The sequence below is a fragment of the Polypterus senegalus genome, chromosome 12 (genome assembly GCF_016835505.1).
Source record: "Polypterus senegalus isolate Bchr_013 chromosome 12, ASM1683550v1, whole genome shotgun sequence".
Lineage (NCBI taxonomy): Eukaryota > Metazoa > Chordata > Cladistia > Polypteriformes > Polypteridae > Polypterus > Polypterus senegalus.
This window is the reverse complement of record NC_053165.1, coordinates 147,416,899-147,561,077: the sequence shown is the minus strand read 5'-3', so window position 1 is coordinate 147,561,077 and position 144,179 is coordinate 147,416,899. Positions and strand designations below refer to the sequence as shown.

The 144,179-nt window shown below is 37.5% G+C and overlaps 2 protein-coding genes across 3 annotated transcripts in view; both read right to left on the bottom strand.

Moving 5' to 3' along the window:
- Positions 1 to 4,982, bottom strand: part of pygo1 (pygopus family PHD finger 1) — a 33,761-nt gene extending 28,779 nt beyond the window's left edge. The window contains exon 1 of the mRNA XM_039770256.1: positions 4,722 to 4,982. Coding sequence (XP_039626190.1) covers positions 4,722 to 4,770 — 49 coding nt within the window. The 5' untranslated portion in view covers positions 4,771 to 4,982. The remainder of the gene's footprint in view (positions 1 to 4,721) is intronic.
- Positions 4,983 to 26,898: 21,916 nt separating this feature from the next.
- On the bottom strand, positions 26,899 to 139,522 carry LOC120540828 (protogenin-like). 2 transcript variants are annotated; one of them, XM_039771906.1, is made up of 20 exons: positions 139,407 to 139,522; positions 131,035 to 131,337; positions 87,067 to 87,211; positions 85,554 to 85,687; positions 83,865 to 84,002; positions 83,424 to 83,582; positions 83,170 to 83,329; positions 81,901 to 82,148; positions 69,333 to 69,497; positions 63,463 to 63,768; positions 59,205 to 59,393; positions 42,515 to 42,610; positions 41,761 to 41,947; positions 40,180 to 40,307; positions 39,274 to 39,444; positions 33,642 to 33,824; positions 33,217 to 33,340; positions 32,509 to 32,635; positions 30,315 to 30,428; positions 26,899 to 27,512 (listed from the first exon to the last, which is right to left on the bottom strand). In XM_039771906.1, the coding sequence occupies exons 1-20, from the start codon at positions 139,471 to 139,473 to the stop codon at positions 27,132 to 27,134; spliced, it is 3,525 nt and encodes a 1,174-aa protein (XP_039627840.1). In that variant the 5' UTR covers positions 139,474 to 139,522; the 3' UTR covers positions 26,899 to 27,131. The 2 variants fall into 2 exon arrangements, with proteins under 2 accessions (XP_039627840.1, XP_039627841.1); XM_039771907.1 differs by having other exon boundaries at positions 26,899 to 27,506.
- Positions 139,523 to 144,179: the final 4,657 nt, after the last annotated feature.

Genomic DNA, 144,179 nt, shown 5'->3' with positions numbered 1-144,179 from the left:
TGCCCATTTCAGAGATTCTAATTTAAATTAAGTCAGTCTTTAGCAGTGCAATCAAAGTCTACAGTCATTTCAATCATTTAATTTTACTTTAACATGACTGTGTCTCATATGCCATACCAATATGACAATGATACATTGCTCTTGTTTTCTTGTTGCTTTCTTTTTCAACTTCCTTTTAGGAAGCCATTCAAATTCAGGTTGTACATGCTCAAGCACATTTCTTTTTAAAAGGTCAGGTTTCAGGCCATTGTTCAAGTTTGAACGATGCCATGACGTTTTTAAAATTTCCTCTGTGTTGATTCTACATTTATTTTTTGATTCAGTGTATAATCACTTGATATATGTATTTATTTTATTATTCATCCATCCATCCATTTCCCAACCCGCTGAATCCGAACACAGGGTCACGGGGGTCTGCTGGAGCCAAACCCAGCCAACACATGGCACAAGGCAGGAACCTATCCCGGGCAGGGTGCCAACACACCGCAGTTATTTTATTATTGTATAGGTTAATGTTAGAAGCGATAAATCATGATTAATTCCACACAATTATGCAATTGAGTAGTTAATTTTTTTAATGGATTCCCAGTCCTAGTTATAATATAATAACGCTTACTTACTGAGCTTGAGTAAAAAGCCAGATTTCACCCTGGAGACAAATAAAGTCAATACGTCACCTGTCTCTGGCGTCATGATGAACTTTGAGTTTGAATTATTGTCTCTATGCTATCTCCATTTCTTATTTTTGAATTCCGAGTGAGATGTAGCTTTGGAGTTGGCCCTACATTGTGACATTTCTCCCTTAATTCATTTCAATTGTGAGTTAACTATGTTGACAACACTGAGCACCAGGGGTTAGATTTATAAAACTTGTACACACAGAAAAAGAGGAGCACAATGTGCGTATGAAACTTTCCATGCAAAACTTTGAATTTTGAGAAAAAAAACTTGACGGGAAAAACTTCTGTATATTTACTGCAACGCTGACCCCTCCATACGTAAAACTTCAGAGAAAGTGGGAAACGATGATGCCCTTGACCAAGGAGGGAAATGCAGCCAAAACAAGCGTTACAATTATCCGCATGCTGTGGAGCCCTGACTGGTGGAGCCCACCACAAGACTCCTCAGATGACGAGGGCGGTGGGGTCTGGATGTGTCAGGTGGGATGCTGCTTTATCAGCCAATGAAGGTGTGTAGCAGAGTGATTACGTATGAATGAGGTCAAGTAAGATGCTGCAGATGTTCTACCAGACAGTTGTTGCGAGTGCCCTCTTCTACGCGGTGGTGTGCTGGGGTGGCAACATAAAGATGAAAGACGCCTCACGCCTGGACAAACTTGTTAAGAAGGCAGGCTCTATTGTAGGAGTAAAGTTGGACAGTTTAACATCTGTGGCAGAACGACGGGCACTAAGCAAACTCCTGTCAATCATGAAGAATCCACTGCATCCACTGAACAGGATCATCTCCAGGCAGAGTAGTAGCTTCAGAGACAGAATTTTGTCACCGTCCTGCTCCACTGACAGACTGAGGAGATCATTCCTCCCCGACACTATGCGACTCTTCAATTCCACCCGGGGGAGTAAATGCTAACATTACTTAAAGTTATTGTCTGCTTTTTTTATTTTTTCATTTGTATTACTATTTAATATTGTTTCTTTGTATCAGTATACTGCTGCAGGATTATGTGAATTTCCCCTTGGGATTAATAAAGTATCTATCTATCTAAGTAGCATGGTGGCAACCAGGCAGGATTCAGGGCATGTTCATGTACGCACATTTACAAGATAATTGTGATTTATAAAATTGAAATTGCTTAGAAATGTGCCTATCACAGGTTTTATGAATCAGATCTGTAAAGGAAACAATGGCTACAGAAAATCAGGCAACCCACTGCTGCTGGCTTACAGCTTCAAATTTGAATTCCTGATCAGGTTACTGTCAGTGTGAAGATTGCTTGTTCTCTTGGTGTTAATGTGAGTTTTCTTCAGAAGTGTAGCAACAGGACAGGTAATTGCCTGCCCCCGAACCCCCTCCATTTACACAGGAAATCTCGCAATGATAAATCTGTGGGGACCCCACGTGAAGCATAGTACTGACACACTCAGAAAACCCCACATGAGGGGCCCCAGTCTCTACTGTGAGAGTGTTTGTGATGAATGTAACTTTATTTTAATAATGTTACATGTAATCAGTGTTGTTTTCATAAATCGTGAAGAGGATTTACATGTCTGGAAGCATTTGATTGAATCAGTCCGTTTAGACAAATCAGACAATTCTGGTATGGCTTAAGTCCGTCTCTCCAGACCCAAATGTGGTCAACACCAATCCAGGCCCGGGGTGAATGGGTAATAACAGTGAGATGGGTGAGAAGCCAAAATGGAGTCCTGACTCCTGCTGTCACTGCCACCACTAGTGAGAGGAGTTTTTCATCTTTAAGGTTGATTAATTCTTACTTGAGATCTGCCAAGTGCCAGCTGAGGCCTTCAGCCCTGGCGTCAACAGAGCGCAATGTTCAAAGGTCTTTGGACCACGGAGGACACAGCAGCTGCAATTCCTGTAGCCCAAACCTGCACACGGCCATTTGGAAAGTTACAGTAACAGCTTTAGGGGACATTTTGTTTTTATTTTTCTCAATTTAATTATGTGCAGTTTTAAAATGTATTTTTTAAACTAGGGGGGTGCTTCCCTTCCTATCAGTCCACCGTTATATTCTAGCAGAGTCAAAACTGTGGCCCTGAGATTCATTTATAGTTATAGCAAATGCTAACGCTATTGGAAATTGTCAACTACACAAGATAAATGGTAATCTACTTGCTGCAGTATCACCAGTATCTAACTCAATTCGCAGAACCAATATGACTTGTCCTGCATAATAGCCAGTCATGATTTTGCTGGCAATTGAATGTTTATGCAGTTTTACAGTTTGTAAGTGTGTGCCATTACATAGGCTTTATTTGTCGACTGCTAACACACAACTGAACTACTACTGTTCTTAGCGGAGTGGATACATAGAAGGTATTTTGTTTGATGTATGCTTGTTTATTGGTTGCACTGACATGAGAGTATCATTATTGCATTCTCCTGATAAAGCCAAGAAAGTGATATATAGAGTATACTATACTATACTATACTATATACTATATGTAGACTTACAGTTTTGAAGAAAAATGAGTATTGCATGAAAACATCACATAAAAACGTTAAGACAATTTTGCTAATCTTGTTATATATCTAGACTAGATATTACAATATGCAATGTTTTTTTTTTTCTTCGTTAGTATGTGCACCTTCCATTTATCTGCATTTTATTTACATTTTCACTTTAATTTTTTTTAATTTATTACTATTATCCATTGCCAAATTTCCACCCGAGGACAAATAGATTTTTTGGGGTTTTTTTTGGACAAATGCGCTGCTGTGTTGTTTTATTTATATAATCGGTTTTCACAAAATTAAAATAAAGAATGTTTTTTTATTAAATTGTCCCTGTTGATCTTTATTAATTTTGATTTTTCACTATTGGCTCCAGCAGACCCCCGTAACCCTGATATTGCGGGTTGGATAATTGTAATAAATTTAGGGAACTGGAGGGACCCATGGAGTTTATTTTTTAAACTATGGACCCCCTCCCCGGAACTCTAGGATTGCCTCTGGCTTTCTCTGCGCAGTCTGAAGCAGACCCCCAGAATGTCTGTCAGTTATGTTAACTTCGTTTGTAAGTCGCTTTGGATAAAAGCAAATCCATTAATGGAAATAAATATACGTGTAAGAAAGTCTTAAATCAGCGCAAGTCGCTCCAATTCTGGTTGTTCATAAGAAACGTAATGATTCACTTCCTGAACATACGTCATAAAGATGATTGGCAATAACTTGCCACGATATGTCATCGCACCAAGAAATGATTCCTGCTTTGCACCCCATTCTGTAGGACTGGCTCAGCAGCTCCGTACTTTACAAAGGACAACTTAAAAAAAAGTTTAAATGGGATTTGGTGACAAAAACAAAACTTAATTTTCGGTTATTTCGGTGTATAAATGACAAAAAAATGCCAACACATTTGATTAAAAAAAAGAGAACTCGACTGACTTTTAGATTGGATGGAACGACCGACTTCACCTTAAAAGGTCCCGAAGGGTCTACAGATCCACATGCTTAACAATTGCGATTTTATTAAAACTATGAAAGTGTACCAAGACGTATCCAGAATATCCCGTGAAAGAAAAAATCTACACGAATTAAGTATCTATTTGCAATTGACACAAACGAACAGAGATATTATCAAGAAATGTTGCGGGGCTTTGAACGTCGCCTCGAGGTTAACTGACAGATTTGTGCAGCCGCTGCGCTCACCGGGGACTCGGCACAAGATAATCGACCTGCTTACTTTTTTTCCTTCCGGAGAGGTTCAGCAGCTACGACGCCTCAAACCCCCCCGCCCGACTTTTTTTTTCTCTCTCTCTTCTTTTCTTTCATGTCTTCCCCCGTTCATTTTCCCCAATACTAATGGTCTCAGCTGACGGTTGCGAGCGCATCTACTCACGAAAGGCCTCACTCCAAGGTAGGCCGACCAACTCCTCACTCTGTCGCAATTATCTCAGGGCGCAAGCCACGCGTGCGGCGTATCGCTCCCGCAGACACTGGCGTGTAACACACGGCAGTTAAGACACCAAAAAAAAGCACACACACACACAAACAACGAAAACAACACACGCTCACGTTACCTCTGTTTCTTTTAAGAGAGAGGGCGTCTTTATCCTGATCTGCTGACATTACAGGACAAAATACATGACTCGCAGGATAAATACTGTTAAGAATAAATCACCAAAAAAGAAAAAAATCCTTAAGGGTAACAAGCATTCACTCGTCAACTTCCTTTGCAGCAATCAGAGCCGAGCTATCAGTGTGGTTGCAGGGAAGCTACAAAGGTTTGCAAAGTTTGGGAGGAGCGGACTCTTTCCAACTTGGAGATCGAGTTGTGCGAACCGCCAAGCGGGCTGCGCGCGGCGGGGTGGGCTCGAGTTATAACAGAGGGGTGCGCGCGACGCCACGAGGGCCGCCCGCGCTGCGGCTTTCCGGGGTCGGGGTGTGCGCGACGCGCCACAGAAACCCCCCTCTCCATGTAAGCATGTGAGTGTGTCTGCGGCGCTCTTCTTCTGCCGCTCGGCGTGGCGGGGCTGTCAGAGGCTGCGTGTGATAATCCAGCGCGGGTTGGGCGGGTGCCGGCGCTGCAGACGCGAGCGCCCTCACCCCTTGGCCTTCCATTCCGACAGCGACGTACGCTTCGTGGAGTGAAGGAGGAGAAGCGCGGGTGGCCACGGAGAGGGTCGCGCTGTGTCGTGACTGGCCATGAGACGCGATGACACGCTTGACAGCTGAAAAGCAGCGGGGCAACCAAGAGGCTAAGGAGGCGAGAGGGAGAACGAGCGCCGCCGCATACCTTTTAATTAGAGCGGCGAAGAAAAGTAGAAATCCCAGACTTGCAGAACACGGACAGCTGTGCATTTCTTTCATTTTTCCCCATCGGTAGTTTGATGTAAAACGAGTGCTGGCGCTTATTTTGCTGTGTTATACGTAAACGTCAGGTACGGACTGGCGTCCCGTGTGGGGCAGAGTCTTCCTTGAGGCCATTTAAATTGGAATAGACGGACTCGGGGGATGTGTGTATTAATGCACAACTTGGTAAAGCGGCAGTTGTTAAATGAGCTCCCAACAAAGTTCTTTTTTTCAGATCGTCTTCCCTTGTGATGATCAGTTTTGCAGTCTTTGTAATACTTGTTCCCAAACTAGGGTTACCAACCGTTTCTTGTTTTATGGACGCGTTCCATATTTGAAACCGAGATATATATATATATATATATATATATATATATATATATATATATATATATATATATAAATAAAAATATAAATAAATATAAAAATATTTATATATAAATAAATATAAAAATATTTATATTTGGGTGTAATATTTGGGCCAAAAACTATATATATATATATATATATACTGTATAAAATATATATATATATAAATATATACTGTATCAAAATATATATATTTATATATTTTTTATACAGTATATATATTATATATATATATATTTTACAATATATACAGTGCCAAAACTCCAAGAGGGAAAGGATGTTGACATTGCCAAGAGGGGCTGCTTGGCAATGCCACTTCAAAATTCTATTTCAAGCACCCAACCTCGTTTTTGCTTTATTTTTCCTTAGGAAATTTGCAACCCTATCCCAAACGGTCTTCCAGACTGTTGTTACTTGATTGTGTTGACCTCTTTTTTTTTTTTTTAACTTCTTTATCGTTAAATTTTTTCTCAAAACAAAAAAAAAAACTTAAGAGTAGCATTTTTGGCATGAATAATTCATTCATTCACTCGTCCATTATCCAACCCGCTATATGCTAACTACAGGGTCACGGGGGTCTGCTGGAGCCAATCCCAGCCAACACAGGGCGCAATGCAGGAAACAAACCCCGGGCAGGGCGCCAGCCCACCACAGGGCGCACCCACCCACCAAGCACACACTAGGGACAATTTAGAATCGCCAATGCACCTAACCTGCATGTCTTTGGACTGTGGGTGGAAAGCCACGCAGACACGGGGAGAACATGCAAACTCCACGCAGGGAGGACCCGGGAAGCGAACCTGAGTCTCTTAACTGTGAGGCAGCAGCGCTACCCACTGCTCCACCGTGAATAATATTTTTTTTATTAAATTTCATCTTTCTACATGCAAAACACTAAAACTACAAAGTCAAAAGTGTAAATAGTATAATAATACAAATAACAATAATAACGTAATGAATAATCTCTATTATAAAAGAAAATCGTGAGAGGAGACTACTGCCAAGAGATTTTTTCAAGTCTCGCCCTCCTCTCCAACATTTACAACCACGCACATGGTCCTCTCACCTTTCATTCGTGTGAATTCTTTTGTCAGACACAGTTCCTGCACTCTCTGTTTCTATAAATTTTGATGTTTTCACTTTCATTTACCAATAAAAGAAGACATATTATGTCCAAATCTTATTGAAGAATTTCATCCCGAAGGGTTATCAACGGAAGAAATTAGTACACGGGCAATCCTAGCACAAGTGAACAAATTAATGCAAAAATTGTCGAGCAGTTACATGGCAAATTGGTTAAATGCATATCAATAGACTATGCTTTTGAACAATTCTGACACAGAAAATTTTAACCGGCGACAACAAAGGTAATGTAGTACATCTTCCACGGATAACAAACACCAAAGGAGATCTTGATGTGCCATTCGTATTAAAACGTTTACAGTTTCCTGTTAGAATAGCTTTTGCTATGACAATTAACAAATCACAGGGACAAACATTCAAAATAGTTGGTTTATTTATTAGAGAGAAAGAAATGATATTCACTCACGGGCAGTTATACGTTGTGTTGTCACAATGTAAGTCCAAACATGGAATCAAAATTCAATATTGATTTTCTTTTTAATCTATTAGGTTTTGCTATTTTTTACTATGGTTAATTACTTGCTGTTCTATTACGCATATGTAACAATTCCCATGAAAACAACAATCTGTTTAAATTTTACATCCGCTTCCCCTTACGCGAAAGGCAGATCTGCAAAGTGGCTAGCAATAACTGCTTTGTATAGACGTGTCTCTTAAGCAAATAAATGTAAATGTAAAAAAGTCAGAATTAGCGTAGGCCCCTCTTAATCAGGGGTGTTCGTAAGACATTTACAGATTTACATCGTGAGATAGAAGAAGTTCATAATAAATAGTTATGTCACAAATTTGAAATATTAAAATTTGTGCTTCAGTTTACATGTTTAAAGTCTAAATATTCTCAATTTTTGTTTCAAAGTTACGTTAAAAGGAGTTTCCAATTAGAGGGTGAACCCAGAGCCAGTCAATCCATTAGACGACAGTGGTGAACAACAAGGATGCCGTTATCTGTGGGGTGCCGTTTATGAAAATTATGGAGGACCACCCCTGGTTGCCAAACTCTGATGAGGAGGAGTTGGCACTGTAACCTGCTGAACGCCGTTTATGAAAGTAAAAGTGCACGCACCTATGTGCTATGGACAATGAGGGGCAACATCTATCCACCCTGCCTAGGGCTCCAGATGGTCTTCGACTGGCACCAGTTGAACCCCTTGGGTTGATGTGGCATGCTCAACTTCAACTCCTTAAGATAATTTTTGCTGAAGATGCCTACTGTCATGTTTCAGCCAATGTTCCTCCCCTGCCTAGGGTTCAAATTGATATTTTATGTCTTGTCGCAGATGCCTAGGGCGATGACCCAGCCCGGGATGCCTTGGAGGACCGGAAGAGGGCGTGCGTCCATCTCAGACCACGTGGGGGCAGCCAGCCTGGTTGCTATGGGGACCACGGGTACAGAACTTTGAAGCTCAACCCTGTAGGGACCCGTGGTCACCGCCAGGAGGCGCCCCCATGCCTTTGGAGCCCTGGACCTCAGCACTTCCGCCACACCGGGAAGCACCTGGCGCACATCCGGGTGTAAATAAAAGGGGCCGCCTCCCTTCATTCAGGGCGAGAGTCGGGAGAGGAGTGGACTGAGCTTGCTGGAGGAGGCAAGGAGGTGGCCTGAAGAAGACAGTAAGGTATTGTGTGGCCAGGACTTTTGTAAATAGTGTAAATAAACGTGTGGTGGGAAAAATGAACGTGTCTGCCTGTCTGTGTCCGGGGCTTAGTCCACATTCTTTGATTTATATTGATTGTTACTGTTACTTGTGTTGATTATGTGCATTATTTTGTTGAGTTTGATTCTCTTTATGCATGTTAGCTGCCTGTGTTGTGTTCCAAGTGTTTTATGGGTAGTCCTCCAACAGACGAGGCCACCTGCCAATCACCTCTCTATAAAACTGGAGGGTTTCCCACAGTTTCTGGTGGTTCATTTCAAACATGCTTGAGAGTGGTGAGGTTACTTGCGTTTTGCTGTGTTTATTGTGATGTTTTGACTTTGGTTTGTGTTTTTCTTGTATTGTATACTACGAAGATATTTCAATGTTCCTTAAACAGAAAGAGAAAATAACAACACAGCTAAAAACGCAGCGACAAATTTCGGCAAAAGTTAAATGCTTGTGTCACGAGCACGAGGCGGCTATGCAGTGTCCGCAATGGACGTGGTCATCCACCGTGCATAAGCTACCTTACTGACATTGGCGACATTGACATTGAGTTGCTGCTTCGCAGTAAGGAGATAACGAGTTTGCATCCCGGGTCCTCCCTGTGTGGAGAGCACTTTGAGTAGAGAGAAAAGTGCCATATAAATATAAAGAGTTGTTATTGTCGCCGTTGTTCCCCTGGCATTGCTTTTGTGGCAGCTCAGTTATGCCTTTTGTTCTTGATGAGACAGAGCATTTTTGTGGTAGTAAATCATTTTATTTAATAAGACTCTGCGTTTGGCCTTATTACTAGATGGGGTTTGACAGTGAGATACCCCACTAGTGGTGAAAATGCTTTTGGAACTTATTGAGACCAAAGTGGTTTTGGACTCCTAGTCCATGACACCTATTGGTTACTGCTCAAAATATGGTCCAAAGTGGTGTAAAAAGGAGGGGTTTTTAGGTCTAGAGCACTAAAAGTAGGGGGAACCTGTAAAACGCTTGACATGTTGCGTATCTAGACAACATGACATGTCAAATGTGTGTGTTTGTCATTCTGGTGAGTCAGGAGGCGAGGGACCAAAAAAAAAAAACGTGAATTGATTTCAAAGCCTTCCATCACTCAGTGTTATGAACACAATTTTATGTCATTGTATTCAAGTTCAAGTGCCGTGTTAACTCAATGAGCACCAAGATATCGTTGTAGTTTTTCCATATGATGATGTCAGCCATTTCTCTTCATTTTTCCTATTTAGGTGAGAGCTAACAGAGCTAACCTGTTTGTCAATGGGATGTTGCAGCCTCATGGGAACACTGGGAGAACATGTAAAGTCTACACAGCGCAGCTGGAAATCAGACTTGTGTCACTGGAGCAGTCAACCGGTAACGCGAATAACTACCCGAATGTGCCTCCTCACAACTGTAATGCGTGACACATTCATAAATCACTTTTCATATTCCTGATATTCATCTGTGTTGCCAGCAAAAGCTATTTCTATCATTGTATTCCTATTCCCAACAGTTTTTCATAACAGATTTCCCTTAATGTCCATTATTGCATCCCTTTATATTAATCCAGTGATTTAAATTTTGTTTTCCTCTCCTTAACTCTGGAGCCATTTCCCCAGTTCAGCCCCTAGCACTTCTGTTTGGGTAATGTGAAATGCTCCACATACATTCTTTTTATAACAATGCTATTACAATGTTTCCACATATATTAAAAAGCTGTAATCCATGGTTGGTCGTATTCAAACCTTACACAGTGTTACCAGATGGCTCAAGAGGCCCCCATTCATATCCAGTCAAAGACCACATAAGATGAATAACCTTTGTACGTTTGTCCTCTACACGTTTAACATGAAGTCTCCAAGTATGCCTTTTCATCCATCCACATAAATATTTAAATGTTAAAGTTCTAGAAAGCAATTTCTCATATAAACAAAGGGAATCATTGATTATCATCTCTATACAATTAAAAGGCATATGGTTTTGATTTAAATACATAAAATTTTAAAAACCCTACCTTTTAAAACCCTTTTCACTGATTGAATCAAATAACTGAAATTATTACCTCTTTTCCACATTACTTACTCATTACAATATAGTTATGTTAAAAAGTAAGTACACCTAATGATTTTTTTTAACATATAACATATCAAGAGTTGATCATCACTTAAAGATAGATAGATAGATAGATACTTTATTAATCCCAAGGGGAAATTCCCATACTCCAGCAGCAGCATACTGATAAAAAAAACAATATTAAATTAAAGAGTGATAACAATGCAGGAATAACAGACAATAACTTTGTATAATGTTAACGTTAACCCCCCGAGTGGAACTGAAGAGTCGCATAGTGTGGGGTCTCCTCAGTCTGTCAGTGGAGCAGGATGGTGACAGCAGTCTGTCGCTGAAGCTGCTCCTCTGTCTGGAGATGATCCTGTTCAGTGGATGCAGTGGATTCTTCATGATTGACAGGAGTCTGCTCAGCGCCCGTCGCTCTGCCACGGATGTCAAACTGTCCAGCTCCGTGCCTATAATAGAGCCTGCCTTCCTCACCAGTTTGTCCAGGCGTGAGGCGTCCTTCATCTTTATGCTGCCTCCCCAGCACACCACCGCGTAGAAGAGGGAACTCGCCCACAACCGTCTGGTAGAACATCTGCAGCATCTTATTGCAGATGTTGAAGGATGCCAGCCTTCTAAGGAAGTATAGTCGGCTCTGACCTTTCTCACACAGAGCATCAGTATTGGCAGTCCAGTCCAATTTGTCATCCAGCTGCACTCCCAGGTATTTATAGGTCTTCACCCTCTGCACAGTCACCTCTGATGATCATGGGGTCCATGAGGGGCCTGGGCCTCCTAAAATCCACCACCAGCTCCTTGGTTTTGCTGGTGTTCAGGTGTAAGTGGTTTGAGTCGCACCATTTAACAAAGTCCTTAGTTAGCTTCCTGTACTCCTCCTCCTGCCCACTCCTGATGCAGCCCACGATAGCAGTGTCATCAGTGAACTTTTGCACGTGGCAGGACTCCGAGTTGTATTGGAAGTCCAATGTATGTTGGCTGAACAGGACCGGAGAAAGTACAGTCCACTGCAGCGCTCCTGTGTTGCTGACCACAATGTCAGACCTGCAGTTCCCGAGACGCACAAACTGAGGTCTGTCTGTAAGATAGTCCACGATCCATACCACCAGGTGTGAGTCTACTCCCATCTCAGTCAGTTTGTCTGTAAGGAGCAGAGATTGGATGGTGTTGAAGGTGCTAGAGAAGTCCAAAAACATAATTCTTACAGCACCACTGCCTCTGTCCAGGTGGGAGAGGGATCGGTGTAGCATATAGATGATGGCATCCAATCATGCAGACCAGAAGACCCTGATAACAACTGTAAAGCTGGGAAAAGCACGGGGGAAAATATAAGAATTTCAGCGAATACCAAGTGGAGGCAAAGGAAAAACATACTATTTGTTCAAATAAACCGTGGTATAATCAACAAAAGGAAGTTGATCGAGTGACATAGCGTGTTGGAGAAATTTGAAAGCTCACATTCACAAATCGCACAGTGCCGGAAATAAAAAAGAAGTCACATATCAAAGTCGCCGTGAAAAGCCGAGTTGTAGCCCACTGTCTGAGTGTCATATGAAAGCTTATTAGGGTACAGAGAAAAAAGGCACGGTGGGGAAAAAGCACGAAATGTCAACTTCAATCTCGACATTTCCACTTTAATCACGTAGTTTATTTTGTCATTAAAGTAGAACATCATAAACTTCATCTTAAAATCGTTTAATTAACCAGTTTCTCAAAATCACATCGTAATTAAAGTAGCACGTTAAATGCTTTGTTTTGTATTTGATCTTCTACTCGTATGTGATCTATGTGTGTGAATCACTACTTGCTTCTTAAACTGGCTCTCTTCCTCCAACTGGACACAGAGTCCATTACATTTGTGATATTACAGCTCTCTGAATAACTAAAATACTGAGATGTATACGTGATGTCATTTTCATGATGATAGGAGCTAAAGCACGTTATTAAACACTAGTTTCACGGCGCAGTGATTGTGTGCGACCTTCGATGAAATAATTTATTGCAGCAGTACTCAGGGGCAGCTGTAGGCTTGTGGTGGCCCTGGGCAGAGGAAGAATGGGTGGCTCCTTCGCCCGCCAATGTCAGTAAGGCAGCTTATGCACGGTGGATGGCCACATCTGTTGCGGACACTGCATAGCCGCCTCGAGCTCATGACAAGCATTTATCTTTTGCCGAAATTTGTTGCTGCGTTTTTAGCTGTGTTGTTATTTTCTCTTTCTGTTTAAGGAACATTGAAATATCTTCGTAGTACATGTTTAATTATTCTATCCTTAATGACACTCCCAGTGAAGAATATAGATTATTTAAATGAAGTTAAAGTTTTATCTGTATAATATAATAAACATATTTTGCTGCATTTCACCTTTAAAATGATATCGTCATCATATGTAAATACGCGCTTTATAAAGTGGCCCAGGTTGTGCGATATTATAACTGTAGTGCAAGTTTACAGTGGGGTGATTGTACTTATAAGTAGGCTACAAACCGTTCTACAAGGAGCAATTGATTGAGTGCGTTTAAAGTTCTTGGGATGAAACCGCGAGGTCCGTACAGGAAAGGCTTTGAAACGTTTTGCCGTGGCTGAGACAGCGTGTCCTTGAAGCTGTATACTGATAATTCTCTTTCCGATCAGCTGCTGCTGTGATTCACACTCAGATACAGTGATATAAATACTCAGAGTTGCGCAGTGAGAGTAATATGGAAAAAGATGATCCGCTGTGGCAACTCCTAACGGGAGGAGCTGAAAGAAGAAGAAGAAGGTGCAGTGAGAGTAACAACGCTAAAGCAGTTATGGTATTTGGAATACTATGGCTGTTCCCTGGACCATTATATTGTTACGAGTTAATTACAATCAGATGCGTTACACTAATAAACAATATGCGGTTAGTTTCTGTGTATTTATAAAGCCGCGTCATGAAAATAATGAGTAATCACACAAGAACAGTAGCACTGCTTTGACGCTGGGTGCCGCCAGTCTGCAAAACCAAGCGGAGAACTTGCGTACGACAAGGCATGAGGTACCGTGGAAAAGTGCGTGGCTTTACGCCAAGTGTAGGTTTTATACATCACGATTTGAACGTGGAAAAGTTCTTATGCAACATTTCTGTGCATACACACTGTTTATACATGAGGCCCCAGGACTGGAGTTCCACACCCCTGCCTTAATTTTTTCTTTATTTTTCTTTAATTATCAGCCGAACAATAATGAGATACAAAATGAGCCAAAACAGGACCAGCAAGCTGTGACCATCATACAGTATCTGAAAATAAACAAAGATGAAGGCGTCAGGAATGTTGATCTGCTCAGACCCTCAAAACATTTTCCCAATGCTCTTAGAAAAGAGAAAATCAATTTCAGAAATGTATGCCATTGCACAAAGAGAGCAGAAACAAGACATGGAGTTAAAGAACGAGTTTAATTACCGACAGGACTCGGCGCCTAATTAAGCAGCCGGTTGGAGTGAAATTGGTTGGAGTTTGAGGCCCTGACTTAGCTGGTCTTTTGTTGGCTCACTCACTTCACGTCATTTCTGTTTGGGTGCCATTTAAGGAAAGGAATGAAGCAATTGAGGGGAACAAATCTTAAAAAGCAAGTCCATTTAAATGAAAGGAAAAGCAGCAAAAACAGGTGATTAATTAAGAAAAGGGTTAGAATGAAAACCTGCGGCCCTCCAGGACTGGAGTTGGGGACCCCTGATCTAAAGAAATCATTTTAGATCAAATCTTGATACAGTATGTCCATATATGTTCAAAATGTAAAAAATATTTTGAGGGGAGTACTTACATTTTCACATTACTGTATGAGATGAAGGGGACTAGAGCTTATCTTGGCAACTGAACCAATCTCATGTGAGGTGCCATTCCATTACTGTAAGGCAGTCACTAACACTCAGTTTTGGACTGACAGCCCTTCTGACTTGCATGTCCTTCAGATGTAACTGAAGTACTGGAGTAAAGGACCATTTAGACACTGAAACAAAGTGCACAGACTCAAATGAATATTAACCAGGGTGCAAAAACTCTGAGGCATTGACCTCCACATTCATTTGTTTAAAGCTTCAAATAGCTGATGTACTCCCTGCAGTTTGAATATTTAGCCACCGGATGGCAGCCTTCTCTTACCCTTTAATTTCACTGTGAGGATGGCTGTCAAGTCAAAATGACTTTGTGCCTGTCATGTCACATTCTAGCCGGCCTTATCCAGATAAGGGCCATTTTTGGGAATCGGGAGGTGAGCTGAAGCCTATCCCAGCTAGCTTAGGGCACCAGACTATCATTGGTTGAATTCACTCTGGAAAATTTAGCATCGCCAACTCGCTTAACTTGCATGTCTTTGGACAGCGGGAGGAACGGGAGAACGTGCAGACCCCACACCTGAGGGTCAGGGGTGCAAACAACATTGTGCATAATGATTTATCTATCCTGACTTTCTAGTTATGACAAGTATTTAGGACAAAACAAAGTTTGAAATCAATTATCACACTTTCCTGCATCATAGCTGCCAATTCTGATAGTGCCATTAATAGTTATTATTGCCCATTTTTCAGAACTTTGCTTTCACACTACTTACAGATCAGTTTCTGGATACAGTGAGTCCATCATTATCCAACCCGCTATATCATAACTCAGGGTCACGGAGTTCTGCTGGAGCAAGCCCAGCCAGCACAGGGCACAAGGCAGGAAACAAACTCCAGGCAGGGTGCCAGCCCATTGTGGTTTCTAGATACAGTGGTGCTTGAAAGTTTGTGAACCCTTTAGAATTTTTTATATTTCTGCATAAATATGACCTAAAACATCATCAGATTTTCACTCAAGTCCTAAAAGTAGATAAAGAGAAACCAGTTAAACAAATGAGACAAAAATATTATACTTGGTCATTTATTTATTTATTGAGGAAAATGATCGAATATTACATATTTGTGAAGGGCAAAAGTATGTGAACCTCACGGATGATCAGTTAGTTTGAAGGTGAAATTCGAGTCGGGTGTTTTCAGTCAATGGGATGCCAATCAGGTGTGAGTGGACACCCTGTGTTATTTAAAGAACAGGATCTATCAAAGTCTGCTCTTCACAACACGTGTGTGGAAGTGTATCATGGCACAAACAAAGGAGATTTCTGAGGACCTCGCAAAAAGAGTTGTTGATGCTCATCAGGCTGGAAAAGGTTACAAAACCATCTCTAAAGAGTTTGGACTCCACCAATCCACAGTCAGACAGATTGTGTACAAATGGAGGAAATTCAAGACCATTGTTACCCTCCCCAGGAGTGGTCGACCAACAAAGATCACTTCAAGAGCAAGGCACACGTGTAATAGTCGGCGAGGTCACAAAGGACCCCAGGGTAACTTCTAAGCAACTGAAGGCCTCTCTCACATTGGCTAATGTTCATGTGTCCACCATCAGGACAACACTGAACAACAATGGTGTGCATGGCAGGGTTGCAAGAAGAAAGCCACTGCTCTCCAAAATAAACATTGCTGCTCGTCTGCAGTTTGCTAAAGATGGACAAACCAGAAGGCTATTGGAAGAATGTTTTGTGGACGGATGAGACCGAAATAGAACTTTTTGGTTTAAATGAAAAGCGTTATGTTTGGAGAAAGGAAAACACTGCATTCCAGCATAAGAACCTTATCCCATCTGTGAAACATGGTGGTGGTAGTATCATGGTTTGGGCCTGTTTTGCTGCATCTGGGCCAGGACGGCTGCCTTCATTGATGAAACAACGAATTCTGAATTATATCAGAGAATTCTAAAGGAAAATGTCAGGACATCTGTCCACGAACTGAACCTCAAGAGAAGGTGGGTCATGCAGCAAGACAACGACCCTAAACACACAAGTCGTTCTACCAAAGAATGGTTAAAGAAGAATAAAGTTCATGTTTTGGAATGGCCAAGTCAAAGTCCTGACCTTAAACCAATCGAAATGTTGTGGAAGAACCTGAAGTGAGCAGTTCATGTGAGGAAACCCACCAACATCCCAGAGTTGAAGCTGTTCTGTACGGAGGAATGGGCTACAATTCCTCCAAGCCGGTGTGCAGGAATGAGCAAAAGTTACTGGAAACGTTTAGTTGCAATTATTGGGGGGTCACACCAGCTACTGAAAGCAAAGGTTCACATACTTTTGTCACTCACAAATATGTAATATTCGATCATTTTCCTCAATAAATAAATAAATGACCAAGTATAATATTTTTGTCTCATTTGTTTAACTGGTTTCTCTTTATCTACTTTTAGGACTTGAGTGAAAATCTGATGATGTTTTAGGTCATATTTATGCAGGAATATAGAAAATTCTAAAGGGTTCACAAACTTTCAAGCACAACTGTACGTTGATGCCTTAAATGAGCACAGACTAGCTAAAGAAAGTAAACTTTTACTTGGTTTTCCTTTTCCTTGTACATTTGTGAGTTTCACCATTTTGACACTAAAGCATGGTTTACTGCAGCCATGAATTTCAGAGCAATGGATTTTGTTTTCACCAAATGACTTTTCTTTCTCAAAGAACAAATCGACTGGCAAAAGGGGCAGACGGCTGCAGGTGGGCAGAGTGTCTGTCCATGTGGCAGTCCTTTTACGTGACTAATTGCATTCAGCACTTTATTGATTTACGCCAGTCAAACAGAACAAAATGTTACAAACTTGTGTTTTGATGTTACTGCTGTTCTTGGTGAAAAGTGACTACAGAAATTATATGATCATAATAATCTTACACTGTGCATTCTATGGTATAATTAACTATATTTGTGCTTAAAAATCTTTAAAAGATATATATTTACATACAGTTCATACGGTCTGATACTCTGCATGTTCAATTCATCATAATAACTATTCACGGTGGCTCTAAAATCCGTACTGACCCCTACTCTCTCTTCGGTTTCTTTTTCCTGCGCCACCACCACCTACTCAAAGCATCCTGATGCTCCAACATTGATGGACTGAAAGCCAGAAGTCTACGTGACCATCATCATCAGGTCCTTCCATGAAAACCCTCAATACAAAGAGCACTGTTTCATTTATGTAAGGTAGAATGCCTAGAGGGGGCCGGGTGGTCTCATGGCCTGGAATCCCAGCAGATTTTTGGAGTTTTTTTTTTTGTTTTTTCTGTCCTCCCTGGCCATCGGACCTTACTCTTATTCTATGTTAATTAATGTTGACTTATTTTATTTTCTTATTGTGTCTTTTATTTTTCTATTCTTCATTATGTAGAGCACTTTGAGCTACTGTTTGTACAAAACTGCTCTATAAATAAATGTTGTTGTTGTTGTTGTCTGGAATGGATTAATTGTATTTACATACAATCCTATGGAGGAAATTACTTCGGTTCACGACCAAAATTTTGGAACGAATTATGGTCGTGAACTAAGGTTCCACTGTACCGCAAATATATGAACGCATCTTAGCCTCAAAGGGAGGCCCTGATGACCGGGCATGGCCCTCAAGTGTGACATGCTGGTTCTGTGGGTCTGCAGAGCTACCCTATGCACCCCTGTACTGCCCTTCCTAAGACGAGAATTGAACTTGAGCTGAAATGATAAGAGAAGTTGAGGTTAATATTTTGTAGTATCAGTGAATTAGGAAGCTAGTCAAAAAAAAAAATGAAAGCAGCCGACCAATAAAGTGATGCATCAGGGGCTCACAATCAAATAAATAATTACTGAGCAGACATGGCGTTTAATCTAGTTAGGCAGCGTGCACTGATCAGATCTCAATGTCCAAATCAATTCTATTGACTGCCATGCAGGAAACATCTGTTAAACAAAACGGCTTAAGGTTAATTGTCCTTTCCGATCAGGCCAGAAGGACAGCACCTGTTTTCTCTCAGATAATTGAAATCGTTTCCACAACTCCGCTGAAATCAGTTTGATTCCTGACTCCCTGAAATGTACTGTATATTGTGAGTTATTTGAATTGAGGCATGTAGGTGAATTTGGTGGAAATCAGCAGCGCTCTTTTGACAATTCCAAAATACACGCGGTGTGCTGCTAAGTGCCAAGGGAAAAAATCCGATCATTGCTCCTCCCAAGCTCCTTCAAGTGATCTAGGAAGGCCACTCCAGTTACTAATCACCCCACTGAACTGCTATGCCGCTGAATAATTTAAACATCAAAGCCTGCATCTGTTGCTGATAAATTACAATTAGCTTAGCCTATAACGCTGTCCATCTCACTATCCATTATCAAGATCCTATAACCTAATTCACTGTCATGCCAAGAGAGCAAAAAAGAAAACATTGTCCATACAGCAAAACGTAACTAATAAAATAAAGAAGAAACAAATTTCAAAAGTCAAAAATAAAGAACCTTTTTATTTGTTACTTACCCCATGTAGTTTGTCGTGGTAGACAAGAAAAAAATGTAATCTCATGTTTGGGGTGGAGTGACGGCTCTGAGGCGAAGGATCTGCGCTGGTATCCTGAAGGTTGCCGGTTTGAATCCCCGTCACTGCCAAAAGAGATCCTACTCTTCTGGGCCCTCAATCAAGACCCTTAACCTGCAATTGCTCCAGAGGTGCTGTAAAATGGCTGACCCTGCGCTCGGACCCCCAAGGGGTATGTGAAAACTAAAAAATTCCTAATGCAAGAAATTGTATAAGGCGAAATAAAGAACAAAAAAAGAATGTTGAGAAAGAAGGTTATGATATAATGGACAGCTAATGGTGACCAGTTCTGTCCAGTGACAAACAATGGGAAAATGTCCATGAAAAAAAACAACAACAAAAAACCTCCCAATTAAATTTGTGACGTGTAATCCACATGTCCATTATCTATTCATATGTGTGGACTTTTTGCTAAAATATTATTAGTACTTACTTCTGGAAAACTCAGCCTTTGGTATCAACAGAAAAGACGTCATTCCCACAATACTGTGTGTTTGAATTAAAGACAGGACTCTTGACCAGTGAATGGCAGAGGGGAGGATCTTCAGTTCAGATGCACAGTATTGTGGGAATGACGTCTGTCCTGAGAACCTACATCGGCTCTCAAGTGTCCCAAGCTCTGTGGCTCAAGTATTGGAGTCCTCAGCCATCTCAGGACACACTGACAATCATTATGGGCATCATTCTAGTTTTGTGTGAACATCCTTTGCTTTACAGAGGTCAACTGGTTAAAGAAGAGAGAAAATTCAAAATTATTTATCAGTATCTTTATCAACCACTTTCTAATACAATAAAGACCGATTAAAGCTGTCAGGTTATGAATCAATATTTAGGGCCCACTAGGGACAAAGACAGACAAAATCTAAACTAGAAGAACTGGGTTTAAAACAGGACCTTGTCGACTATATTGATGAGCTGTATACTTCTTAAATGTAATTTGATAGTTGTTTAAGTTTTGTTTGAACGTGAGAGGTGGCAATTCTTTGGATGCAACACAAGTAACATTTAGATTTAGTTTAGCACTTAAAGTCAATAGCGGGCAGCACTAGCTGGGAAGACAGGTTTTACTATGCACTTTCTCTTGATGGAGTCAGTCCTTGGGACAGGCTGAAAACCGATTTAGGACGTACAGCACTGTACAGTCAGCACATGATCAACATTGTCTTATGATATTTCCATTTCCAGTAATTCCATTATAATAGTTTATGGGGTCTCTGAATCCAATTCTGAGTTTTCGATTAGAATTCATTTCCTAGTGGCTTTAAATTATTTGTCATTCTTCTATGCCATCTTATTTTCCTGTAGATGCCACTGTGTTGTGGTGTGCTTGCTAAGTGATGCTGTGTAATTTGCATACCGGTATAAACGGTCATCTGAGATGTTACAGCGTGAACATCAACTGTGATTTAGGATTTTGTGTTGTGATTTGGGGAAAGATCAGTTATTCTTCTTGATCCAGAACTTGGTTTGACTTTTGCCACACATTTATTCTTCTGGTCTCAATTCATTCCGTCCGCTCAGCAGAACACACTGTAAATGGAATCCTCTCACGATGCTTATGCTAACCATATATGATAACTAGCTGTGCTCCCCGTCTAAGATGGGTGGGTTGAAATCTAAGTAATCAACGCACACCACAGCGTATCCAGTGTTAACGTTTGCAGTGCAACATGTATTAAAATGTATTTTGTAATATATGCAGTAATAAAATGCATTGCATTTTGCATGCCAACAGATGGTGCATTACAAATTTTAGCACTGCTATTACGAACCCTATACCAAATGGCATATAACAGAGACACAGCAACCAGATACACCAATACTTGTCCTTTTATCAAGGTAGATGATTTGCATGTGTAAACAAACTGCGAACTTGACGTGCTTGTAAGTGCATCTTATTGTTTGAAATCAGCCAGTTTTGTCAAGTAAGTGGACATTCTGGAAACTTTGTTTTTTTTTTATCTATACATATTTCTGTACAATTTAAGATCTGCCTCTGTTTGGACTTCTACACTCACCTAATATGGCTTTCAATCTGTGCTGATACCCTGCAATAAAACACTCTGAAAGGCTCTTCATGACCAACGTATAATACGACTTCTGACTGGTGGCAACAAAAATGCAAGAACATTAAGAGGTAAATGACAAGGCAACGGCAAACTGTTTTTTTTTAATGAAAATGTATTTATTTTTAACTGTGCAATCAAATATTTAGCAGTTTTAAAACAATTTTGGCTTTTATGCTTATATGAAAATTTTGGCATGGTCTTTGGAGTATTGCAGGCAATATGTACTCAGATATAAGTACACATGACTGAATTAAACAACGAAAGAAAAAAACAATATGTAACAGCAAAATACTTATAGAATTCACAAAACAGTTACATTCAAAATTCAAGGCACACGTTAGCTGTCAGTCAGCAATGGAAATAATGGGAGCTGATCCCCTGAGTCTAAGAAATTAACATTATATTCCAGGCCCACCATCCACAGGACTGAGAGCCAACACTGCCTTTACAGAAAAAATGGCAGTCGAAGTTAAGAGAACCCAGAACACCTGAGGCATATTTCATAACAAACTGGTCCCTCTACTTCATCCCTTCTTTAAAAATCACATTTTCGCAAAAGTGAAAAGCAAGAATGAACATTTTACACTTAAAAAAAAAAACAATAATTACATATTCTTCTCTCTCTCTCTCTCTTTACCACATAACACAAGCCGTTTGTAACGTCTGCTCTTTGTGTTCTTGGCAAAATTTTAGTTTATATCCCTCCGTGATTTCTGTGTACTTGCAGAGTAATTGCCTTGTAAGTATCTCTGTGGGTACAATGTGCTATGGTGACTTACTCACTGTGTACAAGTATAGGTAGAGGAAAATACGTCATCAGGTATGGAACAATGATAAGTAATATTTATCACCATATTCAGATGCAACTGACACACCGGAAGTAAACGGCAAGGAGGCATAAACACTGTGCTTACACAGGACACACAGTTCTACTGCTTTGGACTTACACTGGAATCAGGGGGTTTGAAAAAAGGATTGCTGTGTTATCCTCTGCACCATATTTGATTTCTGTAACAAGGGCTCAAAAGCAAAAAAAAAAGCAATTTCCAAAAGAAGAAGGAATCAGAAATTGATCGTTTTGATTACAGAGAAGTCTTTGAAAGGGGAAAAATGCCTGAAGGTAGCATAACTGTAAATGTGTGTACACCTAAAACTTAAAAATTATTATTTTATGTAGGTATGCATATACACAACATATACAGGGCATTAAAAGGCTACTTTTCCAGTGACAAAAAAATAAAAATGTTATATATACTCATTTGGATAGGTTAAGGCAGGGGTTCTCAAACCCGGTCCTGGGGGACCCCCTGTGGCTGCAGGTTTTTGTTCCAATCAGCTTCCTAATCTGTGACACCACCTGATAGCACTGAGCTCATTTAATTAGCTGGGATTATGTAGCTTTCATTCTACATTCAGAAAAACACAGCAGCACACAGACATTACATTTGTAAGAAACTTAGAAATAGTTCTGTTTTTGCTATGGATTTAAATGCTTAACTCTCTTTTTATTATATTTCGCCCTTTTTCTGTGCAGTTTGCTCCCTTCATTGAATCTTAATAATGACAACTAAAAACAAGCCGAGCAGAAACCCAAGCAAACAACACTCAATCGTGAAAGGCTGCAACTACTTTAGCGTCAGCCCCACAAAGTAGTAAATAACGGATTAATTAAACAATTAGAACACCTAGAAAAGTAGAATGATAATCAAGATGAAAATACTGTTAAAAAGAAAAAAATACATATAACTGCTTAGTACATTTTAATACTATTTTTTTTTTTAACCAAACTTAGTTTTCTAATTTCTATATTGTTCCCAAAACAGGGAATCTGGGAAACAACAGTTAACTTAATTAGCCCAGGAGTCCAATTAAAAACAGAGGCTGGTTGGAACAAAAACCTGCAGCCACAGGGGTCCCCCAGGACCGAGTGTGAGAACCCCTGGGTTAAGGCATCACATTCAAATTTTGGTTTCTTTTGTACCTGCTCCCTTCTTCCTGTGATTTCAAGACTTGATATATTCATTATGGGACATATATATTCAAATAATAATCTAAGTTTTCAATGAGTGAATCACTTAATAATATACGAAGCCTGCTCTGTCTGAGCACATAGACATACTGTATATTTTAGTGGACCAAATGTTATCAATACATTTGTGAATTTATATATAAAATATACAGACAAACATGACAGAAAACATATTATAGTTAGGTAGTTAATGTGTGGATGGTGTCACTTTATAGCTGGATTGTAATAATATGGATATGTTACTTTTATGGATAGTTACTATGTGTACATTTTCACCAATGAATGTTGTTTTGCACAAAAACACATAAAGCTTATTTAGAACATTTTTACTGCTCTCTGAACACTTTTAACAGAACAGATTTATGTTGATTTGGTTCTGCACTTGCCAAGAAGACAAGTACATTGGTTATATTCACAAAAAGCAGGTTACAAATTCTCGGCTGTGTACTTAAGTAATGTTGCACTACCCAACTAATGTTAAAAATACACAGATCAATTTCAAATAAAAACTGCAATTTATAATTTTCAGACACAAAAAGCTCAACTATGGCATATTCAAACAGATTCACAGTAAATGTATTTAGGTAAAAAAAAAAAAAATAATAATGCTTCACATTAAACTGAGGTCAGTAAAACGGAGAAGAAAGCCAGTTTTCCAAACAATGGAAATAAAGGCTCCACAAAAGTTTATATGTGCTTCTTGCATTTGGATTTTCATTTCTCTGCCTGGAAAAAACAAGCATGCATGAAACGAAAAACATTTTTCATCAAGGGAACGGTCCAAATGAATGTTCGTTTTGAAGATGCCATATTTTTAAATGACTAATAAAAGCATTCAAAATATATATTTAGACACAGAAGATATTACAAACATGGCTGTGCTAAAATAGCACAGCTCTGAATAACAGCAGCCAACTAGTAAATGTAACACTGAAGAATCTTTGGTTTATATTGTTTGCTTTTAAAACAAGGATAGGTTTCTGATTGTGTAAAACTTCATGCACAACTATCTTTGGCTATAGAATCTGGTCTTTGAACTGCTAACCATAAATAAGTCAGGCAAAACAAATCTTCACATATAATTTTTTTATCTAAAATTTAACTGCTTCTAACAATTCTTTCCTGTTTTCAAAATAACCAAAAAACTAGTCACTTTGGACTTTGTAGCATTTGTGCATGAAGTTATTATTGCTTTACTAATATTAGATATAAAGCTTTTATAATACCACAAATAGAAAAAGTTTGCCTTCTGCCTCTCTCTCTGTATATATATATATATTTGGTAAGACAATGAAGGCCTATCTTTGGATAGTGAGATACATTTTACTGAAAGCAGCACTTCAGCTATCCCACAATTCTCTTTTTGATCTTTGGTCTAGTGTGATGATTGCTCATCATTTTATTTTACGGAATAGCTAAGGATAATAAACAATTTAAAAAGCAAACAATTCTTTGGATAATAGCTCGTGTTACAATTTCAAGCCAGCTTCATAAACAAATACAAAATATAAGTACTAAAACTTCTGAACTGGATCTAATTTGAAAGGCAACCGATAACTAATTCTACATTTGAAAATGTAACTATCATAAGAAACAAAATACTAGAATAAAGTACTCAGTAGTACCAATAAGCCGATAAAAATATATCTTTGGGAAAAACAACTTTTTGGGAATTTTTTTTTTTTTTTTGGTTTGCAGCATTTCATAAAGACATTACGACCCCTTTGTTAAAAGAGCTACTTTCTATTTGGTTTGGAAGCTTTTTGGTTTTGATATCGCTATACTGTATATCACTCTTTTAACTCTGAGGTAGTTTTAAAGCTCTTAATATTATAATATACTAATCTGATCAGTATGCAGCTATATCTTTGTAATAAATCTCTGAAAATGACTCACTTAGCACTTTTAAAATCCCTTTGTTTCATACATAGGGAAACTTGTAAGTATTCATTTTGGTGTAGCTTCTAGGCAACAAGAAAATTCAATGGCATTTTTCGTCCCATCGGCACCATAAAAGTTCTGAAAAGTTACTGGCACACAAATTCTAGTGAAATAGTTACACCCTTAATAGTTCTACAACAGCTGTCTACACTAAGTATATTGAAGAAGATACCCTGTCAGTTTGCCATGATATTCACATTACATGGCGTTTTAAATGTAACAAGCCTCACTCCCTGAGTTGAAATGAATAACTACATAAAAATAATAATAATAATAATAATAATAATAAGTGTAAAACGAGGTAGTATAAAAAACAGGGATTGTAACAAGTACAAGGTACAGCAAAAAAGCCTAATAAAGTTAATATATTAAATGATATCCCAAAAACTATGCAAATAAATGCATTGTTCTGAAAAAAAAAAAACATATTGCTTTACTTCAATTCAGTATTCAAAAAATAAAGGTACAGGTATATCTGGGAGTAATTGTTTCTGAAAGTGAACATTTCTTTTTTCATAAGTTGAAAACAACAAATTGGTGAATGGAATTTCTTCTATTGACAAACACAACTGTTAAAGTGTCTTTTTCTTGAATGTTAGCCACATATAAAAGGATGTTATTAATTTGTTGTCAGTGTTTTTATTTGAGAAAATAAAATGTAGTAATTTAATGTTCAGCTGCATTGTTTCACTATGAAGGCACTGGTGCTGTTGTCACTGACATTTTTTTGTAATGTGTTAATGTCTGAAATTAAATAAATGTGTTAATTAAATAAACTTAAATTATTGTGAAATTTTTTTGCTGTGCTCATATACATTTAAATTATTGAATTCTTTACATTTAGATTATGGATAACATAAATCGATGACTTCATTTGATTATGTCACAGCAATCTGGACCCACCTTATTTCTGTCTTAAGTGGGAAGTTTAGATTGGAGCCTGACAAATTAAGCAGGGCCAAGATTACTAGCAATTTTGTTTAAAGATAAATGATCTTATGGCAGGTGGATGATAACTGGAGTGTATGGAGACACATTCAGGACAAGCAAAGGCCAATATATATAACAAATTGAAAATAAACAGTAAGAAGAAGGGGCAGGTTAGAGTGAAGTCAAAAAATAAAATAAGGAAGAATGAAGACAGACAATACACAAATAGACAGAACATAAAAAGAATAGGCTCAAAAAACAAACTACAAACAAGGAAATCTGACCACAAAAAACATAAAAGGTTAAGTGCAAGAACCCCTAGAATGGAAAGAAAGTAACAGGCCTTTAGAAGGAGTCTCCTGGTGTGTATGTGGCCTGAAACATGGAGTGTCATGAGGGGCTGCACTCCAATATGTTTTGTGTTCCATACAATGTTTATATTATGTATAGAAAAATTGTACAATTCTTACATTAGCTGCCATACGTTAAATATTAGATACATCACACTGTTAATATTACTTATGAATTTAAAATGTTATTAAAACTCATAGATATATGTTACTTAAAAAAATTCAATACTGCACTTTTTGCTGTACCTGTACAATCCCTAATTTCAACAACATAATACTAGGACACTAACACACAAAAAACTATTAAAAACAAACAAAAAAAGACACTGCTATGATGAGATATCTGCTATTACGTAGCTGAAGTTGACTACTAACACAAAGAGGTACGTATAGTTGTTAAATATATAGTGGGTGTTTACCAGTAGGTAAACTGAGGTAGATATTTAGCAGAAAGGATTCGTAACAGGGTCCCTCTTGCTCCAGTGACAAACAATTAAATAAAGTCAGAAATGTAACAGTCCATTTCACATTTTTGACATTCTTTGGTAACATTCAAGGTGGGTGATATTACACTAAGAAAATAAAAAAAAGAAAACATTCAAAAGTGAAGATTCCCAATGGCCTAGCTGCCAACCTCACATGGATTCCAGGCTTTCTGAATATTTTTCTTTGTTTCACTGCTCATTGTCCTTATGAACAGACAAGACTTGGATGCCGATGGCTACTGGAGTTAAAGGCGGCATGCAGGTGGAGTACACATTTGGTTTGATGTTTCCAAGGTACAGGATGATGGAACTTCAAGTGCAAAGTGAGGCGAGTCTGAGACAGGGCTTTGCTCATATTCTATGAAAGGCTTCAGTGATGGGGGCTCGCTGCTAGCACTGCTGCTGACTGATGACAAGTGAGTCATTTCTGTTTCATCATGGGAATATCTCCCTGAGTCTCCAGTCTCGTGGCTGCCTTCACTGTTGTTTGAATGCTCAGAATCTCCAATGGGACCAAACAAAATCTGTAGAGAAGGTTGGTGAGGAGACATAGGGGACTCTTTCTCATAGGTCAGCACAGTGTTTCCCGGCTGGTAGGCACATGTTGTGTGCAAGCTCTGCTGAGTCTGTAGATAGAAAAAGAAAACTTTAATAAAACTATAAATCGAGAATGTAAGAAAAATATACAGTCATATGAAAAAATTTGGGAACCCCTCTTAATTCTTTGGATTTTTGTTTATCATTGGCTGAGCTTTCAAAGTAGCAACTTTCTTGTAATATACAATATGCCTTATGAAAACAGTAGTATTTCAGCAGTGACATTAACTTTATTGGATTGGTTTATTGAAAATATGCAATATGCATCATAACAAAATTAGACAGGTGCATACATTTGGGCAACTCAACAGAGATATGACATCAATATTTAGTGGAGCCTCTAAATGCCTCCTATAGCCTTTGATGAGTGTCTGAAGTCTGGATGGAGGTATTTTTGACCATTCTTCCATACAAAATCTCTCCAGTTCAGTTAGATTTGATGGCTGCTGAGCATGGACAGCCTGCTTCAAATCAGCCCATAGATTTTCAATGATATTCAAGTCAGGCGACTGTGACAGCCATTCCAGAACATTGTACTTCTCCCTCTGCATGAATGCCTTTGTAGATTTTGAACTGTGTGTTGGGTCATTGTCTTACTGGAATATCTAACCCCTGCGTAACTTCAACCTTGTGACTGATGCTTGAACATTATCCTGAAGAATTTGTTGATATTGGGTTAAATTCATCTGACCCTTGACTTTAACAAGGACAACAGTCAAGAACTAGCCACACAGCCCCACAGCATGATGGAACCTCCACAAAATTTGACAGTAGGCAGCAGGTGTTTTTCTTGGAATGCGGTGTTCTTTTTCCGCCATGCAAAGAGCTTTTTGTTCTGGCCAAATAACTAAATTTTTGTCTCATCAGTCCAAAGCACTTTGTTCCAAAATGAATCTGGCTTGTCTAAATGAGTACTTGCATACAACAAGCAATTCTGTTTGTGGCGTGAGTGCCTTCCACCCTGATATTCTTTGTGCAAATTGCGCTAAATTGTAGAACAATGTACAGATACACCATCTGCAGCAAGATGTTCTTGCAGGTCTTTGGAGGTGATCTGTGGATTGTCTGTAACCATTCTCACAATCCTGCACATATGCCACTCCTGTATTTTTATTGGCCTGCCAGACCTGCTGGGTTTAACAGCGACTGTGCCTGTGGTCTTCCATTTCCTGATTCCATTCATTACAGTTGAAACTGACAGTTTAAACCTCTCAGATAGCTTTTTGTAGCCTTCCCCTAAACCATGATACTGACCAATCTTTGTTTTCAGGTCTTTTGATTTGCTTTGAGGATCCCATGCTGTCTGTCACTCTTCAGAGGAGAGTCAAAGGGGAGCACAACTTCCAACTGACCACCTTAAATGCCATTTCTCATGATTGGACACACCTGTCTATGAAGTTCAAGACTTAACGAGCTAATCCAACCAATTTGGTGTTGCAAGTAATCAGCATTGAGCAGTTACATGCATTCAAATCAGCAAAATTACAAGGGGACCCACATTTTTGCACAGCCAGTTTTTCACATTTGATTTAATTTCATACAACTAAATACTGATTCACTAAAGATCTTTGTTCGGAAAACACCCCAGTACTCAAATGTTCCTAGGAAATGAAAGACATACCACTGTTATCTTTTTTTTGTTGAAAGGAGAGTAAATTATTATGTGGGCTGAGAGGGGTTCCCAGACTTTTTCATATGATTGTATTCTGTACGTCAACAAAAATGGTCATAAAATGGGGTTTGGACTTTAACCAAATTCACAGCCAGAGTGTTTTGCCTTTGGAGCTTTACTCTATTATTCCCATAACCCTGGATTTTTTTTTAATCCATGTACTGCAATGTATAATTTATCGCTAAATTTAGCAATTATAATTATACACCATCTTTGGAAGTTTTATGAACTGCAAATTTTTGACATTTCATTAAATCAGGGTCAGAATTTATCTTAGCAGTACTGACTGCTCAATAGACAAAAAAGCTACTAACACAGCCAAACTAACACATTCTGGGCCAAGTTAGGGTCACCAACCTATATCTGTATTAATTTATCTATATTTACACATAAAGACTTTTTAAAGTTTTTGCTTAAGGCTGATAGTAATATATACTGTAAGTAATTTGATTCAAACCAGAATGTGGAGAAAATAAAAATTTAAAAGCCCACAGTCATGTTTAATTTATCATTTTTTAATCCTAATAATATATGGCAGATATCTATCTGTGTAACCAAATAACACCAGATTTTGATATTTATTTACTTCTGAAATATCCATGCAATGTTTATGGTATGTGTCAAAAAGAAATTACCTTTTTATATTCAATAACTGGTTTCTCCATCTTTAATTATAAAACATTCCACCAACTGTCTTTTGCAGTTATTGATCAATGTCTTTTGGTGAAGACATTTTGTCCCTCCACTGTGACCTTCTACACTTCAGTAAGATTTGAGGGTCTACCATAAATCTTCCTGCTTTATATTATATTACAAGAATGAAAGTGTATGCTTTTTTAAATATTGTTTGTTTTGCAATAGTCTTAACTGTAGTAATTACTGAGGAAAATAGGTGGCAGAATTGTATGCATGAGACAGGACGTTTGAAAGCAGTCCAGCCCTAAATCATTAAAGTAATACTGGTTATGTAAACCAAAATGCTTTTTGCTGCATACACTAAAGGGGTTACATTACTTTTTTCTGCTATGTTCAATTTGTACTCGAAGGCAGTAATGCCATTAACATAATGTATAAAAATGCACAAAAGCAATTGCCTCTTGAAGTCAGCACTAGATGTGTAATGTGAAAGTCTTGTGTGTCCCACTGAATATCCTCTTACCTTGCTTTTATTTGCATTTTTTCTGAATTTATAGTTGAAAGGCCACCATTTCTTTTTGGTTTGCTTATTTTGTTTGATTGGCCCAAAGCTATTGATAATCAGATGTGTCCCTCCCTAAATGATAAAAAGGACAAATATATATAATTAATTAATGATATTATTAAGCATACATGGCTGTTTACCATTAGCTTACTCTTTGCAAGACAATACTTTATGTCAGTTTCATTCAGGCTAAAATAATATTTTATTTCCTAAAAATATTGCAGGCTTTCAGATGTGAGAGATAAATATGGCTATCTTCTATTATCTTTGCATCAACTTCCAGATCTGTTACAAATGCAAAGCAGAATTTCTAATGGAGCTCAAGTAACAAGGTATGGCATTTGATGGCAAACTACTGTAATTAATAATAGCTAAAATCTTAGGCAGTTAAAATTCTACCATACATGGTAGACACTATACCTATAGAAGTAGAAAAGAAAAGAAAGCATATTTTTGTAGAACTAGGAGGGTCTGCCCCTGCTCGCTTCGCTCGCCCACCCCCGGGTTTGATTTACCAGATATACAATTTAAAGAGATTGTTATTTTCATGGGAATTGTTACATATGCATTATTTTCACTTTTACTTTAAGACCTTTGTAAAAACCGGCCCCGGGCATGGTTAAATCTCTTTCTTGCAGGACGCATAAAACTGCTCGCTTTCTGAAGGGGAAGCGGCTGAACACTAAGGAGAAGCTGTCGGAACATCTGCTGGCTTGTTGCTGCTGTTGCTGGTGCACTATGTGTTGTGCATGTTACGCTGCACACCGATCATTTAAAAGCCTGTACAGCAGTTGTCCTTTTACCACTTCGCATCTCTGCCACTCGCATTGTGAAGGGGTCAGCTTAACGCACGCTAAGGAGAAACGGTGCCTGGGTTTGGTTAAATCTCTTTCTCGCAGGACGTATAACGCTGCTCACATTGTGAAGGTGTGGGGGGGCTGAACGCACGCTGAGGAGAAGCGGACGGATCATCTGCTGGCTTGCTGCTGCTGGCGAGGTGCATGTTCTGCTTGTCGCTTGTATTTGTTTTAAGAGCTGGGAGCACATGAAGTGTGTCTGCCAAATGCATTCAAACAACTGCTATTTTAGATGTCCATGCACTTGTTTTAAATGTTGTCTCACTGCCTTGTCTCACATGACGTTAAAGTGTCTCTCGCAGGACGTCAAATTGTCTTGTCTCCCTCGTCTCCCTCCCAAGATTTTTTTTATAATAGAGAGATAGCAATATTTTGGGGTGGAATGACTCTTGTTCACTGTCCTGTGCATGGTGGTCACCTATTTTATTCACTTCTAGCCTGTAATGTGTTCCATCTAAAGACATTACAGATCTCCATGTTGGTGGTGTACTTGTGTCTTTTGAACTAAGGCAACACCTTATTTTTTGTATACAAATTGGAAATGTTGCTAAGGGCTGCCTACACAAATTCCCTTGTCTTTTCAGGTACATCCAATCCTGAGATCATGCTTTATGATCTGCACAGGAATTCAGACAGCATCTCCAGGCTACACAAAAAACTTAAGGAACTTAATCCTTGTTGGTCGGTGATGGTGGTTTCAAAGAAAGAAAAGAGTCTGGGATACACTAATACCACATAATTTACACAAAGATTCTTCTTAACTGGAAGAATGCCAATCCACCATCTATAACTCAATTAGAAAGTAATGTTTTTTACTACTTCAAATTGGAAAAAAAACAAGTTCTCTTTATGAGCATCTGTTTAGAGTATTTTTAAAATTTTGGCAAGAACTTAATGTAATTCTAAATATGCTAGGCATGTGCACAACTTTATCTTATTAGCTGATGCATTATACATTATGTAAAAAAATCATTTTAGATAAGGTTTTTTAACCAGATAACTCTCTTCATTGGGTGGGGGTTGATTGCTGACTTACATGGAGTATCTTTGGGACATAATGTTGTACTTTCTATGTTGTTTTCACTTGATTAAATTGTATTTTATAATAATGGTTTGGTTCCTTAAATAAAAAAAGCTATGTTTATAGCTAAGGCCATATTTCTGGAATGTAATCTCTTAGAAAAGTAAACTACATATGTCAACTGCAACTACAATTAATTTGCTTCTTTTTCACCTGGCAACCCTTTCAACCAGATTATTATTAGCCCACAAAATTAATTATTTCTAGAACTTACTTTGGTATCAACAAAATTTGGTGTCATCATTGGCGTCAGTGTCTCTACATTTTCAGATGAGATTCTGTCCGCAACATGAACCAAATGACTATTACTCTGCTGGATTGCTTTAATAGCAGATGATTTCCTATAAAAAAGACACAGGCATAAGAACTGAGACTCACTGATCCTTGACATTTTTTGAGGTTAAAGGACTCTAAAGAAAATGTAGTCCAATATTTTTAACTGTAGAAAATCCATAGTGACTGATGGTTTCCAAAGTAAGATAAGATGTTCTGGTAAACTGTGGTAAATATATAAGGAAAATCTTGAGTAAACTCAGGTAACAGCTAAAAAGGGTAAACCAAGGTAATGGCTTTTGTACATGTGTGTATATGTAGATGTCTATAGTTAAGCTACAACCACAACTATTCATATGAGTTGGCTTGATGGACTAGAATGTCAGATTTCTTTAAATATGATTTCCTGTTATTAAGAAAGATAACTAAAATATCGCATCTTCTTTGCAAAAGTAAGCATTAAAGTCAACAGCGGCTTTCCAGTTAGAAACTGCTCAATGAATTTTACTGTGCCAAATTGAAATGAACAGGGATAACAATGTCAATCAGGCCCTCTTCATCAAATATTTACTGAAAAATACATTATCTAAAATGTTGTCTTTAATTTTGGTTCCCTTTCAATACTGTAGACAGTAAACCATTTTCATACCTGGCTTTACTTCGAAAGATCAAGATGAGGGCACAGATGAGGATACATGTTAGGGCAATGCAAACTCCGACAATAATTCCTGTCATGGACTTCTGATCCAAATGGTAAAAACCTTCAAAGTAAGCTAAATATATAATGAGATACAAATTGGGTTACTTTCATCAAAGAAGGAATGAAGATAAACATTTCAAAAAGTGTGTCCACAACTTGGTTTAGAACACTGTCCAACCATCAAGGTAAGCATGTGCTACTCTAAAAATAAGTGGACAACTCTAAAAAGTCTATTGTATCTGAAAGCACTCCAGGAAGCAATTAAATGTTGATTGGACAGACAAATGAAAGTTCAGGAAAGCTCTAGAGTTAAATTAAATTGCTGTTTTATACTGCAAACAGCTTTCAGGAAAGATTTTTGCCTGCTTACTGACCTTTAGCCTCTGTGCTGCCATCTGGGTGTTTAACCTTCGAATTGGCGGTTTCCCCCTTCAACAAAACTGGAAGTTCCACGGCACTGGAAAATGGCCCATCTCCTACTTCATTAGAGGCAGATATCTTGATAAGATAGACATTTCCTGGAAGAAGGTTTTCTAGCAAGGCCATGGTTAGTGTTCCTAAAAAAAATAGCAAAGGTTATAATATAAACTATGTTCCATCTGCAAAAATAAACAATTTTATATAAATTAGTAAAATAATGTATTAGTGTAAGGATTTTCATATTATGGTTTACTATGCAAGAAAAAATAAATAAATTTCCCTACTCTCAAAAGCAGGATAGTCAGACTGTTCAAACCTCATAAAATTTGTAAAGCTATGACTCAAAAAAGCAGTAACAACTCCCTTAGAAATACAAAGGACAATATTGATAATATTTTTTAATAATTGTTGTGGTAATGACACAACTAAAGTGAATTTTAACAAAAAAGTTCAAGATTCTTTAAAGATAAAACTGCAAATTGAATAACTAGCCTCAAGTCTGAAAGAAAAATTAAGTCACCCTGCATTGGACTACATTTTTCTTGATGCCTTACAGAAAGGTTTAGAGTAATGTCCCACTAGGAGAATGTTTGAGATTTCTTATTATTATATTTTGTGGCGCCTTGAGGTGGGCTGGCTCCCTGCCCAGGGTTTGTTTCCTGCCTTGCGCCCTGTGTTGGCTGGGATTGGCTCCAGCAGACACCCCCGTGACCCTGTAGTTGGGATATAGTGGGTTGGATAATGGATGGATGTTTTGTGGCTTTACCATTGCTAAATGTTGAGATTTCTAAAATTTAGTTGTGCTACATGTACTGTACTACTTTTGCAACAGATCTTTAATTGGACTTATACATTTCAAGATTTCTAAACTGTACATTTTTCATTTTACTTTTTTTGTGTCTTTTGTGATTTTTTAACTGTAATTGTAATTTCCCTATGAGACATGTTCCCATTTACCATGTTTTTTATCATTTTACTCTTCATATGAGGAAGTTTTTGATTGCTACAACAATTCATTTTTCAGTTCACTTTACTTTTGGTAGTATTGAAATTTTGTGCACTGAACACGTTAGTTTTGCTTTTGTTTGCTTTTAGTTAACGTTTAACTATATAATTGTTTATTTTACCCAGTGTATAAGTAATTTAACATTCATAAAATTTCTGTGTTGAAAACTTTACTTTTTAAATGGCAAATTAAGATTTCTAAACTGTACATTTGTTACTTTAACGTTGCTCAAATATTGTTGCACTTTGCTGTGCACAGTTCCTCTTGCAACTCTATGAAGAATTCAGTTTCTAGATTACTATTTTTTGTGTAACTGACCATCCACTGAAATTCAAGTTTGGGGTATCAAGTTTAGCTACCAATATAGTTTCATAACAGTGTGACTGAGAATACTTTAATCACTCTAATGTTGGTTAGAATACTGTTTAAAAAACTACCGTAAGTGAAACACAGAAATCCAATAAGGGTATGTCGCTCTTCTAATTCTTTTTTGCAGGTCTACAAGAATTCCCATGACATTACAAACATGATTTATTGCCAAAGGCAAATACTATGTAAAATATTTTTGGTAAAATCAGAAATGCAACATAGAGCATTGTACTGTGCAATTATATATCAGCATAAGTAAATAATTGAAAAGTAAAATTACTGTAAATAATAATCAAATGCATCATTGTAAGATGTAAATAAATATGATGACACCTGCCTTTAAGAAATATATTGGCAAAGTAGACAAAAGATTGTAAACAAATTCAAGAAGATATTATTATTCCTTACTTATTAAACAACCAAGGAAACTTAAGAAAATAGGGTACATACATTGTTTCATACACTCCCGTTCAAACCCACTTATTCCACTGCAGGATCATGTGGGGCCAGGGTATTCTCCAACAGCATTACGCAAAAGATAACAAACAACCCTTGGTATAGTGCCAGTACATTGCAAGGGACACTTACTCACATATAAATACACGTACAATTTGAAAGGGCACTGCTTCTTGCCAAGCATAGAAGAATTACAAAAAACCTACATTATTTAATAAAAATTGATTTATAATGTACAGGAAGGTCAAAAAATTATATAAAAACATACTAACATCTATTTTGGAGATATAGTGTCAAAATTCTTTTTAATTTCAGATACCTTTTCAAACAATTGCATATGATCATTTGTAAACAAAGGGAGACATTCAGTAAAATGCAGATCATTTCAGTTTTTGTATGTCAATTCTTAAACTGTCATATGCTTTGCTACTACATTGCTTAGGATCATCCATTTTTGTACATTATTGTTTTGTATGGGCTAAATGAAGAGTATCTGAATTTTTTCTGCACATTTAGTTTATTTAGTCGATCCTTAATACACTCTATTTTTTATTGTTAGAACAAGTGTAATTACAAACTAGTTTCACTCTACACTGCAATTCGTAGAAATAAGTGAAGCTCAGATTTCAGAAGTCTGTTTATGCAATAAGGTACCCTATAAAAAACATATGAGGAGAGAGGCTGTAGTTGGGCTTCACATGCTACACAGTCACACATCTGGAATCATTTATCATACAGCCCTGCAGACCCTTAGATGACAGAAAAATAGAGAAGTCCATTGAATTCACAATTTTATATGTGACTTGCCTTCTGATGCGTTTTGTTAGACATCAACATGCATTGCCTTTACAATAAATGGAACAGCACTAGAGAATGCAGACTCTGCCAATTCCAATTAATTTAAATTGAGTCACACCACTCAGCATAGAAAATCAGCTATACCTTTCTGTATCTAACAATGGAACCAAAAAGAGGAAGATAATTTGTTGGGCATTGGTGGATCAAGGTTACTACAAATTTTACAGATCTGATGTTATATGCATGGTAATGGAATGTTCCACAAAAATCTGATTAAAAACAAGCAGACATATTTAAAGCCCATTGATTATGAAATAAAATAATGAATATATCTTTATTTGTGTATTTTTGCAAAGTGTAGATTTAGCCTGGGCTTGGCGTCCATATGATCAAATCAAAGATGACAGCAAGCTATTAGGAAATACAGTATAATAAAAAAAAAACTTGTAACATTTTTTTTATATATGCACAATTAGCAAATAACATAAACACAAATATAAAAACATTTTTTCTGCCATATGGCATAAAAGCAGCTTGTAATACCCTCAAATTCACTCTTGTAAGGAATCTAGCAGAAGAGATATAGAATCACTAAGAAAATCAGTCAGCTAATGATAAAGGTGGATATAAATTTTGAGGTTTGTTTCAAGATTCTCAAAATAAGCTCAATGTGAGAAATGAGAAAACAAACACATAGGAGGAACTTCACTGTTAAGGTTTGGGGTGACTGAGTAGGGACATAAAAGAAGTAGTGAAATATGGAGCGATGATGACAACTCAGAGCCATGAAGCAGCAGTGTGAAAAATGCCGCAAATGGAGAATGTAAGTGAAGGAAGGCTCATCTGACATATCATGACTCCTCTACTTTAAATATACACTGCCAGATGTATTGAGTGTTTTCTACTCTTCGTGCTAAATATGATAACATCCTTTACAAAAATTTCAATCAACTACTCACATTCTTCTACGGATATGCTAAAGACTTGAAGGGCTGCAGTGTCCAATGTTTTATTCTATTGAATTCCTGCCTCTAAACTTAGCTTGCTTCAGTTAGACGTGCTGTTATTTCAAATTCAAAGGTCGGTTCCATTTTTTTCATTCATGCATCTCAGTTGGACTGTGACCCAGAACTGGATTAATTGGGATTAATAGTGGTTGGATTGACTGATTCTTTTTGACACCCACTGCATGCCCAAACTACCCGGAAAGGGGTCTCTTTTTGAAATGCCTTTCCCAAGGTTTCTTCCATTTTTCCCTACAAGGGATTTTTTTGTCTTTGAGTTTTTTCTTGTCTTCTTAGAGAGTCAAGTCTGGGGGGCTGTCAAGAGGCAGGGCCTGTTAAAGCCCATTGCGGCACTTCTTGTGTGATTTTGGGCTATACAAAAAATAAATTGTATTGTATTGTATTGTATTGTATTGAATGGTCGCTTCAATCTACAAATTACCAATAGTGTTTATTCCCTTTATCAGACATTTCCTAATTTTACTTGTTTATGATCTTGCTTTTTTATTTTCTCTGCAAGGTTTTGACAATTAAAGAATCTGATTTCTAAAGACTACACAAGTAAAAGTAACCCTAAAGTAGCTAATAGTCTTCAGAATATATTATTGTATGCACGTGTATCTGCTGTTTGTTATTATTCAAAATATAGATAGTTATTGATTACATTTCTTGCTTTATTAGCTGTTCCTTCTCTTCTTGCATTCCACAGTCAAAACGATACTGAATATGTCTTTTATATTTGATCATTTAGTGTAACCTTGAGCTTAATATTCACAATTTCAAGAAAAGGTTTGTGACCCATTTGACATTTCTGAATTAATTACTCATTACAACATGGTCCAATCCTTACTTAAGTCACAAAAAACAAACCCAAACTGCTTACACTTATAAACACACAAACAACTGTACTTTTTATCTCTGTTAATTGATATTTATGGGATACCTTGTATGAAAAGCACTCTTCAGGTCATACCACAGCATCTCATTTGAGTAAATGTCTGAACTCTGAAATTGTACTTCTGGAGAAGTTCAGATTCTACAATAACCAAACTTTGTATACATTTTTTATGGGGCAGGGCACTTCCATCCCACACATCCAACTGCATATCCTTGATTGAACACTTTAATTTTCATTCATTAGCCTTAAGTTTCACATACTTTTAACAACCTGGGCAAAAAGAATTGCTTGTGTGTTGTTAGTTTAAATTAATACTATTAAGATCCATAAATATGTGTTTACCACCACAGTCACCCTGTAGCAATGATGTCCTTAATGTCGTCACTATTGTTTTTGAAAACTCTGCTTAATGAAAATGTGTCACTCCTTACATCATGATGTCGGTGTGTGAGGGTTCTGGGTGTGGCGAGTTATGAAGTCCCCTTTAAAAGTGTGGGCTACATGTGGCTATATTTTTATTTCTCTTAATTCACAGACCTAAGACACATTATACAACATGTTAGGGCAATAACATGAAGACTTTGTTTTATTAATTTTCAGTATCATGATGAATATTCTTGTATTCATTGTACTCTGTTCTCCATGTAATTCAAGGCCAATCTCCTGAATATGCTGAAATAAGAAACTGTTCATTTAAAGTAGGGAAACACTACCGTGCAGATGTACTGGGTTTCAAGACCCTATATGCCTCTCATTTACCTGACAGGTTCCACCTTGTTCCCTGTATATGTGTCACCAATGTAGCTACATTTACAACTATTGCCTCACAGTGCATGATTTTTCATTCTTGTTTCCTTTCATGAAGGTTTTTACCTAACTCATTTCTGTTAAAAAGGAAGGAATATATTTTCTATGGGTGTGACAGCAAGCAAGAGTAGGCACTTGGAAGAATGCCCTGCATTGGAATATAATTATTTTAAGACTTTCACTCTTAGATACTGAATACCCTTGCACATGTTGAAAATAAACATTAAACAAATAAGTAAACAAATCACCTTCTCTTTGAAGGACTTTCCATTCTCCAGCAATCCAAGCTTTTCTGGAGGCATAGAGTATGGTGTAGTGAGAGACAACGACATTGGGATCTTCTGGTTGTTTCCAAGAAACCAAGGCAGTGTCATCTTCTATTAGGGTCACCTTAATACCAATGGGAGGACCTGATGGAACTGGGACAAAAAAGAAAGCAGAACTAAAGGCCTTGATCAAGTACTTGATACTAAATGTTCATCACTTGGTTTTTCCTAATAACCTTACATAAACTAGGTAATCATTTCTATCACAGTCCTGGGTGAATCCAAGAGCCTTCCTTACAGCAAGGATCTAAGTGTGTTGCTTCATATTCCTGTGTTCTACTGGAATAGAAATGGAGGTAACGGTTACGTATATTTTAAGGGACACCGTTCCCTATGAAGGCTTTCTGTACAGTATTTTATCACTACAATGCTAACTTTATAGTTTCAGTATATGGAAAAATACATTTTTGTGACAGTGAAATGCCTTGGAACAATGTTCACCATAAAAGATATTACACCAGTAGGAACATTATGGGTTTAACAACTATTTGTAGGACCTTAATTCTTTAAATTTAGTTTTGGGGTCAATTTAAATGTTGTTTGGTGACTTGTTTTTGTTTAATTTGTGAAGCACAGTGACTCCTGCAAAACAAAATCAGGCAAATGTGTGTTTGGAATATAGTGTCCTGTCTACTATGATGCATTTAACAAAGTCATATTTCATCTCAAAAGTCATAAAACATGAGTAAGAAAAGAAAAAGTATTAGAAAAAATGTAGCAGAGGAGCATGACTGGGTGAACTTGTGTTTTATCTATATAAAATCCTTTATCTAGGCTTTCTAGATCATAGTGTTTCTTGTGTATGTTTGTATCAGTTTATCATCTTACCTTCTGGGAGCGTTGTCTGATATACCACCGGGCTCCAGGGACTGGAAAGCTGGTCAACATGCAGACGGACGGCAAACTCATATTTTGTGAAAGGCTGCAGATCCTGCACAAGCATGTGTGCTTCAGACCTAAAGAAAGATAAAGTAAATAAAAGTGGAAATTCTACATCTGATGTACACTTTTTTAGAACTCTATGCCAATAAATATGGCCAACCAGTAATATATTTACATTTTATAACAAATAATGTTTTCCATCTATCCATTTATGATTGAATACACCTAATCCACCACTCCCTAACCCAACAGCATCAGTTCAAAGGCAGTAAGTAGAGTGTAATGATAAAAGAAAAAAAATGTTAAAGCTTACCACTTTACATATATTGTCATTAGTAACAGGACATACTTCTGTTTCTTAAGTATGTGATCTCTGACCAACCTCTGCTTTGTGCTAGAAATTTTAAGCATTCATCACACTAAGCAGATGTCAATGTCATTAAAAACATTGAAACACAACAACCATATCTCCGATTTTCCCTTTATTATCATAACGGCTATAAAATCACCAATTTTCATTTTAGTTACCTCATGCTAATGTCTAAGTTAAATATTTGATGACATCATAAAACCAAATATCCCCACAACCATGTGTTGACAGTCAGTCAGTCATTATCCAACCCGTTATATCCTAACACAGGGTCACAATGGTCTGCTGGAGCCAATCCCAGACAACACAGGGCGCAAGGCAGGAACAAATCGCAGGGCAGGGCACCAGCCCACCGCAGGGCACATGCACACACACTAGTGACAAATTAGGATCGCCAATGCACCTAACCTGCATGTCTTTGGACTGTGGGAGGAAACCGGAGTACCCGGAGGAAACCCACACAGACATGGGGTGAACATGCAAACTCCACACAGGGAAGACCTGGGAAGCAAACCCAGGTCTCCTTACTGCGAGGCAGCAGCGCTACCACTGCACCACCCCACTATGTGTTGTGGGTTTGAAAAATTAAAGAAATATTAATATCATTAGATGCAGTGTCATATAATGAGGTTTTCTATGAACCTCGTTACAGAAAAATCAACAATGCATTAAAAATTTACTATTCAAACAAAAATGTTTTTATTCTATTTTATACAATATCTTTCAGTTATTACTCTCAAAAGAGCACTTTACATATAATAAATAATAAATATTAGATAATGTTAGAAACTACTTGGGTGACAAAATATATTTTTAATCAGTTGTTCTGTCTTCATTTTAGTTCTATAAAAAACAGAATCACTTTCAAGTGCAGTTCATATTATACTAGTGTAAAAAGATTCAATTATAATGGTTTAATATTCTTTGTGTAATGCTGTTGTCCAATCTATTTTTTGTAGCATGTTTTAAAGTCAGCACTATTAAACAGAGCTTTGAACGGTGCAAACTTTAATACCTGCTAGCAAAACTGCATTAAAAATGGTATGCATTGTTCTACCAACAGTGACAACCTAACATTCAAAAATAAGAAAAGTGTCTTGCAGGATGTCATTATGAAGCTGACTTCCATGGTATGAACTCTCTGGAAGGCTACTTACGTTTGCAGGTAAAGAACCAGGGAAGCATTCTGAAGGCCAACAGGATTACAACGAACAGTATAGTTTACCACCTGCCCAGATGAGAAAGCTGGTCTTCCCCAGTGTAGGTAGACTGATGACGAGCTGTTAGCTTTTGCATAGAGGTGGTGAGGGGGAGGTGGAGGTGGTACCATTCTGTCTCGAACAGCTATAGTGAAAGAAAGTTGATAGAAAAAAATGAATTGTCAAAGAAATGTAAGGCTAATACCATTCAAAAGAAAGTCACTATGTAAGTATAACTATTTCTATGATAGTTTGAATATGGTATTTTTTTTCTCCAGCTTTTGGAGTTTTTTTTGTTTTTTCTGTCCACCCTGGCCATCGGACCTTACTTATTCTATGTTAATTAATGTTGACTTATGTTTATTTTTTATTGTGTCTTCTATTTTTGTATTCATTTTGTAAAGCACTTTGAGCTACATTTTTTTGTATGAATATGTGCTATATAAATAAATGTTGATAGATTGATTGATTGACAGACATTTACCTGTCCCTCAATTTGGCACATTTACAATTTAATTGACTTGAATTGAAGAAGAATAAGAAATAATACAGATAAACTGTAACAATAACTTCTTTTTTCCACTACTAAAAACACAAGATGTCTTTAGTCTGAACAAGGTGAACTGTAATATGCATGTTTAAATTCCTGAAAATGGCATACCTTTAAATAAAATAAAGTTAAGAGTTTTTAAGCACTTTTCTCAGTACTTACAGACACATCCTGGTGTGCTGACAGTTTGATCAGCTTGATAGCCTTCACCTATATAGCTGTAAGCCAAAAGTTTCACATGATACTTCCTTCTGGGGTCTAGGAGTTAAACAAAATAAATTATTAAGTATGAAGAAATAATAAAAAAAATCTAATTACAATACAAAAAAGATAATCAAGTATAATAAATCATAAAATATAACAGAAAATGGAAGTAAAAGGAGCTAAAAAGCCTTGGTAATAATGAAAAAATTCCTAAATCAAACATGGCAAGGTGACTTGCAAAATTAAGCAGAAGTCAATTGTACATAAACTATAAAAATGCATATTTTCAAGTGTGTCACAGCAATATGCACAAAGTCAGAAACAAAAAAGTTTTTAAATCAATTTTTCAAAAAAGACTAAACATATTATATGGTGGCCGTAAGGCTTAAATCAGTCTTATAGCATGCTGATACATTCAGCCACACCTTCACCAAGACAGTCTACATTTGTCAATTAACCTAACAAAATGAAATTCACAAAATGGTATGGTAAATCATCAAACGTAACATAGCAATGTGTAAAAAAAAAAAACGAATCACTGAAAAATCAACATGAAAAAAAATCATAAAAATGTGTTCAGCGATAAATTTGACATAATAATACCGCAAAAAAAAAAAAAAGCACAGAGAACATTTGAAATAAATTAAATTTTTGTACAGTGTTCTTTACTGGGTGCAGGATCAAAGGACTGCAACAAGTTTATGGAAAAAATTCAATTACAAACTTTATAAATTACATTATCTACACATATAAAAATATGCACTAGTTTAAATCTGCAGTGAAAAAAAGCAATTGCATGCCGACTGATGTAAAAAGATAAATTAGAAAAAAGAAATTGTAAATTAAGCTTACAGAAAAGTGAATAAAAGGGAATAAGAAAGACAATAATAAATGCGTATTTTATCCACAAAACAGAAGGATTAATGCAAATAAACACTGCATAATATGTATTTTATTAGTATTTCAATATCAGGTATAGTAGTACTAGGGTGTTGTACCGTGTTAGCCATTATGAATGTAGAGAAAAGCCAAGCAAAATGACACATGACAAATAAAAAAATTATAACACAGTAAGAAAAAAGTAATACCTTTCTTTCACCTATGGTAAATCAACAGATCTCCTTACATGTAAATTTAAAAGATGATAAGGAAAATTTAGCTCCCATAATAAAGCCACTTTATGACAAATCTTATGAATAAACTAGGCTGACCCACCTTTTAAGGCGACTGCTTTTAAGTTGACCACTTCTTAAGGCAATTCAATATGTAGATCAATTTGATATTTTATACAAACTCATTAATTTGGTTATATTGCATTTGAGCGGTATTACTTTAATACTCATAGTTTCTGTTATTTTGTGATGAAATTTAAACTTTTTTTGTATATTGAGGTCGCCCTTTTGAACCCCCCTGATATTTACTAAGTGGTGAGGCATTTGTACTCCATCAACGTTAATTATTTCCAGAGACATAATTTTGTCTATTTTTCCAGCGCACAAAAGCAAGGGAACAATGGGAGCATCAGAACTCTGCTCACATCATGTCGCTTCGTACCGCAAGCTGCAAGTAGTAAGTCTGTGATAAGTGGAATACCGCTACGCTTTCTACTCACGGGACGGAAAGACAATCCTGACCGCTTTTATATAGTAAGAATGAAGAGTAGAAAATCATCTTTTACCTGAAAAAACAAAACCACAAATCCCTTCGTGCATTGCAAAATGGACGGGGCATGAGTGAAACTCCGCGCCTGCGTAGCACTCACGGGACGGAAGGACAATCCCGACCGCTTTTATATAGAAGGATGTAACTATTGCAGTTGGCTGCAAACCACAAAAAAAAAATAACAAGCTGTCAAAAGTATGTACAAGTAATTACTACCAAGAACAGATATGTAATTGATAGTTGTCCATCCATCCATTATCCAACCCGCTATATCCTAACTACAGGGTCATGGGGGGTCTGCTGGAGCCAATCCCAGCCAACACAGGGCGCAAGGCAAGAAACAAACCCTAGACAGGGCGCCAGCCCACTGCAGGGCGCACACACACACACACACACACACACACAAGGGACAATTTAGGATCACCAATGCACCTAACCTGCATGTCTTTGGACTGTGGGAGGAAACCGGAGTACCTGGAGGAAACCCACACAGATACGGGGAGAACATTCAAACTCCACGCAGGGTGGACCCGGGAAGTGAACCCAGGTCTCCTAACTGCAAGGCAGCAGCGCTACCCACTCCGCCACCGTGCCACCCAATTGATAGTTGTAATTGTTAAAAACAATCTACTCCTGGTAATGTCCTAATATGTGCTTTCATAATATTCACAATTTAATGTAGAACCTTGCAAAGCTGTACCCTTTAATTATGCTTATAGCTTATATTAGACATGTATGACGTAACAAAGTGATTCCGTGAAGAATATTGCAGGAATATTGATTTGCTGTTAAACTTGAAAACCCTTGGACACAGCAAAACACTTTATGTAGGCCTCTCCTTTATGATAAACGAGGAACCAGAAAAAATTTCACAGCAAATCTCTCTTTTGAATACAGAAAACAATCGTGACCTCATGCAGTACAAGACTTCTAGCCATCCTATTACTCACTTCCCAAGAGTACTTTTTATGTATTTCCACCAGGGGACACTAAAGGCAGTCCCTACCACTTTTCATTTGTAAATCTATTTAATATATTTCCCACTCTTGTATTTCTTATACATAATAAGTGTCTGTGTTTAATACATACCAACTTAGAAAGATGCAGGTGTTGATTTTATATAGTATGTTTTATTGTAGACAAATAGTTACAAAAGCTGATATCTCTAGACTGTAGCAGGGAACAGACAGAGGTAGCAGTGTTCACGATAAAAGAAAAATATAAAAGACGGGAATGGTGAGGACCTCAAAGAGTCGAGGCTCATGTTGCCTTTTTTTTGGAAATGAGAATGTACAATTGCACATCAAATTAAAAACAGATGCCTTCAGGGTCTTCACAGCTTTATGGGCTTACTTCTCAGGTAACAAGTTGCCCGCACACACACTGATCTCTCCCCAACTTCAGACACCCCTCGTTATACACAAACTGAGAGATGTGCTCCGCCTTCTGAGAGGCACATTTCAAGTCCAAGTGGATAAAACCTCACTCTACTGACATGTTCTTCGAAAAGGTTAGGCCTCAAGAGGGTTATTTACTGCAGGAATGAGACTTGTATCTGGATATCTTGTGTTTGGGATCAATTCCCTTGTTTTCGAGAGAAGCTGCTTCACATTGAGAAAACAGACAGCAGTGGCCCACAATAAAGATTCCTTACAGTAAACAAACATTCAAGGTCTAATGAATTAACATACAAACCTTGTTATTTAACATAACATTTAGATTAATCTGAAATCATATTTCTCTAACTGTCAAAGTACATAAAATCAAGTCAAAATAAAGTCAAGGGGTGCCCACCGAGTACATACAAATAAATATTAGTTTAATGCAATATATCTGTATTGTTCCATATGAAAGGCATTATATAAAACAAAAACTGATTGAATAACTACGACTCAGTAAAATGTTGGTAATAATTTTAATAATTAATTATACAAATCCTGTGTTGAGTGGGTTCTGTGAACCAAGAAATTAATGATTAAACATTACTCCTGGCTTACTTTTAATAATCTGTTTCTAATGAGCTGTAATATTCTCTTTCTTTCTCTCTTTCAATAACCTCTTTGCCTTCTGCCTATATTCTTAGCTATTGTTGCACTCTGCCTTTGTCTTCCTTCCTACTTCCCTTACTTATCTTTCCGATCCTTTATTTTCTTAGTTCCTTCTCTTACTGCTTTTCAGCTTTCCTTCATTGTCTCCTACTTTTCATACTTTAAATATTGGTTTCTCTTTTACCTTTTGCATTTCCTCTTCTTCCCTTTTTCCACCACTTCCTAAATACCTCTTATTAATTTTGATTTCCTCCTCTTCTTTCTCCACTCTTCCTCCCCATCTTATTTGCTCATCTTTCTCCTCCTCCTTGCTCTTACTAAATATGTTTCTCTCAATCCTTATCTTTCTATTCTCAGCTGTTTTCTTTTTTACCTTCTATATCCTCTTAACCTTTTCCATTTCCTTCACATTTCTAACCTTTTTCCTCTCACACTAATTTTCTTTGCCTCTTCACATCATTTATTTTATATTCACCTCTAAATTCCTCCTCACCCTTGTTCTTGCTTTATCTCCTCTTCCACCATTTTTAAACCCTGGCCACTTTATTCAGTCTCCGTATATGTCCCTTGTTCTCCTTTTTTCTAGTTTGATTCTCATATTTCTGCTTTTTCTCCCAGTCTCCATCCTATCTTCACTCCTTATTCTTACCGCCCTCTTTTCTTCACCACTCCTCCTATTTTCCATTCTCCATACCACACCTTTCTCTTACTTTTCCCATTTCCATTTCTCTTACTTCTATTTTTCTGTTTGATTCGTGCTTTTTCTAAATTATTATCTCTCCAACTCCACTTCTTTTTCATGCTTATCTTCTTTCTCTTCCTCCTCTTCATGCTGCTTCTCCTATATAATTCTCTCTCCTCTTTACTCCTCCTCCTGGTGACATTAATTATTCCACACAATTCAATGACTCTGCTAGGGACAATTGCAGTAGTTTTCATTCAAAGATACAAGTCTGCCAAACTCATTTAGGTGTTTTTAGGCAAACGTGTGGAAGTTTGAACATTATTTTTCTTTCATTTCCACCCTGAGCAGGATTCTTTTTAATTTATCACTAAATATGAAATTTCACATTAAGTACTATGAAAAATCTCAATGGGATATGAGAATGTCAGATTCTTTTGGCTTTCTTAAGTCTGGGCTTAGGGAAGTAGGTCAGGGCTAGAAAATCTGAAACTGACCTGCACCCCTCCCCCAGGTTCGTCTCCACACTGCCTCTCCAAGCCCCCCACCATTTAGAAAATACTTTTGAAAGGCAGATCAAAAAAGTCTAAAGGAAGGTCTCCTCTGGGACCTTACTATCTATCAGTTGGAGTTAACAAAAGAGAGACAAAAAGTCTCTTTGTCAAAGTCACATGTTCATCTTTTGCTGTCCAGTCGTATTTAGCCTTTCAAAGGCCACAGGGAAAAATAAAAAGTAAAACCCATCATTATTCACATTGCTTCTGCCCCACTTGTAAATAACCTTTTAATTAGTAGTATAAGTTGCATCATCTTCTTAAAGCAAAATATTATAGGAATATTGTTTTTATCAAAAGCATTATGCCTGAAATATTAAAAGGGTGAATTTATTTTATTCATTTCAGCTTACAGGCACAACCTATCTTTCATTCATAATATTAACTGCACTATACTGTTCATAAAAAATTCTGTAGAATTATGTCCTTTACAAAATATAAAAACACACTAAATATAAAAAATTGCAATGCTGTATCCATCCATTGCCAACACCACCTTATGCAATTCAAGGTTGTGGGGTGCAAGACAGAAATCAGCCTTGGGCAGGGCACCAGTCTATTGTATGGGATGCTTACTCTCATACCCACACTCACATAGTGTCAAATTTAGACTCAAACGCTAATATAAATACACATCTTTGGGATATTTTAACAATATTGAAGTATAAGGAACAAAAAAAAAACGCATTAAATATGGAGAGAATGTGCAAACACCACACACAGAGTATATCTATACCCTGAACTATGGACCACCGTGCCTTTTCAGGTGGTAACATGTCATTAAAGTAGTAATTTTGATTTAGACAATTCAAATGAAAAGTATAGCAGCACTGTGCTGCAGCCTTAAAGCTCAAGTCAAGTCAAGTCAAGTCAAGTTGGGGAGTATGCACTGGTACAGTGTGTTGCCGCACCCACTACACAACAAAACAACTCGGGATCCCGGTTTGCAACCCCCCAGGCAGACACGCAGCCCAGTCTCACCCTCCAGAAATGACCCTCTATCTGCAGCAGCCAGGTGTTACGTGGGCGACCCATTGGTCTGGTCCAGCCACTCAGGCCCCCAGCAATAAGGATCTTACGAGCTGGATCGTCCTCGAGGAAACGCGCCACATGGCCGTAGTGCCATAACTGATGCTCCCTCACAATGCAGGTAATGTGCCTCATTCAGGATTCCATGAGCAACCGCTCATTCAACACAAAGTCAAACCAACGGTACCCAAGGATTTTCCGAAGAGACACAGTACCAAAGGAGTCCAGTCTTCATCTCAGGTCACTGGACAGCGTCCATGTCTAACAACCATATAGCAGGACAGGAAGCACTAGGAATCTAAAGACTTGGACCTTCGTCCTTTTGCATAGATATCGGGAGCACCACACACCCCTTTCCAGCGACCTCATGACCTCCCCCCATGCTCATCTCAGTCCATCTACTGACTTCATAGGAAGAGTCACCAGAGACGTGAATGGCACTGCCAAGGTAAGTAAACCTCTCGATGAGGTCAACACTCTCTCTGCAGACAGACACACTGCAGATGACTTTGCCCAAGAGGTCATTAAAGGCCTTGATCTTTGGTTTTTATCCAGGACACTCGCAAGCCCAGATACTCAGACTCCTCGCTCAGTCTCTCAAGAGCCCCGATCAGAGCCTCCATTGACACCGAGAAGATCATAGCATCGTCAGCAAAGTCAAGATCTGTGAATATTTCTTCAGTCTTTGCTTCCATTTGGGAAACTGGCATCATCCCAGCTTACTGGAAAACGGGACTTTATGTCCCAATCTGGAAAGGCAAGGGTGATCGCCTGGATTGCAGCAACTACAGGGGGATAACACTGCTCTCGGTGCCGGGTAAGGTCCTTGCTAGGGTCATCCTCAATAGGATCCGAGATCACTTGTTCACCTACCAGAACAGTCTGGTTTTTACGCCCAAGAAATCTACCATCAACCGCATCCTGCCACTGAGGGTTCTCATGGAGCAAAAACGCGAATATCAGGCAGTTTCTTTGCAGCCTTTGTCAATTTTCACAAAGCATTCGAATCAGTTGATCGAGCTGCCCTGTGGGACATCCTGAGGATTCACGGGATCCCCTCGAGGTTGCTGGATATCCAGGCCGGCCTTTACACTGGTACTGTGAGTGCTGTGCAGAGTAGAGGCAGGTCATCTGCATTTTTCCCAGTTGATTCTGGGATTCGTCAGGGCCGTGTTCTTGCTCCTACACTGTTCAATGCTTGTATGGACTGAGTGTTGGGCAAGGTCGTGGGGTCCAGCGGCTGTGGGGCATCTGTTGGTGAAAAAAGGTTCTTAAAGCTCCATGTATTGTATTTGAATCCCAGTACTGACACTGTCTATATGGAGCTTTGCATGTTCTCCCAGTGTCGGGAATGTTGTTTTTTTTTTGACTATTTACTTCTTACAAAAAAAATTTACTTGTTATGATGAATAGTCACTCTAAATAGACTTCGATGCAAGTGAACATGTGTGAGTTTGTGCTGTGCAATGGGTACCTCCCACACACCCAAACCCCACCATATGGTTTGCTCCTACTTTGCACCAATACTGTTATAGCAGGCTCTGTTTTCCATGACCTGAACTAGATCAATGAAAGTATGGATGGATAGAATTGAATGTAACTCTATTTTACTGTTTATTTAGTGAAATAAATTGCATTATTCTGTTCATGTAAAATAATTAAGTAATGTGTTGGCACTGAAAGCCAATATAAATAAAATATTGCACTAGATTTACTACACCACTTGATTTTGATCTTTTTTTCTTTGCCCTTCTACTATGCAAAAACATTAAGTTTTGTAAAGGTGCAATTTCTCATTAGATCTGATACAGATGTTCATCCTTCTCACTCGCCTTCTGTCCACTTCTGCTCTTCACTCCCAACCCCCTCACCAGGGTTTTGTGTCTAACAGCCCAGTTGAACAGATCACTGGTCTCGTCTTTCCAGGATAAATGCCCCCCCATGCACTCCCACCCCCTCCAATGCCACAGTACAATGGCCTTGCAGTAATTATGCAGGAAAGAGGCCAAGAGTACAGGGTGGATTTGACATGTGGGCCATGACCTCTGACATAGAATTTGGGCAGGTTAAACCTTCCTTGCAATGAATGGGATTTGAGGGGGTGGGGTGGGGACAGCTTTTAGGGGCCCAAAAAAGCTGCAAGGAAAGACAGTGTTTGTTTCAGCATCCATGCTTATGGAACCTGCTGAAAGCTGCCTTATCTCCTGCCAGATCCTATCACAGAATTTAAGGAGAATTGATAATTAAAGTGAAGGAGGAGTCAGCAGTGGGTTCATTTACCATAACCCAAAAAGATTTACTTAACACAACAAATTTCCTTTCTGCATAATGGGAAGGCTGTGCATACAAAGTATTAGGGCACAAATCAGCTGTACATACAGAAATGAGTAGATGCTTGGATAATTATTACCTTTATTTAACAGGAAGTTTTATTCTGACTATTCTCTAAATTATAACAGAACAACAAATTTAACATTGAAAAATCTGGAACCACAGCAGATTATTCTTCAGATTACACACTCAGTTCCTGGTGGGGACAGAACTGCTAATCTTGTAGTCTAGAGTACAACACTCTGGCCTCTAGAGGGCCACATAGTCTTATTTCACATAGGTGTGCCCTCTAGAGGGCCTCGACTAATTAAACATACAAGAGGTCTTCAAAGGATGGATATATATAAAGTTGGGCTCGTAGGTTAAACATGCACAACAACTTCGGACTACCTAGAACTTTATTTTTAAGTGGGCTCCAATAGCTAAAAATCACTCTGTATGTACATCAGAAGTGGCATTGCCTAAGCAACTGTTAAAAATCCTTTCCTTTTGCTATATAAATAACTGAAAAGTGTGGAAAAACAAGTATGTGATAATTCTGTGAGCAGAAAATAAAAACTGTATAGATGAAAAGAAAAACAGAAGTCATCCATACAAATGTTTGAATTATATTAATCTATACATACTTTTTCTATATAAAGCAGCAAAATATATGAAAGAATGGCAATGTGGTATCTGAAAATACCCTGCAAAAGACTGGTACTCAAGCCTTAAATATAAAAGAAAAGATGAAGACTAGACGTAGAGTGATTTTGTGACAGGACTGAGAACCAGATAATGTTTTTTTTGTATTTTAATTTTCATGTTCCTGTTGATGTCATTTTACCATCCAAAGACATATTGTGGGATTGACCAGTGACTAAATCGGTCCCTATATCTGTGCCCTGTGATGGACATTTGTTTTTACTGCTCCATATAAGCCTATCGTATACGATGGTGCTGAAAAGACTACTTTTAGACTGAAACATTATTTGCTGAGCTGAATGCTGCTGCACAACACTAGAATCCACAATTCAAATGTAAGATTTTGGCATGGCCACTGCCTGTATGGTGTTTACACAATTACCTCATGTCGGTGTGGTTGCATGAGACTGTTCTGCAATTGACTGGCACCCCATCCATGGTTAGCACCTATCTTGCACTCATTTTTTTTGGTCACCTTTATTTTTTGGGCATGTTCTCTCCATTTACTTGTTATTTGCAGCCTCAAACTGACTTAGCCACCACCATTTTTTCAACTATATTTTGTATTTTTACAAGTGTCCAGCAATCTGTAGAGTGCTGGGAAACAATTAAGCTGTTAAACATACCCTGCTTAAAAGGTACTGTAGATTACTTGTGGAGCACTGGTTCTTGCTAAATTATCTATTTTATCTAGTATGCTATCTCTGTGGTTCAAAAAGCATATTTATTTTTATTTATCCTTTATTAAACTGGGCAATACCATGTGATAATAAAGTATAAAGTGAATACTGACATGGTTAGAGTGACAAATACAATTGATGAAAAGTCATGATTTGCTGTACAACCTTAATTGTTAAAACATGTTCACCAGTTTACCCAGAAAAGGGTTAATGGCAGCTTTGCTTTCACCTTTACTGACAAAATGCCAAGAGCCAAAACAGGCTATAAATTTAGAGGATCACATTCTCTCTCTCTCTCTCTTTCTAGTATGGAGAATTCTTTAGGTATTTGTGGTCACCTGATTTATATGGTCTATTGACGTATCCTGTTTGACTCTGGGTCTTTGTTCTCCCCCACAAGGCCTCTGACCAAAGAAAACTGCCTGGGCCCTAGCAATAAATGTCAGTTCATTTGTTGACAAAAAAAGCATAAATGGCAGCTTATCAGATTTGCTAGAGAGATGGGAATCCAAGGTTTTTGGCCATTAAAAGCTGAGCAGTTTTTGATCAAAAGTTTGAACATTCAATGTCCTGGAAACACCCAGCTCTTTGACATGGAGTTCAATATATTTTTGTACCAGTCCCTTAAACTGTAATTCATTAATTTGAATTAATCCAAATCAGTCTTGTGTAACTTAGTGTCTACTGTATTTCATGCAAATCACAATCATCTCACATTACACATCTACAGATGACTCTTCCTTTAAAACATACATTATACAGATACTTCATGTTCATCAGTTTTCTATACTTTACATAGTCACAATTGGATTCACAGTTATTTAATACTATGTATAAGCTCAGCACGTATAGAGTGCTTGTGCAAGGCAGAACAGGTTTGCACACACAACACATGCCAAGATAATCTGGCCATTTTATCAGCATTTCAGTGAACAGTAGCAAGAAGCCTAGGCCACCAGAGAAAAGCTAAAAGAGTGTTACAATTACATACACACATAACACAAAAAGCACTCTGAATTGCCTGGGGGGTATATACATATGCAGCTTTGGTTTCTTCCCACAACACTTTCTCATCCACTTTACAAACCTGCTTAAATACGTAAACCTATGAGAAGCACACAGCAACGCAGCTGACACACAATCTTACAAACAGGGAACAAAAATCTTGCTTGATGTCATACATCCCAATTTGTCCAAAGTGAAGCAGTTTTTTTAGTAGAATTTCTTTCTGTTTCCCAATCATAAATGCAGTTGGCACTTGATCCTGCATGTAGATGGAATAAATAAGTCATCCTCTTTTCAGAGTTGCGGTCGTTTTTCTGTAATACATGTAGCCAAATCAGTTTTACATATTACTGCTAAATTTAAGTTCAAAGGCCACTCCTTCTTATATTCCTATAATAGACTTCTTTAACAAGATAAAAAAAATCACAACTTTCCCTAGATTAACACGAGTAAGAGCTTATCATAAAAGTATCTGCTATATCAGTGGCAGTATCTATAGTACAATGTATAATTATGATGCAAGGGGGAAGAGAACTGTCTTCTGGCTGATAACTTTTTTCAAATGTAGCAGTGATAACTAGTTTTTGCTTGGGCTCATGATGACATAAAAACATGCAGCGTATAGACTTATCTTCTGAAACCCACTTAATCTAATTTTGGGTCATGGTATACTTGAGCCTATATCTGGCATCAATGAGCACAAAGTAGGAACCAGGAGATTCATACATATCTTGTTATTTTAAAGTCACCAGTTAACCTAACCTACATATCTCTGTGTTATTAAAACTAGTGTAATCTAAAGAAAAATACATTTGTACATGAAAGGAATGTGCAGACTAACAGAAGTTAGACAGTGACTCGGCCAGGCCTGTAAACTCTGCAGTTGGTCTAACCATTGCACCACTATGCCACTTAGCATACTTCACATTATTTTTTGTTTTTGAGTACTATGGTATTTATTTTAAATATTCAGCCACAATGGCACATTGGTTAGCATTTTTACCTTACAACACCAAGGACTTTCCAAAACCTATCCCATTTACTGTCTATGTAACATTAGCATGTTCTTTCTTTGTTCACAGGTTTGCAACAGTATAATAGTTTTCTTTTATATGGCTCACCAAATACTAGTGATACTAAACTGGCTCATTATACATGAATTTGCCCAGCAAATAACTGGTTTGAAATGTTGCAAAGATAAGCTTTGGTTCCCGAAGTCCTTATTATAAAAATAAAAAACCTGATCGACATACTGTTCATGGATCTTGGTAAGATGAGGAAATGAAAAGTCATGCCAGCTTCAAGGCAGATTTGATATCAAAACATCTATTATTCATTTCAACCCTAGTGACATGGACCTTGGGATGTATCTTGATGGCCTGCTGTATATAGGAAGGACCGTATAGGGTGGCCTTCTGTGGGTGAATGGAAGACAGTTCCTGAGATTGAGGACAGCCATACATGCCTTAGCCAATTGAAATAATTTTTATTTTACTTTTGGGGTTGCTCAGCTTGTGTTCACCTCACTAATTAAATGTGTAGCTCTCTTAAAATAAACCAAACTTAAAGAAATTAACTGTTGCTACAGATAGACCTTGCTTCAAACCTAACTAAACATGGGGCTCATTAGGTTTGAGGAAACTGAAATGACTATAGGCAATGAGAGAGAAAAAGAAACATCTTTGAGTTCAAAGTCTCATATTGAGGTCTACCACAAGATTAAAATCTTTATTGACAAAATAGCCCAAAGCATGGAGTCAGCAGACAGGTTACAAACACTTAATGCCACTATAGTCTCTCAATCTGTCTGTCAGCACACCATCTTAAAGTTACTACATCAAGTTGTCATGAGAGATGCCTTCTTAAAACAAACTCACTTGACTTATTTCTCTTCATTGCTGGAAATGTTTCTTGGAAACAGTTTAATGGAAGTGATTTATGTTAATTAACTAACATAACCTGGATTGTCCTAATAAACCTTCCGCAATTGTTAATCTGATACCCATAAGTCACTAAAAAGAATGGAGAACACAGAACAATAAAACTTTACTGAGCATAGTATGGATCAGGCTAGACAACTACCCATTACTCTCTTTGACTAAGGAATAGATGTCCTGTACAACATTCTGTTTACTCCCTACGGCTCTCTTTCAAAAAAGCAAGCTTTGGTTTCAGATCTCCCAGAAATTTTCACCTCTTTTGAAAAATGCAAGAAATCATCAAATTGCTGGTGAGAAGACATGTACTCTTATGTCAAGTGCACACTGATGCTGCCTTTATTGTTTATACATTTGCAACATGCAGCACTCATATGATAATAACACTAAGGAGAAAGTTTTATTAATCATCTTTTAAATGATTTTTATTTTAGTATTACACAAATAAAAAAATAATTATTGTATAATTAAATTTTTATAATGTATTTAAGATGAAAAACAATAATCTGGTATTGTATATCATTTTATACTGTACAATTAACATTTAATTTTAAATGTTTTAATTATAATCATGATTTGTACATTAAAACATCTGCAATGTGAATAAAAACATAAAGTAGATCAGTGCCAAGTGCAATTGAAAGAATTGTACCTTAGGATAACCAAACAGTATCTTGTATGCCAAGTGTTAGCTAGGATGCACCCTGATTTTTTTGAAAGAGGTAAGAGAATAAGGATATAGTAAATATGTTTGTGTTGCCACATCATCCCACAGTCAAATATCTATGTAATCCATCAGACTGACAACTTGACTTCTCAAAGATCAATGATTTGGTCTCTAGAATATTCATTCAATTCTTCATAATACTGATGAACATATCACTGTGTTCTGTATATAGTGTACTGTATATACTGCAGTGACAGTGCAAGTACCCGCAGATCAGCAAGAACTGATGTTTTCGTGCTATTAACTTTTTATGGTGAGCATGATGTACTACTATCTAGTCATGAACATAACAGATATTCAGACCTAATCATCTGCACACCTGCTTATGCTGACCCCTTAAGTTTACAAGTAAACTGGACAACTGCGTTTAGATGCAACAATTTGTTATCATATAAATCTTGTATATAAATATCCCAATTACTGATCACTATTTATATGTATCAATTTATATTGTAATTACTGTTTTTGTTATTATTTTACATGCACACATCCCTTGTTTAAAGCTGCAAAAGGATGCAATGTAGCTCTCAACAAAGAGCACAGCTTTGTTAGCTATAATGTTTGCTTTTGGGAGCTCTGTGCACAGCAGCCTGCAGGTGTAGTGATGTGACCCTCTGGTATATTTTTTAGAAATAAGTCTAGTTGATAATTTTAGTACAATTTTACAGATAAGACATAATTGATGGTTTAGAATTTAAAGTTTATTTACATGTGTAAGCTGGTAGCAATGGGCATAAAGTCCATTGGGGAAACTAGCTCAGGAGGATCATGGACATAGGAATGGCAAAGACAGAAAAGAAGAGCCCCCCCCATTAAAAGTCAGTGTGAACAAAGTGCTGCCACACAAAGGTAAAGGTAAGACCCTGGAAATTTTTGCAATTGTTACCTGGGAATAAAGGCTTTTCAATTTGATCCCTGTATCCTTAAAAAGATAAAACAGTAGCTACCGCATTTATTTTTTTAATCTTTAACATTCAGGCCACAAGGATTTAAAACAAGTGCTGGAGAGACTTTTCTTTAAATACACTTCAACTTTAAAGTTTCTATATTTTTGGACTCCATTACACTAGATGTTTTTTGAAGTTAAAGGCAAGAAGAAAGAAAATGCCAGGACTGCAGACAAAGAATGGAAAGATCATTGTCCATTTATAGGCAGAGAGCAGAATTTTATTGACAACTCATCAATAAATCATTTTGCTCCACTCCACAAAGGGCCACAATAAGTTCCTTTGAAGTCAAGAAAGTGATTTAACTGATCTCTCCACACAAGTAATACAACTTCCATAAATCCCCTGAAAACACACATAAAAATGTTTTGCTTATTTATGAAAATAAAGTTACACAATTCATTTATTGAGCCTCCACCATGAAGATTCTAGAGATCACAGCAATAGAAAAATGTGTGTGGCTCTGAAAAGGGGTTATTCTATTTTAGTTATGACTTTTGTCACATTTGTTCTGCTGGTTGAAATATAAGTCAACTAATAATTTATTTTATGAGGTACTTTTCACATTGTGACTCACTGTGATGGCCTCCCCATAAATTTATTGTTCATGAAACTTGATAAAAGAGAACCAAATATGATGGGGTCTTTTATGGTTTAAAAGCATTTGCCAGATTTACAAATGGCACACCAGTCCATCAGATTTACATACAGCAAAAACACAATTTTTAGAGAATCACATTTGTAAGATGTAAAAGCAGACAGTTTAAACAAATTCATCTTTGTCACACAGTGAACCAAGTATAGGATTTGAATCCAAGACCTCCTGGATGATAATCCACCTCTAGTCCAGCAAGTCACACACCTCATATGTAATGTAATGAATAGACTTGCGATACCTAAATGGAAATAGGGGATCTATCTGACTGGGTCGGTTTTCCTCCGTTAATTGCAACAAACGTAAGTTCACTTTCATGCATTCTGAGGAATGCTGGCTATAATGTAAATTAAGAGCTCACTTTTGTGCATTCAGAGGAAAGCTCTTCATAGAAAATATACTCTGCTGCACATAATGTGAATTTATACCAGTAGAAAAACAGATATCATATTGTTCTTTTAAATTAATATTCAGTTTGAAATATTGGTAATTGGGTTCTCATCAAGCTCTTTATTTACATTTGAGGTCAAATAAAGCCCAAGTCTGGTCTGGATTAAATTATTTCCTTTTACTTAATTAGTGTGCAGTTTTCCATCTCTCCTGAAGAACAAGGTACAGCAGACAATGAGTAAAATCAAGTAAGAAAGAAGAGTCTATAAAATAATGCTATTTTCAATTTTTTCTTTAAGCCCTGTAAAATAAAAAAATAAAACTATGTGCCATATCATGTCTCACAAGCTTATTTTTAAGGAAGTGATTTATATATAAAGAATTAGTATTACTATTGTGGTTATAATGTATAGTATATACATTTAGTTTTTATATCTACAACCTTCACAATCAATTTTTAAGCCAATTCTATTGTTATGGCGATAAGCTACATTAAATGTTAAAGTAAATGAAATGCTGTAGTTGCAATGGTTTAAAATTCAGTGACTCCTTAATCTTTTTTGTTTTCACATCCAGAATATACACACATTCACAGCCCTAGTGTATTTTCATAATTCTTGCATCCTGCATCAAATATAAGGTACTGGCCACCTGCCTTGAGGGAAATGACTACAGATGGTCAATTGTCCACTCAGAGTAGCCAACTTGTCTGATGCCCCTTAACCTTGCAACCCATGAATCTGCTCCAAAGGCCACAAAGCTCAACTGCTATCTTCATTTAAATATCAGTAAGGGGATAGCTGGTGACAGATGACCTAAGGTCAAACTCGAGTTCTGGTTCACACCAGTTCTTAGGCTTAAAGGTGTCCACTGCAGCCAGCATAAGAAATTAGCCCAATTAATCATTCTCCAGCCTTTCTGTCGATATCTGGTTGTCTGGCCATTTGCTTATTGTCCTGCGTGGCCAAAAAGCATTGAGATCCTCTTAAAAGATGAATGACCACCAAGACAAAGGATACCAATTCTCCCTTTTACTCATTCTTCCCCTTACCCTCAGGCTTATTATTGGCTCTCATTTTTTAAATTTATATTCTCATTAATAGCTTAAAAATAAAAATAAAACTTGTTTTCTTTAATATTACATTTTGACATATATGTAAGGTGGAGAAATCAGTTTAATTCTTTCTGAGATTTTTGAAATTAGGACAGAACTATTTTGCACTTCATTGGCAACATTTATAAGCAATCTGCAGATATTTTTACTCAATCACTGCTGTTCAAAAACCAGAAGAGAATAAATGCAATGTATTTACCCACCTAGACCCCCAATAGTATGGTGTGAATCTTTAGCTCGTAGCTCGATGGGTGCTCTCTCCTGTTGACTCTCCTCTCTGTAGAACAACTTATAACCCTGAATGCTGGCTCTGTTAACTGGGGAAGGCTGCCACCTCACCAAGATGGTTGTGCAATTTAATGGTTCCAAATGAAGTTCTGGGGCCAAAGGAACTGTAAGAAAAAAAATCAAAAGAATCATATAAATGTACTCTTAAAATACAAACACTTTAAAGGAAATGTGTTTTTGTTTTGACTTTTGAAACACATCCATTTGTCATATTTCTTGCTAGATAATACAAGTTCAGTGTGCTGAGGGTATCTATTTACAATAGTGTTAAAAACAATCTTACATTAAGAAAATATATTAGTCAAAATCCTATCTCCTAAATCTTATTGACTTTTCACTTTTTTGCTAGCCCAGCTCATTATGTTGTTAGGGTAAATTAGTTTGAGTAAACCCACCTAATTTAAAGCACATGATGGACAGAGAGCTCAAGATGGCAAATGCCTGAATTATATTTGACACATTTTTACACATAAATGCTGTGTAACATTTTATTAAAATATTCCGTGTTAGATAATCATCAGACTTAATATCTGTGAACTCAGTTATGTGTGTTGCTAAAATAAAATCAAACTGAATTCAGCTGAAGATTTTTTTATCATTTCTGATGATGTTGTTTGGTTAGAAAAATGTGATTGCCAATAGCACTTATGCTGAGTAACTTTTCTAGCATGACATGCAAAGTCTACATACAATAATGTCAGTTGCGGAGTAACTTTTTTTTTTTGGTAATTGGAAAGCAAATCTGACAGGGGTCTATTTCCAACTCTATGGCATTCTTTATAACCATGCTGATTGCTTATATTCAAAACATAAAAACACAGACGCATAACACCATGTTTCCTGTTCTTGTTTAAAGGCCTTACGATTGTTCTTCTAACACAAAACCTAAGTTCCCCCACTACCCTTGTCCTCCTCCTCCTGCTGCTTCTCTCCTCCTCCCATGACCTAGGCTATTCTGCTGTTGCTAGCAGCTGGGGAGCAAAGGGCACAGTAATAACCAAACTCAGTTTCTTAACAAGGTTACGAAAGTGATTTCTTCTTCGCAGATTTTCCATATCTGGATTGTGCTTTCAATTAACGGACAATACACAAGACCCAGAAAAAGTACTTTCAAATTTACAAATTTAACAAGAGGAACATTTAGGCAGAACCCTATAGAGTAAGCTACAGGGTGAAATGTAGTGCAAATGTATATGGGTACTTGGCAGAATAACAGTTAGTTTCAATTTTATTTTGCTATCTGTATTAAATACAATGTAATTCTCATTTTTTGGTAATAAATAACAACAAAAAAGCAGTATTTGTTATGATTCTCGTGTCTTTTTTTTTTTTGCTAGCATATTTGTTGCTAATTTATGTTTTTTATGCTATCCTTTGTCTTTTGTTATGGAGAATTAATTTTAACATTAGCACTGGTGTCATTTTAATTGTTAATTTTCATTAAACATTCTTTTTTCTCTTTGTTAATGCAACACCATTTTCATGTGATTGCAATCATCTCTGTGTTATACCTCAGTGTATAAAATTTTGTTGTTGCAATCTTCATTTAGCTTAGCCTTTCAAAACCACTATTGAGGTTCATTTTGGGCTCTGACTTTAGTTTTGTTAATAAAACTCCTTTTTAGTTTCTCAGCATAACTTTGATGCTCAGTTCTTGTAGTATTTTGATTTTGACCCTTGCCAATCTGACTGTGGTTTTTTTTTCAGTCCTTCGCTTATGTGTTGGGTGTGGCAACACATTTTATCAGTGCATGCTCCCAACCTCTCTCTTCGCTTAGCAACACCTGACCTGTTTCTCACTCACAATAACCTTTAGGTACTCTCTCATACCTTAACAGTATTAAGGTAAAAATGACGTTTAAGAAGGAATATATAAAAAGACTACATAAACCCATAATATACAATAATCATTTATACAACATATGGTACAGGGAAAATAAAAGTACTCAACCAGGCACAAATCCATTCTTAATACAACATAAAACAGCAGAATAATATGCAAAAAGTATTCTATTAAGCAATTTCAGCATGAAATCGAATATTTGTGACTCTGTCAGTATGGTGTCAATGTAGTTAGTTACAGCCTGCATAGGGAATAAGAAGGTAATAAGAGATTTCTGTAAGACAAGTAGCAAACATTCCCTGATTTTAAAGATTTTTTGAAAGAGCTGTTTATGAAAGTTTATGTTTATATGTTTATAGAAAGAAAAGAGTAAGCATCATAACCACTGAGTGGTCAGTAATAGAGAATAACATCCTTATAAGGTATTTTTAAAACCTCATATTACAAAGGAGGCCAGCACTTCAACCAGTGTTTTTAACACAATGGCAGTGGGATTTTTTTGGAAGCATCCAATGCAGATCTGGGTTCGCCTCCTTTGCCATTCATACTAATTTTTGTCAGCCTCATCAGAGAGACAGACATCCTTAAAGCAAATTACTAATTGATAAATTATGTAAAGATATACAGAATGCTCTAAATCTACTTCTTCTAATGTTGATCTACCATTATTTATGTTAGGACTTGCAGGTATCTTTGAAGTACTTCCTCTGTCTATCCGCAGGTTCTCTGACCTTAGATAAACTTGGAATATAGGACTTACTGAAGGAATGGCCTGACCAGAGAAATAGAATCTGCAGAACCATGGCTATAATGCTGCTCACATTGTCCTTGTTGAGGATTCTGAAATTGGCGCAGCAAATATCTCAGTTAATGCAGTGAATTTTCCAGAGGGAATGTGATGGAATCTCTCAAGAGTTTTCAGGTGGTAAGTGTAGGTGACTGAAGTAGGTAAAAGTTTCTTTAATCACCAGAGCATTTTGGACTTTATTTTCAATGACCAAGCTCAAATACATCCCTCCTGAAAGATGATGCTGCCATCCTGCAATGCTTAAACAGCACTTAAATCAACCTCTAAACTACAGATCTACTGTGACGGATCATGCCATTCAGCCATTTCCTCCATGTCCAGAAAGGACATTAAATATAGTAAGACATGATGCAAGGTGTGATGCTTGTTTGTCATTCTCATAGAAGTATTCAAAATTGGTGGTAAAGGACTTAGATGCAAGTTACAAGATATGACTAGCAACACTTGGAACAAAGAAGAAATCCTACTAGAGTCGTAAATTCTAACACTGTAATCATCTTCAAGAAGCGCAACAGATCTAAGAATGGAAATTACTATGGCATCACCAGTTCTAAATTTGAAAAATATTCATATGTAAGTTGTCAGCATCCACTTGCTAAGGAAACCCTTCCCCAGTCTCAGTGTGACTTCAGACCACAATAGGATACTATCAATACAATATCTAATTCTTTCAAATCCAAATTTAAAGCTGAGAACAGTGAAAAAAGCTGTACATGACAAAGGTTATTGAGAACATCAGTTAAGAATTACTCGTGAAAAACATGTCAAGACTTGGATGTCCTACCAAATTCATCACTATCATAACGCTGTTACACAAGGAGATGACAAGTAGATACAGACTGAGGTCATTACAATTATATTTTTATATTTGAACTCTATTTCCAAAATCAAGAAATATTTTTAATTTTTTTCCGTGTCCTTGTCAGTTTTAGAGGGACATAGTGACCTAATATTCATTAGCAAGAAAAGTATACTGAATTTCCACTCACATCTTAGGGTTTTATGGAATGCAAATATTTAGGTCCTATAAGCACACCAATTTATGAGGGTTACATGAAAAGTAAACTTATGATCAATTTTACAATGGCAGGAATATCACAAAAATTTGTATTCAGTCACAAATTTCCTGTGAAATAAAGCTAAGTTCTAGGAAACTGAATGGGGGTGGCTAGAGCTAATGTATTGTCTTACCAGGACACTCGTTTCAAATCCTGTCTTGTTTATTACTAGTGTAGCATTTTCCCATTTTCTCCATATGAGTGTTCTCTTGGTGTCAAGTTTTCCTCTCACACCCCAAAGGTATGTGTGTTAAATTGGCCCAGTAGAAGTAAGTGTGGGTTTATGTGATGGACAGGTAGCTGGTCCAGGTCTGGTTTGTACCTTGCTCTTTATGCTCCTGGAAAAGTCTCTGCATCCCCCCAACCCTAATAAGCATTAAGTGGGTACCGAAAACTGAAAGATGGAAATTAAATAAATGTATTTCTTAATGGATTACCACACAAATGAAAATAGAAGAATGTACCTTTAATGTTGGATGCTTTAGGAGTTCGGTGGGATGTCCAGGCAGACTGCTCTCCCCATCCAACCCTTGTGGCAGCAGCTATGCGGACTAGGTATATGGTGTCTGGAATCAGAGATTCAATCAGGTATTCAGACATGCTTCCTGGGAGTTCTAGCGTGTTAATAGCATTCTCTGTGCTGGTACGAAAAGAGAGACGAATTGCCACAATGCTGCCCCGTCTGAACTTTGCTGGAATAGGCTGCCATGAAACTACAATGTCAGTGGGACTGCGACTCGTCAAGCTGATCTCAGGGGCACGAAGAGGAACTGAAAAAAGAAAGAAAAAAGAATAGTAAAAGTGGATTGTTAGAGCAAAATTTTACACATCACACAGGGGTAGATCCAGAATTGTACATTAGACTTGTTCAACTTTAAAATGACATTGGATACATTGCCTAAGCGCAGGAATGTAAACTATAAGGATGCATATTTTGTCCTTATCACTGTCCCACTGTATGATGCTGGCTTAATAACTTAATTAGCCAGCACCTTACAACTTAGAAATATACAAAAATGTATACTATTAATATGTGACTTACAAATAATAAAGTACATAATCTCACCAGTAACACGAAGTATTGCCATCTATTAGTCAATATGTTAGACTGTAAAGCATAACATTAAACCATTAGCCCTGCAGAGCTCACAAGACAGTGTTCATAATGGTACCATACATAAAATGTTAATTAAGGATGATTGGTCTGAAAGCTATTTTATTTAAAGTAGTGATCCTCAACATTTGTGCTTTGAAGCACAGCTCTTCTTCTTCTTTCAGCTGCTCCCGTTAGGGGTTGCCACAGCGGATCATCTTCTTCCATATTTTTCTGTCCTCTGTATCTTGTTCTGTTACACCCATCACCTGCATGTCCTCTCTCACCACATCCATAAACCTTCGCTTAAGCCTTTCTCTTTTTCTCTTACCTGGCAGCTCTATCCTTAGCATCCTTCTCCCAATATACCCAGCATCTCTCCTCTGCACATGTCCACACCAACGCAATCTCGCCTCTCTGACTTTGACTCCCAACTGTCCAACTTGAGCTGACCCTCTAATGTATTCATTTCTAATCCTATCCATCCGCATCACACCCAGTGCAAATCTTAGCATCTCTGCCACCTCCAGCTCTGTCTCCTGCTTTCTGGTCAGTGGCACCGTCTCCAACCCATATAACATAGCTGGTCTCACTACCGTCCTGTAGACCTTCCCTTTCATTCTTGCTGAGACCCGTCTGTCACAAATTACTCCTGACACTCTTCCCCACCCATTCCACCCTGCCTGCTCCCTCTTTATCACCTCTCTTCCACAATTCCCATTACTCTGTACTGTTGATCCCAAGTATTTAAACTCATCCACCTTCACCAGCTCTACTCCCTGCATCCTCACCATTCCACTGACCTCCCTCTCATTTACACACATGTATTCTGTCTTGTTCCTACTGACCTTCATTCCTCTCCTCTCTAGAGCATATCTCCACCTCACCAGGGTCTCCTCAACCTGCTCCCTACTATCGGTACAGATCACAATGTCATCAGCAAATATCACAGTCCACACGGACTCCTGTCTAATCTCGTCTGTCAACCTGTCCATCACCATTGCAAATAAGAAAGGGCTCAGAGCCGATCCCTGATGTAATCCCACCTCCACCTTGAATGCATCCGTCACTCCTACCGCAGACCTCACCACTGTCACACTTCCCTCGTACATATCCTGTACAACTCTTACATACTTCTCTGCCACTCCCGACTTCCTCATACAATACCACAACTCCTCTCGAGGCACCCTGTCATATGCTTTCTCCAGGTCCACAAAGACGCAATGCAACTCCTTCTGGCCTTCTCTAAACTTTCCATCAACATCCTCAGAGCAAACATTGCATCTGTGGTGCTCTTTCTTGGCATGAAACCATACTGCTGCTCACTAATCATCACCTCACTTCTTAACCTAGCTTCCACTACTCTTTCCCATAACTTCATGCTGTGGCTCATCAATTTTATTCCCCTGTAGTTACTGCAGTCCTGCACATCCCCCTTATTCTTAAATATCGGCACCAGTACACTTCTTCCCCACTCCTCAGGCATCCTCTCACTTTCCAAGATTCCATTAAACAATCTGGTTAAAAACTCCACTGCCATCTCTCCTAAACACCTCCATGCTTCCATAGGTATGTCATCTGGACCAACGGCTTTTCCATTTTTCATCTTCTCCATAGCTGTCCTTACTTCCTCCTTGCTAAACCATTGCACTTCCTGATTCACTATCTCCACATCATCCAACCTCTTCTCTCTCTCGTTCTCTTCATTCATCAGCCTCTCAAAGTACTCTTTCCATCTGCTCAACACACTCTCCTCACTTGTGAGTACGTTTCCATCTTTATCCTTTATCACCCTAACCTGCTGCACATCTTTCCCAGCTCGGTCCTTCTGTCTAGCCAATCGGTACAGGTCCTTTTCTCTCTCCTTATTGTCCAACCTCTCATACAACTCATCATACGCCTTTTCTTTAGCCTTCGCCATCTCTCTCTTCACCTTGCCTTATCTCCTTGTACTCTTGTCTACTTTCTGCATCTCTGACTATCCCACTTCTTCTTTGCCACCCTCTTCCTCTGTATACTCTCCTGTATTTCCTCATTCCACCACCAGGTTTCCTTTTGCTCCTTCCTTTTCCTAGATGTCACGCCAAGCACCCTTCTTGCTGTCACCCTTACTACATCTGCTGTAGTTTCCCAGCTGTCTGGTAACTCTTCACTGCCACCCAGTGCCTGTCTCACCTCCTCCCTAAACTCAACCTTGCAGTCTTCCTTTTCAACTTCCACCATTTGATCCTTGGCTCTGCCCTCACTCTCTTCCTCTTCTTGATCTCCAACGTCACCCTACAGACCACCATCCTATGCTGCTTAACTACACTTTCCCCTGCCACCACTGCAGTCTTCAATCTCCTTCACATTGACTCTTCTGCATAGGATGTAATCTACCTGTGTGTATCTTCCTCCACTCTTGTACGTAACCCTATGTTTCTCCCTCTTCTTAAAATACGTATTCACCACAGCCATGTCCATCCTTTTGGCAAAATCCACTATCCTCTGACCTTCTTCATTCCTCTCCTTGACACCATACCTACCCATCACCTCCTCGTTTCCACTGTTCCCTTCACCAACATGCCCATTGAAATCCGCTCCAATCACCACTTTCTGTCCCTTGGTACACTGTTCATCACTTCATCCAACTCACTCCAAAAATCTTCTTTCTCACCCATTGCACACCCAACTTACGGTGCATGTGCACTAACAGCATTCATCATCACACCTCCAATTTCCAGCTTCATAATCATTACTCTGCCTGATACTCTTTTCACCTCCAAAACACTCTTAACATACTGTTCCTTCAGAATAACTCCTACCCCATTTCTCCTCCCATCCACACCATGATAGAACAATTTGAATCCACCTCCAATTCACCTGGCCGTACTCCCCTTCCATTTAGTTTCTTGCACGCACAATATATCGACACTCCTTCTCTCCATCATATCTGCTAACTCTCTCTCCTTACCAGTCACACTGCCAACATTCAAAGTTCCTACCCTCAGTTCCACTCTCTTTACTTTCTTCCTCTCCTCCTGCCTCCGGACATGTCTCCCCCCTCTTCTTCTTTGGCCAACAGTATCCCAATTTCCACCAGCACCCTGTTGGCTAACAGTACTGGTGACGGTCATTGTTAACCCGAGGCTTGACCGATCCAGTATGAATATTTGTTTTGTTGTTTGCATATTGATTTGGCAAAATTTTACACCAGATGCCCTTCCTGACGTAACCCGCCCCATTTATCCAGGCTTGGGACCGGCACGAAGAAACACACCGGTTTGTGCATCCCCTGTGGCAAAGCTTTTGAAAAGAAATAAGGCAGTACATAAGCAAAAAAAAAAAAAAATACACAAAACATCCTTTGCCTCTTATTTCTGATATTTTGACTTATCTGGCAATAATAATGTTTACTATCTGGCTTCTGTTAATTTTTGTTTTGAATCTAAGCCTAAATAGGTATAACATGTTACTTAACCACTGTAGCATTATATCAAATTAAAAACAGAAACATAAAATCTACAGCATTGACTGTTAACAATGGATCAAAATATTTGACATTACTTCGTCAAATGAAAAGAAAACTCTATGTCCTTTCCCAGAATTAAATTTTAAAAATTAATAATGCAATCATTTGCCATTCTACTTCTGGAACTGATCCAAAATTTTATACACGGGCATGAAAAGTTTCTCTTCATTATCAGAGAAACAGTAGGACAGCTACACTTGTGACATTATGTGGCACATCAAAACATGACATCTTTGTTAATCTTAAGAGATTTTCAATGACACACAAAGGATGTTGGCAATTCAAATCTTACAAGCCAAGATAATTAATATTTCTTTTAAAATCCAAGACCTTACTGGTGTAACTAGATAGTACGTATGATTTAGAAATAGTTTTGGGATTATGTTCACAAAGAAAGCTTCTAAATTATATTAAACTATTCATTTTAAAGAACATAACTGAATATTAAACACGGTTCCAAGGCATTTCCATGTACAACACAATTCCACATATCTTTCTGTAATAATAACCTGGCTAGTGATACAATTTGTTCAAGGTTACTTAAGGATCTAAAAGGCTAAGCTTGTAGACTTGTGCCTGACAATCCAAATTACATTATTTAGTAGCTTTAGCATCTACAGTATATGACTACACAGCCTGATGGATGTGTCATTTAGTCAACTATTAGCTACTATCAAAAATTCTGAGCCTCTTTGAGACTGAAAGACAATTTGGCTATTTTTTTCAGTTCCAGCCATTGTTACCAGACTAATGTTGTAATCATTCTTAAAACCTTCTCACTATTAGATAAATTGACTACAAAATAACTACACAAAACTGCTTTTTTTGTTTTTATTTTTAATTATATATTTGCAATTATGTAATTTATTTATTTACAAATTGTAATTCTTTTATTCTTTGTTAAGCATTTTGCGTTACACATTTTGCATGAAAATGTGCTACATAAATACATGTTGCTATTTTCAGCACATTTTATGATAATACGTGTTTTTTAGTAAAAGGTAAACATATTCCTCTGATAAAGGCAATAGTTTCACTTGGCTATCGTAGTTCTAAACTTTAAATACCGGTACCCAAAAAGCAAAAATATGTTTAGCAATTAATCTGAATGATCTGTGCTCTCCAACATAAAGGCTTAGAAGCTAACTAGTCTTTAAGGTGCAAAATATATGCCGTTTCCAAAGTTTGTGTAAGTATTTCTTGCTGATGCAGGAGGTGGAATTGAATCCAAAAAGTTGCAAATTTAAATACCACACCTGAAAGAACTTTGCGAACAATGGACATTTACACATAAAAAGACCAGAAGTAAATATGTGTGTTGTCAGTAAACACAAGTCCCATGCCCAGTGTGCTATATAAAGAATGATAGCCCGACAAAACCAGAATAGAAAAGTATGCTTTTATAGCAAACACCATCTTGAGGTGCTTCACAAATGCAATATAATATTTCATAAATTTCCACAATTGGAACTCAGTCCAATAGACAGAAGAAGTGACGCAAGCAATGCAGGACAGTGAAGTACTAAGGACTGAGTTCATGCCTATTTACCTCTAAATTCCAAACCTACTAAGGAGCAACTGTGTTTAATAATCAGAAATTTGGCATTACTAATCACTTTACCCCAGGTCCAATATCATACTTCTCTTACTCCCCAAACATAGTTAACCATGAGCAAGAGTTGATGACTGACAAGCTGAAAAATTTATCAGCTGGCACATTTGGCACTCACCATCTTCTAACGTGTGCTGAATCACATGGTCTGACATGCGGCTGGCTCCCATGGGCATGTAGGCTACAATGTAGAATGTGTAATTGCTGGCTGGTTCCAGGTCGTCAATAATGTATCGGGTTGTGTCATTTCCAATAACAACTTGATATTCCTCATTATTTAAGCCTGTGTGAGACAAGAAAGAACATAAAAGGAGCAATGAGTTATTGATGGTAAAGAACGATAAGATTCTCCCCTGCCCACACCATGGTAACTATGACCATTACTCAGTGTCAGATGTGCTGGTTATTCCTTCACTTAAATGCTGTACACTGCAGGCTGACATGGGGAGTAAAGTAATGGCAAAGAAAGTGCAAGTAGAAAATTTTAAAATATAAATGTTTCCTTTCTGCATACTCAACTTGAGCTTCTTGAATCTTGTTTTATTACTTACATTACTTTACTTAATTACTTACCAGATCACTTGCATTACTTACCAGAAATCCTTATTAGCAGATGCTTCTGATAAGTCATCTTAAGTGGTTCTTAGACAATCTCCAGCTATCAGTGAAACAATTAATGTAATCATGTGCTATCTAAACAAGAAAATGTTTTTTTTTTAATGTGTATCACTGTAACAAAAAGTCTGAAATGCTCCTGCAGAGACAATAATAATCAATTTTGTTTTTTTAAACTGGTCTCACCAAAGTGTAGAAAAAATCATATTCATTAAGTCATTTAGATACACCCATATAATTAATTTGTTTAGATTAACCCATATAAATGGTGGCAATGTGCCAAAAATGTAGCATTTCAGCATCAGGGGCAAGACAGTCCGTTGCAGAACATACCCACGCTCACATAACCAGGGTCACTTTAGAATTTTCAATTCACCTAACATGCACATTTCATGGATGTTGTTTTATTCTTATCACTGATCAAATCACAGTTCTTCTAACAAGCATTTTGCTCATAATAGAAAGGAAGAAATGGATGCATTACAGTTATACATTTAGCAAAGATCTTCACAGCCAGTGGAGCCACAGAAAGTCAATAGAGAAAAAGTATTTACCCAGTTAGGTTTTATTAATGTTGAAGGGTGTAATTATTACTAGTACTTGTAATGTGTAACATTACGTACTTTGTAAAATTTGTAATTTGCCATTTGACTGTAAACTTATTACAGTTCTCTAAGCATTTAGTCATTGGAAAGTACTATGCAGAAATAAACTGAATTGAATTGAACATGTATGTTTTTACATGTTGTTGGAGGATGCAGTGGCATGCTAAGAACAAACAAAATTAAGTAACCAAGCAAGAGAGAACAAATAAATATTTGGTGAAAAAATTATCAGGGGTAATGTGTACAATAACCAATGCAAGCAAAATCATAAGAAAAGCACAAAGATGTGTAAAAAAAACAAAAACTAAAGCACAATGATCCCGTATAGTGTAAAATAAAAATGAAACTGCTACAAACAAAGCAGAAGAGTCCCAGCTAACAGACAGAAGCCTAATTAAGCAATACATTGCATACCAGCCCCTGATGACCAGGGAGTAATGGGCATTATCATAAAATGGTAAATAAAAGGTGTGTCCAGAATGCTCAGCACACGGAAAGTGTACTACATACACTGAGTACACAGAGTATATGTCTCTGTAATAGGGATGTTAAAGTGGGTGGCATGATAGTGCTATTCTTCTTTGTGAGTGACTTCTACAAATTCCATAAATGTGTAAATAAGAACAGCCAGTGAGTAGAGCACCATGAAATTGTTTACATTACCAAAAACAAAAAAGGAGGCTCTCTTATGCTACTTGGAATTCAAAATCAGAATGAAACAAAAAGGGAAACACTGTTGGCATTCATGGCACATTCCACTTAAAACATAAAAAAGAGGTGGAAAAGTGTCTTCAAGTAAATTTTGAAGTAAAAAATTGTCATTTTCCATACTAGAGTATTCAATTCAGAGTTGGCTAAAGGAGTGTTATGTTGTTGATTAAAATTGTATTGACTGTGGTAGCAGAGCCAGGCTGGACTGTCCTTTGTAATTATAACTAGACTGGGGCAGAATTAGATAGAAAAGTGGCATTGGGCATTCCTGGCAAACTAAAGGGGTAATGTGCATTTGCAATGAGTGGTACATTCCATTATTAACTTGTCAAAGGGATTGAAAGGCCCATTCAAGTTAGAACGTCACTTTGTGATCAGGTACAGAGATGGCAGGAAAATCTGTGGTGACAGTTAACATTGAATAATTGCTGTGAAGCTAACATATACTGTATATTCTAATCACACCTTGAGTGAAGGAAGTAACCGTAAGGGCATAACACAAAACATTTGAATTAGAATTAGGTATCTCAAAAAGGCAGTGCATTCCAGTTTGAATTAGGTTTGGAAGGCATATACTGTAGATGCACAGGATAAACCATCAATGAATTTTTGGCTATAAAAGCAACATGGCCATAAGCAGAAAAGGCTGTATATATTGATGGCCATTGGAAGTAAATACAATGAAATGGCTGAAAATGTCTTCATACTTGAAAACATCACTCAGAAAAACAAACAATAAAATGTATTCTATAAAGAAGGAGTTCAAGAGGAACCCTCCTGGTATTTCTGAACCATGGGACTTTCCCCTGGTTCTCTGCCTTATTACTAGCTAGGAAGCTAACATGGAACTGAAAATGTCAGTCAGGCAAGGTTCTGCCTTCCCTGATACATGTCAGGTTTTAAGAGTGAAGATCTATTGCAATGAAGGTATCTTTTTCTCCACAATGTCTAAATAAAAAGATAAGCCAAACAGCATAATAATAAAGGAAAAAATTCAGATGTGAGAGTCAGTAGGCTTTGCGCCCTAGGAACCAAGTTACCTAAACTATTCCATAACATTTCAGAAATTATTTACTGCTCTAATGCTGATCATAAAATAGGTCATTATCAATGGCAATTGATGAGATCCACAAGAAACTGTGACACACAGACTGACAGACGCATACCCATCATCGAGATATCAATATTTTCATTATCAGGGGACCCTAAAATGTCAAGATCCGTTGAGAACAGGAGATCGAAATTTTTGACTACTCTAAAGCTTTCATTCCTCCCCCATAGATGATAGGTTATGGTGGAATGCGTGCAAAGTGAAAATACTGGGGCAAATAAAGTAATGAGATAAATGTCATAGATAGCTGACCAAAAAAAAAAAGTGACCTGAGGACTCTTCAATCAGCATGCTGGTGGCACATGGCTGCAAGGATGTTTGCTTTCAACCAGGCCAGTTCTTAAAGTTTCAGTGTTAACATTCCTCACCAAGACTGTTAATTGACAAAGGCAAAAAAAAAAACAGCAACCTTCAGAAACAAGATGTTTAAAAGTCGCACAAGTACAAAACTGTTTCATTCTTGACACTGCTTACACGATTAAAAAAAAAGAACAATTGAGCTGCAATATGCTGAGCTCTCAATAATTACTATAAGAAGTGCTGGCGTTGTCAGTAAAATAGAGCAACTTTAAGGTAATAGGAATTGATCCTGGTGTTTATAAAGCCTCTGCAAAAAGCAAGACTGTTTTAGAGCAGCCAGCACAAAGCAGGGGACAAATCTGTGTGGAATGCATATGTGGCCTAATAGAAACTTTAATAACCTTTATCCACAAACCTGCTTTACCACCCTGCATGAGAACTGTAAGCAGTTTGGATTGCCACTGATCGATTTCATCAAGCCATAAAATGTTACTTCTACATGCTAAAGTGCTACTGTGGTGAGACCGCCACACTCAAGTAACAGATAGATAGAAAATGAATAACATTTTTAGTCCATTATATTCTTTGTAAGGTTTTTTCATTTGTGTTTATTTTATAGTTTTCTATTTTTAAATATCCTGTTTTGTATTTATTTATAATCACATAAATATAATTCAAGGGAAAACTGATTATTGTTGTTTGTTGGGTGTGTTAGATAATTTAACATTAAAATGTTGTCTTTTGCTTTATAAACTGTATTTGATACAGCAGGTTTAATAAGGTCTCAATATCATAATGCAGTGTGGACTTTCAGTTAAACAGTTTGTCTCTCCTGATTGACAATATAATCACAGTGAATGCACATTGGTCACAGAATTGGTCATGTTCTTAAATGCTCAATACCAACTGTCCAATCAGTATGTAGTACATCATGAACAGCAGCTTTTTAGGTTAAAGCAAACCCTCTCTAATAACAAAAGTGAATTAATTTAAATCTTGGGCCAAAAAAGACTATTGTGTCCCTCTGAGGAAGTACTGTATGGGCTTTTTTTGTTATGTTTTACATTATCCTTACATTTTGAAAAGTTCTTTTTGTCTAATATGGCATTGACTGAAAGTGTTAAGATTTGCATACATTCAGACAACGAGGAGGTTTTAACCTTTTACATACCTTTTATAGCTACTATTCCCTTCACTCTCAGCAGTAACTGCCAATTAACATATAATCAGGCGTCTAATAAGCTGGCCATTGCCGTATACAATGGATTTGTAAAGCTGTCTCTACCAAGATCCTTGCCTAGCCATTTAAGAACAACAAAAAAGGTCCCACTTCATCAAACTCAGTCGTCCTCTTAACAGACAAACTTACAAACACACAGAAAGCCAAATTCCACAATTAAATTTTCCCACATTTTTCAATGCATATGATAGCATTTTAATTAGCAGAGATTAGAAAGGTCGCACAACAGAACGGCTGATTGCCTGTTCATATTGAATTGAACAGGCTGATTTCTGACCTAGTAAACAAGATCCTTGAGGGTAAATAGAACAAGTATTGTTCAGCTGATGAATACACTGCTAGGCCTCATACTGAGGTCTAATGAAAGAAAGCATAACAGAGCACAAAGACAGCCTTCCACCCAAACCAGCGTGCTCTTAATACCTTCACAAAATCTCTAGTGTTGAATTAACACACTCCAGCACACACTTTAATTAGCCCTCATTTTAATTAGGCTGTAATTCTTTTTCCCTTTCCTACCTCTCACCCATTTTTGGGTAGCCTCTACTCCAGAACAGAACTGTAAAATGAATGAATGTCAATATGAAAGATCCAGACAAACATGAGAAACATGATTCTACAATCTAATATGATAAAAGTGTGCCAGAAAATTAAAAACAAAATGAAAAAAGAGAGGTATTCTAACCCTGCTGACTGCGGTAGTAACACTGTACTTCACATCTTCAAAGAATACTTTGAAAAAAATGACTCATTATGCAAGAAGAAATAAAAGATAAGAACTGCTACTTAACATTTATTAATTTATCCATCCAAAAATGAATAAGAAATCATATGTATGCAAACACCAGGCCATTTTGTATTGATTTTAATTAGGAACAGATAACATTCCATACATTCAAGTTAAATTTAACAAATCAAAGCAAAATTCAACCCCCACCCAAGCAAAAGAGAAAGGAGCCAGCAACCAAAGCTACTCTATAAAAACAGCAAGTAAAGAAGGGTGTCCCTTTCCACAAAATCAAAGCTAATTCTAAAATGTTACTGATTAGATCCAGCCATATTTTAAAAAAAGTTTTGAACAGATTCTCTAAGTGAGAATTAGATTTTTTCCAATTTCATGTAGTATAGAACATCGGTTAGCCACTAACTTAAGAGTGGTGGGTGGGATTCTTCCAGCTGAGCAAGTGCTTGTCCTTCTCCACTTTAAGGCCTTGTGAGAGTACACCAAACAGCTGCTAATGCGTTATGAGTAACTGTGACACCAAGGCCCTCTGATAGGCATGCAAAGATTTTTATCCAATATGTTGTTAATTTGGTGCACGCCCAGAACATGCGGCATAATGCAGCTGGAGCTAGAGTGCAACGACCACGGGTTGTATCGTGCCCTGAAAACATTTTGGACAATTTTAACCAAGATAATTGTGCTTGATAACAGATTTTAAGTTGAATGACTGAATGCTTTGCACATATGGAGTTTAAGTGTATTCTGTGCATGGCTGCCTTTCACTCCTTATCTGAAATATTAAGTGACAGATCCTTTCCCCAAAGTACTCTGGGGTCTTTGAAAAGAAAAAATGTTAAAATATTTTTATAAAATGCAGAGATGCTATTTAAGTCTTCAAGACTGATCAATAATTCTTCTGGAATAGAACAAAGTGGAAGGTAAGGAAAATAGGCCAGGTTCTGTTTAGCAAAGTTTCAAGCTTGAAAGTAGTAGAGGAATTGTGTTGATGAGAAGTTGTATTTGAAGCATAATAGTTCATAAGATGCAAAGACATTATCTATGTACAAGTCTCTTAAGTTTTTTAATCCCAAACATTTTCTAGACATTGAATAGTGTATATGTTTGAGAGGGTGGAAAAAGGTTGTTGTTATGTAGAGGTGCAACAGATAAAAGCTTTTCTGTCCTAAAGTCCTTCCTATATTGGTTCCATTTCTGAGAGAATAAAGGGCAATTGGATTTTTAGTGTAATGATGGTAATTTGTTTTAAAAGGGGCACATAGCAGGGAATATAAATAAGTACTGTAAGATTTTATTTCTATTGCAAACCAGACTTATGGATATTCATCAATTTGTGCCGATGTCCAAGTCTTTATAGCTTGTATTTTTGCTGCCCAGTAATAAAAGTGAAATTTGGCTAGTGACAGGACCCGCTCTACTTTAGGTTGTTGTAGAGTCACCCTTTGGACGTGTGGATGTTTCTAATTCCAAATAAATACAGTTATAATTGAGTCTAAATTCTTAAAAAAATATTTGTTAATGTATATGAGGATGCTTTGAAATAGGAAGAGCAGCTTGGGAAGGATGGTCTTCTTAACAATGTTGTTTCTCCCTGCTAATGTAAGGTGGAGGGAAGACCATGATTCTCCCTGCTAATCACATTGTAGCAGTGCTACCAGGGAGTAAAAACTTTAAACATGTCTTGTTTAAGTTTTTCGATGCAGACAGCAAAATTTTGTTGAAAAACAGCATCATGTTTATTTGTAATATTTACCCTATGATATTTAAACTGATCTGCCAAGATAAATGGGAAGGTATCCAGTCTGATATTACATGCTGGAGAATTCAATGGAAAAAGCATGCTTTTATTAAAATAGATTTTCAGTCCAGATATCTTTTGAAAATCTGCTAATGCTTTTAGGACTGCTGGCACAGTATTTTATGGGTCCAATATATAAAGTACTATATCATCTGCATATAGTGATATTTTCTGTTCAAGTCCTTCTCTGAGAATCTCCTTTATCTCTGATGCATTTCAAAAGTACACAGCCAATGGTTCAATGGCGATTACAAAGAGCAAAGGTAATAAGGGGCAGCCTTGTCAAATACCATGTTCTAGATTGAAGTTATCTGAAATAATGTTGTTAATAAGAACTGATGCTTCAGGACTAGTATAAAGTAGTTTGATCCATGCATGTCTGTTTGGGCGAAACCTACATTTGTTCAAGTGGTTAATAGGCAGTCCCTTTCAACCATATCAAATCCTTTTTCTGCATCTAAAGAAAATAGGATCTCTGGGGTGTTAGATATAATGGGTAAATATATTAAATTATACAAATGTTGAAGATTAGAAATTAAGTGTCTGCCTTTAATAAATCCTGTTTGGTCTTATAATATTGCAGATGGAAGTACTTTCTCAATCCATCTGGATAGAATGTTGGAGAGTATCTTTACATTGGTATTCAGAAGAGAGGTTGGTGTGCATGATGCACGTAGTAGAAGGTCCTTGTTCTTTTTACAAAAGATGGAACACCAGGCCAGTTTTTTACCTGCATTGTTTCAACAAAGCATGCAAACCAGAAGCTATGCTAATGGCAATTGGGAAAGACTCATTCGGTTTTTCCTCTTACTTTAACATACACAGTATGTGTTGTACTCTGGGACATCCCAAAACACAAATCCAGATAAAACCAAAATAGCTGGTTTGTTAATCAAATGAAGAAGGAAGATGCAGTAACAAGCAAAACTGCAGTATAAACTCCAAAAGTAAGCTTATATCTGCATCTCTGAATTGAACTGAAAAAGATGTTCATCCCCCTCAGACATTTTGGAGTGGCTTATCCGTACTCCTACACAAAATGCCTGAAAAAAACACCTATAGTCATTCTCTGTTACATCTCCCTGTCATCAAGACTCCTATCTCAAGATACTGCAAGGAAGCTTCCCTTTTATTCTAAATATGAAGTTAACTCCCATGAGGTCCCCAAAATATTGATAAATAATAAGAAATACAGTTGATTAAATATGATAATGTGTATGCATATATAGAGACAAACACACATACACCATTATTTAAATCTGCCTGTAATCAAATGCTGATACTTACTAATGCACTACTAGCTCACACCAGGTCTGTCAGAGAGGAGGACAGGTAGGTATAAATGTAGGAACAATAACACTATGCGACTAAAACATCCTACAGTCCCAATTTCTTGGTGTTGTTGCAGGTTTATGTGACAGTTTCATTTTTGTGTTTATTCTGTATATGATACTTTTTAAATAACAAGAGCTTCCAAGGGTTTTGAAGTGTCAGGTACTTAACTAATATGAACTGCAATGATCTGTGAAATATTTATCTATAGTAATTATTAAAACTTGAATTAACCTAAATCTTCATTTTTAATTTCTCCTTCAGATTCCATTTTAAAATTCTGCCACTGCAGATTCCATGATGTTACTGTTAGATAACAGTAGAAAATGAAAACCTCTGTACTGGTGGCTTGCCTAAGGTCAAACACAAATATTTTTCAAGATAATGTAATGCTAAATCTTCAAAGCAAGATGCTGCATTTTCAGAATAAAGCAAAAGAAAGGTCTGGAGGTGAAGCAGACAGCCGGCACACACTGTTTGCTTAGAGAATGCTGCTGTTCCCATTTCACTCTGGACGTCATTCTTCTCTCTTGACCTTTGCTCCGGCAACACACGATTGACACCAGATGGTCAGTTTCCCACATTCCTTTCTGTGGGGCACTTGGAAACCATGTACTCAGGACTTTAATGAAAAATGTTTGCCAATTCGGTGTGGTAAACATCACACAGAGGATAATACTAGCTACAATAAAGGCAATACCTAGGTTTCATGATTTGTGTTTAGTGCATTTAAGTGCTTCATGTCAGGCTCACCAATGGCAGTAGATATGGGAAAAGACATCCATCTCTTAATTGTATATAGCGTATTTCAGATCTTTTTTATTATACAGAGGCTACCACATATAGTGCCTATTGTTTCACTTTATCACATCTAACATCTATCTCCATTATACTGATATGAAATTCTATGCACACAAAACCCTTGAAAGATGATCTATAAATCAATGTACTAATATGTACAATTAAAAATTAATCCTTCCACATCTACATATTAAATATAATCTTTCTATTATATAGCACACTTTAACTCTGTCAAATAATTTATTACCAACCTAAATTCATTGCTTAGGGTTTCAAACAATGAAAACTTTTCTTAAAAATACATAAATATATAACAAAAAAACTAATGGGCTGAATTAAAACAGGTTAAGTATAAAACAAATGCCCCACTACCAGGCTCATTGTTTGTAAAGCTCACTTAAGTTAAATATTTCTTATTATTAAACCCTGCTAAGGTTTCCTTGCTGAATGGTCAATTGTGGTTATACCTATTTTCCACCTGCATGAGTTGTATACATTAGTTGGAGATTCAGCTCTATTCAGATCAGTTCATCATAAGTAATCTATCATTTTTTTACTTGCTTAATCCAATTTTAGTGTAATGGGGAGAGGCTAATGAAGTTTTTTTTTTCAAGAGCAGTTGGCACAAGCCAGTAACCAACCTTATTCAAGACAGCAGTCTATTGCAGGGCAATTTAACCATGCTGGGCCAATTTAGAATTTGTAGTTTCATTAATAGCTGACATTTGGATATAGCCAAAAAAACTGAATTATCTGGAGAAAACCCCACTGAAACATGTATCCATTAAACAATCCACACAGACAGTAATCATTCATATTCAATATTAGCCAGTTTTCATAATATTCTTCAGTGTAAGAACAATTTGAGATGAAGTTAGATAGCTTGTTTGCATATGTCTTTATTTATATAGCATCTTTAATATGTATTTGGCTACTAACTGATTAACAGCTTCATCTGGAGGGTGAAAGTTTAAAACTATGCTTCCTACTCAAAAAACAAAACTGAAAGTAAAATATGGGTAGCATGTTTTAATATTCACTTTATTTCCAACCATTAAAGAAAGCTGGTCTCACCATTAGGCCCTGAATAGTTTCCCTTTGTTTCTACACTAGGGCGGAGCTGCCTGCTATGTTTATCACCACTTTCCTGCTTGCTCTCACATTACTCTACTGGGGAGCATAAGACAGATTTAGTTGCTAACTCTGAGATTTTTTTATAAAACAATTTAAACTTTTCAGTAGTTTCTTGATTATTCAAAAAACTTTATCATTAAATAGTATGTGGTGTGAGGAATTTTTGATAAAAGCATATTGTTAACACATACCATCAGAATGTTGTTATCATGCCCTTACTTCAAAAGCTGTCAAAGGAGTGGCTGATTGGCATCATTAAGGTCATAAAATTGGAGAACTAAAGAATTAGCAGAAGAAAGAGTTGCTTTGGAGATCTCCGAGAATACAACTATATCCTTATTGTCCCATGCAGGGTCACAGGATAAAAGAAGTCTTTGCTTTTAGCTATGTCTAGTGCTTACCCTCAACATAATCATAATTTGAAGTTTGAAAAGTTATCTTTAATTGTAAAAACAGAGTGTAAACTCAGCATTCTTTGTTTGTTGGTTTTTAAATTTAGACAAGACTACACTAAAAATGCAACAATAAAGAGGTTAGATAGGAATGCTCCTGAGGCCTTTACTAGACTTTTGTTTCATGAATCAAATTGTTCTTTCTTTACTTTAAGGAATCACACCAAATTTAATCAAAAAGGAATCTAAATTTGTTAATTTTACATTACGCATTTGAAAATGAAGATGTGTTTGTGAACATGCACGGCAATGGATTGGCATCCCCTCACCCCAGAACAGGTTTCTGCTATGTGACTAGAGCTGCTGGAATATTCTCCAGCTCTGCATAACCCTGATGTGGAATAAGTGGCTTTGGAGAACTTACGGGAGGAATAATTTGGAATATACTTTAAACACTTATTAATAACCATTTTCAAAAGTATTATTTAATATTTTAAGATTTTAATGCATTAATGCAAAACCTTTATTTTATAAATGTTATATGCTGTTACTCCTAGGGACAAAATCAACATGCATACCAATATTCAACTTGAACCTATTTTGGAGAAATTAGATGGACTGGGTTGGTAAGCATTGTTGGGCTGAATAGCTTTTTCTTGCCAAAAACATTTTCTAATTTTATATTTAATCTTGTGTTACTTTAAAGTCTTTATTTTATAGAAGGGCTGAATAGGCATTCAATAGTTAGATCTACCGCCTATGAATTAAGTTTCCAAGGCCTAGTTTTCGATGTATCATTTGTACCCTCTAACTTTGCACATTGTTTCTCCAAATACTCCAGTTTTCTTCCCACATCACAAAGACATGCATATTAACTTAACTGGCAACACTACATTGGTCCCCATTGGTGTGCATATGTGGCTCTACTGGTTCTCCATTCCGAATAGGTTTCTGCATTGCATCTGGGACAGGCTTTGCCCCTCTGTGCAATTCTAATCTTCATTAACTGGGTTTAAGGGCATTATGTTATTTTATACAGCACCACTTGCAGTTAAAAACTAATAAATGATAAAAAGCTTCATTCACAATTTTAAAATTTACTATTTATATAGATTAAAAAATCTTTCTGCTTCAATTTAGTTTAACAAAAAAATATATCACTTGTAAATGACTCGGTGCTTTTCAGTTAGATATCAGAGTTACATGGCAATCATTAAAAAATAAAGAGCTCAGAAGATATAGAAAGCCTTACTATGTAATCCAGTGCTGGTATTTGTTTAATGTGGATAATACTGTAGCGTTTTTATATCTTATTTTTCTTTTGATTACAGTGAAATGTAAATCGCTTTTCACAGTATCAAAAAACAATCATGCCAAATAAGTGAAGGGCCGCAGAAGTACCACCTTGATTAGACTCTTGATTTGCCATTGCACAACCACAAAAAGCAAACTGATAAAGCAAATTTGGTAATATGTCTACTCATCTATCCATGTAAACTCACATAACTGATCTATAGTGATGCAAGGACTTTTATGTCTATTCTGAAAGCATCAGCAGCAAAGAAGGATCCAAACTATGATGGTACAACTTTACATGTCAGGATGTTTATCACATACACTTTGGCCATTTTAAATTACCTAATTAACCTAATATGGGCAGTGTGTTTTTCAGATGTAGGAGTAAAATCAGAGTACCTAGTTAAAAATCGGACAATGCTCAGGGTGAAAGATGAACATAGGCTCCAGGAGCTGCAAGTCGGCAGCGCAAGCCACTGTACCACTATGTGTGCCTCCCATTGTAACATATATAAAATACAACCCGCAGTAGGTTTCATCAGAATGCCTGGGCAAACTGAAACAGAGTGATCTCTTTGTTATTGCTACGAAAGACTTTGTATTACTTACCTTCAGCTTTCATGTAGTGCACAGAGTAGGCAATAACTTTATGTGAATTGTACAAAGGACGGTCCCAGGCCAGCAAAATTGCTGAACTAGACACAGATTCAGCTCTCACACTCCTGGGTGCACTGGGTCGGTCTTCAGACATGACCACAATAAGTCTGGCAGTAGAGAGGATAGAGCCCTGGTCGTTCTCAGCCATGCACTGGTAAATCGCATCATCTTCTGGAATGATCTGGTTTATGACGAGTTTACTAAAAAAAATTTAAAGTATACAAAAAATAACTCAATCTGGAAATGCTGTTAAACCAAATATATATACATAAATGATTAATTAGTTTACACATTAACTAAATATCTGTAAGATCTTATTTTACATAGCCCACTTTGTATATTTGAAAATGCTAAAAAATGATATCTTATTTTAAGAGGTAAATGTTTACTATTAACATAAAACAAATCTTCACTTTATACACTGCCTCTCACAGTGACAAATATTTGACATGGAGCAGCATATTTCAGAACCAAAGACTGCTGCTTACATATAATGTACATGTTATGCAATCTTTGTTTTAAAAAGTTCCAGTCATGGTGATGAAAATATCATAAACAATTAAAATCACAAAAACGTTTACAGTATGTACCTTAATGCAAACTAATTTAAAGTTTAATTGTATTTAGTTGTGCAGAATCTGGATGTGGTGGTGGGAGGAAAACTTAAAAATGGTTTGGTTTGTTAGTTTTCTCCACATTCCACTCCAGCACCTGAGCCCTGGATTGCCCTTGTCCTGGAATTATGCACAGTCCATTCCAAAAACATTTTCTGTTATTCCTAGTGAGTTTGTCTTCTGTTTTAGCTCTTTAAGCTTCCTACCCATCATGCAACCTTTTTCAGCTCTGTACAATTTTCTTATACATGCAAAAGAAATACCATTTTAGTGAATTACAATACTTATGTGAATCAGGATAAATCCTAGTTTTTCGTTTATAAGAAGAAATATTTTCTAAGAATCAGAATGTCACATAATGGTAATTATAATGAATACGAGTTTCATAATGGATGAATGGAATATTACCCTATAAACTAATTCACTGTCCAGCTATTCAATCTCCCTTTGTATGATATTCATTTTTAAACATCTTATATGTACGATTTTACAATAAAGAATTTCTAACAAATGTGCCAAATACATTTAATATTTTTGAGTTAGCCTTGAAGTAGATGTTGCTGAACTTTTCCCCTTGTTTAATCACAATGGTTACAGATGGACATACCTGTTGTACATCTTGATACGGCCATTTGAATGAATCCTTTCACCATTTTTCAGCCAAGTTATCTTTGGTGTAGGAATGCCCTCTGCCTGACAAACAAACCGTGCTGTTCCAGCCCGAGGCCTTGTCAAGCTCTCAGGCCATTCAACGAAAGCTGGAGGAGCTGTTAAAAATAAATAAATAGATGTGAGAGAGCACCACAGGTAGGAAAATGAAGGGATCTAGAGCTGAAGGTCAAATTTCCACACTGAACATACCTAGAACAGTAAGCAGTGCCATGGCAACAGTGAAATTGCGTGTCCCAGGAGTGGTAGCTCTACACACGTATACGCCAGTATGTTCCAGTTTCACATCTGAGATAATGAGGTTCCCATTGCCCAGAACACGTGTGTTGAATACATCGATTGGCTTGTGGTCTATTATTTTAACAAAAAGAGACAGACAGAAGTCTCTCATTTAGTTTAATGCTTTTGCAGAACATAAAGAGTGTGGCACAGATGAACCAGTTACACATGCTAATCAAAAGTAAAAAATATTCATATAATAATAATTTATTTTAAAAAATATTCTTGTATATTGTGATCAATATAGCAGTCTATTGACCAGCCTGAAAATCAATTTAATATGTTAATAAAAGATACTCTGTGTAAAACAATGTCTTTTTTAACAGAGCAACTGCACACAGACAAAAAGCTCACCTAAACGACTCCATGAAACAATGGGCTTTGGGTTGCCAATTGCAACACACTCCAAGATAGCACTTTGATGAAGAGATGCTGTGATGTTCTGTGGTCCTGCAATGATGCTGGGCTTTCGTGGCACAATGGCTCCTGTAACTGGGAGAAGCATGTGACAAGCATTGAACTTTATCCATTTTAGAGATACCAACAAAATCAAATCAGATGACCCCCAAACCCCTCCAGAAATTGAATAGGCCATGATTTAAACCCAGTATCATAATGATAACCACCACACCTCCTGTTGCCCCTCAAATTAGCTCAAAAAAATAATTGACAATGTGCATTGTAATAATTACTATTATAAAAGATACAGTTGTATGAACACCTTTTTGGTTACGGGAATTGTTTTGAAGGTGCTTCATGAATAACAAGAGGATACATCTTCTGAATAAGTTGCACTGCCATACCTGTGAATTATGACATACTGTATAAAGACTGACTGGCTGACTGAGCAGGTAAGCTCCCTTGTATATTGTTCTATGAGAGTACTGTATATGATTATTGTGAAGGGTGCTATATAAAGTTTTACTAGTATGAAAAAAAACATGATTAAAAATGGTTAATGTGCGTTGTGATGGTGGATTCTTTAACTGCTGTACATCTTGTACAGTACTAGTACAGAAATATAACTTATGACTGACACAGCTCCAGGCTAAACTTCAAGTCGATTTGAATTGAAGTTTAAACATTTTTGCCATGCTTATGTTGTGTTTCCATCAAACATCCTAAAGATTTTTATATATGGTACTTTGCTTGGTGACTCTAAAGTAGCCAAGAATATAAGCAAGTTTAAAGGTCTGGATCTATGCGCTCTACAGTGGCCTAGAGCCAAATACAGGAATGGCTTCTGCCTATTTTCCTATTTTTCCTATGTTAGTCTCTTGCTCCCTGATATTGGATTAAGAGGCTTTCAGTAAATACTGTAGAGAGATGACTGAAGATTTTGGTCAATTCCATCGTACAGCATTTTCTGTTAGTTTTCGATGAGAAAAGCACTTTGTAAAAAGTGATTAAATGAATGTGGTTGTTAAAACTTTTTGCAGCATTATTTCCCACAAGTGTTACGACAGATATGATTATTAAAACAAACTGATTGAATATGGTTATTCAACATCTTGTACGCTGCTTTTATAAATACCAGGAATAATATGTGCTACACATGTCTGGTAATGTAATGGATGATTGACTAAAGATAGCCATTTCTTTGATTTGCAGAAAACGTTGTGATTGTGCCTAACAGGAAAACTGTTACCTAAAGACCATCTGTCAGAACATGTTTTCTTAATGCTTTATGCAGCCACCTTTTTTGATGATAATTTCTAGAAAAGCAGATATAAAGCTTATGTAACTGAAAATAGCACCAATTAATTATCAATTATTTGTTTGGGCTGATGTTAAAAAGCAATATACAATAATCTATAAAATGTTTTCATAGCATATGTTTTATGCACTTTGATCAAGATTAAATTATATCATATAAATGGCTTTAGTGCTTTCAGGTGGTGCTTACTGAGAAATCACTACATACTAAATTAAAAATGTATTAATTAAACAAGATAGAAAAAGAATGTTAAGCCAACCACACAGGATTACAAAGGTGTTCTCCCACCTGCTGACATTTTCTCCCAATTAACTCAATCTATGTACCTGGGATAACAGTGAGGGTTGCTTCTGTGCTTCTCCGCCGGTTGGCAATATTTGTGGCCACACACCGGTAATTTCCAGCATCTCCTTGTTGAACCCCATAAATCTGCAGGACTCCATTGGGCAAAACAGTTATCCTGTTGAACAAACAAACCAAATATTGCTATTATTGAAATAAGTTAAATGTGACAATTTGTAAATTATATTAATTTTGGCTTCCCTGTTCATAGATGTAGACACTACTAAGCACCTGGTCATATTTAAAAGAATACTATGGGGCAATTGTATATCAGTCATAAGAAATTGCAGGATAAATGAAAGACCTTTGCTTATCAAGAAAAATAAGGATTAATATTCTTCTAAAAGGACAATGGGATGCTTGTGTCAGATAAGATAAGGTTGCGATTAACTTGCATAGCATGTTTGTGTGGCCGTTCCAGGGCTGGTTTGTACCTTATGAGACTCTGTTGCCAAGAAAAGGCCCAGAGAAGAGATACAGAACTAGGGTATGAGCAATAAAGAAACATTGACAGTTTCATACTGAGTAAAAATGTATGCATGATCATTTAATCTATTCAAACAAGGGATCAAGTTTAAAATTATGAAAACAGTAACTAAAGGTGAATGCCAGCTGTTACTTCATGAGGAACAAGAAGCATACACTGAACAAGTGATCTAACAGTGCAGCCAAAGATACCAATAGAAGACTCAAACAGAAATTGTTTTGAATAATCTAAGTAAGCAATTGATTAACTTTGTTGGGAAAGTTGCTTGTTCTCATGAAAATTTACTATATTTTCTTATTTCACAAGTGTGGCCAGTTATCATCTAAGCTACTAAATGGACATGGATCCTGTGCAAATGACTACCCATCCCAGTACCCTGGGAGTGACATTGGAGATAACTGAAAATGGGAGATTTATTTACAAAAAAAGGCAAAAATAAAGAACAACTAATGAATGTGAGTTTCTTCCCAATTGTGATTGCATTTTCTTGGCTTGAGGGGTCTGCTGGGGCCAATCCCAGCCAACACAGGGTGCAAAGCAGGAAACAAACCCCAGCCAGGGCACCAGCCCACCGCAGGGTGCACACACACATACACACACCAGGGACAATTTAGAATCGCCAATGCACCTAACCTGCATGTCTTTGGACTGTGGGAGGAAACCGGAGTACCTGGAGGAAAGCCACGCAGACATGGGATGAACATGCAAACTCCACGCAGGGTGGAGCGAACCTGGGTCTCCTAACTGCGAGGCAGCAGCGCTACCTACTGCGCCACCATGCCGCCCACTAGGTAACCAGATAAAACAAATATACTTTTCATGAACAGAACAAGAAACCCACCTTTGATTATGTCAGAAAGTAACTACATACAGTAATTGACTTCAGACAGTCATCTCCTTGTTAAAACCAGTTCCCTGTGCTAGCAATTAGTTTAGCATCACTGTTACCATCACTGCTATATAAATTGTAACAGTAAAATAACTCAAACCGCATACTAAAGTAGTTTTACCTTTCTGTGGACAGCGGTAGAATTGTACGATTGAACTCCCAAGTGATAATGGGTAAAGGGTTGGCACTTATCTTGCAGGAAAATCTGGCGACAGAGCCTTCTTGTACAACTGCAGAAACAGGCTGGATTTCAAAAGGAGATATGCCTAAAATATAAAAAAAGGAGTGTAACAATTATAAAATGGCAAAATCAAAAAATAAATTGTACTTAACTGGAGGAGAAAGCAATGTGTTCCACTAGCAAAACCTTTCATGGTTGGTACTATGCCAAAGATACAGACTGATCCAATGTATAATATTAAAATGTTTGGTGTTTAGTGTATATTGCACTAAACATTTAGTTATATACCTTAAAGCCTAAACGATAATTGTTACCATATATATTTATTGTCCATCTATCCATTATCCAACCCGCTACATCCCAACTACAGGGTCACGGAGAGTCTGCTGGAGCCAATCCCAGCCAACACAGGAAACAAACCCTGGGCAGGGCGCCAGCCCACCGCAGGACACACACACACCCCACACACTAGGGACAATTTAGAATCGCCAATGCACCTAACCTGCATGTCTTTGGACTGTGGGAGGAAACCGGAGCACCCGGAGGAAACCCACGCAGACACGGGGAGAACATGCAAACTCCATGCAGGGAGGACCTGGGAATCGAACCCGGGTCTCCCAAATGCAAGGCAGCAGCGCTACCCACTACGCAACCATGCCACCTATATTTATTGTAATATAGTAAATTTAGTTTGGAGCATTTAACAAATTACAAAGATCAATAACTAGTATGTTCCATTTATTATTTGTAGTGTGGATTAAATGTTTTTAAGTGTACACATATACAGTAAAGTTATTAAGTCATCAGATTTATTTTATATTGTGCCTTTCAGATCCGCATAAAAAAATATACAGGGTAATTTAGATTTAAGTGTCTTTTATAGCCAAAGGACAATTATTCACTTTAATGTTGGGGAGTGGGAATGCACGAAGGATGAACTTTTGGGTCTGTTACTATACTAAAACTTACATCATGATACAAATGCCTATACTAAGACAGGCTCTCCAGATATGTATGAATCTGTACAGACACTCCTAGTACTAAAAGAATTAAAGGATACTGCATACCATGATTTCTATTGACACTTAACAGACTAAATGCTCAGATACTCCGAATGCTGAACTGCTTCTTGCAAACTTGTTACCACATATGGCAAACTCAATTAGAAACTGAATCACAGAGATTCCACTGAGCCTGTTAAACTGAAGATCAATACAAATCTTTACAATTAAAAGAAAACCTAAATCTGATCAATGGTCAAATAAATAAGTGTTATATGTTTCAGCCAAAAAAAGCAATCAATCTTGATATTAAATACACTCACTGACTATGCTTAGTATAGATGAATTAGTCCCCTCTAGACAGAATTATTAATACCTGAAGGCACTGGCCTTTCATTTGACAAATTTGAACATTCACAATTCAAATAATTATGTGTGAGGAATGTCAGCCATAATTCTGGTATGACCTTAGAACTAAAAATGTAAATATATTAATTTGTATCTACCAGTGCAGACAAATGGATATGTATACAGTATGCACACATTGTTGTATTTTATTTTGTAATTTTACTGTTTATTTCATTTCATGTTATACTTGTAAATTTGTGAAGCTTATCCACTGAGAAGAATATTGAACAAAATATCTCAAGATTTAATAAAAAAAAGAAAGAAAAAATATTTTTCTCCATGTATTCTTTCTAATAGTTACACATTACTACTAAAACTGTTATTTAAAAGAAAAAAATTATATATCACTGATCACCAAAAAAATACCATTAGATATACCAAACTAATAGTCAAACACAATTTACAAAACAACTACTAATGTTAAATTCCTTGCTATTATGACACTTTATAACAAACCTATAACAGCATTAATCCCACCAAATGCATAATAATTACTACAAAAATACAACATTTAATAATAATATTACTGTTTACCAATGCCAACATCAAACAGGGGAACTAATTTTAAATGAATGCCTTCACTAAAAAAATGAATGCAGTAATTCAAATATTATTATCACCATACAAATAATAATTCAATTACTAACATTACCACTGATATCACAGAAAAATACATATAACATTACTACACCAACAAAAAAGAATATCACTAAATAAATTACCATTAAAAATGTCAAAATTAAAATAATGATTGTAGTCCTATTTAATATGGAAAGAAGTAATACTAATGGCTATATTGTTAGTATTATAAAACATCAATACCACAGCACTAATAACTTTACATTTAATTCTGGTATAACAATTCTGTTGTGGCACGATTACATTAAAAACAACACAATTGCTTACACATAAATATTACTACTAATAACAGTTATATTATTAATAACAATACTAATTCTACAACACAAAAAGTAATAATGCTATTGCTACTAGCAATACTGATACTATATTAAGAGCAACAATACTATTACTAATAGCGGGTTTATTTGTGACAATGTGAACCATTAAGTGCCACCTTGCTAGTAAAATATCATATTGCTTTCCCAGAAAAAAAAACTAAATCTAAAAGGGAATTGGATTAGTTAGCTGGTCATGGCACAACAAGTTAGAAGAGAAATACGGACTACAAAAAAGTAGTAGAAATTCCAATACAAAGCATAGTTAATATCAAAAATCATGGTACAATGAAAATCCCAGTATTATAACTCATATCAGTGCCAATACTAAATACAAATACAGTACCATGACACAATAACTTGCAATCACTACTGAACCAATCCATTGACTTAAGAACCATGACGCTAAATGAAGCTAAACACATTCATCAAGTTCTCTTTTAGTGAAAATTTATACTGCTCAAAATGTGATGTTTCAATCAATAGTATAATTGAACAGTTTATATTTCATTATTACAAAGAACAAGTGTATCATTAGGCTACAATAACAAATAATATATTGGCTTTAACAGTCATGTACAGACAAGCAGCAGCATTTTCAGGATTCAGTCATTCTTTGGCCCTGTAATACAGTGCTTTTCAAGTTCTGTCCTGGGGGTCCATGTTACTATTCTTTTATTTCCAACCAACTGGACTCTTACTTTAATTAAGCAAACTTTCATTTCCCAGTTTCAATCATTTTTTTCTATCAAACCGAAAATTAGTTACAGTAAATGTTTTATTGAATGTTTATTTGATAAGTAAGAATTCATTTTTTCTGCTATCTAATATTTCATTCTTTTTTAAAGTTATGGTGGTTTAAGCTATTTTGACTACAAGTGCACAAGTAGGTAACACTGAAATCGTTGCTACCCTTAAACCATTTGTGTCATTTGCAATGGTGTCTGCTCTGCTCCTAATTATTTGTCAGTATTTGGATGCAATTAAGGGAGCCAACATTACAGAATAAGTGAATTAAAAATAAACTAACAATACAGAGTTAGTTAATTTAAAGATATGGCAAACAAAAATATTTCATAAAGTTTCATAAACCTCACACTATTGCACTTTTCTGAATGCAAAATAAGAGATTAAAGGTCTGCTAATTAAACAATTAGATCAATTAGAGGTAAAATGTCTCACTGATTGTGAAGCTGGTTGATACAAAAACCTGCAGCCCAGGGAACGTCCAGCACTGAACATGAGAACTGCTGTTAATATACCAAGCTAAAGAAAACGGCTTGATGGATAAATTCTAAGGCAGACAACATTCACCATATAAGCTCCTACTTATGCTACAAAATAAATGTAACTGACCTGTAGGTAATCATTACCAAAGCTGAAACTACTACTGCTCCAGAATAAGAAAGAGCTCATGATCTCCTACTTCACACAAGCAAAAGATAAAAGAGCACGACTGTCAGCGATTACAAGCACCTATGGGCAGCTCTGCCTCTTAGTCTACCATTCAGTTCTCATGAAAAGAATATACCATTTGCTCCTCCCTTAGCTGTGGCCCTTGTCACCTGTCCATACAATCAAAGTGATAGCCCCATTTTACTCTCTCAGATTCTCCCCAAAGCATAAATTTAGAGATGGATGCACTCTGCTTATATTATCACTCTCGTGTACACTGTCATTGGAGTCGATAGTAATTATGTTACATTGAATGCCTGACTCAATGTCAATCAACTCTGGCCCTAATGCAGTGGCTACAAACTCCATTCCCATGTAATGTTTCAGAAGATTTAGCATCTATGCAAACAGTTTTCATTGACAACTGAGTAACATTTTACTTATCCTTCCTTTTTAAAGCTTTGAAGTATGTTTTAGACAGGAAAACATTTTCTAACAGCTGTCAGGAACAATGGCTCAGCCATCAATGTGTCTCTTCAGTGAAGATATGCTAGTTTTCAAACTATTATCCATCCATCCATCCATTATCCAACCCGCTATATCCTAACTACAGAGTCACAGGGGTCTGCTGGAGCTAATCCCAGCCAACACAGGGCGCAAAGCAGGAAACAAACCTCGGGCAGGGTGCGCACACACACCAAGCACACACTAGGGACACTTTAGAATCGCCAATACACCTAAACTGCATGTCTTTGGACTGTGGGATTATAAATGAACAATTAAATGTATTTTTTACAAGTGGCAAACTCCTTGACATAGTAATTTTCACAATCACTAATTACACCAAGGTGTGTCCAATCAACTGTCTTAATTTCTAAAGAACTGCCAATCATAACATTCCACAGAACTTCCATCTGTCATTTTAATGTAACAGCATTTCACAATTTTCCAGTAGAGCCTAACATTCAGCATGAAGGACAATGAGGGTGTCAAATGTGAGTGAAACAAACAACTTATACAAAATTTACACCTTTCCATATCCATTTCTTATCTGAATCCACACAGTCAAAAATGAGTTGTATACCTCACTCAAGGCTAATTTATAGTTGTCAGCCAATCACCAAATACTGTATGCCTATTGTAGGTCAGAGGAAACTATAGTAGCCTGAACCACTGTGAAAAACAACACAAAAAATACATTTTTTAAAATCTACAACCTTTTTACACATTGCTACTTTTGTATGACACTCAAATCTCAATAAGAACAGAAATGCAATCATCAGGTGTGTATACCCTATTACTAAATTTACTAATTAGCTCTTTTGAAGTAATTTTAATGGCTGGCTAGATCAAAAGACTAATAAGAGAATCTAAAATTGGTATTGGATTTATCAGCAAAAAATGGTAGGATTGTGGAAAATGACAGAAAGAAAAATCCAACTTACTTTCTTTCATAAACTCATCCATTCATCTAACCCACTAATTCCAATACAAAGTCATAAGAGGGCTGGAGTCTTTCTCAGCTAAATCATGTACAAAGGAAGGGTCCATTTGAGGACAGGAAATCTGTCCTTTTCTGAGTATACTCACATAAACTTACACAAGTCCAATTTAACCTAGTATGTACACTATGTCTTTAGGAGCTTTGCTAGTCAGTGTGCCACTGTACCCATTATTTCATTATCATATTATGATAGTATGAGTATGGGGGAGTGACCTTATATTTAATACTAATACGTAGCAAAAAAAAAGAAGGTTTTTTTTCAGAGCTCCTTGGGTAGAAAAAAAAAATAATAATAATTTGAAAAGCCCTAAAGATAAACATGGATAGGAGAAGAAAGAGAAAACTAATTAAAATAGTTACATTTTTATTTAGAGAAATGATGACAATGCTTTAGGCAGAAGTACACGGATTTTAAAAATATAACAGTAAAGGTGTGCTTCAGGCATTAGGTGTGAAGATAAACAAAGCTTACAGGCCCTATCGGACATTACCAGTACTACTGAAAGAAGTAAGAGATATAAACTGTAAGGAAGTCTATTACAGCAATTATTCCTCATGAAAGAGACACCTGAAGACTGGAAAGTTGTTAATGCGATTGCATTCCACTGAAGGAACAAAATATGATTTCTATCAACTATAACCAAGCAAGCCTTACAACTTACTCATTTTATATAAAAGGTATTCAGCAGTAAGTCTTTCTTGTTAGAAAACAATATTCTAAATAACAGACACACCCAACCATACAAATCTGCTAGATATTTATTACAAGGCAATAGAAGTGGAAAACAAAATTTATGACAGACGTAACTTGCACAATCAAAATGAATGGGATATGTATCACAAAAAAAGTCTTGTGCCAGACACTATTGGCAAAAGCAGTAATTAATGGGTATGAGAGAAAGAGTGCTGTGGTGGGTTGGCACCCTGCCCAGGATTGGTTCCTGCCTTGTGCCCTGTGTTGGCTGGGATTGGCTCCAGCAGACCAACGTGACCCTGTGTTCAGATTCAGCGGGTTAGAAAATGGATGGATGGAAGAAAGAGTGCATATTAACTGGAAAATACTCCATATGGGCTGAGGTCATCAGTGAGGTTCCTTCGGGATCTACACCACTCTAATTAAAATTAATTATGTAGATCCAGATATATTGAGTAAATTGGTCATATTTACAGGTTAAAGAAGGAGCAAACGCTGAAGAGTTGTAAGACTTGGGAAACACATGGCATTTAATGAACACAATTGTTAAGGACTACATGGAGGTGAAAGGAAAATTGATTATAAATACAACATGGGTATTTCTGACTTATCCTTCTATATAAAAGCGGTCGGGATTGTCCTTCCATCCCATGAGTGCTACGCAGGCACGGAGTTTCACACACGTCCCGTCCATTTTGCAATGCACGATGGGATTTGTAGTTTTGTTTTTTCCAGGTAAAAGATGATTTTCTACTCCAGACTGTGCGATATCTTCTTCTTCTTTCTTACTATATAAAAGCGGTCGGGATTGTCCTTATGTCCCATGAGTGGAAAGCGTAGCAGTATTCTGCTTATCACAGACTTACTACTTGCAGCTTGCGGTACGAAGCGACATGACGTGAGCAGAGTTCTGGTGCTCCCATCGTTCCCTTGCTTTTGTGCACGATGCGCTGGAAAAATAGACAAAATTATGTCTCTGGAAATAATTAATGTTGATGGAGTACAAATGCCTCACCGCGTAGTAAATATCAGGGAGGTTCAAAAGGGCTCCCTCAATATAGAAAAAAAGTTTAAATTTCATCACAAAAATAACAGAAACTACAAGTATTAAAGTAATACCGCTCAAATGCAATATAACCAAATGAATGAGTTTGTATAAAATATCAAACTGATCTACATGTTGAATTGCCTTAAGAAGTGGTCAACATAAAAGTCGGTTGCCTTAAAAGGCGGGTCAGCCTAGTGGGAAATAACTTTTGAAAAAAATGTGAGGGCTTAACAAAACTTAATGTTTTAATCACTGGGGCACTGTACAGAAGTTAATTAAAAGGTAAGTGAAAGATTAAAAGTATACAAAACTGTTGTTTATAAATCAGAGTACAACAAAATGAAATATATAGTATTCTAAACAGACTAAATCTGGAATCCTGTAAGCAGTTCTTGCCACCATCCTACAGTCTCCTACAAAATCTGACTTATTACATAGAGCAGAGCAGAGCAGAGCAACCATGTGTTTTCCAAGACTATAAGGACATGTCTTACTCTGACAGGCTCAGGGAACTGAACTTCTCAGTCTGGAAGAGAAAAGACTACACCACGACCTTTATATCTCTTCATAGTTCACACACATTTACTTGCATTTTAAAGGAAAGTAAAATTATGGCACAAATCAGGAAGTATATCATTACAAAAATGGTAATGGAACCTGGGAAAAACAACTGCAAAATGCTACCCATCTTAAATGATAAGTTCTTGAAAGGAGAAAAATAAAAGTCTTTCTTTCATATGGTGCACCCCTGCCTGACATAGTAAACAAGACAGAAATATAGCATCAGATTTTAAGTCAATAGTATAAAAAGAGTGCAAAATCTGGGACTTCACATGAGCGTGAAAGAAAAATAAACTACTCATCCTCAGTGCTGGATCTAATTAAACAAAACCTCTTCCTCTAATAAACTTCCTTCCTCTCATACTCCCTACAGTGGCAAGTTGCCTTCACTTATAGGTAAGTTCTAAAACTATTGTACACTATTTTTTCTCATGTCCTCATGGATCCCAGTTATTGCAATACTTGATGTAGCTTTAATTTCATTAAATTTATTTCATCACATGTATTTCATGTATCCATCTTCTTTCCATTTGGGTAAGTGGGTAAGTACTAAGAAAGCAATAATGTGCAAACCTCTAATGTGTTCTTACTGTATCAATAACAGAAACAAAACTACAGACACTCTTGTGTCAGTTCACGCCTGGTAGCTCTTTCTGGGAGCCTCATTACACATCATTGAATTACTTCTGTGGCTTGCACTCAGATATACCCCCCTTACAAAGTTTCATTTCTTAGCTTCTATGGCCATTTAGACAGTCTTCCACATGGGGGTTAACTGGACACCTGGTGGGCTCACAGAGTTTAAGAGCTTTGAAAATGCTAACAGCTGTCTTGTGAGAAGGATGGAATTATCTGTCTCTCTTTCCCTTTGACGAATTGAGGGAGGGGGGGTCATGACTTAAGTAAACAGCTGGATAAAAGAAAATCAAGGGTGTCAGAAGCACTTAGAAATCTTCCTATTGGCCATAAACTCAATGATCTAAATCCCTTCTTCTCCTATTCGCTATTGCTTAACACTAGAATTACCAGAGCCTACGAAAAAACTCGTAATTCCGTCCCACCTTAAACTGCTTCTTAAATCCCTTCACACCTCTCCGCCAGCGCCCTTTGTCTTCTAAATGTGCTGATAAAGAGAAGCCGGCTATTCCATCCCCCCACCAATTTAGAACGTGCACGAACTTCTCTCAGCTCATGCCTTGATTGAGTATCTGGGAGTGAAGTGGAGTTTTAGAGCGGAAATAATAGATCGTTGTTTGGAACACACGCATTTCATGTCTGTTCCGTTTCTACAGTAATCTGTGTCAACACATTGTTAAAACAGAAACTTTTTTATATTCTAGTAGTAGATGACAAAATGTAGGCATAAACTATATAATGTATGAAGCCTGAAGTCCAAATAGCAAAGAAACATTTTCACAAGAATAACACAATTGCACTTTTATTCAAACATATAACTGCAGAAACAAAAAGCCGCCTTAACATGCGGCATTAACACCAGTTTACTGTAACTGACTCCGTGGCTCAATAGACTCAACCCCCGCTTGGGAATCAAGGGGTCGTGGGTTCGATCCTGCGTCCCTCCGTTTTGAGAAGTAAACTGCTCTTGTCTTACTGTTTTACAATAAAAGCATACATTTGATTTCAGTCTGTAACAGCCGGTGCAGTTTATGATCCTTGTAAAGGTTAGCTTTTTTTTTTTTATTCACTTTTCACTCTCTCAGTCGCGTTCAGAATCAATCCATACAACCCCATCTGACACGGCTGTTTTCACTAAAGGGTTCTGACACACAAGCGCTGGCGAAGCTGCCTTCTTCGTATCTCACCGTCACTTGCTTTTCGTCTTATTGAGTGTTCCTGCCAGTCCCGCATGTTGCTGTATGCTTTTTCTTTTGTACTACAGGACATGCAGAGGAAAGAATGGTAAAGACCAGTAACTTCGGCGCTATATGCAATCATCAGACACTCCCCATCTGCCCGTGTCGTTCAAGCACAGGAACATATATTAGTGTAAAAGTATAACAAAAGTGCACTTTTATTCAAGTGCACTTTTATTCAAGTGCACTTTTATTCAAGTGCACTTTTTCCATCGCCTTTTCCTGTAAGAAGCAGTGTACACACTTCTCTCTATCCAGCATACAGCAACATGCGGGGACTGGCAGGAACACTCAATAAAACTGAATAAAAAGAAAATCAAGTGACGGTGAGATACGAAGAAGGCAGCTTCACCAGTGTCTGTGTGTCAGAACTGGGTGGGGGGGCGTTAGTATGCATCGTGGTACAACGCAGAGCTATAGCGCGTCTGTATTCTGTTTCTTTTGTACTCGAGGGCACGCAGAGGAGAGAATAGTAAAGAGCAGTAAGTTCGGCGCTATATGCAATCATCAGACACTCCCCATCTGCCCGTTGTTTTGTTATACTTTTCAATACTTTTTATACTGCTCAAACTGGCATGCTCAAAAAATACACGTGTAATGCCACGAAAAGTGCACGCAGACACTTCATTTCTCAAACAAAACAAGTGCACTTTTATTCAAAACTACCTGTATAACCGAAGAAAAAAGAAAGCAAGTTACAGTAGGCGATTGATACGACACCTTGCATGGTGCAATGCTAAGAAGTGCAGATTTTCATTCCGTGCTATATGAAATCATCACATTCAAATATTAACAGTTCCCACACACCCAAGGACCGTCCTTCCTACATTTACGACACGTGTACTTGTTGCCGTGTACACACCTCTCTGTGCTTATGGTTTCTATTACACTGAATGAGCACCTGACACTGTACTTTCTTCCCTGGGGGAAGGTCCCGCATCAGAGAATTTCCAGTTCTTGCATAAATTCACACCCGATCTGACGCTGTTCGTTTTCAAATAATATTGCATTAGTGCGATTATATTTTCACATATATTGTCTCTTTCTTTCAGGTGTGTAATAGAAACCACAGCATAGAGAGAAGTGTGTACATTGCTTCTTACAGGAAAAGGCGATGGAAAAAGTGCACTTGAATAAAAGTGCACTTTTGTTATACTTTACACTAATATATGTTCCTGTGCTTGAGCGACACGGGCAGATGGGGAGTGTCTGATGATTGCATATAGCGCGAAGTTACTGGTCTTTACCATTCTTTCCTCTGCATGTCCTGTAGTACAAAAGAAAAAGCATACAGCAACATGCGGGACTGGCAGGAACACTCAATAAGACGAAAAGCAAGTGACGGTGAGATCGAAGAAGGCAGCTTCGCCAGCGTTTGTGTGTCAGAACCCTTTAGTGAAAACAGCCGTGTCAGATGGGGTTGTATGGATTGATTCTGAACGCGACTGAGAGAGTGAAAAGTGAATAAAAAAAAAGCTAACCTTTACAAGGATCATAAACTGCACCGGCTGTTACAGACTGAAATCAAATGTATGCTTTTATTGTAAAACAGTAAGACAAGAGCAGTTTACTTCTCAAAACGGAGGGCGCAGGATCGAACCCACGACCCCTTGATTCCCAAGCGGGGGTTGAGTCTATTGAGCCACGGAGTCAGTTACAGTAAACTGGTGTTAATGCCGCATGTTAAGGCGGCTTTTTGTTTCTGCAGTTATATGTTTGAATAAAAGTGCAATTGTGTTATTCTTGTGAAAATGTTTCTTTGCTATTTGGACTTCAGGCTTCATACATTATATAGTTTATGCCTACATTTTGTCATCTACTACTAGAATATAAAAAAGTTTCTGTTTTAACAATGTGTTGACACAGATTACTGTAGAAACGGAACAGACATGAAATGCGTGTGTTCCAAACAACGATCTATTATTTCCGCTCTAAAACTCCACTTCACTCCCAGATACTCAATCAAGGCATGAGCTGAGAGAAGTTCGTGCACGTTCTAAATTGGTGGGGGGATGGAATAGCCGGCTTCTCTTTATCAGCACATTTAGAAGACAAAGAGCGCTGGCGGAGAGGTGTGAAGGGATTTAAGAAGCAGTTTAAGGTGGGACGGAATTACGAGTTTTTTCGTAGGCTCTGGTAATTCTAGTGTTAAGTGTGGTATGCTGATAAGTTATTAAAAGACTTAATTGCTTAGATCATAGCTTTCATAAGACACCGCCTTTCACTTTGCATTTTACAAATCCAAATATTTCCAAATTGGTCATTAATCACTCAGGATGTCAAAGCCTATTATTTGTGAGAGGAGCCTGTTGCTGCAAGGCTTTGAGTGAAGGTAAGAAAACAGTATGATGGTCCAGCAAAACACAGATTTGTATTTCAGTGTATTTGACATACAGTATACTGAAACCAATAGTAAATTCACATAGATTAAGTCTGACAAAATTACAATAAAGATTATGGCACTTGGCGTGTTACCTCCTGGTGAAGAGCCTGAAGAAAAATGTTTTATTAAGTTTAGTAAGGGTGAGAGGTTTAAAGGATTTTTATTGTTAAAATTCAGGTGACACATACAAAACAGTGTTAACTTTGATTTAAAGATGGCAGGTGAAAATCACTTTGAACCAGCTGTACAATATGTGAAAAAAACATCAAAAAACTAAAGAGTAGAGTCTGGCACTGAAATGAGGGCAAAGCAAGCATATTTCAACATGATGAGCAAGAAATTATGTTGCCCAAGTTATTCTGACATAACTGAAGAGAGCACTGAAAAAACTCAAGTTAATGCTTTTTTGAGGTTAAATATATGATTGGATGTTTGGAAATGCAGCAAGAAGGATGGATAAGTCACCACAATGCACAGACAACAACAAAGCATTGATCCCCCCCCCATGCCACCCCAGTACTGCCAAAGGTCAATACCTTATATCCCCTTTACAACCTGACACCCCAACCAAACTTAATGGCCCTAACGTAGTTCATCACACAAATCATCTTTATTTGGAAACAAGAAAAAGACCTCCATTAAAACCCTCTCCCGTTTCCTGTCTGAGGTCATCTTCTTAATCAGAACATGTAAAGTGACAGAGGCTGAGCAAACAGCTACCCAAAGGTTTTTTTTTTTTTTACAAAATGAGAGGCAGATAGCAAGAAAGAAAGTAACCACCAACAAGAACGTTAAAGGTGGCTAAAGCAAAGCCTAGGTTAAGCCATGTTCCCCAGCTGGGAAATCCCTTATTTTCAGTAATATAAGTCTGATCTTTTTGGCTTATTGTGAATATTGTTATATAGAATCCCTTCATGCAGTATAGTATTTGCCATGAAAGGCACCATAAACATTGAAGTACTTCAAAAGTCCTTTCATAAAATACCAGCAAGCATAAGCACTAGATATAATATACACTTTTAATGATGTATAAAGTCATAATGTTTACTACAAAAAATACTACATAAAATAAACATGGATTTCCAAAAGGAAAGGGTCCACTGGGAGAAAACTTTGTGGAAAGCTGGATGGACGCACCTAGAAATTCCTGGAGAGGAACTACAGTAGACATGCTTGTGAAGAATAGAATAGAATGACCTTTGTATACAACTGTGGCCTTCACATGGAAAGTGAATAGAAAGTGCATGAGTAAGTTTGCTTTATAAATCCCAAATAAATAGTGCTCATCATTAAAGTCTCTGTGTAAATCACATTATTTTATAAATTCCTTGACACAAAATGAGCTATGTAAGAGAAAGCTTTGACTATTTTGTAAAACTTTACTTGATATAAAGCAGATATAGAAAAAAAAACTTTCAATTAAAACACTACATAAACAATGTGGTGCTTCCTAAACCTCTATAACATACTGAATGTCAACAAATATATTGTACTAGCAAAATACCCGCGCTTCGCAGCGGTGAAGTACTGCATTAAAATTTTTATTAAGAAGAAAATTTAACCTTTTTAAACTGAGGGAAAATATGCCAATAATTATTTGTTAAGGATCTCTCTGTATGCCATGTTGTCAGTTCGGACCCTCCGATTGTAACATGACCAAGCTGTGCGCTGAGCTTACTCTTGAGCATGCAACTTACAGTTGGCCATGTGAACAGTAATCTTGTCTCAAATCTCACAGCTTGGATTGCTGCTGTCATAATCGGTTTGAGTTTCAAGGTTTGCTTCAATTATGAGAGTATTTGCAGGATTTGTTGTATTGAAGTGACATTCAGCATCTGTCAAGCGTTGTAAGCACACAACCGGTTTCAGGGATAAAATCACATCCAGCTTTTGAGAGTTTAAACATTCATAAACATCAAAGTGTCCACTACTGAAATCGTCACCTGTGAATCTAAGATGTTTAAGAGGCATTGGAGGTTGTCGAAAGGTGTAAAATATTTGGCCATTTCGGTACACTTGAAAGCGACAACCGAACAATTCAGTGGCAGCCATCAACTCACATGCAGAACCATAGGTGAAGGGCTTAAGCATTTCACTCTTATAGTGCTCCTGTGTAGTATAATAAGACACAATGTTCCTCCAGATATCAAGGTAAAGGATATCTTAAAGAGGGGGACCACCACCCCGGTCTGCCAATCCAGAGGCACTGTCCCCGATATCCATGCAATGCTGCAGAGACGTGTCAACCAAGACAGTCCTACAACATCCAGAGCCTTGAGGAACTCCGGGCGTATCTCATTCATCCCGGGGCCCTGCCACCAAGGAGTTTTTTGACCACCTCAGTGACCTCAGTCCAGAGATGGGGGAGCCCACCTCCGAGTCCCCAGGCTCTGCTTCCTCATTGGAAGGCATGTTGGTGGGATTGAGGAGGTCTTCGAAGTACTCCACCCACCGACCCACAATGTCCCGAGTCAAGGTCAGCAGTGCACCATCTCCACCACATACGGTGTTGTCACTGCACTGCTTCCCCCTCCTGAGACGCCGAACGGAAAACCAGAATCTCTTCAAAGCCGTCTGAAAGTCATTCTCCATGGCCTCCCCAAACTCCTCCCATGCCCGAGTTTTTGCCTCAGCAACCACCGAAGCCACATTCCGCTTGGCCTGTCGGTACCTATTAGCTGCCTCCAGAGTCCCACAGGACAAAAGGGTCCGGTAGGACTCCTTCTTCAGCTTGACGGCATCCCTCACTGCCGCTGTCCATCAACAGGTTCGGGGATTGCCGACACGACAGGCACCGACCGCCTTACGGCCACAGCTCTGGTCAGCAGCCTCAACAGAGGCACGGAACATGGCCCATTCGGATTCAATGTCCCCCACCTCCCTCGGGACATGGCCGAAGTTCTGCCGGAGGTAGGAGTTGAAGCTACTTCTGACAGGGGACTCTGCAAGACGTTCTCAGCAGACCCGGACAACATATTTGGGCCTACTGAGCCTGACCGGCATCCTCCCCCACCATCCTCGAAGCCAACTCACCACCAGGTGGTGATCAGTTGACAGCTCCGCCCCTCTCTTCACCCAAGTGTCCAAGACATGTGGCCGCAAGTCCAACGACACAACCACAAAGTCGATCATCGAACTGAGGCCTAGGGTGTCCTGGTGCCCAAGTGCAATTTGGATGCCGTTTTCCCTCGCCCGGACGCGGGTCACCAGGGCCCCCCTCTGGAGCCAGACCTGGAGGTGAGGCTCAATGGCGAGTGCCTGGTGGCCGGGCCTGTGCCCATGGGGCTTGGCCAGGCACAGCCTAAAGAGGCACGGTGGGTCCCCCTTCCAGTGGGCTCACCACCTATAGGAGGGGCCAAGGAGGTCGGATGCAGTGTGAGTTGGGTGGTGGCCAAAGGCAGGGACCATGGCAGTCCGATCCTTGGCTACACAAGCTGGCTCTTGGGACGTGGAATGTCACCTCTCTGAAGGGGAAAGAGTCTGAGCTAGTGCGTGAGGTCGAGAGGTTCCAGCTAGATATAGTCAGGCTCACCTCGACGCACAGCTTGGACTCTGGAACCAATCTCCTTGAGAGGGGCTGGACTCTCTACCACTCTGGATTTGCCCCCAGTGAGAGGCGCAGAGCGGGTGTGGGCATACATATTGCCCCCCAACTTATAGCTAGTACATTAGGGTTTACCCCGGTGGATGAGAGGGTAGCCTCCCTCTTCCTTCGGGTGGGGGGAAATAAGGGTCCTAACTGTTGTTTGTGCGTATGCGCCAAACAGCAGTCTGGAGTACCCACCCTTTTTGGAGTCCCTGGAGGGGGTGCTAGAGGGCATACCTTCTGGGGACTCCCTCGTACTGCTGGGAAACTTCAATGCTCACGTGGGCAATGACAGCGAGACCTGGAAGGGTTTGATTGGGAGGAATGGCCTCCCCGATCTGAACCCGAGCGGTGTTTTGTTATTGGACTTCTGTGCTTGTCACGGATTGTCCATAACGAAAACCATTTTCAAGCATAGGGGTGTTAATATGTGCACTTGGCACCAGGACACCCTAGGCCTCAGTTCGATGATCGACTTTGTGGTCATGTCGTCGGACTTACGGCCACATGTCTTGGACACTCAGGTGAAGAGAGGGGCGGAGCTGTCAACTGATCACCACCTGGTGGTGAGTTGGCATCGATGGTGGGGGAGGATTACAAAAACCCATATAATTAAAATCATAAGCGGTCTGTCTGTTCACCAATTATGCAAAACATCTGAACCAATCTTCATGATAATTTGCATATGCATTGCTGTTGAACCAACTAAAATTCAGGTTGTATGGTATATTGAAGAAAGGGGTTGGGGCATGGGGCTGTGTGGACACAACATAAGCTACTATACATATATACCCAGGTGACCAGGGTACTTCTTTTAGTCAGTCAGTCCTAAAATAACTATAAAATGACCATTGCTGTATAAAGTATTTTCACATAATCTCATAATCTTAATATGAAAACATGCAAAATAAAGGTTGTTTCATAATGCTTTGAAATAGTGATAAATAGTAAATATTTTATATAAGTGAAGCTTTCTTTTTCTTTAAAGGCCTTTGATGTGATGTAATTTAGCAAATGTTCTTCACAATGTAAACAACGGCAATGGCAGTTTTCAGACATTAGTCTTGGCATTGTATTCACTATGAAGGGCACCACATTAAAATTACTGCTTTTTTTCTAAAGCCCTTGACACATTGTGTTCATTAAGAAGGTGCTTCATTAAACTAACAAAGCCCATCAACAAAGTTCAGGCTGTGAAAGATGCTTATATTACACAAAGATTTCTTTAAGTCTTTTGCACATAACATTTTCATGTTCTGCTCATTGCTGTGTAATATGATGAACTGATTCTTTGTTAAGCACTTTAACACATTAATTATTAAGAATGGCATTAAATGTTGATAAATTAAAGTGTTCCCCTTGAAAAATATTTCCATACTAAACATAAATTTCTTACAAAGTGAACCAACAGGGATAGGAAGTAATGAAAGAAAATTGGAATCTAAAGTGTCTTCATTATTTCAACATTTGCTGAAATTTAAGAAGGAAAACACATTTCACAGAGAGTGCTGTAAGGTCTTCAATTCAGGGTTCTCAACATTGATAACACTGCTAACATCAAAGAAGAAGCTTTCAGGATTTATTCATCACTTTGACAATAGTCATCTTGGGATTGCTGTTTACCTTCCTCTTCATCCCTCTCTTGGTAAAGCGTTCTATATAATATATAGTGAGCTGTCAATAAATGTCTGTTTTTCATCTTTATATTATAATTTATTGCTATCAGTAGTCTTTACTTCTTTGCTTGCCTAACAGTTTGAAGTCATTCCCCTGTATTAGTGGCACATTCTCAAGCATTTCCACCTGCTCATACAGTCACTACTACAGAACAGCTGGTTATATACCCTTTTTAGAGCTTTAGACTGAGACAACTAAAATAACTTTTGGCATCACTCACATAAGAAATCTTACTCTCTTGAACTGATTCTTGTAAGTATACCCTGCTTATAATGCACCTCAGGTTTCAATATCTATATACTGTAAATGGTCAGTCACCCAAAAGAGAATAGAAAATAACACTTCCTACCATGATGAACTGCACAGAACAATTTAAGCATCTCGGGCCACTATTCCCACCTTGTAATAGCTTTTCCCAAAGTGGCTCCTCATAACTCCAAGCCAAATGCTAACTGAAAGACTTCAACCAACTGACCTGAGGTCTTTATGCTCTATGCCTTCTGCTGGTCTGTATCTCCTTGCTTTACAAATCCCTCACACAAAGCAATAATTAAGTACTTCTCCTCTGCTGACTCCAACCTCCTTGGTGAGGGAGAGCTCCTTTGCAGCAATATGACATCTATGAAGCACTTATGTGTCAGTGGAACCTCACTAAGACAGAGTGGCTCTAACAGACTCAAACAGGACTGTCCATGGTGACTGAAATTCCCATACTGCCCTGTGAGTGTCCAGCAACATTTAGTCCTGGGTGTCAAATTCCACTGTCCTTCCCCTATTTTGGCCTCCTGACCAGGAAAGGGAAAAATCAATCATCCTGGTCCATCCATCCATAGTATCCACCCTTGATGCCGTCCTGACAGGGTAAGGGAATTTTAAACATCTTGGTGAAGGTGCCAATACACCCATGACAACAGTAAATGTATAATATATCAGCTTATAGATCAATATAGATGTCATGTTAAAGTCTATTATATGCTTAAATAATACATTACTGTAAAGGCTGTAGCAAAATACCTGTGAACCTCTTGACTCCTAAAGGAAGTCCATAGCCCTGCTACCTCAATAAAGTCATTAACTGATACTTTGTTACAAGATATCATTTAAGGATCTACCACATTTTTCAACTGTGCTCCTTCTTGATCATGGACAGAATCATGGCTTATGGAGACATTCTTAACTAAGTTCATGAGAGATGTGTTTAATAAAACATGTCAGTCTGAACAGTGTCATAACAGTACAGTACATATATAATGGACATTAAATGAATTCTATGTTTATGCCTATTAATTACATGACACTTAAAAGGGATGTTGTGAATTCTCAATCACATCAGCTTACAAATGCATTTAGCATAAAATCTTTAAAAAATAATAATCAAAAATAAACTAAATAGAAGTCTGAATGAGCATAAGCCTCCATAATTCGAAGTGTCCATAAGGAATATAATGATTTACTTCATGAGGTAGCAGTACATAATAAACAAGTAGTAATAGACAATAGTCAAATATCAGAAATAATAAAATATGTGCTACAACTTAAATGTTTAAAGTCTAAATACTTGTATTCTTGATTGTAACAGAAATGTATTATTTTTCAAACTCTGATAGAGGTTCATAGATGTCTAGATTCCTAGTAAAGGTCCAACAAACAATGCACTACATGCGTCTGTTTGAAATTTGAATTTTAACCTTCAGGAAGTGGCTCTTTGAGGGCAAGGACCACCAGTAAGGAGTCAAATGTCAAACATATTGTCATACTCAAGATGAGCAACCTAGAAATAAAACTAAATGACATTTTCTATGCCTGTATTACCATTCACCATTCTTTTTATGAAAAGTGGTAACTTTGACCATGGTATCCCATTAGGGGGAGAACCCCTGGGGTTGGTTGATGTGGCATGCACAACTTCCAGGTTCTTCTGATCATTTTTGCTAAAGACACCTATTATTTTACTCTTTTCATAAGGGTGTAACTTCCTACACAAAATATGGTCCAAAAATGGCCTAAAATGAGGGTTTTTTGGGTTTAGATGGAAAAAATGTGCGGGACCCCAAAAATGCTCGATGCCTTGCATAACTAAACATCAACATGTATCAAACGTTATGTCATATGTGGGTTTTTTTTTCCACACTGGTGAGTCAGGAAGCGATGAAGAAAAAACAAAAAAGCTTATGTGATTTCAAAAACTACCAAAACATAATTAACAAGAGAATTAAACATTAGTAGAAACTGGCATGGCTAATATTAAGACTTAATTCTGACCTGCACTTTGTCACTAATCACTAAGCTGATCTCACATATCTCCAAGACATACACAACTTTATATATCATACTGCAGCATTAAGCAACTTCGTACAAAGTCTCCTCATCCAAATATCAAAGAAAGTATAAAGTCCTCTCTGGTGTTAAATCCATACCAGTAGCAGGAATACATAATCTCTGTCTACACTCTTTATAATTTAAATTCAAATATTTGTTTCATTAGCACTTCCTGATTTTTTTATTCATACTTCTGCTTTAAAACCACACAGCAAGATGAAAGACAATTTGAAACCCTTTACAACAGGAAAATTAGTATAGTATCAACATCTCAATTTTGAGTGAAACTTAATGCTTCTACATATTTTACATTGCACGACAAAGTGCTCTCGATCTGTACTTAGATGCACAAATATCTAAGGATATAGTTTCAGCTTATTTATTTGTCTTTGCTGTACTAGCAGAAACAAAAGTTATTTTTGCAGTGAAAAGGCGTCTCAGGGAAGAAATCCTACAGGCACATACAGACCTCTGGCCATCTGCCCTGCTGCTGCCTTTGCCCTTTGACCTGTGACCTTAGCAAATCCTGGCTCCAGTAATGCTCCATAAAAGCAGAATCCAAGCTGCTTTGCAAGGCCTTCTGGCTCCTTGGGAACTGCCAATCAATCATATGAGGGGCACTGCAGTGCATCTAGGGAGGATTCCAGAGACAAGTATGGGTTTGCAACAAATTCTCACCCACCCCAATGAAGAAAGAAAGAAAAAAAAAAGACAGAGAGAAATAAAAAGTAAAAAAAAAAAAGCTTAACCTATTGCTAATTTAATGAACAATACATGCCGAACAACTTTTTTTTTATTCCTAATATTCATTCACTTTAAAATATAAGAAAATTTAAATTAAACAAAAATTTGGCAATGTCACCATCAGTCTGATATTTGTGGATATTTCACATGTTTGTATTTGATTCCCATCCATCCATCCTCTTCCACTTATCCGAGGTCCGGTCGCGGGGGAAGCAGCTTGAGCAGAGATGCCTTGTATTTGTTTTCTTCTCGTAATTTGATTTCTTTTTTTACATATCAAAAATTGCATGTCCAATTGATTGACCACTATAAATTGGCTTACTGTGGATGTTTTAATGAGCTTGCCCTATGATAGACTGGGGCTGGTTTGTGCCTTATGCCCAAAGCACAGTATGAAGCATAAAGCAGACACCAATCCTGAATTAGGGGATGGTCATGGAACACTCCTTTGCTCCATGATCCTAAAATTTGATTAAGCAGGCCCTGTGAATGGATAAACAGACAGAATAAAGTAGGCAAATCTGAAATATTGCTTTTGGAAAAATAACCCAGAACCTGAGTACTTATGGCTGTTTTTTGCATTAAGGTACTGCAAAGCTTCACATACAGTGTTAACAGAAAATTTGGAATTAGGGGCAGTGTATGTGTATTCTGAAGCAATACACTGTGGAAAAAAAAATCCTCAGTGTCACCGAGCATAGTTCTGTAGTGCCATGGTATAGCCTCTTATGACAATGAAGTTCTGATATAAAACAAGTGTTAACTTCTTCACGATGTCTCTGACTGTGAGACGTTAAGCTTAGCCATGTCTGTCCTGCAGCTTGCTGCTAATTTTCCCAATTGTGTGGTAACCTGAGAAGGCAAGGGCCTCCTGAAGCTTGCAGCAGAGTAAACATGGGGTCAGATATAAAGTTTGAACAGAACAAAGGCTCTCTTCGGGATGTCAGAGATAAACTCTTTTTTTTCCTGTTAAAGACATCTTCAGTACAGCTCCAAAGAAACTATAAAGATGTTGTTCTGATGCTTTGTTATTTCAAACAATTCAAGACAGAAAAGTAACAATGTATAGTAAAGTCTAGAATCACACAACGCCCTTTCCACATTCTAAATAACAGAAGAAGTAAAAACTACTGAATTGACAGGAGAACACTGTCTACAGAAACATCAACTAGCCTTCTGAAAACCTGTAAAAGAAGAAGGATTCAACCAGAGTATTTGGAATAATAAATAAGTGCATTAATCCAAGCAACACATTGAACTTTCTCAGTCGGTTTCAACAAAATATTAATTGGCATCTTTTTGCTTTATCAAACATTACAAGAATACATAAAGATGAAAATACATGCCAAACTGGAAATCTACAAAAGAAATTTATATCTGACTATTTGACTACAAATGTGTAGTATAGACTGCTATTCACATATTTTCATACTTCTAACTAGCTTGTACTGCTTTTTTCGATGTACACATAAATACATCAAAATTTTTATAAGTCTAATCTATCCCTGAAAGAGTAAATATGGGAGTGTTCGGTGTGACACATTAATATTCATCCAGGACAGATTCTTGCTTTGTACCAGACACTGTTGGAACAGGCTCCAGGCCTTCGTGACACTGTATTGGAATGATCAAGTTTAAAAATACAGATAGATGGACTAATTAACAGTTTGAAATTCACAATTCTTCTGAATACAGCCTGGATCATGATCTCAACAGAATCAATGTAACACTTAAGTTCATTTTATAAACTCTAACTTTAAGGTTTTGAATATATTTTAATATTCCTTAAATATATATGTTATAGGTTTGGGGCAGCACTGTGATGAAGTGCTTAGCATTGCTGCCTTGAAGATCTAGCATCCTGGGTTCCAAACCCAGACCACGTCAAAGGCCATGTGGTATTTTCCATACTGTAAGACAATCGAATGTGAAAAAGTCCAAGGGAGGTGAATTCTTTTCACAAGAAATGCATTAGTGGCACTATATAAAAGTTTATTTTTATATTTCTTTGCATTAAGTATAGAACAACGTCTTTACATCAAAATCACTGTGTCTTTAAGTGAAACACTTTACTTGCTCGAGTTTTAATTTTCAATTATATATATTTTAACAAGTCAAAAATACTATTCTAGCTAAGTATTTTTAAATATACATAGGATGGTCTTCACAGAAAATTAAAATCTCCACATAAAAAAAGAATTTATTAGCATCAGTGTATCTTATAGGTACAGCATGCTCACCGCACCAGACATGTATATTCAAATTACCAACCTCAGAATTTGTGTAGATTTTGCATGTGTTCCTTGTGTTTTCAAGTTTCCAAAACATGTTGTTTGGAATAATGCTAAATGTGAACTGCACTAGCATGAGTATGCATTAGGGTGTGTGCTCTGTGATGCCCCCTTCCAGGCTGGTTCTCATCTGTTAGCATTTTAGAGATTCCTCCTCCTCCCCCTTCTCCTACAATTTGTTTCAGCACATCTTCCCCTAGCACATAGTGGAGGTAACAGTGTTATCTACTGGGACAAAATTGTCTTTGACCACCATAAGGCCTTCCACCAAATAACTAAGTTAAAGCATTTTTTATCACATTCATAGAGATCATACATAATGAATGGAATATCTTCAGTTTCCACAAAACAAAAAGTATATAGGCATGCCACATACAAAGGTCGCCAAATAAAAAAAATCAGACAATTTTTAAACATAAAATTATCAGAATTTAAGATATATAAAAATACAATACAAAGAAAGAAAGAACTTATGTAAAAATGTATTCCACAAGTACTGTATATCACTTCCAAAAAGATTTATTCTACTGTACTAATAAAAACGTAACATATTGGACACTTCATGCGCTGTTCTCTTAAGACTTGTCAGGTGTCTTACAGAAGAGGAAACTTAATCAGTTGTGTCAGATAGTTGCAACAAAATTAATAGATGGCCAGCACTGTACATAGCAACATAATAATTATTTTATATATGTAATTGAGTTAAGTGTTTAAACTTTTTCTTTTGGATTTTATTAATTCCTTATTTTTACTTCAGCCTCACTCCAGCATCAGAAAAATGCGCACGTCAAGTTCACTAACAACACCTCTTTTAATGTTTGATCCTACCTTACGCCCGGTGGTGTAGGGCTAGACTTGAAACCCGGCGACTCTTAGCTTGATTAAGCGGGGATGAGAACATTACATTATTAGGTTTACCAACATCAACAAATCAGATTGTATTGGTAACACGCATCGGTTACATGTTTTAATCTATTGACTTTACAGGAGTCCTAAATCAAGTACTGAGGACAACAAAGACTGCTGCGGTGGAAAGAGGAACTGCGGCATAACTTAATAGCATCGAAATGAACGGACGCTTGGCTATGCGCAACATTACAAAATAAAGTCATCAATAGTTGGTCCGCGGAGGCATTGCTGCAATTTACATGAGTGGGCACCTAGACTTGTTCCGTATTCGATTTACACATCAGACACGTTTTTTTAGCATGTCCGTTATTAGAAGGGCCACAGGCACACTTCGCAAAAGTAACCCCAGCACATGCCAGAGCGCTGTACAAGTCTATTGAAAGCCAGCTAATTATTAAGCTGCTACCTAATCAAAGAGAAAGGCTGAAAGGAGGTCAGAGCTGCCACTTCATATGCAAATGAACACAAAGCTGTCTCACGCTGCGATGAAGTGTACATGAATTAGGAAACAAGCAATGAGTCAGAGGGGGACGGGAAACGCCAGAAAGGGATACCACCAACAGTAGTCTTACAGTGCTAACACGCTCTAGCCAAAGCCATTACTGAAAGCAGTAAAGCACACAAGAAAAGCAACCTGTCAGAGTTCACTGAGTTGTTTGTTAAGAGATGCTAACTAATTTTCAATTCAACGGCCAACCTCTCCGAGGCTTCTAATCAAGACCCTGGTTTTATGTAATAAGAACAAAAAGGGCCTTTCTTTAACAAATTAAATACTGTTGGTAGCTCCAGCGGAACCATACCAATCATAATGCACTGAATAGACTATGAAAAACGCCGGTAAGCACTTAATCAGCAGATGTAAATATTCAAATACTTAAATATTCAAAACTACCTTGGAAAAGCATTTCTCAAATCACACATAGCATGAACCCGTATAACCCTAGTTCCTGGTTTCTTTCCATTACCGTTTCACTTGCAAAGAAAAGCGTACTTTCAAAACAAAGGCGTTCCCCGCCGTACACTGAAATCTTACTATGAACACATTAACGTGGACTCGGTGACGTCACGATCACTGATTGGTTTAGACGACACGTTGCTCTGCCCGCCATTTTCAAACTCTGCCTTAAATTCTGAGAGGCGTGAATCCGCCGAGAAAAGCAAAAGCGAAAATGAGGTTATACTTGTATATGATCAAGCTAAGCTGTTAGGACCAGGAATGTACTTTGCTTCATTTATGTGGTAAGTATGTAAATACTGTATCTGTATCTTCCCTTTGATGAAATTAATTAATGAAAAAGTAATGCGTTCCTGAGTGCTGTGGTTTGAAATTGTGTTTCCTAGTATTAGGCAACAATGGTAATTTTGAAGATGGAATAGGTGGGGAGACAACCACAGCCCATTCACTGGCTGCCTGTCATCAGGCCTACATTTGCAGAATACTGCCTTGTTAGCTGTTCTTGAACACTAAATCACAAGGTTCAAATCCCAACCACCTACAGGGCGTAAAACACTCATTGTGTCAATATGGGAAAATATTTTGCACAAATTTAAATAAATAAAGGTACTATGAAATGTGACAATAAATAAATAGCAACATGACATGTGAGTAAAGATAATTAAATGTGTCAAAAAAATATATATATATATGTTGCTAATTTTTATGTTTTTATTTAATTATTTATTCATTAATCTAGTTTAATGACACCACAACCACATATACCATGAAATAAGGCCTGATATGAAAACTAACCCTTTCACTTGTCACGGTTGAGAAAGCAATCTCTAACAAATGCTGTTTTTTGGTTGGTGAATTGTCCACAGAGTGGACGAATTCGCTTTGCTTGAACTGGGAATCCTGTGGTTCACGTGCATGGCAAAGTTGCAACTGTGTGCAATAAAAAGTTGCCCAGAATTACTGTGTGAAGTGTCTGCTGTAAATGTGGCAAATGACAGCCAAAGGTTTACGACTACTCTACTGACGAGTGACCAATCAAAAAAACAGTACTTGTTAAAACCCACCCTGTCAGCGTGGACTAACGAAAATGAAAGCTTCTGGGCTTGTTGCATGTTGCGTGTATATCACTGAAATAAACAAATGGGAAAGGAATATTTAAAGAAATAAACTGCAAAATATATTTCATGATATATTTTCATGTTATTATTTATTTTATGTCACATTTCAGAGTATTTTTGTTTATTTGCATATTTACTTTTTTATTTCATTTGGGCTTAAATATTCGTTCATATATCACTTTAACTTATAGAAATGCTAGAACAAATGTACTATACCTTTAAAGTGCATTGGTGTTGTTTCAGGACAAAAGGTGCTACATAAAAACAAGGTCACATTAAATCACCATCTATAAAACTCTGTTTGACCCTATCCAAGTCGCTTATCTAGACTCCACTCATTTTGTAGAAATATGAATGCACTAGCTGTGCTACCCATCTAATACGGCTTTAATCTAAGTAGTCAATATAGACCTCAGTGTTAACGCAATGCATATATCTCTGTTATATGCCATTTGGTATGGGATTTGTAAAAGCAGTGCTAATATTTTTGATGTGCCTAGATTTATTGCAATGACTAACACAATGCATTTTATTAGTAAATCACATGATGTGCCATTTATTGGAATGACTAACTCAATGCATTTCATTAGTAAAAATGTTTGTGATGCTTCACCTTTCGGAATGACAGAGGCAATGCAGCCAAATGAACACAGAGACAGATATACGTTTATTCTTTTTTATTAAGGTAGATATACCTATAATGCACAAAAAAGGAATTGGTTAAATATAAAGGATAAATGCATACCACTGATTTTACTGTGTGACTCAAAGACTGCAGCATTACCTGTTGCTTGTATTATAGAGATATAGAGACAACTGTACTGTATCTTAAATCTCACTACTGATCTTTTGTAGACTGTGAGGGACAGAATGGTCCTATGCCTGTAAAGCACATTGGGATAGGCTTAGGTACAAAAGGTGCTATGTAAATCACAATATTACGGGTTAAATCCCACATCCAATTCTCTTTGGACCCTGATCTACTCACCTAACCTACCTGATTTTCATCTTTTACTATTGTCTAAACCAGCCTAAATCAAGTTAAGGGTCATGGAGGAACAGAGGGTATAAGGGCAGTATCGCGTGCAATGATTCAAACAACCATTGCTCTAAAAGGCAAACCTGGTTACTTTTTAAGTACAACACATGCCAAAACAAATATGCAGGGAAAATAGGAGACCATGCAGAATAAAATTTTAAGTCTGACAAGGCACAAAGATGCAAATATAAAAGGAAACAATCAAAAAGATTTATATGAAGGAAACAGGCTGACAGTAAAAATTAGAACTAATCTTGCATAACTTTATTAAATGCACCAGTCCATCATAGCACACTTGCCAGTTTAATTCAGTGTTACCAGATACTCTAGAACTGGAATCTTTGGGAATTGGGAAGAAAGTCAGAGTTACACAGCAGCAACTTCACCAATCACTTTGTCACCATGCCTCTCCAACAGAACTGTATTGAACATGTAATGCACATTGGGATTCTCAATTTTAAATTCACAAGGCTGCTTAATGCATGAAGAAGTACGGAGGACAAGGTTTGACACAACCCTGAACAGGATACTATTCCATTGCAGGGCCAACAAATGCACACTTACACTGGGCCAATTTAGAGTCGACAATTGACCTAAGCCGAGAGGAAAACCTTGGAGAACCCGGAGTCTCAGTCCTTTTTACTAAGTATTTTCCAATACTTTGAAAACTAGCTCTTTATTCATGTTATTGGAAATAATTTTGATCCACAATATAAACTAAGAGTAAATTAATTGATTTTGGAAGGTTTTTGGATGTTGGAGACACTGTAATGGCTAATAAACAAAAATGTTGGTAGTAACGTTATATTTAGTCAGTCATTTTCCAACCCGCTATATCCTAACACAAGGTGACGGGGTCTGCTGGAGCCAATCCCAGCCAGCACAGGGTGCAAGGCAGGAAAAAATCCTGGGCAGGGCGCCAGCCCACTGTGGACGTTATATTTATGCACATTAAAATACATTAGTAACTGTGTCTTAGGAGATGATTGAGTCATTTAGTAGCCAAAATTTTAGACCATAAAGCATATTGGGATTGTATTCTTACTGTGACAAACTTCATCACATTAGAACTAGTTTACTTTTTCCTTATTGCAGATTCTTTTATAAAAATGTAAATTCAAGGTAGATGGACTTTTATGAGAAATTATCTTTTTTCCTAACTTATGAAAACCTCTTTCAACCTGTTCTACAAATCACTACTGTTAACAACCCCATGATCAATTTATTTTACTTTCTTATTCTTGAGTATTTTAAATTTACCATCTCCGTCCTGAAAAGAAGAGATCTTCTGACCAGCCACCAGAGGTGAAGAATGTGATATTGAAAAGCAAAAACAAATCAATCACACTGTTCAGAAAGGGTCTGTCGCAGAGCTCACTGAGTTCGCTGACCAGCTCAAAAGGATAACAAAGCAGTCATTGCAATGAATGGCCTGGCCTCTGAGCCCAAAGGTCATTAGAAAGACCACTGCAAACATTTCTTCTCCCCCTATTGCTTAAGTTCTCAGGTTATTATAATGCCAATGAGTCTCCTGTCAGCACTTTTTTTTTGTTACTTAACCACAACCCCCCACCATGTCATTGTAACAGCGCACATACTTCATTCTGTATTCCTTCTTTTTCTCTAGTCATTTTATCTTTCCTTGCCTTTTTACTGTGGCTTTCTATTAATAATGAATATATAACGTAAAAAAATCTGTAATAGAGCTCATTATGAAATGCAGTACATACATTGCTTTTCTTGTAATTAATAATGGTTAAATGAATAGTGCATGGGAGGCATAAATAATTAATTTTTTTGTTAGTCACAGTAAAAGAGTGCTTATAAAATCTGAACTGACATGGATAATGCTTATAAATACAAAATCAAAAAGTTTCTATGATTAAAATAAATATACACTTCTGTGAGAGGTGCTTGCTAATAAATTTTCTCTTTAACAATACTGTACATGATATAAATGTGGTCTAATTAACAATAATAGCAGTCTTGGAACTTGTTGCATTTTAAAATGTTTTTTGAGGTCACAATAACAGTGCAAAATAAAACAAAGATGGATTAATTGAAATAATGATTGATCGCTATAAAGATCAAGAAAGGAAATTACAATTGACTGATTAATTGTAATAATGATCACTTTAAAGGGTGCTATTTAAAATACAAATCAAATTAACCAATATTTATTGAAATAATGATTAGAAGACCATATACACATTGATTTGTAAAGTGTTTTTTAACAGTGTTAACAATAAAAAGCAACATATAAAGCTGATTCTGAACACAGCGATAATGAAAGTGGTAGCACTAATTATAGAAGTTGATATATACTACAAAATGTTGATAATTAAAACTGGCATTATGACCTGGAAATAAAACAATAAAAAGTTAATTGAGGGTTTGATTGAAATTATATGCCCTACTTTTACATAAAAGTTTCCTTACGAGGGGGACTGAGTTATCCTGATCGACTGACTTCTATTTTCAGTAGTAAATGATTAAAAAAGTATATACAAATAAAAATGCAAGCTAGTACAATGGCTAGCACTGCTTCCTTATGTATCCGAGGTTCATATACCATACTAAGTAATTGTCCATATGGAGTTAGCATGATCTCCTCTCTGACACTAAATTGGATTAAGCATATTTGAATATGTTATATTATTTACAAACAGTTGATCTGTAGTCCTGTATTTGTAAATCAAGTTTGAGGAAGTTTACTATAAAAAAAGTGCCATCCAAAATAAGGCAATCTTGTTTGTGGTCATTATTTTGTTATTTTAGTTCAGACTCCAGCAATCAAGATGGACACAACAATGAACTGAAACCTGGCAGCACAGAAAGACTGTGTCGATTTGATCAGTTTGTGTAGGATGGTTAAGGCTAAGGCCACATTTAGGTCTGCATCAGTTTCAGAGACAGAGACCTACAGGGAGGAGGACTGAAAGAAAAGAAGTAAAACAGTTTCTTCGGATTTCCACTTTCTGTAAAACTATAGGCAGTTACTGAATTCCAAGCCCTGCTTCAGTTTCTATGCGAAAGAAAATCTTCTCTGTGTGTCACCCTGTGCCCCTGACCTATGACTGTTGGACAACAGAATAACCTTTTATCTCCAGCTGACCATGCAGTTTCATTTATGTCCCATGGTTTAGGGTGGGGGAAGGGAACCATCTGGGGTTGAAGAATTGGAGAAATATTTTTTATGGAAATCTGGGAAAAGTATTACTATTCCAATTGAAAGTTAAGTTATATCTGTCAGCAGACATCAAAATTACTTCAACTGAGCTAATCAAAAAGGGAAAAAAAAAACGTAGGAAAAACACATTTACAAAAAATGAAAGTAAGTTGAATTAGTATAGAAGGTCACACTTGAAGTACTCCTGTAAAATATCCATCCTAGCACTCTAGATTTACTGTTTGATTAATTTAAATGAGTAGATCTTCTGCATTGTTTATTTTTTACTGCACAAAAAGAGTTGCATTTAAAACTAGCTCTTGGAAGTCTCTTTGTGATGGTGCCTACATGGAAAGTGCTATGTAATCTGTGATTGCAAAGCATTTTGTTATGATGTTTATGGTCAAAAGTACAACATAAAGTTTATGTGGAAGTAGTTTGTGATGGTAGTCCCTATGTAAGGTGCTACATAAAATAAAGAGTAAATGAAAAGTTCACTATAGTGAAAGTCTTTATGAAAAGTGTACAAAATTAAACAGTGACTATGAAATATTTGATCATTTCAGTAAATAGCCATCTGTATGTCCATCCCTTTTCTTAATTCCCTAATTCCATTTTCAGGGTCATGAAAAATATTTGAATATGTGAGTAAATTTAAGCTAATTGTAAAGCTGTACATAGTTTTGGTTAATAAAAAGGGCACTTTATAAAATAGGGAGACCACATAGGGCTTTGCGATTATGCTCATCATATAAAAATATATATATTAGTGGTAGTACAGTGATTATTGCTGATGCCTCACAGATGTGGACACCAGTGTTTGAATCCTGTATGTGATTATTGGATTTGTGGAATTTGTATATTATTCCCCATGGCTCTATGGGTTTTATTTCAGGGACTTCATATTTCTTTCCAAATCCCTGAAGTGTGTTTTAGTTTATTTGGTGATTTCAGATTAGCCCTTCAAGAACAGAGTGTACATGTGAATGTGTGTGTGAATGGACTGCCTTATGCTCAAGGATGTTGTGAATAGGCTCCAGCTCCCTGTACCCCTTAACTGGATTATGTGGCATTGCCAATGGTGTTTTTATTACTATAGGCTGAAAAGACTTGTGAAAAGGAAAATGAGGATCTGTGAATGTTTCTTCATCTAAGCTTTCTTTCATTTATGCATTGAGTTATGAGGGGTTATCGGTAGCACAAGTATAGATTCTGTTTAAATTAATTGTGGAGTCAGCATAAAATTAAGAAGAAGGGGTGGGGTGGTCTAAGACACAAACAAAGCACTTGCTGCCTTCATTCACCCAGGACATTCAGTGGTTTCCCCAGCTCAATAAATTCTAAAATCAATTTAGACAAGCTGCACATTGCTGAGTATGTAGAGTCAAAGAGGATGTTTAAATGGCAGTATGAGGAGCATTGTTTCATTCTGCTTATAAGCCCCGGTGCTTCTTTCAATCGCTTATCGTTGCAGTCTCTGTCATTAACCATTAAGAAGTATGTCAAATAAAAACTATATGTATCTATTAGAACATTTTTGTCATATTGTTAAGGCTGTACACAATGAGGATGCTCATGTTTTTAAAGGTTACCTTTGTTTTTGAACATGTCCACACCATACCAATACTGAGCTGACTTTGAACTCATTGGAAAGTATCAATCAGATTTGGCTACTGCTTAATTATAGCTGTCACAGGCAGATTTAATGATGAATGTTTATAGGTTATTTCATCAGGGCAATGTGCTCATTCGGTAAAGGTCAGCAGCAGTCAAAGCCAGAAGGTCCAGGCCTGAGGCTATTGATCTATACAATGAAATGGTAAGTTCTGCAAATGTACACTGGATATCTATTTTTTGGGGGTAGGCAGCCAAAAAGCTTACAAATGTTAAGTTTTTTACTGGTAGAAGCCATTTGATCACTGATATTTAATGGATGAAGATCGGAAATAAAAAGACTATTTTCTATGGTGTTTAAAACTACAGCATTATCTAAAATATTAATAATAACATCTGTGCAAGCTGATTTTCACAACTGGCAGGGAAAAAATAAATTTGGTAATGCAAACCAGGCGTCAGCCTTGTACAAGGAGGAAGTAAATTGCAAGACATTCAATCATTAACATCAGGCCTGTTTAGAGTTGTCAATTAATCTAATATTCAATTTTTAGGAATGTAGGAGAAAAACTAGAGTACTCAGAGGAAATCTCATAAACACCTAGAGAACCTGTAGTCTACACATACATTTACATGAATCTGCCATGGCTGTTAGGCTGCAGCATTAACTACTGCACCACTGTGATCTTCTGTGAGTTCATAAGATGAAAGAACGTGTTTCTGGAGAGAGTCCTTTCATATGATGCTTTAAAAAGGTAGTTTTAATTTTATTTAATGCTCTTTGCAGCAGATTTCTTTATAACATGCACATGCTAGCTTTACTTTATGTGTTGCTAAATGCACAATGTGAAATTGTGAAACATTTTATAAGCATCGACTTTAAATTATATTTTTTTTGCAGTGAAAGCTGTTATACAATCAAAGCAAAAAGTATGTGAACCCCTAGGAATTATCTATATTTATGTCTAATTCCCATATAAAACATTGTCGTATCTTCATGTCATTCACAATAATGAACAAACACAGTCTCCTATAACTAAAGATACACAGATTTTCAGAGAATTTTTGACCATATTGAATAAATCATTCAAACTGTGAAACTGAAGGTTGGAAAAAGTAAGTGAACCCTAAGCTAATGACTTTTTAAAAAGCTCATTGCAGTCAGAATTTAGCACACCTGGAGTCCATTTAATGAAAAGAGTTCAGAGGTGTGGCCTAGAATTACTTTGATTGATAAAAAACACTATCAAGTTTGAGTTTGAACTTTTGACAAGAAGCATATCCAGATGGGAATCATGCCTCACACAAGAGCTGTCTGAAGAGCTACGATCGAGAATTATTAATCTACATAAAGGTTATAAAGTCATCTCAAAGATTTTAGAAATTCATCAGTCTACTGTTAGTCAAGCTGTCTATAAATGGAGACAATTTGGTATTGTGGGTGCCCTGCCAAGATGACCCCAAGAGTCAGCAATGAAGTAAAGAAGAAACCTAGAGTGACAGCAAAGGACTTGAAGAAGTCATTAGAACTGGCTAACATCTCTGTTCATGAGTCAGCTATACGCAAAACATTGAACAATAAGGGAGTCTATGGTAGAACACCCAGAAGGAAGCCACTGCTTTTAAAAAAGAACATTGCTGAACACATTAAGTTTGCGAAAAAGCACATGGACACTCCACAACAGTACTGGGAAGATGTTTTGTGGAGTGATGAAACCAAAATTGAACTATTTGGTAGGAACAAGCAGAACTTAATTTGGCATAAAAAGGGCACTTCATATCAACATCAAAACATCATCCCTACAGTAAAGTATGGTGGAGGGAACATCATGATTTGGGCCTGCTTTGCTGCATCAGGGCCTGGACAGCTTGCCAACATTGTGGGGAAAATGAATTCACAAAGTTTATCAACAAATTCTCCAGAATAATGTAAGGGTGTCTGTCCGTCAACGTAAGCTCAGAAGAGGCTGGGTGATGCAATAGGACAATGACCCCAAACATCGCAGCAAATCCACAGCACAATGGCTTCAGAAGAACAAACTGCACCTTTTTGGAGTGGCCCAGTCAGAACCCAGATCTCAATCCTATTGAGATGCTGTGGAATGACTTGAAGAGAGCCATACACAGAAGACAACCAAAGAATATGGAAGAGTTAAGGCAGTTCTGCAGGGAAGAATGGGCTAAAATCCCCCCCGCACGATGTGCAGGTCTGATCTGCAGTTACAGGAAGCGCCAGGTTGAGGTCATTGCTGCCAAAGGAGGGTCAACCAGTTATTAAATCCCAAGGTTCACTTACTTTTTCCACTACCACTGTGAACGTTGAATGCGTTTGTACTATAAAGACATGGAAGAGCAGAATTTTGTGTGTGTCATTGGCTTAAGCTCATTGTGTATATCAGTACCTGTGACTTAGATGAAGGTCAGATCACTTTTTATGACCAATTCATGCAGTAAACCAGATAATTTTAAAGGGTTCACATACTGTTTACTTTGACTGTATGTTTATACAAGCCAAACACTTAATTTTTTTATATTATGACTTTTAACACAGATAACAAATTGCTGTATAATATGTATGCAGTCAGCCTTTATTTTATTTTAAAAGAGAAACTATTTTAAATTACCTCTGCAATGGTATACTGTACTCATAAAAAATACTTTAATAGGCAATTACTCATCTTAATGTAGTGTATTTCATAGTAAATAGTTAGAACAATGTACTTTTAACATTGTGACATTGGAATGTAATTTATTTAGACTTTTGAAAGCTTATTTGAGTATCTTGACCAGCTAATTTTCCCCTGTGGAGCCTAATATATGAGCCATCATGTTTGTGTCAGTTTCAAGGTAAAAGTTTAACAGAGTAAATTCTAATTACTGGAAATCAAAATTTCTTCATATCCCATCATTACTGAATTCCAGATTTCACTTCACTAATCTATGTCGTTTAAAATGAAGCCAACCATATATTCATCTGGCATTAAATTACTTAATGTTTAGGTTCTAGTCAAAATTGTTGCTGCTCTTCATCATGTGGAATGTGGCATGCTAAGTAAAAGCCAGCCTCAAAAATTTTACAGAATTGTTTGAAACTCTAAAATTGACACTATTTTTGAAACAAACAAAACACCAAAGATGTTGTATACGTTTAAAAAAAAAAAAAATTAAAAAATGCATATTTAAACCTATGACTTTTGAAGCCCAAAGGCCAGAAATATGCATTGAAAGAAAGTGATTGTACAAGCCTCTGTAACATATATTGCAAAATAATAATCATAAATATTTATGTAGAGGTATGCATCTCTTCTCAATTTAATCCTCTGGTCTGTAACAAGAAGGCCAGCTGTTAAACCACAAGTCCCCCAACCCTACCCCCACTCAACAGCCAGCCTCCTGTCTTTGTGAATGGTTTGGGGCGGCAGGGCAGATAAATGCATCCGCACTTGAGAGGCTTTCCTTTGATTCCTGAGAGCAGTCAAGCAGTAAGCTGGCCTTGGGTGTACACGCCGGCAATGAAGTGGGCTAGTATAGGTGAGTGTGGGTAAAAACCAAAAGAAAAAAAAATTTAGTTGAAGTAAGAAAAGATGGGATGGGCAAAGTATCACTGCTGCCACTACCACTTGTGCTGCTGCTCAAGTCCTTTTTTTTTTCCCCCTCTAAGCTACTTTTCTCGGGTACCTGCAAATTTTATGAGCTTCTAGACAGGCCATCCATCAGAGCTAAGTGTCCCTTTTAAAATAAGCCTGTAAACTCTACTGGCTGATTTTTAGCACCTTCTCAAGTTTACAGCACAGAGCCGCACACCCCTTCAATTAATTTACTAGCCATATAGCAACCTATAAATGTACTTTAATGCATGCATAAACTAGAACAGGATTCTAAACTGGCTGGACATTTTCACTAAAATGTGCAAAAACAGCAGCACTGAGATTATTATGAAGGAAATACTGTGCATTTATGTCTTGAGTTTTATATAGTGCAATAAACTGCACTAGCTCATCAACCAAGACATGGGTGTTCAAAGTACTAAAACATTCCCTTGCAAAATGCTTGAGGTAGTACTCATCACCAACTGTTTTACTTTCAAGCAAAACTATTAAAAAGTAATTCTTAATAAATACTATTGGAGAAAGTAAAAATATATATATACATACACTGTGATTTATATACCTCACAATTAGCTAAACACAATTTTATATAATGCCTTTCATAGTTTAAGTAGTGCTCTGCAACCCTGTTTAAAAATCAACTGGTACACAGAAGTTCTATAATAGTACAACATATCTATTACCATTCAGACTATCTTAATTTTTGGTTGGCATAGTTCACTACAATATCAGAATATGTTTAGATCTTCTCAATTGTAAAACAAAGCATTATGCAGTTTAATTCACCTATACACATACTGATATACACAATACACTGTTTCTTTATATACTGTATATAACTGAATGTCTGTCAGTCTGTTCACTGTACACTCACACACCATTTTAGCTATTAGGTACAAATTTTACAAACGATCTTACTGTGACACTTTGAGTAACACAGTGTACCCAATGTCTCTAATAACTATCCCATGCAGACAGACGGACAGACAGACGTAGCATGGGATGTACAGTTCATCCAATTTTTTTTTTTATACATAACACATATAATATACATGAGGCTTTTTATAATGATTTTTTTAATGATTTAATTGAACACATACACATATCCATCCATCCATTTTCCAACCCGCTGAAACCGAACACAGGGTCACGGGGGTCTGCTGGAGCCAATCCCAGCCAACACAGGGCACAAAGCAGGAACCAATCCTGGGCAGGGTGCCAGCCCACCACAGGACGCACACAAACACACCCACACACCAAGCACACACTAGGGCCAATTTAGAATCGGCAATCTGCCTAACCTGCATGTCTTTGGACTGTGGGAGGAAATATATATATAATAATCTCAGAAGGCAAATTTCTTACAGATTCTATGCCACTTCTTACTTAACTTCCATACTATTTTGCATAGTGGTCCAGCCAGTTAATATAAACTCCAGAAATCACTAACAGTTTTAAAAACTAGTAATTCCAATATGTAAGAATGAAAGCATCAATAATATCAGTCTCCAAATACGTGATCAGCTTCCTGAAGATACTACAACATACAAGTCTATTGACATTGACTTTTACTTCCAGTCGTAATATTAGTGGTGCTCTAGTAATGTTGCTGTGTAATACTGACCCACTTAAATTGTGTAATGGGAACATACTATGTATAAAGAATCTCATAGTAAATGTTACAGAAGTGATAATATCAACATGATGAACTGTCACAGAGCAAAAGAAGTGTTAATTGAGTGGATTCCACCAATACCAACCAACATGGCTTTGGATTTCAAACAACTATACTATAATGTGACTATAAATTAGGCTTAAGGGAAGTCACTTGAAGAAGCAGGTATGAACTTAGAAAATCCATGCCTTTCACATACACAGCTATATGATACTTGTTTCAGAGTGGGCACACCAAGAAATGTATTCAGAATTCAAAAAAGACAAAAACATTGTTTGTCTAAAATTATTTTGAATGATAACTATATTAAATGTGGCAATAATGAATGTAATAAACTATATTAAATTTAAATTATGTGAGAATATCCTATGTTATTGTACTCCTAAGCAACGCCATGTGCCTAAAGCTGGTACAGAATATCAGTAATTGTATACCATTTAGTGTTGGACTAGTGCAAACATTTTTACTTCAGTTTTGATACCAGCTTTTGTCCTTAGTACCAGTACCAAAGCGGTTCTCAAGAAAATAACAGGTAACTCCAAAACCCTCCCAATTTGCTCCAACCTCCCTGGTATGCTGTAGTAAGCACCACTTCCCTCTTAAAGGTGCATCAAAGAAGGTAGTTTAATTTCGTTTTGCCTATAAAATAAAAGTTTTTCCACAACAGACAGTAATGGTTGGGTGTCGGGGTGTATATAGAGCAAAGCTGATATTTACTTCTGATAATGAAAATCCTGAAATACTGGTACCATACTATTTTAAAATTTGTTTATTTTTTTTGGTATATTGTGCAACTCTAATACCACTATTTGATATTGCACACCGTATACTGAGCACCACCACATCTTTGTAATTCAAATTTCAGATGATATTTTGATATTCAACAATGTACTTCTTGAATAGTGAACAGCAGCACAAGTATCCTGCAATGTAACTCTATAATGTATGTTGTGATACAGAGTATACTGTATACACTTGGAATCAGATTTTACATATATTAAACACTGTAGTAAGAATCATTACCAAGACAGATTCTGTGGTAGTATTGACATAAAGTATACTGTACATTTACTGGTTAAGATAGTGCCCTCTGTGTTATTCAATTTATTCTTAGAAAGTACACTTCCAATTACATGACCCGCATGCTATACGCAAATACAGCAGCTAACTGTATCATAAAATTACAAGCAGCTAAAAGACAAAACACAGAGTTGCAACACTAGTATCATACCCCATGAACATATGCAAATGATTATGCATTTAAAAAAATTACAAAATTTCCTTGTGGTTAAATAAAAATTTAGTCCAAGTTTCTGCTATTTTAGGTCAGCCATATTCTTGTAATTATAATATGCTGTACATCACAGTAAATGAAATAGGACAAATAGCCTAATTTTCAAGTTTATATTACTGGTAATATATAATAAAGCCATCATTTAGATCTTGTCAAAATCTTACAAACTACAGCTAGGTTAAACAATACCAGAAACCAAAGGATTTAAAAAGTCATGCAATAATAATTTTTTTTTTACCATAAACCACCATTCTGTTACCTGTTGCATTACAAGAGACAGAGCCTATTCCTTCAGCACTGTGTACAAAAAAGGAATCAAAGCAGAATGAAACGCCAGTCCTAAGCACACTCATGCACACGTCTAAACTGACATATATGGGGTTAACTTGCCAATTAACCTAACACACATGCCTTTGGATGTTGAGGAGAAATGGAATATATGGAGAAAAACCTACATAGACAATGGGCAAACTTCATACAGACAGTGAGCAGGGCTTGATTTAAAACTACTGTAGAACTCCAGAGAGGTAATGTATGTGCTAAAGTACATGCAGGGTGAAAGGTGTGGTTAAAAGGTCACCACTCCAAATTTCCCCCATAAAAAAAAAAATAAGGAAAAGGTGTCAAAATATTATTTAACTGTATATTAGTCAACTGTTGCAAAGATTCTTTGGAAGTAAATTACTGTGTTGATCCCCTAACAGAACATTTGGATACTACAAACAGTGTTAAAACACTTCTGTTCATTAATGGTACTGCAATGGAGAGGTTGACTGTTACAGATACCTGAGACTCAACATCAGGAGTGACTTAAAATGGTCCAAACACACAGACATTTTGGTGAGAAAGATAAGGCAGCGCCTTTATCATCTCAGATAATTGAAGAAATTCAGAGTGTCAAAAAGAGTCCTGAAATTCTACTACCAAATAGCTGTTCAAAGTATACTGGCAGGATGCATCACTGCCTCGTTTGGAAATAGCTAAGAAACGGACCAAACACTGCTGCAGAGAGTTGTAAGCTCGGGTGAGTGCATCATGGGGACAAAACGATATAAAACTATATAAACAGTTAAAAACTGCATACAATGATACATAAAAAGACATTAAAAATCAATAAATCTTTATAAAGCTCCATTCATAGTGAGCAAATCTCTCCTCGATGCACTTCAGTACATTAAAGATTCACTAATAATGTTATTCCGGCCATTCAGATTAATCCAGTTCAGGGTCACGGGGGTTCATAAATACAGACTTTGATTAATATAGTTTTATTTCAGTAATGGCATAATAGCACTCTTAACACCACTGTCTCCATAATTCCAATGCCCTGGTTTTCCTTCTGTATGCAGAGATTGCGTGTTATCCCAATGTTTGTGGGTTTTTCTCTGGGTATGCCAGTTTTCTTCTACATCCAATATAGATATTACTTATGTTAACTGTCATCACTTGACCTTGTATGTGCAAATGTAGTTGCACACACAAGAATACCCTGTTACACATTGGCAACCTGTCTAGAGTTAGTTCCTGACTTGTGCTTGATGCAGCTGGGATTTGCTTTCACCCCATATTGACTCAAATGGATGTAGAAAATGGAGAGATGGATGTTTTAATTTAAAAATTACAAATGTCAATAGTATTCATGTTATACTGTACATCGCCTTTCACAGGTTATGCCATTACAAAGTATTCCACACAATAATGTTTACAGTGTGTTACCCTCTTCTGAGTAAAGTGCTTAAAATACTGAAATCCTTTAAAAAGCGATATCAGGAGCTGCATATCTGTGAAATATTCTTTACAAAATACATGTAATGGATTGACAGATTTCACTGTCTGTTATCATTTTGACATTATACTTGAAGATACCTTACATACTATAAAAATAAGGCAAAAGACAATAACTTTGTATATCGACACTGCAGTTAATGTAAAATAATTATCAAAACTCTATGGAATATGAACACTGAACATGTACTCTTTGGTTACTGCTGTAAAGGAACAGTGCAGTACATTGGGATAACAATTAATACATACAGGAAGTCAGGCTAGCAACTGGGCCGTCTCTTTAATGAAGGGAGAAAATGTTAGAGGGCCTACAAAAAGAGGTAAAAGTCAGCCAGCCATCACAGGCATCCCAGCCCCCTCTACCTTCCTCCCCTTTTCTCTTGACAGACATGACTGCTTCAGGCTAATTAAGAGACTAACTGTGGGCCCCATTCTGAAGAATCCAATTTCCACCTTTTAAGGAAAGGAAATAAACAGGCAGCTTCCTGTCCGTAGCTTACTAGATGGATTAGCAATTAACGGCTTTAATCCGTCTTTTTCTTTGTTTTCACTCTTTAAAGTTAAATATGACTTATAGATATGACAGAGGCCATCTTCACTAGTCCTTAAATGTCATTCAGTAATAAGCCGTGAACAAGAGGGATACTAGGAGTGTACATCAGCCTTAATCTGGTGTTTTGATTCTTGAAATATTTATTTTTATACTTGAGCCAATATGGTTGTATAATATATAACAGTTCTTCATCATACCCAAGGCAAGCTGATCCCCTCTTGAACGTACAAGACATTGTATAATGAAGTATACTGTATATCCCCATGTGCACCTACAATATATACAATTGAAAAGTAATTAACTTTACAAAAATCTTCCTGTTTTCCTGTGTGGCGATATCCAGTTGATCAGATAGCACACATCCATTCAAACTGTCGTTGGGATATGGATTAATCAAAGACAATGTGCAAACCTATTGAGATGGTGATTGGCAGGAATTTGAACTTAGGTCATTGGATCTGTGAAACAGCACTTATCAGTTACTGTGCATGTGAAATAATAAATTTAAATTTGTTAAATGTAGGTTTAATTGTCAATATAAGAGGTTGGTAAACATCATCTAATATTTAATTAACTATTAATATTTTAAATGCAAAAGTTGACCAATGCATTTGTATGGCATTCTCATTAGCAAGTTTCCACCATGATAATGGATTTACTTATGATTATATCGAGTCACAAAAACCTGATTTCATAGACTGTAGTCTATACCAACGCTTTCTGGGACAAAGCAGGAATCACTAGTCTGAATGGGACATCACACACACGAGGTCATTTAAAAACACCAGTTAACAGTACTCAGACATCCTTAGGATATAGGAGGAAATTGAAATACTTGAAGACATCCTACAAGAAATAATCAAAATCAAAAATCAAGTGTTGTCTTTTGTATGGTTATGCCAACTTTAAACATTACACAATCAAACTTTTTGTTATAAATTTTTGATCTGTTTTGCTCACAATATTTTCCTTATTTGGGCAGAACTGGATCAATGGCGGATGCTCCACCAAGAAGTCAGTCAGTCTTTACAGCCCAAGTAATGGTGGTCAAAAGGATGCGGTTGAGTCCTGATCTAGATATAGTGTTTTCACATTCTCCTCATGTCAATATTGGTATTCTCCCATAGGATAACTGGTAATCTAAACTTGCTTGCTATATGTGAAATGTTTGTGTGTGAGTTTGCCCTGAGATTAACTCGTGTCCTAATAAAGGTTCCTGCGTTTTGCCAAATGTGATTGAGTTAGGCTCCGGGTGCTTGTACTTCTGGAACAAGCAGATTAGAAAGTAAATGATAAACTGAAGGAAATTTATATTTGTAATATTAATGAGAGAAAATTCTGGAGATTGTTTCTGTGAAGTGCTCTATATAAAATTACATTGTATTTAGTTCATTAGCTATTTTAAAAAAAATGAAATATTTTTACAGATATGTATACCTAGTACTTGATTAGCATATACAGTATACATCTTTATGTAATAGTGTATATTTTTTGTAAGCATTAGGAATTAGTTTATGAATTTCAGTTTACTGAATTGTATCATTAAATTACCCCCGTGTTATACCAATGGTTCGAACATTCACAATTACCCTAAGCCTACATCAAATGTGACTGGTGTATTGAGATGGCTAATTAGAAGTCTTAGCAATTTAAAGAATTGCACTGTAATAAGTTTTGATTTTACAAGGACTTATAGACTGGACTGTTGTAATAGTCCATTTATTTTAAAAGGAATTCTTATTTGCAGCTGGGGACAGGCAATCTTTTTTTCTTCTTTTTTTTTTTTAAACATCTGTGTCATTTTTTTGTTTAGGGTCAACAAAAGCTGAATAAAGTGAAAGGCTAGTCAAACCCAAGGAATCCCCACAGTTACAAATTAGCATGAGCTCTGCAAGCCATTTCCTTCCAGTCTGTCATATCTGTACAGTTCTTTCATATAGAAAGTGTGTGCTGAGCCTTGTAAGGATCTATCCTTGCTGACAATGCCACAGGCTGGCTAGTTTGTGACCCAGGTGTTAGCCAAAAGCTAAGGTTTCTCTGCATTTAAATTCAGAGAAAGAAAAAGTCAGAAGCACATTCTTTTGTGTCTGGCTGTGGCCTGAGGGGAGGAAGGAGGTCCCAGCAGAGGTGCTCTGATGTCCTCTTGTGATAATGCTCCTGGGCGACACTAAAGGAAGGGTCTGTTAACATATATGAAGCTGTGCATTCCAAAAGAACAATTCGTGGCAATCACTCACAACATGAAAGCCTTGGCCACTGAATGGCGGGTCATCTGCTCTTTATTACTTGGGTAACCCACATCCCGGACACTTTGCAACCTTTTAAACTTGCAAGCCACCTGATTTGCACATGAATGGACAACTTTTCTATCACAGTGGAACTTCTGGGTTAGAGAGCCATAACTCTGGAAATTCATCTATTATCCGACTGCTACACCAAAGTAATATCCCACCCTTCAACCACCCCCCCATGTGTGTTCAGACACTGCCTGATATCAGATAGATTAGTGAATTTAGCTTCAAGTCACAGCCTTCCCAAGAAAACAGGGACTGCTGGAGGAAAAACCAAAAGAGTGATAATCTTGCTGTTGAAAGCCTAATACAGAGAGAAAGGGAATTGATACCTCTCTAATACAAACTGTGAAAAGGCTAATGCTTTATTTTTTCAGAAGAAATTAAGGAGATGTCCAAATTGAAAGCTAAATTATCATGCAGGCCTTTTAGAAAAATTGAAAGCTGTAGGAACAACCAACTAATGCAAACATTTGTCTCTTTGTCTTACAGAAATATTTTGGGAACAAGTTATAGGATACAATACAAATTTTTGAAAATTTGTTCAGAGATAATTTTATACAGTGAATGTTATATGGATTAGAAACAACCTATACGTAATTTAAAAAAATATGAACCCAATAAAAGCTTCCTAGAGACATTCTGTCTTATGTAATGAATTCTATCAGAGATTTGTTAGACATACAGGAGTATATAGTATCTCGTCATTAAAATGAGTTAAGAGACAACTTGCATCATTTATTACAATACAGTATTTCTAAAGAAAGCAATAGGAATTTGTCTATGAATTCTTACAGTTTATCTGTGACTTACTAGATTTAACTTTATATGCATTTATCAATTTTTAGGAAGAGCTATTGAAATGTAACTGTACATAATGGCTACATTCTGATAACACAAAAAGCCTTGAATTGGCAAAATGATGTTGTTTGGAATTACTGATAGCAACAGTGAGAATAATGGGAATGCATTTATGTAAAACCCAGTTGGAAGAAAATGATTGTTAGACCATGCTAAACCTAAAGAGATTTGAAAGCAAATGTTAATGCAAATGCCCAAGCTATATCCTTTTATTTTAGCGCTATAAACCACCAAACCATCCCTAGGTATAAAGCTGTGGTGTTGTGTCATGTAGTGTGGTCATTTAATGAAACTTCTCAAACTGATAAAAGCTATAAACCACAAACAAATAATGTGCACATATTAATGCTCTGAATTACTTAACAAGTCAAACACAAGTATAGTTCTCATTTTAAAGCCATATACCACCTTCCCACCCCTAATTCAACAGAATGACAAAGGAAAAGTTGGCTTGTAGCACAGAAGTGGTACTGCCCCTGTCAAGCACACCACTCCACCTTATGTCACTTTTTTCCCCTCTCCAGATGATAGCATCTCATCCATCCACAAATCCAAGACTCCAGTTATTAAGCCAGTATGTCACATTTATCACTTACTAGCTACGGTGAGGCGAGATTTTTGGCTGAGGATTGCTCCATATTTGTTCTGGGCAAGGCACTGATAAAAACCTTCATCCGACTTGTCCCCCGCTTTACTTTCCACTTCGGCAATGTAAAGAGACCCATTGGACAAAGCATACACTCTGTCATTTTCCACTACTTTCACTCCATTTTTCAGCCATTTCATAGATATGGGCAAGTCCCCACGGGCTTGACAGTCCAAAATGACTGGATCTTTCCTCATGACATTGACATTGTGTGGCTCCTTGTAGAAAAACAGTTCACTAAAACATAAAACACCTGTAAAAGAAAAGAGAACAAACAGATTGTGAATAAAAGTCAAATAGGTTGTCAAATGGTTTGGAGTTTTACAGAAGATATGTATGTTAACAGAATGTCCACACATGCTGTACAGATAAATGTCACAACCATGGAGGTGGCAGCCCCTGACAAATTTCTATTCTCAGTTTCAATTTTGCACCATGATAACATTTTTCACTGGGACCTAAATATATCTGATATTACTTCTGATCCGTCATAATAACAAAGTGCCTTGCTAATCTAACAGCTGTACACAAGCATTAAAAATAAAATAATTAATTTCATCCTAAAAAAACTCAATGAAATATAGGTTAGCTAAGCATTCCTCTTGCGCGAGAGAATGAAACTACAGAGAACAGAACCACATTTCAAAATTTATTGAACAGTACCCACACCAAGTAACAGGCAAATATCCTAATGACTATAGATGTAACTGTCAAATAACCTTTATTTTACATAGCGTGATTTTTGATTGAACACCATCCAAATGTACTTTACAATTACAGATATATTGTATAACTTTTTACAAAGGCATTTTTCAGTTAGATGGGCGGCACGGTGGTACAGTGGGTAGGGTTGCTACCTCACAGTAAGGAGACCTTGGTTCGCTTCCCGGGTCCTCCCTGCATGGAGTTCGCATGTTCTCCCCATGTCTGTGTGGGTTTCCTCCGGGTGCTCCGGTTTCCTCCCACAGTCCAAAGACATGCAGGTTAGGTGCATTGATGATCCTAAATTGCCCCTAGTGTGTGCTTGGTGTGTGTGTGTGTGTGTGTGTGTGTGTGCGCCCTGCGGTGGGCTGGATTTGCTCGTGCCTAGTGCCCTGTGTTGGCTGGGAATGGCTCCAGCAGACCCCCGTGATGCTGTGTTAGGATATAGAGGGTTGGATAATGGATGGATGGATGGATTTTTCAGTTAAAGCACAGGTTATGTGACTTAAACATTAGACAGTGTGTCATAAGTGGCAATTAAATTTGACAACTTTGGTAGTTTAGAGTTCAATACCTTTTTCCCACTACCCCACACTGCCTGTAATACTGTATAGCCAATTATAGGCAGGAAAAATGGCATCTTAGGTCATTGCATGCAAACACCTTCACAGAATCGATCCATCCATCATCCAACCCACTATATCCTAACTACAGGGTCATGGGGCTCTGCTGGAGCCAATCCCAGCCAACACAGGGCGCAAAGCAGGAAACAAACACCAGGCACACACTAGGCACAATTTAGAATCGCCAATGCACCTAACCTGCATGTCTTCGGACTGTGGGAGGAAACCGGACCATGGGGAAAGCATGCAAACTTCATGCAGGGAGGACCAAGGAAGCTAACCCGGGTCGCCTAACTGCGAGGCAGCAGCGCTACCCACTGCGCCACTGTGCCGCCTTCACAGAATCCTACTATGAAATATTTCAAATAAAGTTTCATAGAATTTGTCAGTGTTGGTATGATGTTTGCCAATAAAGACTTTAGCAGATTAAAATATTCATACAGCTTACTCATGATGTATTTGGAAAGACATTAATCAAAATATATATTGATAGACTGACACTGATTATGAGATGTTGTTTACTATGAAAGATACTATCTACTACATTATAAAACACTAAGATATTTATGTGTGTGTCTCCCGTCCCGCATAGCAATTCAGTCAGTTAAGCTTTGGTGACATGAATAAAAGAACAAGTGTGAGTGTGAGACAAATAGAGTAGTAAAGGCGTAGGACACACTCTGAGATACACCTTTAAAGATGGGAAGTAAAAAAGCGGACTGGTGGTGAGCAAGGTGCCTTGAAATGACAGAGTCATGGGAACATGCTCAAAAGAGAGAGTGGTGGTCAAGAGAGGTTCAGTCACACAAGTATACTAGGGAAAGGCACTGAAAGTACATGTAGTGCAAGAAATATCAAATATTTTAAAATGTATTCTATTAGTTGGTTTCAACAGGTTGCAAGGCTAATGTGAAATAAAAATTTATATCCTGATACAGGTCAATTCATTTTACAACTGAAATAATTGAGGGAGTGCTTGCACATACACAAGATGAGTAGATTAAAATATATCAAAAATCTGACACTCTGTTGTGCAACACTAATTCCAGGCACAGACAAATAAGATATATGTTCACTATGTTTCTTACAAAATGTTGCATAGTCAAAATGATGAAAATTGAATACTTCTGAAAGTTCTCTCTGGAATAAACTTGAACCACCCAGGCATGCATGTAATGTGATACAATAATCATACTTGGATCTCTTGGCTTCCCTTCACACACATTTAATCAAATTATTTATGGCCCATAAATTGACTTGACTGCACACTGGAAGCTCCTGTCTGCCAAGAAAGGCAGAAAAAAAAAATATATGGTCCCTAATTGTACTCAGAACAAAACTATTGGTGAAAAAGAGAAGTCATTAAACAGGAGCACCTTTCTTAAGCCTGCCATACACCAGAACTCTCCTGAAAAGATTAGGAAGTTTCATCCTTGACAGGGCAGGCTAATGTGGGAGGTACTCTGTGCAAATTTTACAAGCTTGTCAAAAGAGATCTGGAATGGTGAACACCATAAAAAGAGAGATTTTATGAGAAATCAGTAGAAAGAGAAACACAAACAAACTTTTTTTCCTGTCCTAATATTCAGGCTGCAGGGTCTCACTCCAGTGTTCAGAAGTATCATTTGACTTTCAGATACCAGTATACTGACCCCATCAACACTGCTATGATAATCTACTTAATGAAGTAAAAATGTCTGTTTGCTAAAAAGCTTTTAGAGGTAATTATTGCCATCAATTAACAATTCTGATGGAGGCTCTCTTGTTCGTAAAGATCAGTGTATTGTGAAGTTAAAAATTACATTTTGTATATTCCACTGACAGAGTTGGCTGCCTCTTCAGTCCCTATGACCCTAAACACAAACTAAAGCAACCAGTCATCAGGTCTAAGCTACATAACATCAAACCTGCTATGTTTAGTTCAACACCATACCTGAACTAGAAATATTCATCAACAAAAGATCGGAAACATCTGGTGTCTTATTATCATTTACACAATAAAATGGGGCCTTGGTGCTTCAAAGAGCCTACATTTGAAAAGAAAAACAAGGGTCTTACAAATAATATGGTTACAGTAATAACACCAGCCTCTCCTCAGAGTCAATAATGGGCTGTGTTTGCAGACAATATTATGTAATATGTGAGAAATTTGTAATTAATACAGGTTAATAAAAAATACTGCTTTTAATATTAGGATATAAATGTTAATGAAGCATTGTCAGAACATCTTTAAGACGCTAAACCATGATCATTGCAGTACAAAATAAAGTTACTAGAATGATACTGTTCCAAACAAAACTGAGATGCATTTTAGCATTAAATGTGCTATATGAGAAAAAGTTGATGCTCATGAAAGGCAGTATATAAAATATAATTTGATGGATGAATATTGATCATATCATAATAGGGATAATTAAAATGAACGGCACTACATGAGATAAATGTTTTTGGCATTATATTGTTTCAAACAAATCTGGATTGCCTCTGAGCACTGTATAAAATAAAGACAGAATAAGTTATTTATTGATAAAGCTCCTATCATGAGGTCTTGAAATTCTATTTATAAAGGTAATGCACAAAGCTAAAGCTAGACTGATATATGTATTATAATTACAAAATTAAGAGCAAGTTTCTAACTTACTCAGAGTGCTTTATAAGCCACTTCAACCACCACCAATGTGTAGCATTCACCTGGACGATGCAACGGCAGTCATTTTTGCACCTGTACACTCACCACACATTAAGCAGTGAGAGAGACAGTTAGCCAATAAGGGGCAGGGGATGATTAGGGGGCCAGAATGACCAGGCCATGGTGGGCAATTTAGCCAAGACATCAAGAAATGCCCTAATATTTTCTAAAAAAAAAAAAACAGGACAAACTTGTTTGACCACAGGTAGTCATGGTCATGGTTTAACATCTCAACCAAAGGACGGCGCTAATTTTTACAGCACATTGTCTCTGTCACTGCAATGATGCATTGAAATTCACACACAAAGCACAGGGTAAGTGCCCCCTGATGGCCTCATCAACATCTCTTTCAGCAGCAACCCAAGCTTTTCCTAGATGGACCCCCATCCAAGTACTGGCCAGGTCCACAGTAAACAATATGTATATGAATTATTTCCAAGTTAGACACTTGAGTCTTGTCCTTGAGTCCTTGTAATTTGTAATTACAAACATGGCACAATAAATGAACACTGGTAATGTCTAAGACCTCTAGCATCTTGTACAATACTTCAGATACTACATCACACTGGCCTGACCTTAATATCTACAGTTTTGCAGCATGCCTAACACAACACTTATATACAAATGTTCTGATTATATCTCGAAAATACAGTATATCATCTTTTTTTTCACCCTAGTATTTTAAAATTCATAGAAATCATACACTTGATGGCCTAAGTTCTAAGTGTTTGGCATGACAATCTGACAAAAACCTCACGTCTATTATTTCATTTTCCAACTTCTTTTTTTCTAGTTAAGTAAATCTTACACATGCATAACAAAGGGCAGACAGGAATTAATGTGCACAAAGTCAGCACCTAGTCAGTTACTCAAGGTCAGCCTGCACAACTGTGCTTAACTCACACTCCTATTGCCTCCAATCCATTGACTTCTTATATCACTTTAGGGCACACCCTCCCTTCTCATAGGCTCTGCCTCTTGCCTTACAGTTGTAGTCCCAACAGAGGTGACTCTAACCCTAAATCTAGGGCACACCCTCCCTTCTCATAGGCTCTGCCTCTTGCCTTACAGTTGTAGTCCCAACAGAGGTGACTCTAACCCTAAATCTAAACGGGCAATGGGGTTGAAGCTGAAGAATTTTAAAGTGGGCAGTTATACAGAACTGCTTTGAAGTACTGCCTCCTGCTGACCAAGATAACACAATGTCCATGACTGACATTTCTTCTCCCTGTAAAGCCATTCCAGTGAGAATACCAGATATTTGGCATATGGTGTCGTTCACATTTCTCCCCCAGGTAGGACTGCCTCAAATCTAACTCTGATATTAAAAAGGGAATGGCTTTAAGCAATTGCCTTGTTCTGTGAGTTTATTTGCAGTGTACAGTGCAAAACAAGAACTACTTAGATTTCAGTGGATGACACAAGGGCACTAAAACTTTCTGAAAATCACTGGTTTGAGTGCATCCATTGGGGCCACTTGTGTAAATGACTGAACAATATGAGCCATCTGGAATGTATTACAAAAATCTTAAAACAGAAGATTTAAAAAAAATGTCATTTCTTATTCAGCGTCAAAAATGTGATTGCAGTGATACCCCAAGAGGGAAATGAACACATCTTACATAAAACACATTCTTACGGGCAAAAAAAAAAAAAAAAAAAATATATATATATATATGTATGACTATATGACACTTTATGAATTTTGAGTTTTAAAGGAAATTGACCGCAAAGGAATCAAAATGAAACATGTGACTTGTGTTTTAATTTGAGACACGGCTGTCCCGTTTAATGAGTGACTGAGTTTTCATGCCAGAAGAAACCAGTGCATTTCTTGAGCAGTTGCGGTTCAAATAGAAAACGATGTTTTAGCAATTGCACGTACGGTTTAAGCACGCACCAGGTAAGACATTCTTCAGATACTTGAAAAATCAACCACAAAGCATGCCCCTGCGACTCATTAACTGTTTTGGCCGCACCAAAACAATATGCACATTACAGGGCTGTAATACCAAAAACGCGTATGAGTACATATATTAAAAAGCAAAGCAGTTGTATGATGACAGCGAGCAATATTTCAGTTAATCTTATTAATCAAAATAAACTGAACCGTTCAAAACAACATGGTGAAACACAACGAAAGATGTTTAAAATACGTAATAAATCATCAAACACATAACAAACTACTGCTTAGAGCTTGCGAATATCCAACCCGAATGTAAAACCAATACAATTAATGAAATGCCCGTAGAGTTAAATAAGGGTTACTTTTTGATAAAAATGAAGTATATTAATCGTCAGACAAGTTTGCTTGTAAAGAAAGTACATGAAATTCACGGCTAGAATAAAAGACAATACTGTATAGTGATTAGGCGTCTCCACTTTCGCACGTGCTCCTCTGGTGGTGCACGACAGGATCGTCTCACTGGTGCTTATTTAGACCCGAATCAAACTCTGATTCAGTACATTTAGCAAGAAAGGGAGGTACCATGAGAATAAAAAGTCAGAATTTGCACACTCACGTGATGGTTGCAAATGAAATCAACCCCACTCTGGCTTCTGTATTACAAAAACAGCCCACAATATTCTTTATCTGCGTAACTGGCATCATAATATGGCATTTCATAGGTTTCGCATCGCGTTATACATTTGTTAAAAATGATGTTACATTTTAAATATTTTTATTTCACCCAATAAATGCGTTGTGTCAACGATTATCTATTTTTTAAAGAGCAAATTCAAGTAACGACCCAATCCCTGAACATGCTTTGGACGGGACGCCGATGGGTAAATGAAAATCGGAAACCAATTACTATTACCAACCAACCAAGAACTGATCTAAGCATTATGAAGCAGAACCCCGCCAAAAACCGTGCAATTTACCTGTTTTTGTTATATGATAAATACGTTTCTACTCTAATGAGGAGATGGGCATTTGGATAAAAACATAACAGATTAACAGAACGAGGAAATTTGTGTTATGGAAAAAAAAAAAAAAATGAAGATAACACTTTGAGCAGTGAAAATGAAAAAGTACTGTACAAGGAACTGATGTGTAAAATGGACTACCATTTTTTAATGGTATAAAATATGAAAACTGATTTTTTTTTTTTTTTTTTTAAAAGTGGAGGAAACACTTTGAATAGTGTTAAGCACTGCATCATCGTGCAATGCAGTTGCTTTGGGCTATTCCATCTAAAAAGTAAAACTGACCGAATCTGCGAATAACTACGGGGGCAAATATTTCGCCAAAGCTATGTGTCCATATAAGTTCAACAATGTTTTAAGGCAACTCGAGCATGTTAAAAACTCGTGGGATAAAAACAACTTGCTGCTTTTAATCAATCTCACTCCACACGAGGTTAATCAAGATTTGGATGCTGAACGCATATCTAGCTTCTGAATATTTTCCCGTTTGCGATAATATAAAAGAAATTCTGGTTTGAGACCAGGGCATATCAAAGATACAATAAAATTCATCTGCATCTTTATACTTCCTTAAATTAATAAACAGCGCCAAGTTAATACGGGATTTGTAGCGGCACTGCTGTAAATACCTCAGAAAGCAGCAAAGGCACATGGCTATGGATTGCGGCATTGTATCAATTCTGTATGCAAATTAACAGCCTGGCAAACTCTAGGACTAATTCAAGAAATACACCCCACCCCACACACACACACACACACACACACACACACACCAAAAAAGTGCAGCGATTCAACCCTGCAGCCAATAGCTCAAAAATAAAGTAACAGAGTTACGAGGTGCCGAAGGCAAAAATGACCTGGCCGCTTACACTACGGACCCGTGGCAAACTAATTCTCAACTCGGGTCAATCCAGTATAAATAAATCCACGTGCATCACGCATAGATCTTACAAACTGACGATTGCCTACTGTACGTACAGTTAGGTACTGAGGAGTGAAATCCAGAAAGACAAAAAGAAAATTCCGAAAAATCAAAGACTGGGACGCACGAGTATGGACAACAGATGCCCCGATCACTGGTCAGTGCGGCCATTACACCATCGCTGGACAGAGCACAATAAGGGAGATCGCAATCACTTTAAGGTTCTCTCTTTGAAGTTTTTAGATACATTTTTTTGTTTATATCCAAAAGGTTGAGCATTTCTAGCTTGTATTCAACCAGGAATGCACATGCAGTTGGTCATCTAGGCTGGACGTAATAGACCAAATATTCGACCACGACTAAAGGACATGTCCGGGGGGTCATCTCATCTCACAAAAAGAAAAGAGTCCCGTCTTCTTAAAATAACCTTCAAAAATCACAAATTCTGTTGAACTTACCAGAAACTGGAAGAAGTACTGATAAATACAGTACTGGAGGACATCTACTCCTTTTAAAATACGCCATTTATTCCGATTGTTTTTGCATGCTAAGCGCGGCCAGCGCTCCCCTCTCACTCTACTCGTGACTAATGCTAATACAGTCTGAGGAGCGCGCCGGCCACCGCACAGGGACCTGTGCTTCTCCGCGCACGGACACCACCCACTTTACGGGGCTGGGCGGTGATGCGGCAAGGCAGAGTTCCTCCGCTAGCTCATGGGAGTCGCACAACTTGCACATAAAAGCCCGCAGCCTTTGACCTTTGAAAGGCGAACGGCACATTATTGGAGTTTTTCTAGAAGGCAATGGGAGTTTAAAGCGCATCTGAAGTGAATTCCGAACCAATACGTCAGTCTGGAAAGGTGCATGCAAGTGTCAGTGATAGAAAAAGTATCATTTCATTTATGTTGTAATTTTTAAAACTTAGTCTGATTGTGAAGGCTATTCTAAAACCAGACAGCTTCAGATTTGCAGTAATTGTACGTTAGATCAAGTTCATTTACAAAAATTACAATTTAATTTCAAACAATATACTTTGTCACTCTGTTATACTTGCAGTGTAACATAATGTTAAACAGCTCAAGTGTTCTCATTACATTTACTGATAATACCACCATTGTAGGCTTTATAAACAAGTCATAGATGGGACAATTTGTTCCTTTAATGTGAGTATGGACGTCAGGAGGCAAACTATACTCATTTGTAACAGAGGGGATGTAGTAGTTAGGGTCTGCAGCTTTAAATTACTTGAAGTCACTGACTAAAAACTGTGCAAGGACATACTGTAACACATGTTGAGTATCATCAAGAAGGCTCATCAATGCCTTTACTTCCTCAGATAGCTTTGGAAAGCCTGATTGTCACCAATGTCATCACATATGATGAGAAACAAGTATCAGATTTTTATGTGATTTTTTTTTTTTTTTTTTTTTAAATTAAACCTAGTTGAAAATGTACAAGTCCAAGACAAGCCAGTTGTCATTCATCCATCTAGGCATCCTTCAATCCATCTACAGTATATGCTCGTTTCAGTTCAGGGTCAAAGGGTGGCTGGAGTCATTGAATGTGTGAACAGAATAATGTCATGTCATTTTCTAGCTCAGTTAATCCAGACCAGGGTCATGTGGACACCTCTACAGCCCAGCCCGGAAGTGCAGTTAGCCTCAGGTGATCAAGAACCTGGAGCACTTCCAGATGGGCTATAAAAAGGGCCAGCATCCACCACTCATTAGCCAGAATTGGGAGGAAGAGTACGAGGTTACCTGGGAGGAATGGTGGTGCCAAGGTGAAGAGAAAAAGTGTCTGAGTTGCCCAAGTGCTTTTGGGACTGTGTTGGGCCTGTGGGGCAGGCGTGTCCCACGGCTGAAAAGAAAAATAAAAACTGTATTGATTTTACACGTGCCTCTGTGTCAGTCTGTGCCAGGTTGGGCGCTGTATTACTGTGTATGTATGTATGTATGTGTATATGTATATGTATATATGTATATGGGCCAGACCCAGCCGAGATGCCTGGAAGGACCTGTGTAACCACCATGGATCTGGAGAGGACCACGGAAGAGGAGCAAAGAGGCTCAATCCCATTGGGGCTCGTGGTCCCCGCCAGGGGGTGCCCCGAGCCTCAGAAAGCCCAGGAAACATGTACTTATGCCACACCCAGGAAGATGGAGGATGATCCTTCCAGGCACGCCCAGAGTGCTTCCGGGTGCAAGGGCAGCACTTCCGCCACACCAGGAAGTGCTGCCGGAAGAACATCATCAGGCACCTGGAGCACATCCAGGTGGAAATAAAAGGGGTCGCCTCCCTACAATCAGAGAGCTAGAGTCAGGAGTGGGAGCAGGATGAAGCACAGTATATATTTCTCTCTCTCTATATATTTCTCTCTCTCTCTCTCTATATATATATATATATATATATATATATATATATATATATATATATATATATATATAATGTCAGGGATGCCAGGGGCCACGACCCGGCCGGGACACCATGAGGGACAGGATGTGGGTCTGCGCCCACCCTGGATCACGTGGAGGCCGCCTTCCTGGTTGCTTTGGGGGCCACGGGTTGAGGGCATGGAAGCCCCACCCTGTAGGGGCCAGTGGTCACCACCAGGAGGTGCCCCAATGCCTTGGGGACCTGTTACCTCAGCACTTCCGCCACACCAGGAAGTGCTGGGGGGAAGACCTAAAAGGACACCGGAGAGCTGCCGGGAGAACAGCCGGCACTTCCGCCACGCTGGGGCGCGGCCAACGGGGAGTGTCGGAAACACCTGGAGCTCATCCGGGGAATGGATAAAAGGGGCCGTCTTCTATCATTCGAGGCTAGAGTCGGGTGGAAGGAGGACAAGGCAAGACAGGAGATTGGAGGCGGCCCGAAGAAGTGGCATTTGTGGGCAGGACTGTGTTGGGATTTGTGCACTGATTTTGGACTGGGTCTGAGTGATCATTTAACTGTAAATATATTTGTAAATAAACACGTGTGGTGGTGACAAACAACATGTCCGCCTGTCTGTGTCCGGGTCAAGTCCACATATGGCGTAGCCGGCAGGATGCTCCGCCAGTTCCAAGGCGGGGACCTGAATCAAGAAATTTTGTTGTGGACAGCCCGGCGCAGCAGGGGACCTCACCCACGTGCCGCAGGTGCTGCGTGCACACAGCCCCGCAGGGTAAAGAAACCCCACGGACCGCCAGGGGTCCGCAGGAGGGCCGTTTTCCCCTGCTGCGGGCGGGCGGCGTGCATGGAAGGAGTGCAGCAGGCTCCCACGAGCACGCCGTTGCTGGAGGTGCCCGGGGCGGCATGGTGTCCAGAGAGGCCACGCCGAGGAGGTTTCCTTGGTTGGATGAGTCCGGGGAGGTGAGTTCCCTGCCTATCGGCAGGGACTTCCCGGATCCACGTCAGTGGCGGGCGCATGCCGGTCTGCGGGGCTCCAGCAGCACGACGGAAGCCGCGAGGGCTGCGGAGGAGGAGACGCTGCAGCTCGAGAGGTGCCGGCAACAACAAGGCTGCTGGCAAGCACGTCGCCGCCGCAGAAGGGGAGGCAAGATGGCCGCGGACCAGAAGTCCCTCCCCCTGACAAGCACGCGATTGGACGCTGTGTCTTGTGTGCCCGCCAATGACTGCAGAGAGGCGGGACCAAGGAATGTCCATCACGGGCAGGGGGGAGACCGGATTTGTCCCGAGGAGGAGGCCCATAGGAAGTTACCGGCGTTGGAGGCTGACAGGCAGGTAGGCTCCGCATCAGTTAACTTCCTGTCTGTTCTGTCGGAGCTGGAGGCGTGCCTTCAGACCGCGGAGCAGCGTTTGTTGCAGGTGCTGCGTGCCCTCCGGGCAGAGATGTGGGTACTGGAGAGGAAGGCAGTCGTGTCCATAGAGGAGGTACGATCAGCGATCCGATGGCGTGGCGCGGCACGGCGGGGAAGGTAGGTTTCTGTGTTGGGGTTTGTGCACTGATTTTGGACTGGGTCTGAGTGACCATTTAACTGTAAATATATTTGTAAATAAACACGTGTGGTGGTGACAAACAACAATATGTATATATGTATATATGTATGTATATGTATATACAGTGTGTATGTATATGTATATGTATATATATATGTGTATATATATATGTATATATTTATAGAGAGAGAATCAGAGACTCCAAGTGATTTAAGTCCACAATGATAAGTAGAAGTAGATATATGACAAACTTGTCTGACTGCAGATATGTCACAGTTGGTAAATTACTTCATTTTATATGTGGTGGCAGTGCTATACATGCAGTTTTGTGTCATAGAGAGATGAAGTGCTGGCATAGTCTTTTTCTCTTTCTGAGAATAATTTACGTTAACTGAATTGTTTTTCTGCCTTGCTTCAGTGTTTTTGTTCTTTGTAGTCTGTGTATCACCCTCCACCTTCTTTGTTTATTCCTGTAGCATGCATCTCCAATTTAGGATTTCAGCTAAGAAATTACTGGTTTACCAGTTTCTGGCAAATCATGTCTGTGCAGTAACAAAGTGCAGATATAATTTAGCAGAAACTGGAAAACCATGTCTTAACTTCCATAGGTAAATAAAGTTGGAAAGCCTTCCACAGATGGGTGCATTCGGTGTAGCATAGTATCACCAATATACAGACATTTAAAGTCTCCTTTTGGTGAATGTCCAGTATGTGGCAAAAGGTGAACAAGAGTGTTACTTATACTAAGGTATGCAAACCTTTCCTGAATGTGGACATTCTGTATTTGGTTAAAATTAACACCTTCAGGACACAGACTGGTAAAGTCTTTTCAAGCAAATTGTAGCAGTCACATGTGAAATGGTAGTTCTTAATTATAAACTTCAAGGATGATCAAGAATTTCCTCAAACTGACTACAGTTTTCTGCCAGTTATTTTTATCTAGCACAAAGTATATCATCCATATAGAATATGGATGGATGGATGGATAGATAAGAACAACACTGATAATTTACTTATGCAGTATACTTTAATTTACTGAAGTAGCTCAAAGTGCTTACATTTAATAGTACTTTATTTGTCCCAAGTGGAAATGTAGATTTTCGCAGAAACTCAAGGAATATTGTGACAAACAGCAACAAACCCCAACACACTAGAATTACAAAAAAGAAGAAAATAAAATCTTCAATATTCTCTAAAGACAAAGAAGCAGTCACAATGAGGCATTATACAGGTATAATATTGTGTCTTTGAAGGAGTCCCCTGTTGTGTTTCTTGACTCACTTCTGATG

Coding starts and splice junctions, on each gene's coding strand:
- LOC120540828 (XM_039771906.1), bottom strand. CDS start 139,473: ATGGCGTATTTTAAAAGGAGTAGATGTCCTCCAGTACTGTATTTATCA. Junction 87,212..131,034: donor ATCTCGCCTCACCGTAGCTA/GTAAGTGATAAA, acceptor TTTATATTTTAG/GCATATCTCCTTTTGAAATC. Junction 84,003..85,553: donor AACCCTCACTGTTATCCCAG/GTACATAGATTG, acceptor TGCTTCTCCCAG/TTACAGGAGCCATTGTGCCA.